The sequence below is a fragment of the Mus musculus genome, chromosome 3 (genome assembly GCF_000001635.26).
Source record: "Mus musculus strain C57BL/6J chromosome 3, GRCm38.p6 C57BL/6J".
Classification (NCBI taxonomy): domain Eukaryota; kingdom Metazoa; phylum Chordata; class Mammalia; order Rodentia; family Muridae; genus Mus; species Mus musculus.
The window spans coordinates 14,533,559-14,677,737 of record NC_000069.6 but is presented as its reverse complement, the minus strand read 5'-3'; the positions used below and the strand labels follow the sequence as shown (position 1 = coordinate 14,677,737).

The following is a 144,179-nucleotide window of genomic DNA, read 5'->3' as shown; positions in this document are numbered from 1 at the left end:
AATTTTACCAAGGGAACTTTTCTGGCAGTGTACATGACAAGGAGCAGTTTGTTCAGGTGGGCATGTGGCATACGGTGGGTGAACCAGCCTGACTCCATCTTAATATCAGTAGCCATCTTGTTGTTACAAGGTCAAAATAAGTTCGCTTTTATTTTCCATAAAATTTTAATTTCTATGTCTCAGCATTTGACTAGATCATAACTTGAACCTTTCTGGAATTCAACTTAAATCCACACCTGCCTGAGAATTGACCTACACCCACCCTGAGAAGATAAAGTGTTCTGCCAAATAATTTTGAGATGTTCTGCCAAGATCCTATGTAAGTATAATTCCTCTGAAAAATCTTCCAACCGTTGGAACCCCTAGTTAGCAGGGGTTTTTTTGAGATATATAAACCACTCTTTCTTCCATGTTCGATATTTTTTTCAAACCCCACTTTAGGAAGAGAGTCCTCCTACCTGACAGAAAATAAAGCTTGTTGAATTCGTCTAAAATGTTTGGGTAATGGTCTTCATTACGCGTCATTCAGTAAGATAAACACATGAAGTGGATCTTCACAGTGAAGAAGAGATGTGCTTCCTTTCCCTCACCACTGGTAGGGTAGCTGCACGAAAAAGAAACGCCCACGGCTCACATCTCATATTCTGTGGCTAGTCAGCAAACAGTTCTATCTATACGTTCTGCATAATGACAACGCATTGTCAGGGCCTCTCATTATGAGGAAGGAGCCCACATAGTTTGATTTCTGCCAAGAACATTAAAAGCATCTACCTTGTACCAAATAGAAGGGCAATCTAATGGGGTGGGGGTGGAGAAGAAAGCTGGGCCTCAGGATGCCCGAGTGACAACCTACATAGTCCCAGGCTGTAACTACTCTGGCTGGTGATTTTCTAAGTGGGGGCTTCTCCTCTCTATTCTGCCTGACTGAGAACGGAGTGCACCCACCTGAATCAGACGCATGATTTCCTAGAAGAAAACTTTCATTGAAACAGAAGAGGAAACTGATGAATCTGCCTGCATTGAGACTTTTTATTAACTCTTTATTCCCTCTGTGATGGCTATTCTTAGTTGTCAACTTGATTACATCTAGAATGAACTGGAATCCAGAAATCCAGACAGCACACCAGTGAGGTTGTTTTGTTGTTGTTTTCTTTTGTTTTAGCTTGGTTTGAAGTGGGTGGATTGACATTTAGTCCAGAACTTTGAGGCAGCAGTATATATACCTTTAATCTGGATCTTGAAGCAGGAAGATACACCTGTAGTCTGGGCCACACCTTCTGCTGGAAACCCATATAAGGATGTGGAAGATGGAAACTTTTGCTCTGTGCCAGCTTGCTCTCACCTTGGTAGCAAACCCTTTCTCTCACTGGCATTACAGCCCAACTCCTTCAGAATTCCAGTGTCTGCTTAAAACTATCTGAAACATCCAGGCTCACTGACTGAGAAACTCTGGATTCTTGGACTTGCCGCTGAAGCTATTGTATTAGCTGGATCATAGCCTGTAACACACTCTAATTCAGTGGTTCTCAACCTTTCTTGCTGCATCACTTTAATACAGTTCCTTGTGTTATAGTGACCCTCAACCATGAATTTATTTTTCTTGTTACTTTATAAATGGATCTTTGCTAGCGTTATTAATTGTAATGTGAAGATCTGTGTTTCCCAGTGGTCTAAGGTGACCCCAATGAAAAAGTCATTCAGTCCCCAAAGGGGTAGCAAACCACAGGTTGAGAACCACTGATCTAATAACTTCCCTTTGCTCTGTTTTATAGATTCATTCTATAAGTTTTGTTTCCCTAGAGAACCCTAATACATTCTTGAATTACAACACTTTCGGCTTTTTTTTCACTCATTCAATAAACACATTAAAGAATACCACTTTCAATCCTTGAAAACCATCGTAAAACTTCATGTCCCAATACACATGAATGTAAAATCCTACATAAGAGCAAAAAAAAGTTAATAATTTGACATTTACATACACACACACACACACACACACACACACACACACACACACACATATTAAGAGTGGACCTAAGAAAAACTCTCTGAATTCAAAATTACCTTCCAGCTTGAAAGCTTTGGGAAGATATGTTCATGTGTTCAGTTAAGGAAATGCCTACTAAAGGGTACATTGATTTTGGAAAGTATCATAAATAATTTAGACACTTACAGAGGTGTAAACAAGCTTGCTAAAAGTTCCATTTTCTCTAGCAAGCTCTGATTTTATCAACTTACCAACACTTCGTTGTTTAATTTATATAAGCAATCTTAATTTGTTCATTGACAAGAAAATATTTGCCAGTTACAGAAATCTGGATATCCAGAACTTGACAGCTGCTGTCAGAAATGATGCTTCATGGAAAGAAAGAAAAAAAAGGTAGTTAGCTCAGCTTCCACCTCAACAGAGTTGCTGTGTTTGCATGCATAGCGGTCCTTCACACCAATGCCACATGTGTTGCACTGAAGATTAGAAGGGGAGAAGGGGAGCAGTCACAGGTCGAGACTGAAAACAATTCAGTTTTTACTCCAAAACCAAAATGAGGGCAATGAATTTATTGAGATGTGTTTTAGGGAAGGAACGATTGAGTTGATGGAGATGACCACCAGTTTACCAATAGAGGAAATGGGTCAAATAGTGACTGCCAGGGTTCACAAAACTGAATTCTCACTGACTGTATGTCCAAGAAATTTTAAGACAACCTTCAGGTTTGTAAGAAGATCGTGGAAGGTAAATCTCTTGCTCTGTTCCTTTTTGTAATAGTGAGTTCTATACAGAATGACTTCTTGGGAGTACTGACAGACACCAGAAGCTCAGAGAAAGTTTGGGATGAGTATATACACTCATCTTTAGTCAATAAAACCAGTTATTGACCTTCCGGAAGAAAAAGGGAAATCAAAAGAACAGATGCTTCTAAGTTTTAATTCATGAAGCTATGAAGATTTTTTTGACAAAGAAAACTAATTATAGATGGCCTTTGTAAAGTCATGCTTTGACGTTGATTTGATTACTGCTCTCATTGCACTTTGTAAGCCAATTTTGAACTTTCAAAATTACATCTCAATTAATGGCTAGAAAATATAAAAATTGTAAGACAATTATATTTTCATGGTTCTCTTAAAATGTTTGGTTATAATTGTGGATAGTGATTTCATTCTTAGCACCATCTTGGTTATTATGATGCCCACAAAATAGATGCATCAGATATCTCTTTGTTCCTAGTAAAAAGTATGTTCTTTTACAGTTTGTGACTTCTGCAAGCAGAAGTGTTTAGAATGCATGTATACATCCATTTAAAAAATTGTTGGGGTAAGGTCCCTATTCGTCTTTTTTCTGCAGATTTTAATTTTCCAATTTATAGACCAATAGGAGCTGTTTGTATAGTTGGTTCTTGCACCAACTTTTTAGAAAACACTCATGAAATAGATTCCTAGCAATGGTTTAGTACTTTTCAAGTAACTAATTACTTCTTCCAGAAAGATACAAACCCTGGCTTTAGCTTAGTGCAGCACATGTAAAGTTGTATTACAGGGCACAGTGATTTCTTCCAAGGTTTAGATTTGGGGACCAAGGGGTTCTGAGCTTAGAAGAATTCCACTTCTTTCTGACTTACTCTGTGAGACAAAGGTCACAGTAATGATTTGTGTTCTTTTTGCTCTATTACAAAATGGTGACCAATCACTGTTAAATGGATAGTGTTTGTGTGTGTGCTTATTTGTGTGTATGGGTATTTGGTCTGCTTGTATTTCTGTGCTCCACATGCACTCATGGTGAACTTGAAAGACTCCGGGAGGAGCCCTTCGCTCAGGCCTCAGGACAATAGCGGACACCCAAGAACTCACGACAGACCGAGCTTGTTGCAAACCACATGAGGCTTTATTCGGGGAAAGCCAGAGCTCTGGGGATGACTCATATCCCACGCAGGGGTAGAGGAGTCATCCTCGAGGGGAAAGAGTTCCCAGTTTTTATAGGCCCTCAGGGGGGAAAGGAGAAGGGGGAGATTAGGGGACTTCCAGATCTAAACAATGTCTATTCTCAAGAAATGGGTATGGGAGGGGTACAAGGAAAGAGTCTAATGAAGGTGCAGCAATGGGCACACACCTGGTCAGAACATTGGCAGACATACAGGTTCAAGGAGTGGCCAGAGTACTGTGCACCTCTATTTTTCTAAATCAGTGAAGCTAGTTCTGCTAACACTGACATCTATCTTGCCAATTTCAGGGCTTCTGTGTCCTTTTACATTCTGCCAGGATCTTTCATTCCCCACTTCTTCTAGTTACTAGTTCTAATCTTAGAACTAAACTGCAACCTCTTTTTCAAGGTTCTGCAGAGACTGGTATTGTTGTCTTAATACTAACAGCTGGACAGTACCAATCCTCTCTCTAACAAAGGTCATTAGATTATTAAAAATTAGTGGGCCACATGTCAGCAGTAAGAGCAAAATTATTAGAGGGTCTATCAGAGTAGAAATGAGAGTGGTCAACCAAGGGGATTTATTCTTCAGGAGCTTGCTTTACATGAGAGGCATGAATCTAAGCAGAGATGCCTTCTTCTTTGACAGCAGTGGGGGTGGTCAGCAGCACGATGCAAGGGCCTTTTTAACAAGGTTTCAGATTCTCAGCTCGATGTCGTCAGAGGAGAACTGCATCTCCCACCTGGAACTGGTTTGGTATCATCAAGTCTCCTGGTTCGTAGGCCTCTTTGAGCTGCTCTCAGGCGGTGTTTCTGACCACTTCTAGGGCTTTTATGCATGTAAACAATGAAGGACCAGGGTTAAATTTTAAAGGATCTAACACTCTCTTTACTTCAGTGAGCGGGGGAGCCCCCCCCACCACCACCATACAGGATTTCATATGGAGTAAGCTTAAATTTTCCTGGTGTGTTCCTAACACGGAACAAAGCAAAGGGAAGGAGGGCTGTCCAGTCATTCCCGCCGGTCTCTAAGATTAATTTAGTCAAATTTTTTTTTTCCTTTCTACCTAGCCTGAACTCTGGGGTCTATAAACACAATGTAATTTCTAATCAATCCCCAGTTGGATGGCCAGTCCCTGACTTACCTGGGCAACAAAGGTGGGTTCATTGTCAGACCCTATTACCTTAGGTATTCCAAACCGAGGAAAAATTTCTTCTAGGATTTTCTTAACCACAACATTGGCAGTTTCTTTTTTGTTGGGTAGGCCTCCACCCATCCCGAAAAGGTATCTACAAAAACTTTCACTAGGAAACTGCTTCCATCTGTGTACCAGTTTGGAACACCTGGCCACGGCTGGTCATGTAGATCACTTTGCAGGCAGTATTGAGAATAGCAGGAGGAGCAAACACGACCCGTTCAGTCAGCAGCAGCCTCTGGTAGTGAGTCATCCAGGCATTTGTCATCCATCAGTCTGGGGGCTGACGGGTAATGCTTTCAAGAGAGTGGGGGGCTACCACAGTTATTTGCTGTCCCAGAGTTAATTTGTCAGCATCCTTAACGAGTAGGGCTACTGTAGCAACGGCCTTTAAACGTGTGGGCCATCTGCTGGCCACTGGGTCCAGCTTCTTAGACAAATATGCCACCGGCCTCTCCCACGGCCCTAGAGCCTTAGTAAGAACTCCTCTGGCCACCCCCGCCCTCTCATCAACATAGAGGATGAAGGGCTTGGTTAGATCTGGCAGGGCCGAGGCTGGCACAGTCAGCAGGGCCTTCTTAATATTTTCAAAGGCTTTCGGATGTTCTGATGTCCATCTAAATTCTCCACTTTCCTTGGTCAGGGGGTACAGGGGGTGGCCAGTGTTGCAAACCCAGGTATCCAAAGTCTGCAGAACCCAGCGTTGCCCAAGAATTCTCTCACCTGTCTTGGAGTAGCCGGAGTTGGTATTTGAGTCACAGTCCTTTTTCTAGCCTCTGTCAGCCACCGTTTTTCATCCCGGAGGGTATATCCGAAGTAGACCTCTTCCATCTGACATAGCTGGGCTTTTTTAGCAGAGGCCTGGTAACCCAACTCACCCAGTTCTGCTAGCAATCTCTTGGTCCCCTGCCAGCATTCTCTCTCCGTGGTTGCAGCAAGGAGCAACATATTGAAGCAGAGTTACCTGGGAGTTTTCAGCTCAGAAGGAGGCTAAATCTCGATGTAGAGCCTCATTAAAAAGGGTGGGGGAGTTTTTGAACCCCTGGGGTAACCACATCCAGGTCAATTGTCCTGTTTGTCCAGTGTCAGGATCTCTCCACTCAAAGACGAATATGAGCTGGCTGGAGGGATGTAACTTCAGGCAAAAGAAAGCATCTTTTAAATCAAGTACTGTATACCATTTTCGCTCTGGAGGGAGTGAGCTGAGGAGGTTGTAGGGATTAGGAACAGTTGGGTGAATATCTTGGACCCTCTTATTGACCTCTCTCAGGTCTTGGACTGGTCAGTAGTCACTCGTGCCAGGTTTCTTTACCGACAGTAAAGGAGTATTCCAGGGTGACTGGCAAGGTACCAAAATACCTAATTGTAATAGTCTCTGAATATGTGGCCTGATTCCATCTCTTGCTTTACGGCTCATTGGATATTGTTGCACTCCTATAGGGGTTGCATCCGTCTTCAGTCCCACAACCACAGGGGGGAACTCTGACAGCCATTCCTATGCCTGCAGTCTCTGCCCATGCTCTAGGGAAAGCAGTCAACCAGTCTTTTAGGTCTGGCACCTCTGTTTGCTTTATGCCTTCATGCAATCAGTATTCTTCCTCAAGCTGCAGGGCTAAGACTACGGAGGTGGGAGATTCCCAAGTTACTCTCGGCCCTTCTTAGGTAAATCTGATCTGGGCCTTTAATTTAGTCAGAAGATCTCTTCCTAGAAGCGGTGTGGGACACTCAGGAATGACCAAGAAGGAATGACTCACTTGGCCTTTCCCCAGATCTACAGTGCATGCAGTGGTCCAGGGGTATTGTTTCTGACCAGTGGCTCCAACCACTATGGTTCTTTTATTTTTTAATTTTCTCAGTGGATGTTTCAACACAGAATGTTCTGCCCCTGTGTCAATTAAAAAGTCCATGGGAGTCTCTTTCACCATCAAGCTTACCCTAGGCTCGGGGAGGGGGCCTGAGCTCCGTCTCCCCTATTTATCATCTTTCAGAGTCAGGACCTTAGGGGCCCTTCCCTTTTTCTTTGGGCATTCTCGTGCCCAATGTCCTTTTTCCTTGCAATAGGCACATTGGTCCTTCTCTAAAATCTTCTGGACAGATCTTCTTTCAGGTCTGGGTTCCTTGTTGCCCAAGTACCCTGTCTGTTCTCTGGCCTGTTCCTTCCTTCACGTTCGCCTACTACTGCGGCCAAAATCCTGCTAATTCCTCTCTTGTATTCTCCCTCTGTTTCTCTCTTGGGATACACCTTCTCTGCTTCCTTAACTAAATCTTGTAAAGCCATGGCATGTAATCTTTAAAAGCCATAGCAACCGCGGCTTGTTAACCCTCAGAGGTCGGGTTAAAAGAAGTATAGTATCTATAAGCTTCTATCAATCTTTCTAAAAAAACAGATGGGGGCTCTGTAAGGCCCTGCATCACTTCTCTTACCTTAGCCAAATTGGTGGGGCGTCTCATCGCTCCCTTTAGACTAGAGCCCGGCCAGTAAACTGTCAACCTCTCCTTACCTTGCGCCGTGTTGTAGTTCTAATCTGGCAGGTACAGAGGGAACCCAGCGTTCCAATTGTACAGATCAGCCGATGAAAAAGGCCAATATTTGAGGGTCTGCAGAAACTTCCTGTCTGTGGGCGGGTTACCCACAGCTCACAAAGGAAAAGGCAGAAGTGGTGTCAGGAGCTTCATCTGCTGGGGGACTCTGGGCTTGTCGGCTCCGGGTCCCAGCTGTAGGTCCTCCGTCCTCAGACTGTGCCTTTAGCAATCTCAGAGCCGGGCGCAGGGACTGCTTCTTAGGGCAGAAAGCGAGGGCACTGTGCTGACCCACTCGAGTGCATGGGAGCAGCCGGGGGAGGGCTCTGAGAGGCGTGGGGGAACCCATGGTTTGATTTATGGCGGTGAATTCTGAATGAGGTAAGGCTGTTGATCCAGGTGGGACCCAGGTCCACTCTGAAAAACAATGGCTTTAACTTCAAAGATAAGAGTAAACCAAAAGTCCCTTCTAGTGACCATTTTACATTAAAAGTCGGCTACTCCGAGGCGCAGAAAGTCTGCCAGGGTCCCTTCTTAATTTCTACTGAAAGATTATGGGTCCTTGATCTAACTTCAGTCCAGTGATCTAAAGTCAAACTTAGGGGGGTCGTTACAGTCCGTCCAGTACCACGGAAAACACAAAACAAACACACATACACACACTGACAAATACCTGAAAACAGACACAAAAAACAAATACACACTGACAAATGCCTGAAAACAGACACAAAAGACAAACACACACTGACAGATGCCTGTTTTCCATCAAACAGACAAAACCAACTCAGAAATACAGATGGTCGAGGGAGTACACTCCCCGCCTCAGACGGACTCCGAGAGTCCTTCCCCTCGCTCAGGGCTTCAGAAATACAGATGGTCGAGGGAGTACACTCCCCGCCTCAGACGGACTCCTAGAGTCCTTCCCCTCGCTCAGGGTGTCCCCCAGAGCGAGCAGCAGCCGGTGATTCCAGCACATCTGCTGTTCACATTCAGTGCCTCATCCCGAGGCAAAGGTCTCTGTTTCTCACGAAACATGGCGGCTGCAAATTTCAGCACAGAACCTAGCCAGCTTACAGAAATATTTTTGGACAAAAAAATTTCACCTCCAAGTGGGTCTTCGGAGACGTGGGTGGTCACGCTAATCCCGGATGAGCCCCCAAGTGAAAGACTCCGGGAGGAGCCCTTCGCTCAGGCCTCAGGACAATAGCGGACACCCAAGAACTCACGACAGACCGAGCTTGTTGCAAACCACATGAGGCTTTATTCGGGGAAAGCCAGAGCTCTGGGGATGACTCATATCCCACGCAGGGGTAGAGGAGTCATCCTCAAGGGGAAAGAGTTCCCAGTTTTTATAGGCCCTCAGGGGGGAAAGGAGAAGGGGGAGATTAGGGGACTTCCAGATCTAAACAATGTCTATTCTCAAGAAATGGGTATGGGAGGGGTACAAGGAAAGAGTCTAATGAAGGTGCAGCAATGGGCACACACCTGGTCAGAACATTGGCAGACATACAGGTTCAAGGAGTGGCCAGAGTACTGTGCACCTCTATTTTTCTAAATCAGTGAAGCTAGTTCTGCTAACACTGACGTCTATCTTGCCAAATTCAGGGCTTCTGTGTCCTTTTACATTCTGCCAGGATCTTTCAAACTCATACTCTATGCGAGGGTGTCTCATTCCCTGGTACTGGAATTATAGCTCATTTAAAGCCATCCTTTGGTTGTTGGGAACTGAACCCAGAATCCTTTGGAAGAGCAATGAGTGCTCCTAACCTCTGAACCACCTCCCCAGCCCCTGTTGAAACCTATCTATCTTAATACCTAGCTATGTACCTTTGAATGCATAAGCTAAAGTGACTCAGTTCTCATTTTAATAACATTTCATTTTTTTGTCTTTGTTTTCTTAATTAAATACAGAGTTAGAATAAATTAGAAAAGGCAATGAAAGGTTTAACTTTTCCAGTTGTAGTTTGTTTTCTGCAGATCTTCACAGTTATTGATTTAGAATAATATAAATACTACTTTGGTCATGATAATGAACAATATATTAGATATTTATTAATAATATGTTTATACATTTATAAATATACAAAAGAAAACCTGTGAACAAAATAATATACAGACATGCTCTTTGTTGCTACAGTCTCAATTTCTATTGAAATATCAGCAGACTTAGCCAACTTTTTTATTATTAATCATTTATTATAAATGATTCCATTCATTTACATCTCAAATGATATCCCACTTGCTGGTTACCCCTCCACAAGCTCCCAATACCACAGCCTCCCTCTCCTACCTCTCCCTCCCCTTTGCCTCTATGAGGTTGCTTCCCTGCCCATCCACCCTCTCTTGTCCCACCCCTCCAGCTGGGGTATCAAACCTCCACAGGACCAAGGGCCTCTCCTCCCATTTATGTCAGACAAAGCCATCCTCTGCCACCTATGTATCTGGAGCCATGGATCCCTCCATGTACACAGTCCTTGGTTGGTGGTCTAGTCCGTGGGAGCACTGGGTGGACCCACCAGCTGATGTTCTTCCTCTGAAGTTGCAATCTCCCTCAGCTTCTCCAGTCCTGCCAGCTCCCCAACCAACGTCCCTGAGCTCAGTCTGATGGTTGTTAGCCAACCTTTTTTAACCAGAAGCACACATATCAAACCAAGAACACAGCAAACAATATTTTGGCATTAGTATAAAATAATGCTGACCACACTGACCACTGAATGTGTCTCAGGGATTATCCTGGAGGCAGCAAACCACTCAGAACTGTTGGCCCATGACATTTCCCTCATTGTCCAGAGGGTGGCAGTAGGTTTGAGTCTGAGCTAGGTGGCCTTTGCCAGAACAAAGCTCTTCTCTGGTTTTTCTTGGAGTAACTTCATAATTGCCAAAGCAGCGTTTCTTTACCAAGCAAATTGCTTGTGTTTTTACTGGAACAATGTAGAGCACCTGCTGTTTCATTGGGGGAAAATACATTGCAAACTATGCTAGTCTTAAATGTAGTGGGAGCATTTACTTTCATCTATGTGTTTATTCACTAGTATTCAACAAATACTTTTCTCCTTCACCTCCTCCTTCCCTCCCTTCCTCCCTCCCTTTACATATCCCTCCTTCCTTTGACATTCCTCCCTTCATCTCTCCCTTCCTTCCTTTCTTCCTGCCTTCTATCCTGCTCCAGCTCTCCTCCCCTCTGCCTGTCTTCCCTTCCTTCTCCCACCTCCACCTTTCCCCTGAGTAGCCTTGGCTGGCTGGGAACTCCTCCTGTAGACCTGGCTGTCTTCAAACATGCAATGATTCTCTGCCTCTGTATATTGTCTTCTGGGATTCCATTGGTGCTTTTGGAATGACACATAAGGGCAGATTATTATAACAATCCATGCTGTTTGCTGATTTATGTTAAAGGCACTAAGAAAGAGAAAGACACGATTCAATAAAGACATCTCTTTCCCTGAGCAGTGTCTTCCCATGGCTATGGTGACTTGGTTAGGCATTGGGAAGATTTGCTCTTGGCCAAGGAAAATTCAAATAAGATTCTTTTTAATATTTGTGAACATAGAACCTGTCCTTTGGCACTAGTTTAGATCACAAACAAAGGAAGAACCACCATCTATGTATGAGAGAACTCCCAAGAGTGTAGACAGACTGGGTCTCGATCTTGGCCCTTTGCTTTGCCATTATAGAAGCCAGATTACTGTTTTTTGCTTTTTAATTTAAAAAATATACTTATTTTTATTTTATGTATATGAATATTTTGCTTACATGTACCTGTGTACTACATGTGTGCCCTGTGCCATCAGAATTCAGAAGAAAGCAACTGCACTAGGTCTGGAATTACAGATGATGGAGAACCACCATGAAGGTGCTGAGAACTGAACTCAGGTCATCTATCTGCAAGAGCAACAAGTACTCTTAAGGACTGAGCCATCTCTCCAGCTGCTACTTCTGGATTTTTTTCTAATTGTGTGAGTCAGTAAATACTACTATTTCCCTCAGATACTTTGAAATTTCCATCATTCTCAAAATAATCCTGATATTTGTCCCTCCCATTCTGTATCAGCTGCAAAAACCTCCAGAGAGGAAAAGAACCTCACTGAAATGCATCACACCTGAAAACACTTTTGGCTGCATTAGCTTCTCTATCTTCTCTATGGTGCCATGCTACCCCATAAATACACCAAACTAAGAAACTGAGTATCTTATGTTGATCAACTGTGTTCTTGTAGTTTGGAAGATTTGACCTGTCTAAGAGCAGAAATAGCCTCTCTGTCATCTTTATATCTAGCACAGTAATTGTTTCATAAGATATCCATTAAGTCATTGTTAAATTTCCAGGAAATAGATGTGTAACAAAGGTCTTCCATATCTGGAGATTTCCAGCTCAGCTTCAAGTGACCCACATAAAGGAGGATCACTTCGATGGATGACACTGCTGGGGAAATCTAGAGAACTCTCCATATTTCTCTGCCTCAAGCAGGATTCCAGAGGGGAGTTGGCCTCTCAATAAATAATGACGAAGATGGTGGTGGTGGTGATGATGATGATGAAGATGATCTCCAAGCCTATTCAACTTTAGCTATGTGGCCATGGCTTGTAGACCACTAATGGGAACACTGACTCCCAATAAAGAATGAGGAGGTTTACTGATTCTATTAATCTCATGTCCTGTGCTTTTAGTTTGATTGGCTAGTTGGTTTGGTTCTGGTTTTGCACTTTCCATTATTTGTGGTATTAATTCCAAGCATTTACACACTCCATTTGAAATATTGAGTAATTTGTGCCTTCCTGTAGGGAAATTTGCATCATTTTATATTGTTTCAATGTTAACAAATAGTGTGTGTGGTGTGTGTGTATGTAGTGGAGGCCCCAAGAGGTTCACTATTCCTCCAGTTCCTTCTGTCACCAGTCAGCCACAGATGACTAGAACTGCCTGCATAAAGGTAGTTATTTCCATAAGTTCCCATCAAAATAGAGGCATTCACTACATTTTTTAATAATTCACACCTCTATTAGAAACTTGGTGCTGAGTCCTTCTGATCTCATGAGACATACACCCCCAAGACTTTCTCGAGCTTTCATGCTGTGAGCACAGCTAAGAAAAACCAACTGCTGCCCCCACCCAGAATAACTTGTACTGAAAACAAACTCATTGACAGGGATGTTCATGGATGCACACACTGCCACTGGGAGATTGGCTCTAATAGTAGCAAAGCAAAGAAATATGAGGCTCTGTCAGAAAGACTTTTCTCAAACCATGACAAGAGTGGAGGATTCATATCTGGTATAATTCCTCTTTGGAGGGCCAAACCTGAGGTTCCAGTCACTTCAGAGAAGTATCTTAATTCAGTGCAATGAAAAGTGGTTTGCATTTGCCAACACTAAGAATTGTGCGGTCCTCACTCACTAGGCAAAGCATGAAGGCACTGGCATGTGAACACTGAAACTATGAGGACTCGGGATGGCATCGTACTTTAAATAAGTTAGGAGAAATGGCTTTGTTTTGCCTTGCATTGGGCTTGAAATCTTTTATAAGTCTGACATTATTTCCTTTTAAAGGTATAGAATATACAATTCTATTCTGCTTGTTGAATATATAAAACCTTGCTTATTGACAAGTGTTTTTCTTTTCTTTATTTTTGTTGAATCAAAATCAAATTATAATATAAAATACTTAACAAGCATAAATCCAGTAGGTGATGTGGGAAGTAGGAGAGCCACACGAGTAACTTACAATCCTACTTAATGAGAACACTATGAAAATTTAAAGCACTGACCGCCTACCTCCAAGAAATACTCATAAGCAGATGGTCACCAAGAAAACCAGTGCTAGGTGGATGGTTTTCACCCACTATGGAGACACAGAGCTGCAGTGAAAACATGAGTTACCTACTGGGTGCATGTCATTACAATCCCCACCTTCACACATTCCAAACTGAGAAAACACACTCCCTCTCTGACTAGAATGCATCCCAGCATGTGTTTCCAAACTAAAGAAACCACCCTTAAATTCCTTCCCACCATTTAAAAATTATATTTTTAAAACCATTTTTAAAGTCTTTTAAATAAATACAGGATTTATTTGCTTCGTTGTTTTACTTGATTTTTACCTAGAAGTGAAAAGAGCTAATGAGTCTTAATTTTTTATTAAATTATTTTATTTATTTACACTCCAAAATTTGCCCCCCTTCCCAGTACCCCCTCCCAGAGTTCTTCAGCCCCTCCCCTTTGCCTCTAAGGGGGTGCTCCCCCACCCACGCATCCCCCCTCACCCACCCACTCACACCCTTTACCCACCCACCCACCCTCAGCCCGCTTGGGGCATCAAGTCTCTACAGGATTAAGTGCATCTTTTCCCACCAAGACCACACAAGACAGTCCTCTGCTACGTATGTGCCAGGGGCTGGAGGGGGGCACAGATCAGCCCATTTATGATCTTTGGTGGATGGCTTAGTCTCTGGGAGCTGGGAGATCTTAGGGTTCTAGGTTAGTTGATACTGTTGTTCTTCCTATGGGTTGCCATCTCCTTTAACTCCTTTAATCTGTCCCCTAAGTCTTCCAAAGGGATCCCAGACCTCATTCCAATAGTTGGCTGTAAGTATCTGCCTCTGTCTCAGTCAGCCTTAGTCATAAGGAATACACAAATCAAAACAACCCTAAGATTCCACCTTACACAAATCCGAATGGCTAAGATCAAAAACTCAAGTGGCAGCACACACTGGTGAGGATGTGGAGAAAGAGGAACACTACTCCTACTCTGTTGCTAGTGGGGTTGTAAACTGGTACAACCACTCTGGCAATCAATCTGGCAGTTCCTCAGAATATTGAAAATAGTTCTCCCTGAAGAGCCAGCTATACCACTCCTGGGCATACACCCAAAAGATCCTCCACCATACCACAAGGACATGTGCTCCACCATGCTCATAGCAGCCTTATTTATAACCCCAGAAGCTGGAAACAACCCAGATGTCCCTCAGTGGAAGAATGAATACAGAAAATGTTGTTCATTTACACAATGGAATACTATTCAGCTATTAAAAACTATTTTTAAGAACCTCTGGTTATAAAAATATGGATTAATAAATATTACCTTTAAAAATCTTCCAAAAGATAGCTCTCCTATTTTAATTATTTTATTAACTTGGCTGCATTTTATCTCAGATAGATGGCAGTTATCAAGATAATTAAATAAATCTTTTAACTATCCAGCTCATAAAATATTTATGATATGTAGGTCTTCCTCTAAGCCTTAGAGTGGACTCGGCAGGGGAGAACACTGGCTAAGGTGTTCATTCTAATCTTTGGGCTCTCATCTTATGTGACAGTAGACATTATCAAGTACAATTTACTCAAAATAAAGTTATTCTATTAAGAAGAATATGAAGAAAGTTTTCAGTAATTAACTTTACATTTAGAAGATGAGAGAGATCTGAAACAAATTATTAAACTTAAGAAACCCAGGGACACAGTCTCACAAAATACCAAAAGTATAACAAATATTCAAGTCTTAAGTGTGGTTATTGAGTATAGAATCACCTTACAATGGCAAAGCAAAAGGAATGTGGTGCCTGTCTTCCTTCAATGAATACAAAAGAAAACCTCTCCAGATAGAATAGTCTAAAGTTAGTAACAAATGGCATCTTATAAAATCATGAAACAGCTTAGTTAACATGTACAAATGGGAAATAAGCTCTTCCTAGAAAATGCAATGAATGGCTTAGGCATTTATGCAAGACGTGGTTCATCTTTTTAATGGGTGACAGAAAAAACAGCAGATATAGGATAGCGTCCCACTCTGTTTGTAGGAAGCTGTTCACCAGCTCGGGGCAGTTCTGCTGCAGTGGTATCGTATACATTGCTGGTCTGAATCACGTTAATATCATGAGCCTCACACTATGTCATCACCCTGGTAGTCATTAACATTCTTGGGTGAATATATTACGTGGAATAGTGTCTTAAAAAGCTGTTCTTAGCCTGAGGAATGCTTCACTAAAACTGTAGGTTACTTTAATCACAGGAGTAGCCACATTGTTCTATCCTAGTCTGTGTGTGTTTTGTCTTATGTGCTATATTACAGTACATAAAATGAGAATCTGAGAAAATGTATTAAAGGAAATATATACTCTTGATTAATCAGAAAATTATCAAGACTGTAAGAACTGCTTGTTTGGGAATAATATCAGTTCAAAGTGAATTTAAAGTTTTTATCAAACACTATCTAGAATGGGATAGGCTCAGTCTAAGCCCACCATAAAGTTTAGTACAGTCTGAGGTTGGTAAGGCTGACATTATTGTCAGGAAGGCTGAAGCAGGTATACTTTGTGATTTTAATTACATCCCATATTTAGCAATTGGACATACATTGGGGCAAATCTAGGAGTGATGGGCTAAGTTATTTCAGACTTCTGGTTTTCTCTGCCGTGCCAGAGGTGCTGGACAAGTAGAATCCACAAACGTGAAATTCTCGAAAAGCCATTATTGGAATGTCTGAGTTCCGTTGTATTTGCTACCTCCGTGTTCCGATTGGGTTGACCCACTGGTGACTGCTAATAGAAAGATGCTCTCACTCTGCGGCCCTTCAAGGGCTGTGGTGGACGGTGATTGCTTAACAAAAAAGCCGCACTCTCTCCCTCAGCTGTGCACAAGAGGCTTCGGAATCTGGCCAGCTGTGGACAATTAGAGGAGAATTAATTTACCACAGAAAGTCACACCAATCTTAATGAACTTCGTGGAAAAGATGAAAGAGTTATAGTCTTTACTCTTCCAGCAGCTAAAACGAATGCAATGTAAAAATTCAAAGTTATAGGTCACAGACCATAAAGAATTGCTCTGTTAGATTCTCTTTGCCATATAAATAACAATGAATCCAAAATTAAGTATATAAACGTTCTTCACTTGAGGATCAAAGTTTTAAAAGAATGTTGTGCTCTGAACAGTCCAAACTGGGATTTGCAGAACTGTTTTCTATACACCCCCTCTCTACAACATACATCTGACATATTTTATTACAAAAATGTGCTCAAATATACCTCATTTTTGATATCTCCTTTTTCTACATAATATACTATAAACATCTTTGGATATCAATAAATATAACTTTATACACTACTTGTAGTTGCTGCAAAGCACTATTCACATAGTCTGTTATAATTTTGATTTCTAATACTCTAGTAATTTGGGGAAATTCAGTATTGTTTAATAAGATTTAGCAAAGTCTACAGTGATAGAGATTGGATAAATTCTCTAAAAGCATACATATACTGCATATTAGAACGAGGTCTGTTGTTTCTTTTGAGTTTGCAGTGTTTCCATAGAGAGGAATTAGTAAACTGTCAGGTTGAGAGCCTTTATTTTCTATGAATTTTAAGTCCCCTAACCTCAGGCCATATCAGTTAGGCTTCCATCCTTCTTCATTTCCTGGACAGTATCAGATAAGAGGGAGGCAGAGAAGAAAGCGGTTCTCACCATTAATACAGCACTTTACAACCATGGCCTGTGGATGCAGAATCTGATTATTGTTTTCAAAAATGAGAATCTGCCATGTCTTTTCACAGAGCCCACACATGGGAATGAGGAGACAAATGATCACAACTTATGAATTCGTCATAAGTTCTACGATCATTGTAGCTGAAAACACAGAGGACGAATGAGGAAGAACTCATGGTGAAATCCAGCAAAAGAGGCTAAAGTAACCCTGGTCATGACTCCAGTCCACGTGATGGTCCTGGGAATGCAGCTGCTCAGAAGACACTGCTCCCACAGACACACAACCAAACACACACACACACACACACACACACACACACAGATTCCTCGGAAGCTTGTCATAAATCCCTACCTCTCTATCACCCATGCAGAATTGCATCTTTCCGTAGAACTTTCTTCTACCAGCTTGCACATTTGCTAAGAGCCCTAAGCCTTAGTACTCTCCCCATTGCCTGGCCCAGCCAGGGAGAACATGCCAAGCCCTGTTGAGGTTAGTTTCTCTTGGCTTCATGACCTACCTGGCTGGCTCAGATACCTTATCCCTCACGTAGGCACAGGCTCATTCAGGCAGGAAACTTGCCCCCTTCCCACCAAGGCTGACTCAGCACCCACCCCTTCTTGGCAGGTTCATCTCCGTACAGCCTGGAGGCTGAGCAAAGTGTGACCTGCTTTGCTGGTTTCCTGGGCCCAACGACTAAGATCTTCATTTCCTTGAATAGCAGCCCCAGCAAGACAAAATCCTTTTTTTGCAAAGTCCTCTAAGTAATTTTGTGTCACACTTGTCTCAGCCATCTTTAAGAACTCTCCACTGGAGCCAAAGTTGAGTACTAATAAAATAAGCTCTCTTCTAGAACACAGAGATCCAGACACTGTGCTTAAAGTTCTTTACACTATGTTATTTAATCTAATTCCCCAAATGACTACAATATGCAAGTATGTGGTGATCAGATGTGGGAGAAAGAAACATGGAGCAACTTGAGCATTATGGAGAGAGATGAAACTGGAGACGTAAGGGCAGAGAAGAGTAGCCTGTTGGGAGGGCCAGCCCTGTCATCTGGGGCCATGGTGAGGTCCCAGACTTACCTGCTACTGAGGGGCATGTCTGAGTCCACTAGACTTCTAACAGGGACATAACTGTCCCTCACTGTATTCTGTGCTCTCAAGAGCTGGCCCTATCTCTCACTGGAGGCAACACTCATGGCCCTCCACCTCATGCAGGCAGCACAGTGGAGCTGGCCCTGAGAGCAGGGTGTGAGTAACCCTGCCACTATTCTGCCTGAACCGGCACAGGCAAATAGGTGATATCCCCCTGCCCACCACCACCACTACCTCTGGCAGTTGGCAAAGCTACCCAAAGGATTATGAGCTCAGGAGATCCAACCCTGCCCCTCACCTGCTGCAGCACTGGGGAAAGCAGGCACTGCACAGCAGAGCTGACCCTGGTGGTGGAGGTGCAGGCGAGCCAGCCCTAAGAGTGAAAACTCAGAGAGCTGGCCCTGCCAGTAGTCCCTCATCTGCCATTCAGTGGTGGCATGGATACGGTGATAATATCCTCCCCCCTCTTGTCCCTCATCACCTGCAATAGTCAGAAGAGCAGACCTGAGGACTTGAGAGCAGAAAAGCTAGCCCTGCCCACTATAGCATTTGGGAGAGTGGGCTGGGCACCTTGGCTGGGCAGCACAGTGGAGATGGCTCTGAAGGCATAGGTGCTGGTGCCTCGTGCCAAGCCATGAAAGCAGGAGAGCTGCCTCTTGCCAATGGCAGCATTGAGTGGCCTAACCTTAATAGTGCTGGAGAGTTCACCCTGGTGGTGCAAATAAGGGAAGGCCTGCACACAGAGTGGCTCTGTTCCTACCCTGGCAAAAATCCAGGTCTCTGGTTAGCCCACCCCCAAAATCTGTATCATCTATGAGCATATGAGATTCGTAAAAAGGCCTGCTGTTTCCAAGCTGCAGGATCTCCATGACACAGGCAACTGCAGAATAACCAGGAGGAGCCTGGTGGGGATTAAGTAGTGATGGTGTCACTGAGACCAGAGACCTTGAACTAGACTAATAACTCATGGGGTTCCGGTGGGGTGGGGGTCGGGGGTTATAAGGTGAAGGGCAGCAATGAGAAGACAGAGATGAGCAAAACTGGGGTGCATGATGTGAAACTCACAAAGAACCCATTTAAAAAGAAAGAAAGAAAGAAAGAAAGAAAGAAGAAAAGAAAAAAACATGTCAGGGCTGGGACTATGGCTCAGATGGTAAAGGCTATGATGAAATGTGTTCAATCCCTATAACACACACATAGGTAAAAGCAGAGAACCAACTCCACAAAGTTGTCCTTGGATATCCACATGCACAGTGGGGCATATATACACCCCCATACATTCACACACACACACACACGCACACACACACACACACACACACACACACACACACATACACACTTATCATATACATAGAGGGCCACACAGACACATCTCTCTCTCCCTCTCTCTCTCTCTCTCTCTCTCTCTCTCTCTCTCTCTCACACACACACACACACACACACACACACACACACATAGGATAATAAAAACAAGTAAAATTTTTACAGAATTAAATGTTTTTAAAATGAATGGAACTACAAAATATTCTGAGTGAGGTAACTCAGACCCAAAAGGACTTGCATGACATGTACTCACTAATATGTGGATATTAGCCAAAAAAAAAGTACAGAATATCAATATACAGTCCACATAACTCAAAAAGGTCAACAAGCAAAAGGGCCCAAGTGATAATGCCTCAATCCCACTTGGGAGGGAGGGAGAAGATAGCAATCACAAGGGGGGAGGGAGAGAGGGAGGGGCTTGAGAGGGAAAGGGGATGGGGTGGGGGGGTTGCAAGAGGGGAACATAATATGGTATTGGGTGGGGGAAAAGGACTGAAGACCTGAGGGCCAGCAGAAAGAATGGAAACAGGCAACCTCAGGAAATAGGATGTTGGGGGGGACCCCCCCAAAAAGTACCAGAGACCTGATTTACTTGATGAGAAACTGATGAGGTGAGAAACTCTCAGGACTCAAAGTTGGGTACCTTAGATGAAATGCCTGACAATGGGGAGAGGAAACTTATAGAGCCCACCTCCAGCAGAAAGACACACAGCACCAAGTGAGGGATGAGGTTGCCATCCCACACTCAAACTCCCCTCTGGGGTTGTAAACCACTTAAAGTTTAAGCATCTAACATTTCTGAGCAGTGATTCAGTAAGAGCAATTTAAAAAGGGATCAAATCCATGTGCCTTCGATGGTGGCAGACCTGTCGTCCCAGTGCCTGGGGGTCTACAGCAGAAAGATCCCAATTTCAAGGCTAACCTAGGCTACATAGAAAGACCTGATAGAAAGAAAGAAAAAAAACAAAGGAAGGAGGGAAAGTCCAAAAGGAGGGAGAGGACATGAACCTTATCTAGTCTAACCATTCACCTAATTAATGAAAGAAAATGTCAGACTCCAAAATATGGCAGAAATATAAACAGTGTTTTAAAAATGACATAGAAGTTTCCTCTGATAGCAGCACAATTAACTTGGAAGAATGAACATACCTGTTGAGAGCTGATACTTATAGGTTGTTTTAAAACAATCCACGTGACACTCTCAAGAAGAGGTGGAACTGTCAGAGAGCCAGGGTATGTCCAGTAGTCCCAAGATGATGGAAGCAAGCATAACGGGTCAAAATTTGTGAACCGTGTTTGTTTACCCTGGAAAAACAAAGAGAATTGCTACAGATTACAAATAAGATAGACAGACGGACACACACACATTCACTGTATAATTACTATCATCCATCAATATTTTAGTAAAACAAATTTCTGTTTTAACTCAAAAAAGAACAGATAAAGTTGTAAATTCTATAGATTTATAGAAGGACAATAGAGTGAGATATGATGGCATATACCTATAATCCCAGAAGTCAACAGGCAGAGGCAGGGGGTCATGAGTTCAAGGCTCAGCCTGGGCTCCAGAAGGAGTAACAGGCTAGTGTGAAATATGGAGAGAGATCCCAGGTCAAGGAAAAAAACAGAATCTTATTTTATATAAGTAGTCTTTTAAGTAAGTTATAATTTACTTCTTTTTTTTATAAAATTATTATGTTGGTACTTAAATCTGCATAGACTTATTAGTGATTACTATAGATAATATCAGGCTCTTCACAACTCTGAAAAGGTATGTGGCAATAAATTATTTCTGCAGTCTGGGTCTGTTAAGTTGAAACTTGCTTCAAATAATGCATGATATGATATGTCTACTGTGTAAGTGCTCAAAATTCAGGAAAGTAGAAAAATATTGGTCATTAACAAACAGTAGTTAATTTTACCTTTTCCTTTATGGAATCCAAAATATCAGTGATCTTTTGCAGTTGAGGATTGTGTTCCCCAATCTAAAAGTGTAAAGTTTCAAAACAGACATAATTACAGGAGTAAACAAGCAACAAGCATTTCATTTCAATCCTTACATTTTCATTATTTTCTAAAAGCCAGAGTCAGCTCAAAGCCTACAGTGAATGTAGAACAAGGTTCTCCTCTACCTGACAGATTGATTGTGCCAGAAGAGTCTGAACAAGATAGCATTATGGGAATAGCACTGTAGGTTAGTTCCAACGCTGATAGTAATAGCTTCACGTGTTTCAGACATGCATGTGTATGAGCTTATGTGGAAGCTCAAGGAGAACATAAGAGGGTGTCAGATTCTCTGGAGCTGGAGTTACAAACACTGGTAAGCAATCTGGCTAGGGTCTGAACTCTGGTATCCCGGAAAAGCAGCAAGCACTCTTAACTGCTGAGCCATGTTTAAGACTCAGGTTAACTGAAAGAAACCCTGCTTAGGGAAGTGACTATTAAACCAGCTGTGGCATATAGAACCAGACTGGCTGAGCTGCCCTCAACTCTTCCATGAAATTTTAGATCTCCTACTTGCAGCCCCAAGTTTCTTAAAGTTCCAAATCAAGGCATTCCACCCTGAAAAGCATACGCATTGTAAATACACAAATACATAAAATTTACACCTTTCATTAATAGGAACATTTTCAACCCCCCCCCCCAAAAGGTATAAAACCCCATAAAAGTCAAGCATTTTCTCCCACCATTCCTGGATCCTGTTGCTAGCACCCAGATTTCAAGGGTAAAATCCTGGCTGCCTCTGCTTGGCACATCGTTCCCAGTCTTTGCCTCTCAGCGCCACTCCTGTTCCACAAGTTACAACATCACACAGATTATGAGGCATGGAAACAGTGCACGCCCTGTATGGAACTGTTCCCAAGCATGCTGACAGAACTTGCTGATCGCACAAGTGACCACGATTTCTGAGATGATTTGCCAACAGGGGCAAACAAGTGCCACAAGAACCATGAAACTGAATGCTCTGTTGTTCTAGCTCTCCATGTGGAAGTCAGGAACCAGAAGCCCCTAGGTTTCTTCTTGGGATTTCAGCTGTTCCTTCTGCTGCTTTCTTGCTGGCGTGGCAGTTGCTACTCACATAGTCAACTGGAAATTCAGAAAAAAGTGACCCTTTCCCTAAACTAGTATGGAACTTTATAGTGTTCACTTCAAGGGGAAAGTACTATATTCAGATCTAGTTTGCTATTTAAAACTAGTTAAATGGCTATTTAAAATCAAACAGTGGGTTCTCACCTGTAGAAATACTCCCAGGACAGCCAGCCCATCGGACTCATGAGCTGCCTCTACAAAGCTCGGGTATTTGTCTGAATTCCAGTGGACAACATGCAGCTGAAAAGAAAACACATAACATAATTCAAACATCTGTATAAGCATGACAAAAAATAGAAATGCTACTAATATTGCTGTAACTGTCTGATGTGATGCTGAATGATAAAGTGCCTAGGGACTCCTTCATCCAGACACTGACTTTATTCCCCCTAATCTACTCTTATATGAAATGAGACCAGAAGGGTTATGGGCTACTAGTCGCTGTGACTCAGATACCAGTTACCCATAGAACCCACCTAGGTGCTTGGGCTCTACAGAAAGTCAACTTCCTCTAAAGTAGCAGAGGAGGGTAACAGGGTTTCACTTGAAACTGTCCTGCTAGATGTTCCTCATTGCAGTCTCTCACTTTTGTGGCTGGGGAATTTGCATCCCCTTATGATAAACTATTTTAGATCTAGTCATATGCTTTTATTATTAGATCATTTGTACTATTGAATGATAATTGCATACGGTAAATGTGCATTAGTTTGTTTTTATGTGCAATGTTCTAATGTAGGGGTACATCATTCCCATGGTCATACTGAGCTGACTCGCATAGGCAGTTTACATTTTCTACCTTATATGAATAGACTCAGATCTTTTGCCAAGAACAAATATGATTGCTGTGGGTCAAAAAGGCAAAGGTGTCCAAGCAAGAAAAGAAGCAGCTGGTGCTCACACAAGCAGAAATTTGCAAAACCCAAAGAAAGCCTTCTTGTTAGACCCCATGAACACTAGAGTATCCCAAACACAGAGGAATACGAGAGAAGGCTGAGTAAGCACACTGACTACCAGTTCAGTTCCGCTTGAAAGAAGGACAGAGAAGCCAAAGGGCAATATGCCAGGCCTAGAGGATTTAGTTCCTATAGTAAATGTTGCAGGCTGGGCCATGTTGTAACAAGCAAAGATACCAGGGACCACCTCAGATAAGAATCCTTATGTATCTGTTTGGCAATTGAAAAAGGGGCACTCACTCAGTTTTCATGCTCTATTTCCCCTCAGTCACAGAGATGATCTAGTATATACAAATAAATACTTTTATCTCTATCCTTCAAAATCTTACTCCACATAACGAATATGAAGAGTTTCTGGTTAGATAAGAATTATCACAGATAGTCAACTATAAAACTATAAAACAGTCCAACAACCATGTATAATCAAGGGATACGAAGTGATATCCAGACAGAAACATACAAAGGTGGGTTCTGTATTATGTTGGTGTGAGATAGTTGGGGGAGGAAAGAACCCTGAAAACATGATGACAAAACAAGTCTCCCATGGCTCAGGAGAGATAAAGAACGTTCCACTGTGGGGATGGGCCAGGGAGAGCGCTCAAGTTATTCCAAATGGCTCTGTGCCAGTTACAACAACTCCTTAAATAGCTTTCTTAGTGAGAAATGGCATCAATGGGTCAGGAACACAACTGGCTATGAAATGAGTATATAAATACAGAGAAGGAAGTCTCCTGTGTAGACATCCTTCTACTGGCTAAATAATAACTGTTTGAAATATGACGAGAAACCAGAACAAGAAAATCTGTTTTTAGTAAATCCCTCTTCTCTCTCACATAGCCTTAGGAGAAATTGGTATCACTTTTCTATATTGGTGTTTTTTGCGTTAAAAGTAAACAAATTAACAACTGCATACTTCCTGACTAACAGGAACATCGAGTCAGATGGATGACTGGAAACTAGCCCTCACAATTATCAGAGGAAGATTCTTCCCTCCCGGAGTAGTAGCACACATCTGTAATTTCAACACTTGAGCATCAGCAGATCCAGGTAGATTGTTACAAAATTTAGGTCACCCTTATCTATACAATGAGTCTCAGACCATCCAGAGCAACATTGTGAGACTCTGTTTAAGAACAAAACAGAATTTTTTTTTTCCTTTTTGGTAAAGTTCTTTATAAATAATAGTACTATTTCACCTAAGCATTTTTAAGCTGAATGCTTGTGATATTCAAAACATGCTGCCAATTACTATGACAAAAATCTATCACGAGTGTGGATATCTGATTTATGCGTCTCCTATATTTATATATTAGCTTTTCATCTGTTCTGAGATAATTAACTTACAAAGAGAAATGGCTCTGAGTTTGAAAGTTCTCAGTATATGCCTCTGACTTTTTGGTCAATGGCAAAGTAGCATATCACAGGTGCAGTGCCTGGGAGACTGAATACCTCATCACCAGGAAGTAAAAAGGTCCCATGATGGGGCAAGATCCTACCATCCCATCAAAAGCACATGGGAATGACCTAAGGACTTCCTTTGAGGCCACTCCTCTCAAAGTTCATCAGCCTCCCAGTAATACTGCCCTGGAGAAGCCTTTGATACATGGGCTTGTGGATTATAGTTCAGACCTAACATACAGCAATGATAGACAAACCATAAGAAATACAGTTTTCAATATGGACTACTAGCCTAGTCTTTATATTTGCATACATATATTTGTACTGGTTACTTTCTGTTGCTATGATAAAGCACCATGACTTCCTCTTTAAAATCCTGGTTTGTATACACAGCTTGCTGGAGCTCGGCATCCTTGGTATAGGCAAGTCCTGTTGATATGGCCTGCCAAGTATGTATTGGCCCTCTCCAGTGCCTTCACATTCCTGCCCAAATCACCATCACTGCTCACCTCAAGTCTTCCATAGTCATCTACTTTGTCTCCCTCCTTTAACATCTGCCCCACAGTGGCCTGTGTTCTCCACTTGGCAGTCAGATATGTTTTAGATAACAGAAAGCAGAGCAGGGCTTTGCTCTGCAGGACAGGGTCCACGCCTCTTTCTCTCTTACCAGTACCATTCCTATACAGAAAAGCTTTTCTCTCTGTGAGCAAGCTGAACTCATTCCTACTGCATAGCACTTCCCCTTACTAGTCCCTTTCCCTGGAAGGGCACTCTGAGTCTAGATTTTTCTCACAGATCCACCACTACCGCTGCTGCCAGAGAGTAGACTGCCTATCACTTTCCCCTCTCTCTCCTGAGAACAGAGCAGGTACTGCAATAAAAACACTTAGATAAAACTGAAATAACTAGCCAAAAAAACATGTTGGATGGCAACCTCAAAGGTCAGCTACATATCAGAGTAGAAAAGAAGTTCCATTTGCTGGATTTTCTGAACAACAGAACTATTCTGTGTATCAAACCTCATCTCAAAACTGTGAGAAGATGAAGACAGTATGTAAGTCGTGGTAACGCTCGGTCTTGTAGAAAGAAATCACATGCCAGGAGTGTTTCACTCCAAGAGTTTTCACTGAGATGTGACTTTCATTTTGGGGTAAAGTTCAGCTCAGCGCTACTTAATGGTATTAAAATGAGGTATATCACACTCTGTCTTTCACACAGAGGATTAGACTAAGCCGAGGACTCCTAATGAATGTTGTTATATCAAAAAGGAGTACCTTGTCAGCAAAAAGTAAGCATGACAATGATCATTGTTTGTGCTGTTTATCAGTGTTGTGAATACTGCACAGAGTTGCATTAGAAACCTGCAAATGCAATCTGGAGTTTGTACCCTTACAGTTTATCCAAGTGCCACTGCTGTCATGTATAGAATGTGAGCTTTATTTATTTCTGATTATTTGTCTGGATCAAATACACACAAAGCTAACATAACGCAAATGTTTCTCTTCTCTCTGACCTTTCAGAAAATCCAACAGATTAAGTTTCACGTAACAAAATAGGGGTTGTATAAACTCATCATAATGTTTCATAGCTGGATAAATAACTTAATGGTTTCCAGTCTCTGATTTCCATCCCACGCCCTCCAGCAAGTACTTCTTGTTATTTTTTGGTGTTAGTGTCATTTGACTTTGTTTGGTCAGATAGCATCTTGTCATATATCCTAGGCTGCTGGCCTGGGAGTCCTGATCCTCCTGTCTCTGCCTCCCAAATGCTGGGATCACAGGCATGTTACAGCATGTTAAGCTCAGTCTACTCATCTTAAATGTATAATAAATAGTAAGGTTTCAGGTTTGGTTTAAGGCTATGAAAGACCCTGTTTGAAGCTTTCCTGCTGAGTTAATGAAGCTGTCCCCTACAGTGGGATGCCTGAGTAGCTGAGGCTCTGCTGGGGCTATGGAAGGCATCCCGTATTGATTAGGCAGTGTGTGCGTGGCTTACCTCTGCAGCATACCTCACTCCGTCTACCACATGCTCTGAGCCATGATCATCTGCTGACCCCCAGTGCAAATGGAACTGCCGCAACCTGTAGTTCCCAGTGAGAGGACCTCCACGCAGAACTAAATCCAACACATTTTAAAGAGTTATGAAATGAATAAATAAATCACATTATACATCCCATCAAAACCCAGAACTTCTCCCTGAACCACTCAGGACATTCCTGTCCTTACAGATATGCCATTCACTTTGCCAACAGGGATACAACTTCATATATACAAAGAGTAAAAAGGAACTAGAGACCACCATTAAATACTTGGAAAATCACAACGCACCCTCAGATGGCAAAGAGAAAAGATTCGAATTCTACAAACTGAAAATCCACCCTGTTTAACTGGGGGCAAGCCAGAGTTTCTGAGTAAGAAATTGAAATTTAAAAAAACAAAAACAAAAACAGTTCAGTGTTAGCATGGGAGAGCCAAAGAGATTGGATGATCAGAAACAGGCACTGCAGGGTGGTCTTAGACAAACTCTACCTTCTAAGCTGCCACTTGGACATTTAACCACAGGAGCGAGGGATGTAGCCCCCCCCCCGCCCCCAGACTGCTGTGAAAATAGAAGAAACAACAGCACTGGGCATGTGCTACCCATTCCTACCATGGCATGATTGTTGCTATAACCATAAAAACTGGCACGACTTCAGTCCTTAGACTCTATATTTGTGAAGAAATTAAAGTATTTTTTTAAACTCCAAGATGTCTTTTTTACTTTGGTGAAGTATATTTTAGTGTTTTCCCTCAGCAAATATTATGTCTAAGTTTATGGTAATAAAATTATGTCATAAGTACATAAAAACACTTTAATATAAAATGGTCCTAAACTACGCATGGTAGCACACACCTATAATCTTGGCACCCTGGCCAGTGACTTTGGGCTATCCTGTGCAAAAAAAAAAAAAAAAAAAATAAGAAAAAGAAAGGAAGGAAGGAAGGGAATGAGGGAGGAAAGAAAGGGGAAAGAATGAAGAGGAAGGGAGGGGGAAGGAGGCGAAGGAAGGAGAGCCCTAAACGATTTCTGCCTAGTTCCCTTGTCTGCTGAAGAGGCAGGAATGGAAAGGAAACATTGTATGCTGGCTGAATATGCGTAATAGTAACTAAACTCCAGCATACCACAGAATTGTGCAAGAAAAGGGAGATACAGACTTAGTAACAGATATTTAAATTACTCTTCAGAGTCTTAAATTTCAAGACCTATCCACCTTATATAAGAAAGATTTCTTTATAATACATAAAGGTGGGGTAGGAGAGATGACTCAGCAGTTAAGCATACTTGCAGCTCTTCCAGAGGACCAAGTTCAGTTCTCAGCACCCATATCAGATGGTACATACACGTACACACACACACACACACACACACACACACACACACACACGTACACACAAATATTTTCAAAATCATGATAGCAAAATATGGCTATTTTCAAAGCTCTGTGAACAGTGAAAAAGAGGAGACCACCATTGAGGTCAGTCTGCGGGCCTCCTCTTGTATTACTGTGTGAAACAGACAGGGTTCTGTTACTGCTTCTCCTGGTACTAGGATGCAAGTATGAAAACAGAGACTGCAATCCTGCTATCACCACCTCCTAGCGTAGTAACTGTCAGAGGAGATGCACAAATACCTGATGAATAAATGGATAAGATATTTGATTTGTCTTTAAACAGTTTCAGCACGATTCCCCTGAATGACGCCAGCAATGTGTTCATTACACAGCTGGCATTGACCCAGGATGGAATGGCAGCTAAAGGAAAGTAGTCAAGGGCTCTATTGTGCTTTTCTTCTTGCTGTTGCATAACAAAATCTGAGCTGGGCTAAAAGTCATTCCCTTGCAGATAGAAAGGAGATTAGAGAGCTTGAGTAATCAATGTGGAATTGACTTTGGGAGGAGACTCAGGCTTGTTGGCTCCGGAGAAAGAAAGTGATACAAAAACCACACATTGTTAGGGAGGCATCCAAGAATAATGGCAGTAGAGGTCACTCTTAAAGTTAGGTTAGCAGGCTTTGTCTGGCTAAGCAGCATGGATTATTTTACAGGTTACATATTCAGTCTGCACAGGTCAGTATTTCAGTGAGTTTAGAATAAGCAAATGCCTAATTTTGAAAAAGACTGTTGAAGGATCCTCTCGAAAAATCAGGTCAGGAAAAAGTGAGCTTAAAAACATGTAGGTTTCTAAGGATCTGCAATAAACAGCCAATCTGTGGGTTTCTTTTTGGTTAGACGGACTGGCTTGTGACTCTTCCTCTTCAGCCTCATTGTCAGGACTTGCCCATCAATGGAGTCATGTGAGAAGTCTGAGCACTTGTGAGAAAACTCCAAGAAAACAAGACAAGAGACTGGTGCCCTCAGTTTCCTCAAAAGCACAAAATTGTTCTTGAAATTTGTTTTTGTGCTTCTTGCAGATGTAGTGAATAGGAGCGAGTTTACTTTAGCTTACTCGTTATTGCCTGCTGCTGTCATCCTCTCTGTGCCTGTATGGAAAAACTCGCTTTTCCAAGGGGGGCTTGCACCCCACATGTCGTGTGGCTTGTGCTTGTAATCACGTGCTTTACTCACGTGACTCCCCTCAGCTATTCCATGAGACTTTAGTCTGCCTCATTTGTCCACTCCATTCTCCCAGGTCCTAGTGCCTCTAGAGAGATAAGTACCTCACAAGGGAAGGGACTGCAGATGTGCTCCACAGTAGTAGGCAACAATCCTTAATTTTAATGAAAGTGATTTTGTGTTTTCACATGACCAATTTTTATTTTACTTTCCATCACAGATCAGTGAATAATTAATCATTGTCTCCATTTTATTCTTCAAAACAAGTAATGATCTCTCCAAACTCATACCTACTTTTATTTCCTTTCACTTAGAATTTCCAAAAAAGTAAACTCTTTCAAATAAATCACTAAAGTAACAGGTCAAGAAATGCCACCTGGCAGTTAAACTGCAGTGGTGGAAGTTCTGGGTGGAGTCATCCCAGACCACCAGGAACCAGGGTCAGGTGAAATTCCCTGAGATGAGTCTAGAGCATCCCTATCTTGTCTCCCCTCAAGAGCCCCTTCTATATTTAGTGAATAGTCTTCCTAAAGGATTTTGTGCCTAGATGTCACCTTTCAATGAACTATTAATGTTCTGAAGAGTGGATGCCTCCATGTTAGCCAAGGTGCAGGTGTGCATTGGCCCAGCCAAGCAAAACCCTCAAGTACCATGGTGGCAATTTTGTGGTGTGTTCACTGATAAAATTCACAGTTAATTTTTGGTCAGGAATGGCTTCTTGGAGCTGGGGAGGTGGCTCAGTGAGTACGAGCAGTGCTGTTAAAGCATGTGGGCCAGTTAAAACAAAAACCAGGGCTGGGAGTGGTGGCTCCCACCTTTAATGCAGCCAGCCTGGACTTCACAGGGTAACTCTGACTCAGAACAAACAAGCAACAAAAATAAAAATCATCTAGATGTGGCCACGAGGCCAGTAGCCCCAGTGCTGTGGGCAGGGTGAGAACAGGAGAATTTCAAGGGCTTCCAGGCTACCGGCCTGGATCCAGGTTCAGTGAGGAACCCTGTCTCAAAGGAGTTAAAGAGTGGAGGAGAGAGAAAGGGAGGGAGGGGAAGGGGCAGGAGATACAGGGAAATGAGGGCATAGGGAAGGAGGGAGGAAAAGAATGAGAGATTACTACAGAACAAATTAAATTAGAATTTTTCCCCCAATAAAAATACTAACATTCATAAAGAAAATGGTTTTGAAGAATAATGTCAACACTTTAATATTTGATGTGAGTAGCATTAGACCTTTTATGTTTAAATATTATAAAAGTATCCTGTAACAAATGTGGGTGGTAGCAACTTAATATTTAGAAGCTTTGGGCTACTTTTCCAAACTCTTTTGTACACTACATATACATCTACTAACAGACTCACAAATTTGAAAGCCTGAAGGAAATTAAGTTAAATACATCTAATAAGGCAGGTTTTCTCTCTGCTTCACAGAAAAAGAAACGTCATTGATTTTTCTTTATTTATTTTGCACAGGCCTAGAGAAATATTTCAGTGTGGTTATCTAACAAATGTGAAGAAGAGATCTGTATACACTTACAATTTTTACTAACAACAATGCTTTTATAAAAGCAGGATCTTATGACATCAAGTATAAGTTCATGAAGAAAATGATTAAATCATATAAATTCTTAATGGGGAGCCAATGGCATGACTGGGGGCGGGGGGGAGAGTATTGCCAGGCAGCCCTAATAACCTGAGTCCAACCCCTAGAACCTACACTAGGCCCCATAAATTCACTGGCTAGATGCTTGCAAACACACAATGGACAAGAAAAGTTTGCACATAATTTCATTCAGCTACATTTTTAAAATTGGCAGCAGATAGGCTCAAAGAGTATTCCAGTATTCAAATATTCATTTTAAGTAAATGGTATTTTATTTTCCCTTTAGGTAATAGACTGAGAAAGTGAATTAACATTTTAATTTGTGAGTCCACCTTTCCATTGTGAAAGACATGACCCATGAACAAGTGAAATTTATTTTTTATTACAACTAATGAAAAATATAAATAAGGATAGATGTTTTAAATACTTCTTTTTTCAATTAAATATCTACTTTTCTTCCTTCTTAAATGTCCATTATTATGATGATAATATATACATTATGATAAAAGAGTGGCTGATATATTTCATTTATTAACAAGAGGTATGCATTTTAATGAAAACTATGCATGAAATATTTTGCATAGGAAACATTTTTAGAGTAATATAGTACCAGCCTAAATACAACATAAGAGAAAAATGTAAAATAATATGGTGTGCATGTGTATACACGTGTGGCATCAAATTTAAATCCTGAAAAACAATGTATTGCTGCTAACATAATTATAATCTGTAGGGACAGCCTTAATTTTTATCCTACATTTCTGTGTGTCTTGTTTTCTACACATACATATTATGACTGCAAGCACAAAAAAGATTTAGAAAGCAAATATCTCATCAACTTTACATTTACAATAATTAGCAATTTAGTTATAACTAAACAATTTCCAAAAACAGGACTAGAGAAATGGCTTAGCAGTTAATATTAAGAGTATTTTGTGTTTTTGTACAGAGGACCTAGGTTTGATTCCCAGTACCCACACTGGGCTTACAGCCACCATAACCTTAGACAGCCACACAGTACACATTCATACAGATAAAAATAAACAAATCTAAAGAAATTTTAAAGTTTTCATGAAAAGACTAAAATTATTTATAAAAAACTATTAAACTTCAATATTTACATCATTAAGTAATAATAACCTAAAACCAATTTTAAAATATCACCCAGCATACTTTTTTCTACAAATTTTCTCTATTATTTCATGGTAATATTATCTTAAGTTTCAAATATATAACACTTGAATTCACATGATAAATATGCTTCAATTTTGAAATTTACAGAGTGAAAAACAGGAGAGTAAATCTAACCATCCAACGTCTTACAACAACTAATAAACAAACAGAGCCAACCTGATTTGTCCTCCGTGTCGTCAAAGTCAACGTTGAAGGAATGGCCACTATTGCTGATGATTTTAGCTGAGGCAGGATCATACTTGATACTGAGAGGTCGGAGTGAGGAGTCGTATTTCACTTCTTTGGTTTTAATCTCAATTGGAGACTGCTGATCACCATCAGCAATAGGGAACAATTCATTCCAGTGAATGGGACCTGAAATTGAGAAGACCAAAAGGAGAGGACTAAGTAAGTTCTTCATTCAGCAAATTAAAACTGGTAGCAGCAGGCTGGGGACTCCACTTCATGGATAAAGGAAGTGCAGCACAAATGTGAAGGTGAGAGTTTGGATCCTCATTATCCATAGGAATGCCAGGTGGGTGTGGCAGCTCACTTGAAGTCCAGCATTTAGGAGGAGACTTAAGGAGTTCCACATTAGCTGGCTAGTTACACTAAGTCTGACTCTCTGAACTCCAGGCTCAGAGAGAAACAATTAAGAAGGTGATAGAGAACAGAGGGGAAGACAACCAAGGTCCATCTGGCTTCTGCACACAATAAAACATCCATACCCACAGCCACATCATCCACATCATGGGGAAAAATTAAAAATTAGTAAAAGTATGATCCTCAGGACTCTGCTCCTATTTTAACCATGACTAGTGTTTTGTGGTTATGGAAAGCACTGTGTTTGCTTTAAATTGTTATCAGAATTAAAGATGTACATTATAGGTGAAAGAATAATTACATTTCATACAGTGCTTCTCAAAGTTACCTACCTACCAAACAAGAACAGAAGTACAATTCATTGTTGCAAACAAAGAAATTCCATCTCAAAACCAAGAATGTTCCTTGGCTGCTCCAGAGGCCAAGAAGTTTAAGCAGAGGAAGAGCAGACACTGCCTGCTATTTCTGCTAGTAGTTATAGCACTGACGGATAGCCTCTAATGCCCCTCTGCTCAGCTCAGCTAACCTGAGGTACCTGTTATATGCAACTCATCTACCCAACACACACACACACACAAATCTTACACAGAGAATAATTCAAACAAAATGGCTATGCCCTGTCAAAAAATATAACATTGTTGCTCACATTGGTTTCTGGAAAAAAGCCACACCATGAACAAATGACAATATACCCTGCTTCAAAGGTATCCTGTGAATCAGATACTATGGGTCATGGCGATTTTGCATTTAAAATCCTCAGAAGACACTGTAGGATTATGAGATTATTTCTCGTCTTGCTGTGTGTATCTTTCTGCTTACAATTTTGTCTTCTTATTTAATATAGAAAATCTTTCTGTCATGACCACCACATACGAGTTATTCTACGTAATGAGCACCAGATTTCAAACATGCAATGCAGGAGTCACAACATGCAAACATTTTTGCAACAGATAAGGGGCTGCTTTCTCTTCCTAAGCCCTTCCGTCATCAATCCCTAACCCTTCTCAACCAGGCCTGTTCTTAGAGAAGTCAAATCTACCCAAAATAAAGCCACTGGGATGGATAGCCAGTTTTATCTATTCACTTGCAATATCGGGCCTCTTAAATAGACCCACCTTTGTATGTTTCCTACCACACTGGACTTTAAATTCACTTAACCATGGTTCTTAAGTGAAAGGTACATGCCTCAGTGGCTTGAGGAATTTTTGAATATCCATAGTGTTATATGATGTTTGGTGATGTCACACGGCCTAAACCTATAAAATGATCAGAGGTTAGCGGAAGAAGAAACAAACTGCTTAGGAACAGGCACCCTGTCCTGTCCAGAGCTCCAATTCCCATTCCATTTTATCACTGCCAGGCTCAGCTTAAGTTCTTTCCAGCTGTTCAGTCACTGTATTTTCAATGACTGAACAAGAAAAAGAAAAAGAAAAAAATGCTTGGTCAGTTCCCAGTACATCCCAACCGAATTCTTCCAACATAATCTCATAATCTAACTTCAAGGTGTGGTCCTCTGAAAACCACTGTTTCTGCGAGAAGAATGGTTCTGCAACTCCTAGCTAGAATGTAAACTGGGGACTGGGGAGAAGGTCCAGCAGTTAGAACACTTGATACTCTTGCCGAGCACCTGGGTTCGATTTCCCGGCCCACATGGAGGCTAAAACCAGCAGCAGTCCTTGTTGATCTAATGCCCTCTTCTAACTTCCACAACATACAAGTCAAAAATTCATAAACATATTTTTTTAAAAAAAGAATAAATCTTTTTTAAGATTTAAAAAATGAACAAGATGTAAAACAACTCCTCATTATAATGCCCTTTCTAAGTTGAAATTTTAAATTTTCTGGAGAATTTTATTGAAACCAATACTTATTCGGGTACCTATTCGGGTACAATCAGTACCTACTGGCTAACACAACCTTCTCCCTAACCACAGAGAGGGTACCACTACTGGCACCTAATAACTGCCAAATAACAACAAACAAAATGATTTCAGAGACAAAACTGAAATGTGTAAAGATTGTCTTTCAAACACACAAATTAGAAGGTAATGAAACATAAGATTGCTATTTTGGCTTAAGAAATTCATCTAAATTATAAATGTCATTCATAAAAATCTAAACTTCATCTGATGTCATTTTAAAAATAACATTAATGTCATCACGACCTCAAATAAGCTGCAATAAGAAACGAGTTTTTTTTTTCCATCCAAGAAAAGAGGATGACCACAAGTTCTGCCCAGACTAAGCTACAGAGTAAGATTCGTCTCAAAACACAAAAAGGGGGAAAATAAAATAAAAGAAGGGAAAACTTTCCGTAAACTTTCATTAAATGTACTATAGAATATTATCCAATAACGTATATGCTAATTTAAGTTTTTGATATTATTATCCACAAACTCCATTTTGAAGACTATCAGTGCTTTCCCAGTTTTTCTTTGCAATTCTTTTGAGTAATTAATTGAAGCAATCAGTTCAAACGATGAACAAGAAGAATGTCTTATCCCTAATACACTTAGGCGATGAAGAAAAGTTGCCATGCTTATCAATAAATATATTTAACACCATATTATAATTTCTATAATCGTTTGCTAAACCTTGGTCTCTGAAAGGATGGGTACGGTAGGAAAGTAAGACTGAAGAACAAGCCCCAAGTTAACTTCAAGTCAGTATGCAAATTACAAGTTACCAAGATTGCTTCAACAGCGCCTGGAAGGCGTCCCGTGACTTAGTGATCTGGGAGCTCTCGCGGCTCAGTTGTCCTTGTTTCCTTACAAATGTGTCATCTGACTTCTGACCTCTTAAGCTTTCTCGGGACAGCAGTGAGCTTTTCCAGTGAAGTTGAATGAATGCCGCCGTCCACTCTGGAGAGAGCCGGCGGGGACCAGGCCCTGACCCCCAACCCCCCCACGGGGCTCAGAGCTCCCTCAAGCCCCCATCAGCCCCCTCTGGAAGCCCGCGCTCACCGTTGTGCTCGCCGTACCCCCAGCTCAGCCTCGCCATGGTCCTCGATGGAGAGCCTGTGGCAGGGACACTGTGGACCTGTGGCAGGGCGCCCGCGCCAAGGAGCTGGGCGGGCCTGGGTGGAGGGCGGGGCCGCCCGCACCCCGAACCCGGGAACCCGAAACCCGAGGGCACGGTCGTCACCCGCAGGGGGCGCCCGAGTGGGGAAAGGGATCTGTGCTCAGCAGCCAGAAAGGTTTCCAATGGGGATTTCCTGCCTTCTGAGAAGTCCACCCCAGAAAAAGCCCTTCTGGAAATGACTCACCCAGGCAGGAGCTGCTGCTGGAGTTGGAGATCTTGTCTGGGAAATGCAGGGGACCTTGATGGAGGTGGCAGTGGTGATTACACATGCACATACATCAATGCCGATAGCTGTAATAACCACCACTTAAAATAAGAACTACTAGTTAGGAAGTGCTCACCTCCCCGGGCCAGCCCTCCCTTCCCCGACAGCTCCAGCCTTTCCATCTGCATAACTCACTTCTCTGATTCCTTTTTGCTTACTCCAGCATCTTGCAGACTTGGCCCTGCATAGAAGAAGCCAAACTTACTGGATTCTTGGTTCTTAACTCTTACTGCCATTCTGACTGTGCAAGAAGGAAGGAGTTGAGAAGAGAAGTGTGTGCGCTCCTACAGAACAGTAGAAACTCACCTTCGAAGACTGTTCTAGATATATGCCCAGGAGAGGTATTGCTGGATCCTCCGGTAGTACTATATCCAGTTTTCTGAGGAACCGCCAGACTGATTTCCAGAGTGGTTGTACAAGCCTGCAATCCCACCAACAATGGAGGAGTGTTCCTCTTTCTCCACATCCACGCCAGCATCTGCTGTCACCTGAATTTTTGATCTTAGCCATTCTGACTGGTGTGAGGTGGAATCTCAGGGTTGTTTTGATTTGCATTTCCCTGATGATTAAGGATGTTGAACATTTTTTCAGGTGCTTCTCTGCCATTCGGTATTCCTCAGGTGAGAATTCTTTGTTCAGTTCTGAGCCCCATTTTTTAATGGGGTTATTTGATTTTCTGAAGTCCACCTTCTTGAGTTCTTTATATATGTTGGATATTAGTCCCCTATCTGATTTAGGATAGGTAAAGATCCTTTCCCAATCTGTTGGTGGTCTTTTTGTCTTATTGACGGTGTCTTTTGCCTTGCAGAAACTTTGGAGTTTCATTAGGTCCCATTTGTCAATTCTCGATCTTACAGAGCAAGCCATTGCTGTTCTGTTCAGGAATTTTTCCCCTGTACCCATATCTTCAAGGCTTTTCCCCACTTTCTCCTCTATAAGTTTCAGTGTCTCTGGTTTTATGTGAAGTTCCTTGATCCATTTAGATTTGACCTTAGTACAAGGAGATAAGTATGGATCGATTCGCATTCTTCTACATGATAACAACCAGTTGTGCCAGCACCAATTGTTGAAAATGCTGTCTTTCTTCCACTGGATGGTTTTAGCTCCCTTGTCGAAGATCAAGTGACCATAGGTGTGTGGGTTCATTTCTGGGTCTTCAATTCTATTCCAGAAGATGCCCCAACTGGTAAGAAGGACACATGCTCCACTATGTTCATAGCAGCCTTATTTATAATAGCCAGAAGCTGGAAGGAACCCAGATGCCCCTCAACAGAGGAATGGATACAGAAAATGTGGTACATCTACACAATGGAGTACTACTCAGCTATTAAAAAGAATGAATTTATGAAATTCCTAGCCAAATGGATGGACCTGGAGGGCATCATCCTGAGTGAGGTAACACATTCACAAAGGAACTCACACAATATGTACTCACTGATAAGTGGATATTAGCCCAAAACCTAAGATACCCAAGATATAAGATACAATTTCCTAAACACATGAAACTCAAGAAAAATGAAGACTGAAGTGTGAACACTATGCCCCTCCTTAGAAGTGGGAACAAAACACCCTTGGAAGGAGTTACAGAGACAAAGTTTGGAGCTGAGATAAAAGGATGGACCATGTAGACACTAGCATATCCGGGGATCCATCCCATAATCAGCTTCCAAATGCTGACACCATTGCATACACTAGCAAGATTATGCTGAAAGGACCCTGATATAGCTGTCTCTTGTCAGAGTATGCCTGGGCCTAGCAAACATAGAAGTGGATGCTCACAGTCAGCTATTGGATGGATCACATGGCCCCCAATGAAGGAGCTAGAGAAAGTACCAAAGAAGCTAAAGGGATCTGCAACCCTATAGGTGGAACAACATTATGAACTAACCAGTACCCCGGAGCTCTTGACTCTAGCTGCATATGCATCAAAAGATGGCCTAGGGGGCTGGCGAGATGGCTCAGTGGGTAAGAGCAACCGACTGCTCTTCCAAAGGTCCAGAGTTCAAATCCCAGCAACCACATGGTGGCTCACAACCATCCAACAACCATCCGTAACAAGAACTGACTCCCTCTTCTGGTGTGTCTGAAGACAGCTACAGTGTACTTACATCTAATAAATAAATCTTAAAAAAAAAAAAAAAAAAAAAAAAGATGGCCTAGTCGGCCATCACTGGAAAGAGAGGCCCATTGGACACGCAAACTTTATATGCCCCAGTACAGGGGAACGCCAGGGCCATAAAAGGGGAGTGGGTGGGTAGGGGAGAGGGGGTGGGTGGCTATGGGGGACTTTTGGTATAGCATTGCAAATGTAAATGAGCGAAATACCTAATAAAAAATGGAAAAAAAAAAGAAAAAAGAAAATGTAAAAAATAAAAAAATAAAAAAAAAAAGAAGACTGTTCTAGCTACCTGAGGGTTTGAGTTGTGAACAGTTTCTAGTCCTGATTCTGGACCAACTAGTGAACAGTCCTTCTTGATGGACAAGAGCCTGCCATTAAAATATGATAAGTGATATATATATATAACCATCTCATTCTTTCCCTGCTATTGCTGCTGGAATGTGCACATTGCTGCTGCATGAAATAGGAACCCAAGTCACCGGAGACCTGGGTGGTAATCGCTGCAAAATACATACCACTAAATAATAATCCATTTAACTGTGCGTATTGACGCCACCCCCATTAGATACCCCATATCGCAGTCTGTTCCTCAGAATAAAAACATATTTTTAACAGAGTTCAGTTTTGGTAATAATTCAGCATGACATTTTTAAGAATAAAATTTAACTCACATATAAATGTATATAAATAATGTATAAAAATACTCACTTTTATCACAGAGGAATACATGTAGTTTTGCAGGCCTATTAGATCAGCAGTTGCCCTTCAAGTCTGACCACCTTAGTTCAACTTCTGAATCCACTCAGAAGTGGAGGAGAGAGTAGATTCCATGATATTGTTCTCTGACATCCAGATGTATATCCTGCTATGCAAGTACCAGCACACACACACACACACACACACACACACACACACACACACACATTAATAATAATAATAATGATAATAATAATTTCTTTTAAGGAATACATTAGGGCTGGAGAGATGACTCAATGGTTATGAGCACATTTGCTCTTTTGAGAACTGAGATTCATATCCTAGCATCCACATGGTGGCTCACAGCCGTCCATAACAATTCCAGGTGGTCTGACACCCTCTGGAACTTTGTGAGCACCAGGCACTTAATAGTAGACATACATAGATGTAGGCAAAACATTCATACACATGAAACCAATAAGTCTTAAAAAAGTTTAAAAGAACATGCATACAATACTTCCTCAGTACAAATAGTACTTTTAATAGACAGCCACATATTTTTATATAAACTACACACACCCTTTTATATACTTTTAAAAAAAATACCTTATAAAGCCTTTCCTGTTCTGTCCAGATACAATTAACTTTTATATATTTTTTATTTTAAAGTAGCTTAAATTCACACATCTCCCAGATAAAGAGAGTGGGTTATGTATTTTATATGCTCACATATACATTATGGGTGTGAATGCATTGTGTGCCCTATATATATTTAAGATTGTCATCTCAAAAAAGTAAACTTAGGTGTGAGATGGCTAATCTTGGTTGTCAACTTGACATATTTGGGATGATGTAACCTCAAATGAAGCATTGTCCCCATTAGACTGGTGATCTGACCATGTCTATATTGGCATTTTCTTGATTGCTAACTGATGTAGAAGGGTCCAGCTCACTGTTGGCAGTGCCATCTCTAGACAGCTGGGTTTGGGCTGTCTAAGAAAGTAGTCTGGGAAGAAGCCAGTAACTGCATTCCTACATAGTCTGCATCGAGCTTCTGCCTTGGCTTCCTGCTTTGGCTTTATTCCCTGATGGGCTGCAACCTGTAAGCTGGGGTTTTTTTCTCTGTTTGTTTTCGGTCACAGTATTTATCACAGCAACAACAACAAAAGGGAAAAAAAGAAAGGTAAATAGGGCACTAGGTTACTCAGCTATATAAGTACCCCAGTTCTGTCTCAAAGCTGTGGGCACAGACTTTAATTATTGGGGCCATAACTACTCATAATATCTGTCCTAGTTTGCTTTCAATTGCTGTAATAAACACAACTAAAAACAACTTAGAGAGGCAAAGAGGTATTTAGATTACATATCCAGACCCATCTTGTCACTGAAGGCATCCAAGGCAAGATCTCGAGTCCAGAACCGGGAGTCAGGAACTTAAGCAGAGACCAGAGAAGAATGCCACTTACTGGCTTGTTCTCCATGGCTTGTTCAGCCTGCTTTCTTACACAGTCTCCTGCCCAGGAGTAACACTGCCCCACATAGACTGGGCCTTCCCACATCAATCACTAATCAAGGAAATGCTCCACTTGGCATACCCACCAATCTCGAGGAGAAATTTTCTCAATTGAGATTCTCTCTTCCTATAAGACCTAAGCTCCTGTCAAGCTATCAAAAACTAACCAGCACAGTATCTGTGCAGTATCAGAGATGATAAAAACTTACCCTTTCATGAAACATTTTCCCCAGTATCCTTACCTCATAACAAGTGCCCACACTTCAAACCAAACAACTTCTCTATGAAGTAATGGACATTCATTAATTCAAATTATTTTACACATCACAGTGACTAGTGTTCTAATTAATATTAGTCTCTGATAATGAATAATAGTTGTCCAATGAATGGATAAAGGAGTAAACAAAGGTTTTTGAAGAAGTTGGAATTCAAACTCTTTTGAATTCTTCCTTAGATAGTCTGTTTACTTTTCCAAAATTGCAGTATGTTTAATGGGGTGGGTGGGGGTCTCAAAGTACCACCCACAGGAGACTGGTTAGATATCCCAAAGATCTCTGCATGGTAGTCAGTCATCCAGTTATGAGCAATATGCATAGAGCCACGCATCTCCTGAACAATATGGAGTAAGTCCTGAGACATAATAACTAAGAGGGGAAAAAGAAGAAGGCAAAAGAATGTATATAAAGTATTTGTTTGATGGAAAAAGAGAAATAAGGTAATATACTTTAGCACTTTAGCAACATTTTGAAAAATGTGTGTGTGTGTGTGTGTGTGTGTGTGTGAGAGAGAGAGAGAGAGAGAGAGAGAGAGAGAGAGAGAGAGAGAACCAAACTCGAGTCTTCTGAAAGAGTAGTAAGTGCTCATAAATTCTGAGCTATCTCTTCAGTCCACACCAAATGAGTATGGAAAGATAAAGCCACAAATGAATAAAATTGGTTTCTCATACAAAGCAGGTATGAATGGAATGGATATATTAGGAAAGCATGAAACTGTCCAATATGTCTTCTTGCTATTTAATTGTGTTTTGCATTTTATATACAACAAAAGAATGAAATCAGTGAGAAATGGTAGCACATAGAAGGGTTCTAAATTTCTGAGCATCTGGGTAAGCCAGTGCGGTCAAGGCCGCTAGAGATATTACATCATCTTGCTTCAATAAAATAAAATAGAAATAGAAAAATAAAATGAAGGCACACGAAGTATTTCAGTGGGTAAAGGTGCTTGATGCCAAGCCAGATGATCTGAGTTGTATCTCTAGAACTAGTGTGGTTTAAGGACAGTATTGACTCCCTCAAGTTGACTTCTGTATATGTGTGCCATGACGGACTCTCTCTCTCTCTCTCTCTCTCTCTCTCTCTGTCTCTCTCTCTGTCTCTCTCTCTCCCTCCCTCTCTCTCCCTCTCTCCCTCTCTCTCTCAGACACACACACGCAAATATGTAAATGTAAAAAGCAAATAAATAAAGTGAAAGAATTTTAAATCTCTAAAATTGGATTCAGAGAGAAACAATCTGTTGAATATTGAACTGTACAGAAACATATTTTAGTGTAGCTTTAGGTGTGTGCAAATCTTGAGTAACAAATACACTCAGAGCACCTGGACTAACTAAGAACAACTGGAACTACTACGAGAATTACTACTAGAATGTTTTTGGTAGAAATATTGGTTGTATGGTACTGAGGGAGGTTTTGCCTCTATTATAAGACAGTGAAAAATGAACAAAACTATTGAGGCAGAACTGTGATGGCCACTCTGGCTCATAAAGAGTGAACTTGTGGAAGCTAAAAAGGGATCATTTATATTGAAAAGTCTGTCACCAGAAGACACTGAAAGTGAGTGTGGGCAGTAAGCCAGGGAACAGTAAAGAGTCACGGGGCGGGGGGCGGGGGGGGGGAGCAGCTTCTCACACTGGAGTCTGATCGAAGTCTCTCTGGCTGTGAGGGAAGAAGCAAGGCCCCACACCTCAGAACCTTTGCTGAGCAGGTGTCTGCAGAAAGACATTCCTTTCATGTGGAGATCGCAAAGAAGTATGCTGCAATAACAGTGAATCCTGCTCTAAGCCTAGAGTATGGCCATACGCTGCCTTTTTAGTTTACCTACTGTAAACCTGCCATTTTCTATGAATCTCACAAGCAATATAGGGAATTTGACTTACATAAAAGCTACGAACTAACTCCCTGGAATTTTGTGTAAACATCTGGACAAGTGACCTAAAGTAAAAGGTCTTGATTTATAGAAATTTAATCTTTAATACCATTTTCCACCTATAGTAGTTTTATAAAACCAAAAATGATAGGATGTGTTCTGTGTATAAACTTGTATAGCCTAAAAAGAATAAAACTCAACTTACATCAAGAATTTTATATTAGGAAATAAGACAGAAAGACAACAAACGTGAAGGAAATGCAGGACAGGTATGATAAAAGAAAATACTTTTGGACTAGAAAATATTTTATGTGGTAAAATAGCATTTTCTTCTACAAATAAAATATTGTCGTTCCCCCCCCCCCGCCCCAAAAAATGAGAGGCAAGGAGAGGCAAGGACAAAAGCAGACGCCTAAAGTGTGTTAGTTTGTAAAAGGAATAAACGTTTGCTGGGCAGTGGTGGTACACGCCTTTAATCCCAGCACTCGGGAGGCAGAGGCAGGTGGATTTCTGAGTTCGAGGCCAGCCTGGTGTACAGAGTGAGTTCCAGGACAGCCAGGACTACACAGAGAAACTCTGTCTCGAAAAACAAAGAAAAAAAAACACAAATTAAAAAAAAGGTTTTTGTGAAGGGAAAAAACTTAAAGATACCATAGATATAAATAATTATTAAAATTTTTAAGATTAAAATTAAATACGATACAAAATTAAAATCTAATTCTGTATAAAGAGCAATAAGATTTTCTTAAAATGCTAATGTGTTCCTAATGACATTTATAAAAACAAAACAACAACTACACCCACTGGCGTGGAAAACAGATTATGTATTTTACCAAGACAATCACTTAGGTTTTCTCCTAGTTTGTAAGATTATTAACTTCTTAGGAGGCAAAGTGTTAACAAGGCCAAGATGTACTTAAACGCCTTTGTTTTTTCTAAGCTTTAAGTATGCACTTTCAATAATGAAGATTAAAACTACTGTTTCTCCTTCAAGTCTAGTATAACTGACCTTACGTGCATTCAATATTCATTCTTGGAGACTGAAGTCAATGCAGATAAGGAGACTAAGAGGAAGTCAATATTGTGGCCCTTGATTCAAGTCTTCCAGGTCCCAGGAAATGATGGATCGCCTATAAAAGGCCTTTCAGCTCAGGCAATTCATTCCTCAGAGCAGTCGTAGAGACTAAGTTGGACTCTAGCCATTCTGCACAGAAAAGATGACTGCAGAGGAAAATGTGCTTCCAGGAAAGTCATGTGGTTAGCAAGACACTGTCCTCTCCCAGTAGAAGACATAACTGCAAGTGGAAAACTAAGGGAGCCAAGAGGCTTCTCCTAAGACCTTAAAAGGAACCCCTAAGAAGGTGCAGCTCGACTTAATAGTAAATCCAAGAAAGGCAGTTCTAGCCACCTGCTTGGTATAAATACACAGCAGGTTAGCAAAACTCAGACTGGACTGATTAAAAGTGATACAAAGCAAAATAAGGTAGAATTTTAAAAGGGCTCTGGATACTATTCTAACTGTTATGGAATCTAGTCATGGATGATCGTGTAGCATCCATTTTATTCTCTCTGTAGACCTATAGGGCTTCATTTGCCATATTAAAACTCTTACTAAATATTCTAAAGAGGCTTAATTTAAATGACACAGCCTAGGGAATTTTACTGAAGTCTGAAGAAAGAAACAAAACAAACAAACAAAATGGCACAATTTTGCAGAATTGAATACCCCTTTCACAGCAGGGGTTTTAATAACCGGACTTCGTACTATTACTAGGATGGAAAGCTGCATGTAGGGTCCAGATAAATTCACTAATGTCTTATCTGCATTAAACAATCTACAAAACTGGAGGGGAAGTTTCCCCTAATTAATTGATTGGATAATAAAAACAGAAGCCAATCCCTGGGTGAAAAAGAGGAGGTGGACCTTCCAGATCCTAGAGAGGAAAAGGGAACACAGGAGGAAGAAACAGCCTTTTGGAGAGGAGGAAGCAAGAAGAGGCAAGATGTAGACAGGCAACTGTTAGACCTCCTGGTGGCTACCACTACTGGAAATTTTCCAACATAGAATAGTTGATGAGTTTTGGACAATAGATTCTGCGCCCAGTGGTTGTGTCATCTGTTGATTTTAAACTAAGATTGTCTGGTGGGACTGGTTAAACCTGGTTGACTCAGGTGGGCCAGAAGGAAAGAAAATAGCCCGGGCAGAATTTAGCCAGGCCTTGGATTGAGAAGATTGGGCAAAGGACTCAGCTTCAGGGGAGAGGTAGCCACAGCTGGCCTTGGGGACCAAGAGAGCAATCTTAGAGCCCTAGAAAGGCAGAGCCAGCGTTTGTGGGAGAGGCATTGGCTGGCTAGAAGAAACACATGGTCTCAGTCTCGGGCTATGCACTGGGCTAGGAACAGACAGAGACTGACCATGTCAGTGCATAGCCACCCGTAGCATGGATGACTTTTTAAAACTACACATTACACAAAACCAGATTCAACCCTGTTGGGTTTAGATGGAGTGGGTGGGCTCAAAAGGACACTGAGATTTCCACTGTCTAAGCAGTTTATAATTTATAAGAGTTAATAATGTGGACAGACAGAAGAGGAACAACAGCACTGAAGGGGCTCCAAGGAGAATTCAGGTCCTTGCTCCAGAGAGAAAGTATGACAGAGTCGCTGAAGAGAGTCAGAATGCATATGGCAGAGCAGAGAATATCTTTTCAGACCTTCTAAGGATGAGAGAGGTTCAGAGCAAGAGCCTACAGCCAGGCTTTTTCACTTTCCAGTTGAGATATCCTGGTTCTGAGAAGTCAGCGGGGTCAGGACTGACACCATGCCTGTCAGCATCTATGAGAGTAGTTCTGAAGAGAAGCTGAATGCTTACAGTACATTCTTACAATTCCCATCAGACACTACTATGTTTTTAGTGTTAGAATTAGGTCTCCATATGTCCATATGCAAAGGTCTTGTGCCTTATGTAGTCTTAGTAGTGATTCTATTAACGTTCTGTGCTTAACTGCTGTTCTGATTTTATAGTCCATCTACAGTCAATTTTACATACCTGGATCCCTTCACTTGTTCTCTGAGTTATAAAAGTCACAAGAATTCAGAACAACCCAGGACCCATCACAGAAATTATTTTAGAGACTCATCTCTTGAGGGAGGGTCGTTTGGTAGCATTAACCCTGCAATTCTCCAGGAAAAAAAAATCAACTCCATCATTTTGGGTCAAATTTAAAGCAAGCATTTATTAAATATTAAGCACCGATCAAGGGAAAATTCCCTGAAAGTTCCCAAATGGAATGGTCTCAAGCCACATGTTGCAGGTGCTTATGAGGACAAGCCTATAGGCCACTGTATTTTCCCTGGAGGCTTTGTTATTTCCCAAGAACTACAATTCCCAGCATTCCAGGAAGTTACCTGGTTCCGGAGCAGGTGGGGCTTATAGGTTATTTTTTGGGGAATTACAGTACCAAATAAGACCATCTAGTGATTGCCATATCCAGGGATCCATCCCATAATCAGCTTCCAAACGCTGACACCATTGCACACACTAGCAAGATTTTGCTGAAAGGACCCAGATGTAGCTATCTCTTGTGAGACTATGCTGGGGCCTAGCAAACACAGAAGTGGATGCTCACAGTCAGCTATTGGATGGATCACAGGGCCTCCAATGGAGGAGCTAGAGAAAGTACCCAAGGAGCTAAAGGGATCTTCAACCCTATAGGTGAACCAACATTATGAACTAACCAGTACCCCGGAGCTCTTGTCTCTAGCTACATATGTATCAAAAGATGGCCTAGTCAGCCATCACTGGAAAGAGAGGCCCATTGGACTTGCAAACTTTATATGCCCCAGTACAGGGAACGCCAGGGCCAAAAAGGGGGAGTGGGTGGGTAGGGGAGTGGGGGATGGATATGGAGGACTTTTGGGATAACATTGGAAATGTAAATGAGGAAAATACCTAATAAAAATTTTTTAAAAAAAAGATATTATCAGGCTGGGAGCTTAACTGGAACTAGAACCCTCCTTCATAATAAAAAGCTTATAAAACTGAGGGTAGGAATTCTAACTACTAGTCAGAAGAATAGATCCTGAGTCTTAGCTCTAGGCACCAAGGTGGTAGGGGAAGCCTCATTTCTCTGAAGATCATTATTAGATAACAACTATCCAAACCTGGCTATAGGAGGATCTATCTCATTTACATTATGTCCATATAGTGGATCATTTTCTGGTAATTTGGTAGCATGACTCCTGGCTAAAGAATAAGCCTGCCTGAAATGAAGACTAGAAGAACAGCCTCTTTGACAATTGTCCACTCATTCTAGCTTGCTTTTTATTGCTGTGGTAGAACACCACAACCAAAATCAACTTAGGAAGGAAAGGGTTTATTTTGCCTTATACCTTTGTAGTCCAGCATGAAGGAACATAGCTTTATAGTCCAGCAAGGACTCAAGGTCAGTACCTGGAGACAAGAACTAAAGCAGAGATCATGGAGGAGTGCTGGTTACCACTTTGCTTTCCAAGGCTAGCTCAGCTTGCTTTTGTGTACAACCTGGAACTGAACCACCACAGTGTTCTGGCCACTCCCACATCAGTCTTTAGTCAAGACAATTCCTCCACTGACTTGCCTACAGGCCAATATAAAGAAGCATTCTCTCAATTGAAGTTCTTTTTTTTCCAGAAGGCCATAGTTCATGTCAAGCTAGTCAAAAAACTAACATACAGCATTTACCCTTCCACAAATAATATTTTTCATACCTGGGATGAATAGGTATGAGTGACTCCAATACAAGTGTCTCTTTGGCCATTGTGATTCTCATCTCTTAAAAGTTCCCTAAATAAGGGGAAGAAGAGGTGCCTTGGTAGTTAAAAAGCACTTGCTGCTCTTTCAGAAGACTGGATTCAATTCCCAGACTCCAAATGGTAACTCCAGTTCCAGAGGATCCACATATGCTCTTCTGGGGGTTACACGCATGCCCCTCTATGGATGCTGCATGCATGTAGTGCATAGACATACATTCAGGTAAAACATCCATACTTGTAACATAAAAACAAAACTTTGTTTTAAAGAATCTCCTCCTTAAAGATTCATTCTTAATAAACTCTGTCTAGGGCTGGAGAGGTGGCTCAGCGATTAAGAGCGCTGACTGCTCTTCCAAAGGTTCTGAGTTTAATTCCCAGCAACCACATGGTGAATCACAACCATCTGTAATGGGATCTGATGCCCTCTTCTAGTGTGTCTGAAGACCGCAACAGTGTACTGATCATATACACAAAATAAGTAAATAAAATCTTTAAAAAGTATAAAAAATAAAAAAATAAACTCGTTTATCTTATACAGTATATCCTTGTGTTTCTCATATGAGTTCTTTTAAGCAGATCACAAGAAACAAGGAACAGAGGGGAGTCTAGACCAAGACCCTGGTAACACAAGATACTCTTCAAATTATGCCTTGCTGTCTTCACCCAGTAAGTCCCGTGATTTGTGCACTTGGGACTGCTTAACCTAAGAATTATCTTATCTTAGAGTTTATTTTATGGCATCTATATCGTGCAGAGTTCAATATCTTTAATTTCCCATTTCTAAAATAGTCTAATGTTAGGATTGCAAAATGTAAGTCTCCCAGGGGAATATTTAATTCTTCCAAAGTTGCTTGGTCCCACTGGCCCTCAATGCTGCAATGGAGAAGGCAGGCAAGAGGCACTTGAGGCTACTGAAGCAGCTCCGGGGGCCAGTGACGTCTACGGAGCTGTGCTGTCCAGGCTGCTTCCTCTACTGAGCGGAAGCAGCAGACCTGTCCTTCCTGAAGCTCAAGTCAGACGAGCTATGTGTTCCTCCCTGCGCTGTGTGAAGGTGCAGGTGGAGAGAGAAGTGAAGGATTTCCAGCCTTATGCCAAAGGGGAAATCTGGAGGAAAAGGAAAGAATCCTATGGTTCAGAGAGGCGGAAGCTGATGTTCACGGGCCTCATCCATTTGGGTGTGTGGTACAATTCCTTCTGGGCGTGGATAGGAGATGTCTCTGGACACCTGGAAGGCGAAGGCTTCATCCTCAGTTTTTGTATAAGATCTGGAAATCAGGGCATTCTTCTTGAGCACGGAAAAGAAGAATTTGGGGACAGAGTGAACCCACTCTGTTCTGGAGCTGGAAAGAACATCAAGGCACAGACTCCAGCCTCAGAGAAAAGGTGACCACGTGCAGCTGCTGCCTGGGGAAGAACGTGCCCTGAGCACTGTTCACCAAGTGAACTATGCTTTCACCATGGTCCCCAAGAGCCAGGACGCCACTGAGCCATATTTACTAGGAATCGGCAATGCGTTTTAACACTGTCTTCTGTTTAGGCCCAGTAGGGCAAATTGTCCCAGACAGAACTGAGTAAAATCTAACAAGCCAGTGAGAGTTATTTGAGGAAAGTTCTAGAAAATTCAAGACTTCTTTTTGTTGTTGTTGTTGTTGTTGTTGTTGTTGTTGTTGTTGTTGTTGTTTTGGGTTTTTTTGTTTTTATTTATTTATTTTTATTAGGTATTTATTTCATTTACATTTCCAATGCTATCCCAAAAGTCCCCCACATGCTCTCCCACCCACTCCCCCAACCACCCACTCCCACTTCTTGGCCCTGGCGTTACCCTGTACTGGGGCATATAAAGTTTGTGTGTCCAATGGGCCTCTCTTTCCAATAATGGCTGACTAGACCATCTTTTGATACATATGCAGCTAGGGTCAAGAGCTCCGGGGTACTGGTTAGTTCATAATGTTGGTCCACCTATAGGGTTGCAGATCCCTTTAGCTCCTTGGTTACTTTCTCTAGCTCCTCCATTGGGAACTAGAATGGAGGCCGAAGTGGTGTGATCAAAAGTAATGGCTGCTGTGGAGTGCTGAACAGCTTAGCAGCTCCCGGATCAGAAGCCCGTGAGCCCACCATTTCCCTTGCTGAGACTTGGCCTCATGGGAAGAAAACCACCCGTTGCCCTCCAGCTGCTTTGAAATCCAGGCATTGAGTGGTTAGTGGTTATGGAGCTCCCAGAGGCTCAACCTCCCTGCCCCAGACAGTGCTCCAAGGCTGGAGAGACGGCTCAGCGGTTAAGAGCACTGAGTGCTCTTCCAGGGGTTCTGAGTTCAATTTCCAGCAACCACATGGTGGCTCACAACCATCTCTAATGGGATCTGATGCCCTCTTCTGGTGTGTGTGAAGACAGCAAATAAATAAATTTTTAAAAAGGAAAAAAAAAAAAAAAAAAAAAAGAAAATTCAAGTCTTAAGGTTTACTGCTACACCTTCTTTCAAAGGAATATGTCCTGAGTGCTGGTATATGAAGTGAATCTTATTTTCTTGCATAATTACAAAAAAGTCTGAAATCTGAGAATAGTGGGGGAAGAAATAGCTCAGTGGTAGAGCATTTCCCTAACATGCACAAGGCCCTGGGTGAGATACCCAAACACACACACACACCCCTAAGAAAAATGTATGATTGACTTGATAATTAGAGAATATGTGCCTTTTGCTTGATGTGTTTTCTGTGAACAACTTGTTACCACATAAAACAATAGTTATGCTGTGTTCTTGGATAGTTTGGGGGAAAGCTCTAGTAAAAATTAGAGCATGAGAAATAAAAATCAAAAGTCTCCCCAAGTTTAAAGACTTGTTCAAGTGCCCTAGATATCATGCCAAAATGGAGATTCTCATGCCAAAATTAAAAGGGCGCTTTCTTGTGAAATTTAAGTTTCAAATGCTGGAGTCAAAAATTTCAGCTTATACCCTACATCAACAATTTATGTGTTTCATCAAATCACACAACTTTCTAATAGAAACATACCCATATTCCGTTCTACAGTAAAAGTGGGTAAAATATAAATGAATAAAGATGAAGCTAAGACTATCTTAAATGGAAATTAATTCATATAAACATCAAATCAATGTTGAAAGGCAAAAGTAAATCAGGACAAAATAATTAGCATCAAAAAATAGATAATAGTTCCTTGAATTAAATCAGGTAAGTCAGTTTTAATCTGTTGCTATCAATTCTTTTAACTGTGACCAGAGAAGAAATAAAGGTTGCTCTGAGCATTCTCTTATCAATGCATATATTATTATCTACTTGTTTCTGCCTGCTAGGACAGGGCAAGCTGTCCTCTGGAGGAAGGGGATGTTACCTTCATTCCAAGAAGCTTTCCTTCTGGATATGACCCTCCTAGTCCTGAAGGCTAGCCCTAGACACCTAGCAAAGCTCCCCAGCTCACACCAATATATCTATAAATCTTGTGTAGCCTACACCATCAGCTCATACCCTATGCACAGCCATTCCCATTAGTGTATGGCATGTTCTATGCTTTTATCTTTAGGGGAATAATCACTTTCTCAAAATAAATACATCTCCCACTTGCTAACCACCCATTTCCCATAGCTCTTCTGGGGTTAATAATTTGATATTCATTTGTATTTGTTCAAGTTCTCAAAAGAAACATAGTGTGTGAGAGAAGGAGAAAAGAATGGAGAGGGAGGAAAGACAGAATTGGAGGGAGAGAGGGGGAAATGTGGGAGAGGCTGTATCTAAGGTATTGGTTCATTGTATTACAGAGGCCTACATGTCCCAACATGTACAGGATAAATGTGCAGGCTACAGGCTTGATAAGGCTGATAGCCTTAAGATTTAGGCAGGAAGAATCAGCACTTTAATTTGAATGCCAGGATAGGAAAATGACAATGCCCTTCTTGAAAGCAACCTAGAGGAGGGAGTACTCTTCTCAGGTTACTCTTGTTTGAACACTCATGCTTTCAACTGAGAAGTCCCAGGCACACTAAGGAGAACGCCCTATTCACTACTCTACTGAATCAAACTCCAATTTTATCCCAAACACTCATACAAAGATCTCTATACCTCATGTCTCATCCAAATTGACAAATAAAATTAACCATGATACCAACCTTTGTGTTTAGGAAGTGAGAGCTGGGTCTCTGTTCTCACTGCATCTTCTTCAATGCTGCCAACAATTACTATGTACACAGTCTCCCTGGTGTTGACATTTGTTCCAGAAGCATCCAAAAGAAATAGTTTGAGTTATGAATTCAAGACATGTACATCTTTAAAGTACTAGCTACAATTGTGAAAGTAAAAAGAGAACTGAACTTATTCTTAATGGTTTGTGTTATTTAATCCAATAGATCCAAAATATTATAACTCTAATATGAATCCATATTTTCAAACCATTGGCTGTGTCTGCCCTCAGCTCAACTCTGACCTTCCCACATGTTAGTGGCTCTGTGATAATAGAGATTTGAGAATTTTTCTCCAGAGTAAGCACTGTGCTGAGCTTTCTTCAGTAGAAGGGCATTGCATAAAAAATGAACAGCCCTTCCTGGTTGCAGAATGCTGCCTTCATACTTTCCTCTTGTAACCAGAGGTTTTAGGATCAAAGTATGGACCTTCACATCCCAGCAAGACAGATGCAACTCCTCATCTTCAATATACCAATCAAAGAGACAAGTAGTAATGAAAGCAGAGAAAGGACCTTTACTAGGTGTCCAATGGCCTACACATCTGTCTTCAATATACTGGCATATGGTGTAGGTTTAACTATCACAGAGATTATAATGCATTAGTAATTAAGTTTGAGTTACCATTAACCCATTGGCTTCACATTAAGGAAAGAAGAAAAATGCACTTCTCCTTGGAGCCATTTAAGTCCAGTTCCGAATTCTCTACCTCATGCTCTCTGTGTCTTCCATCCTTAGTCTGGTATGCCAGTTTGGATTTGTGACTACCTGAATGCTGTCTTATAAATTTGTTTGTCCCTGTGTCTGTGTGTGGATCCCTATGAATATCTGTCTTGTGGGTGAACGCTGTGTGAGTGCTGTGTGGCTGCTGTATCTGTGGCTGTGACACAGCACTTCACTCTGTATTTATTAAACAGCATAATGAGCATCACATGTGGAAGGGATACCTTACCGAAATCTTTAACAGAGTTTTATAAGGGATTATGTCACTGGCTCCAACGTATTCCAACTGAACCAGACAACAAAAAAATCATTGTTTATCAACCTATGTGGTAGATTTTAGGAAGTTAGTTTCAACTTCTATATTTGCTGTTTTCAGCAAATGACACACATGCATTATTCTGGGTCAGGGGCATGGGAGAGAACATGACTTAAGACTACAGCTATGTGTTAGCTTAGGTTGTAAAAACAGATTACCTAAGAAATCTACTTTGAGGCAAGCAAGGTTGGTTGTTACATTGTTCACTTAAAGGCAGGTTAAACAAACAGTTTGAGTACATAGCAGGCTAGTAGTCTTAAGTGATTCAAGGTGTATTATTAACTTTGAATTGAGACCCAGCAAAAGTTCATCTCTTAGAGTGTAAGAAACATTTTCAGAATATTGCATTGACATAAAATGTAGGGATAGAAAGAAGTATGCATGGCTAGACAGTCTCATCAAGTTTGGTCCTGTCCCTGCCTGACACATCATTCCCTTAACTGCAGTATCTCCTGCAAGGTAGTCTGCTAAGTTGTCAGAACTCTGTGAAACCTCATCCTTAGAGGTACGTTTCTCCTCTAGCTTGTGCCAGGTCTCATTTTTTTCCCATCCTCTATCAAGAGATTCTTGGAGGGTATATCTTAGTGTTTCTATTGCTGTGAAGAGACATCATGACCATGGCAACTCTTCTTCAGGACAAGCTTAATTGGCTTAAAGGTTCAGAGAGTCAGTCTGTTATTATTATACATTTTGGATGTTTCCTTTCTATGCTTGCTATGCTTCATCAAATTGCTCTTTATGAGAGTAAACCAGAATATAAAGTCTATGCTGGACTTTCTGAGACTTCCTTTGTCAATGCAATTACCTGAAATCTCTTTACCTAAGCCTAAGGCAGACTCTTCAGAGAAGGGCAAAAAGCAGCAATTTTCTTCACCAAAACATCTTAAGATGATGTTAAAATCACCATCAGCACCAATGTCTTCTATAATTCTATGAGGTTGGCCCATTAAGTCCCATTAAAGCATTCCATATCTTTCCAAATCCAAAGTCCCCAAAAATCCACATTCCTCCAAACAAAAACATGGTCAGGCCTATTACAGCAGTACACCAGTCCCTGGTACCAACTTCTGTTTAATTAGGGTTTCTGTTGCTGTGAAAAGACACCATGGCCAAGGCAACTTTTATAAAGAGTTGTCTTATAATGAGCAACATTTAATTGGGACTGGCTTACAGGTGCAGAGGTTGAGTCCAGGATCATCATGATGGAGAGCATGTCAGTGTCTAGGCATGCATGACACTGGAGGATCTGAGAGTTCTACAGCTTGTTCAGAAGGTGGGGACAGGAGAAGAATGTCTTCTAGGCATCTGGGAGAAGGGTCGCCCAAACCCACCCCCACAGTGACACACTTCCTCCAGTAAAGCCAAGCATACTCCAACACACCCATACTCAAACAAGGCCACACTTCCTAATGTGCCACTCCCTGGGCCAAGTGTATTCAAACCACCACAGGGAGAAATTCTGGGAACCATTATTTCAATAGTCTGCTCACTCAGTGGGAGAAGCTCAAGTGTCTGTCTTTTTTTGTTTGTTTTTGTTTTTGTTTTTTGAGACAGGGTTTCTCTGTATAGTCCTGGCTGTCTTGGAACTCATTCTGTAGACCAGGCTGGCCTCGAACTCAGAAATCCACCTGCCTCTGTCTCCCAAGTGCTGGGATCAAGTGTCTGTCTTTAAGGAACCTGCTCTTGTGAGGACAGCTGTATGGCTCCTGCTGAGCTACTGTCAATCTGCAGTCACAGTATAACCTGTGTACCGTCTCTCAGGAGGTTCAGAGTCCTATCCCAAGCCTGGAAGCCAACTCCTTACCTCTCCCCAAACTCCATACAATCCAGCCTCATGCCACTATCCTGACCAGGAGGTTCCTTGCCTCTTTCCACAGACTGCTCATCCTCTGCCCATTTTGGCCATCCTGACAGGAAGCCTGTGCAGTCAGTGCCACATTTCATATAGCTTGTGCTTTATATCCTGCAGCACTCTTGTGCTTCCTCACACCAGCCCTACCTTCCTGGTTCCTGCAGTGGCACTCTCTCATGGCTTGGCAACCAAGGACCAGCTCTTGATCAGGCAATTCTGCTATGGATTGGGCTATAATCACAGCTTCCTCAATGGTGAATCCAGCCTCATACTATAGGTTGACTTCCAAATGTGCTTCTCTTTAGAAACTCCCATAGCTACTGAGTATTCCTTCCAACTATCCTTACATACTCACTCTAGGCACAGTGAATAAAGTGTTACAGTGAACTACAGTGAACTGTCCCTACACCATGCAACAGTTGCCTCCACAGTAGTGTGCACTCATACTTTTATGTTCTTCTCTCATACAGTACATTTTAAATCTGGTGTTTACTTAATTGTGTATCTCAGTTCAGACCATCCACATGAGGTTACTGGCTCCTGGAAAGCACAGTTCTGAGATTTATTTTTATTTCTTGTGTGTATGTTTCACCTTCATGCTGGTACCTACAGATGGCTGAAGAGGAAGTCATAGTCCCTGGAACAGGATTTACAGGCAGTTGGGAGCTGTCAGTGTGGCTGCTGGAAATCAAACCCAGGTCCTCGGCAACAGAAGCACATGCTCATAGCTCCAGCACCAGCACCAGCAGCAGCGCAGTTCTAGGTCCATTGAATTGTTCTCAACCACTTCGATTTGGATTTAAGGTATCCAAATGAAGATGAATGTTTCCTTATAACTCAACCTCCTTTTAGTTTTCTCTGTCTTTTTGAATGGCACTGAGGGAAAGAGCTTTGAGGAAATATATAAAAATAAGCTGAGTGGTAGGACCCACTCACTCATTTGTTTAAAAGACTTGAGCTCCATTTATGTTCCAGGCACTGTTCAGGATAGTGAACTAGAGGCTGCACTGGTCAGCCTCCTGCATCATTCACAAGGACCTCATCTTGGTTTCAGTTCTGTGTGAATCATCTTCCTCACTGAATGGAAGTGGGCATGTATGACAAATGAAAGGAATAAAAGAGATGGTAGTGATATCAAGTTCCATTCATAAGAACTGTTAGCTTTCCCTGACTGTCTGGCAACACTAGGTCTTAGAGACACTAGCTGCCATGTCAGGAGGACATGGGATAGCTGTATGAAGAGGCACATTAGTAAGGACTTGGATCATCATGGGTCTAGTGGGGACCAGCTTTGCAGATGTTCATGAAACTCCTTGGAAGCAGATGCTCTAGCAGCAAGACTGTGGTCCTAGAAAATATCTAACTTAAACATTTCAAAAGACCCAGAATATTTAGTCTCCTATTATCAATATTCTATTTGCAGCATGAACCTGGGAGAATGGAAACTAAAAAATGAAGCAGACTAAAGTCTCATGCAGTAGTCGGCTTTGTTCATGGATCAGACAATTTATACTCTGAGGGCATTCTGAAGGGTAAGCAAGGTCATGTTAGAAAGTTCAAGTTGTATACAGGCACAAGGGCAAGCTCAGATGAGTTTAGACTGTGTACAGTTAGGAAGATGATTCCTACCCGGAAACATCATTCTGAATAACAATGGGTAGAATGATGGGTAATCTGAAACAAGCTCGCTCCTGTTTACTGCACTAGGGAGGCGCACAAAAGCACCTTCCCAGAATAAATCCATGTTATGGGGGAACAGAGAGTACAAGACTGTTGTCTTTTTTACCTGGACTTTTCTCACAAGATCTCAGACATCTCACACAGCTTCATTCATGGACTGTGTTCTGACAGTTTAGCTCTTGCCAAACTCTAGATCCAGAGATTGTAAAACATAAAATAACGATTGGTATTTTGAGCTTCTGAGATGATGGGTGATTTGGTATGACTATGCAGAATTAGAAAATTAAAACAGTATCAAACAAAACAAGATGAAAAGACCTGCTTGTATAAAAGGTTCTAGCAGGAGAAAACAATACAAATCAGCCAGACATGGCAATGCATGTCTTTAACCCAACACTCAAGAAGCACAGACAGCAAACTCCCTCTGAGTATGAAGCTTGTTTGGTCTACATGGGGAGTTTCCCAGGTCATCCTGGATGATAGTGTGCTGGTGAGGTAGATTTTTACTGTTGTTTGCTTGTTTGTTTGGTCAACTTGACACAACTAGGGTCATCTGGAAAGAGAAAATATCTTTTGAGAAAACACTTCTGTACAACTGGCCCGTAGGGAAGTCTGTTGAATGGTTTCTTGACTCAGCCTCCTGTGGGTTATGCCTGCAGGCAGTCCCCAGTGGTAAAACCAGCAAGCCAGTAAATAACAAGTCAAGAAACGGGGGCTGGTGAGATGGCTCAGTGGGTAAGAGCACCCGACTGCTCTTCCGAAGGTCCAGAGTTCAAATCCCAGCAACCACATGGTGGCTCACAACCATCCCTAACGAGATCTGACTCCCTCTTCTGGAGTGTCTGAAGACAGCTACAGTGTACTTACATATAATCAATAAATAAATCTTAAAAAAATAAATAAATGAGCAAAACACCCATGCACATACACATAAAATAATTAAAAAAAAAAAAAAAGAAATCTGTAAAAAAAAAAAAAAACAAGTCAAGAAACATCATTCCTTCAAGGCCTTTGGGTCTGGACCCTCTTATCCTTAGATCCGTTCAGGATGGCCTGGAAACTTCAGCTAAAGTAAACTCTTTCATCTCTAATTTCTTTTGGCGTGGTGTGCAGAGGAGCTAAGCTTTGAGGGAGTGTTCTTGACTAAAAGGTCAAAGAACAGAAATATATATGGTGTGATTGATGAGCAATAAGGAAGTAGCAGGGGCCAAAAGAACTCTGGAAAAGCTTGGCTTTTTTTTTTTTTCCCTTTCGAAATGCTTAGAGGACTCAATAGAGTTTGGGAAGAGGCATGATAGATCTGGTTAACACTTTAGCCCTAATCCTTCTGTCTATTTAATTGACCAGACCACTTAGGAAGGTATTATAGTAAAGCAAGAGAGAGTGTGGATTAGGTTAGAATGTTGCTCACTTTCATATTCTTTGAAATTTTTCCAGAGTCAAATGTTATCAAGTCTTAGCTTTAGAGTTTACATTCTCAACTAAACTTGATTATTACAAAGCAGTGCATAACGCTTTTCAGAAACATTTGTTGTCCTAAAGTTTAAAATGTCAAAATGTAATTTGATGGTACACTGTCTTCTTTACTTTGACAGTTTTCTGTTTGTAACATGTATCAGTTAAACACTGCACAGTTCCTTTAATTTTAAACCATGCCTGAATTTTAATTCAGTACCATAAAATCTGAAGGAATTTCATATACCTCTTGGATATTTTCCATCATCTTTGTGATATGTATTTGACTATCCTTAATCTTTACTTACTTCATACTTAAGCTCTTCTTTGTTATTGAATGGAAAAAAAAAGACAAATAAGAAAGGAAGGATATGACTGGTCCTTGGTTTCAGTACCAGCCGAGTGAGAAAAAGAAATAAAAAAGGAAGGACACTGTTAGCATTCCATCTAGGCTCTGCCCAACAGTTACCTGGCAACAGCCAGGTAGGTCTGACTTGCTATAAAAGGGACTGTTTGGCCCCTCCTTGCTACCTCTGCCCCTTTTCTCTCTCTGGCTCTCTGATCCCCTTTGCTCACCCTAGCCCCTTTCTTTCCCACTCTCCCCTTCCCTGCTCCCCTTCTCTCTCCACGTGTTCCTGGCTGGCCTCTTCTCATATTTTCTGTCTGTCTGTCTCTGTCTGTCTCCCTGTGTGTCTCTGTCTCTGTCTGTCTCTCTGTCTCTCTCCCTCTCTCTCTTTCTCTCTCTTCCTCTAATCCCTTCTCAGTGCCCCTGTTCATGTCCCTAAATATACTCTATTCTATACTAGACATGTCTTATGGCTGGTACCACAGGGGTGGGGGGTGGGAGGTGGGGGTGGGAGGCTGCCTTATGTGCGTGCTGATGTACCCCCTCCCACGTCACCATGACATGTTTAACAAAACATCCTGGCATATCCTGACTTTTACAAAACACAACAGACATGAATACTTCCAGGTATGGTGGAGAAGAAAGTCTATTATAGAGAAAATGGAAAGCATAGTCAGAGGCAGGGGTATCTGGAAGAGTCCAGAATGGCTGTGACTTGGCCAGACTGAGCTGTGGCATGTAGGGAGAGTGGGAAGAAGAGAGGGGTAAGAGGGAGACAAGGTGCAGCAGCCAGGAGGCCCAAATAGAGTAGACCAAGAGACTGGCAAAGCCAAAATGGTTGGATTATATAGGAAAGGGCAGCTAGGGGAAGGGCAGCCTGGTCCCTGAACTGGAAAAGTTTAAAGCTGTCAGGTGGGATATGCCAGTCAAGAGAGCCTTCTAACAAGTAGGAACTGAGGGATGCAGGGAGAACCTGGAAGCCAGGTATGCTTTGATATGTTAAATAGGCACTTTGGCCATTTGTCCCAGCTTTGAAATCTAACAGTTAGCATAGAGGATCAAGATTTCGGGGTACTTGGCTGGTATCTTGCTCTGGATATATTTTCTTGGTTAAATTAGAAAGGTTGTGGCACACCTATTACTATTCCTAGGAATGGCTCCAGAAAATAAAACTTTCTTCTAGATAATTCTTTATTAAACTAACAATAAAGTGCTTTAAAATTATGTGCATTGTTGCTGATACTTCCCTGCTTGTCATACTGCAGAGAATTTTATTTAATTTAGCAAAGGCCCTTGCTATGTGATGGAGATATACTAATCTAGATAGTAATCAAAGAGTGAAGAGTGCACAAGAGTAATATAGTGTTTTAAAATAGGAAAAAAAGTTAAAAGTAAAAGTCTATTATCAAGTTCCTATAGCTTCTTAGCTGTAAACCAAAGCAAGTCATTTTCCTATCATTTATGAAGTTTAGCATTTTTCATTAATTCATCTTTAACTTTCAGATATCGGGAACTGAACTAGAACTCAAGGTTAAGGATCCTATATAAATTATGTAATAAATGCTCATTCATTGTCTAGAAATAAATACCTCTGTCAATGAGGGATTTAAAACTAGACTCACTATTTCCACAATCGATAACGAACCTTTTCATGCTCCAATTTCAGATTTGCAGGAGGAAAGCAAAATTCGATGGACAGGTATCTGTATTTCCTATGCCAAAAATCAATCAAACAAACAAAAAATACAAAACAACAATAACAACAAAAAAGAAATAAAACAAGAGATCCTACAGAGATTCAGAATATATACAATTTGTGCTGGCTGTGCTTCAGGCAATGGATACAAGGGAGCCAGGGTCACTGCACAGTCATCCAAGGACTTTCTTTGCCTCCTTAGAGCTCATCATCTGTGCCTAAGCCACTGTCTCCTTGCCTGCAACCACTAAGCAAAATCTTAAACTCTGTTCTCCTTCCTCCATTCCTCTCTCCCTCTTCCTCTCCCTCCCTCCCTCCCTCCGTCCCTCCCTCCCTCCCTTCTTTCCAAAATCCGTCTATAAAGTAATTCTCTGTTGGGGTCCAGGAATGCCCTCACAAACCACATGAACACCGATCTCAATCAGACAGGGAGAGTTTATTCAACAAGGGCCCCAGGACCAATTAACCAGAGCAATAGTCCAGATTCAGAAACTGAATCATGACCTGGAGTTAAAATCCTAATCATAATCCTGGAGTTAAAATTTGGGGATTTTAAATCCCCAAATCCACCAACATTTGTCTCAAGTTATTCCACCAATCAGGATTTGGGGATAGGGGGATTTCCTTAGAAACTTGTCTGTGTTGTACATTTATCCTGCTTCCATTGGTTAGGCTATTCAGCTGTGGCAGGGGATTTGCCTTGTTTAATATTTGTGCCTTGTTCACCAGGGTACCATTTACCCATGTACAAATCTCTTCCTCCCAAGTGGGATGACAGTTCTCAGGGAGGTCTTGGGAACTTAAACTTTACTCAATCACTAATCAAAATGTGAGTCTTATTCTACATAGTTTCTTATATTGATGCAGGTGTATCTCTTATGTTGGGGTCCATCGTAGAAGCAGCTTATCAAGGCAAATGCCATAAAATCTTATAAGTGCAGGAAATGCTGCTGTTGGGTGGTTGGTTCAGGTCCAAATTTATTGTGGGTAACTACACAAAACAGTTCTACTGACTTTTATTGAGATTGCTTTCCAAGGGATCAGAACAGAACAGAATGTGTAACTAATCTTGGCATTAAAAAGTTTCCTAGTAACAGCAGAAACATGAGAATGTTTCTTGAAATGTCAGGCTAGCCAGACAACTCTTATATAGGCCTTAATATTCCACCTTGGGCTTACTATATTCTACCTAGGCCCTGACAACTCTTAGATTAGGAAGAGAAAATGATGGCAACAGCCCAGGGCAAGTTACAGTCTGAGCAGGGTATAGAAATCATCTACGTTGGTAACAGCATATGCAGAAGACAGAAGCCCGGGAGGCTGATGGGAGTCAAATGCAGGGGAGGAAAATAGACTAAATGCACTTATAAATGAACGATAATGGGAACCTAGCTCCTTACCAGTGAAGAACCAAATATTAGTTAGCATTAATAATAGGTTAGAAAGCTCAAATGTTACAGCATCCAATTGAGGATGTAGGGGTTAGCATGACTGATGCTTTGACCATTTAGTAGCAGAGACAGTTGCTTCGTTATCTTGTGCTTATAGACAACTATAATAGGTAATATGCATACAAGGCATACACTGGCCAGCTCTGTCCACTGAGACATAAAGCATCACCCTATTCTTGGTTTCTACGTATTCTTAACTAAAGGAAACCAGCACTCCACAGACACGTGATTGGTTTTATGGTTGGGAAAGCACAGATGCTAGATGAGTCTAGACTATGTTGTTACACTAGAAAGTAAGAGATTGTCAAAGAATGCAGGTGAGGGCATGTGACAGTTAGCTGAATGCTTGCTTAAAGGCCCAAACTGAGCAGTGTGAACATTAAGATAGCTACAATAAAAAGATCTTAATCTACTGCATAAGACAAGAACCTACAATTCTATACTGATATTTAAAAAAAACAATGAATATACAAATTGGTAGAGGAGAATGCTTTTAGTTGCAACAGAATGTAGACAATAGAAGGATGGCAATAGCTCAGCATTGTCTAAATCCATTTGAAGACAGGAGGATACACCCCTCTGTGACAGTACTAGTATATAGATTGTAGGTTAGAGCTCCTAAGGCAAGAGCAGTGAGTGGCAGGAGACACAGACCTTAAACTTTCTCATAAGGCCCTTAGCAACATCTTTCTATATTTTCTCAGTTTCCAGAGAAATTTGTCTTCTTTCCTAGTGTTACACCACTCTCTAAAAAAGTGTCTTCAACACATCTGAGATCCCCTGTTTTCAGCCCAGAACATGAGCATCATTGTTAATCATCAGAGGCAAGGTGATCAAATTTGTGGAATTTTGTGTTAAAATATGCTTTTAGTTTGTTGAGATTGTCGATAGCTTTAAGTGCAAGTCCCAAATAATTCAACCAATTATATATAGTGGATGAAAGTTTTAAAAGTTTTAAAGTTGGTAAAGAGCCAGGCAGAAGATATTTTAGGCTTTGTATGCTCTGTAGTCCTACTGAAACTACTCACTGGGCATTATCATTGGGCAATGAAAGAAGACAATAGCACAATGAGATTGATAGTGTGTCATGAAACACTAGCTACCAACACATAAATTTCATAGAACACTCACTATAGTGTGTTGTTCTTACTTTCACTCTTCTTTTCAAAATTATTTTTAGTGTATGGGCTGTATAAAAGTGAACGCTGGGGTTAGAGAGATGCCTCAGGGATTGAGAACACTAACTGCTCTTCCAGAGGTTCCAAATTCAATTCTAGGAACCACATGGTAGCTCACAACCATCTGTAATGGGATCTGATGTCTTCCTCATCTGGTGTGTCTGAAGACAACTACAGTGTATTCATATTCATAAAATAAATAAATCTTTTTTTTTTTTTTTGTAAAAGTGAACACTGGTTTAGACCTGGTCTTCTTGCTGTAGTTTCTAGATTTTTTTTTTCTTTAAGATAATCAGATCATAGCCTTAACAGTGTTCAGGCCTGGGTAACTGTTGCATGTCCATCCAGCCATTTTATGCTGTTATTAGTGTTACAAGGAGACTTCCTCATATACTGATACTACTGTTATCAAGAAACTTTCTTCTGCCCAAGTTGATTGCATATTATGTTCTATGATTTGGTGACCACTGACAGCAGAAATCATTTTGAACTTTGTATAGTTATCCACAATAAGGTTGGACCTGAATCAACCCTCCAGCAGCACTTTCTACACATATGTATGAGCTTTTATGGCTTTTGCCTTTTTAAGCTACCCCTGGGATGGGCCCCAACATAAAAGGAGGACACCAATATAAGAAGACACTTGGAATAAAATCCATTTTTTATATGGGTCAAAAGTTTTAAGTTCCTGAGACCTCTGTGGGAATTGACATTGTACTTGGCAGAACAAGGCATGTAGGTGAGGAACTGACATCCTGGTTGGCAAGTTAAGACATCACTACTAGCCAAGTCAAGGCATCCCACCACAGTTGAATAACCTAACAAATAGGAACAAGATAAGTATACAAAAAAGACATTTTCCTAAGGAAGTACCCAAACTCTAAATTCTGATTGGTGGAATAACTTGGCACAGATGTTTGTGAGTTGCATGCTTTAAATTTCTGTAATGTTCTGAGCAGGGGTCACAGTCAGTTCTCAAGTGTGGTCTGTAGCCCTAATCAATCAGTTCTGGGATGATTGCTCAATCTCTGTCTTATTGAGATCAGTGTTCATGTGGTTTTGGGGGCAACTTCTGGGCCCCAACGAATAGGTTTCTAGAATCTAGAATTATTTCTTTCATAAGTGGCATACTTTTGTGCATTTATTATAGTCTTTATGTATATTGCTAAGCATCATTATTCTTGCACACCCATAATCAAGGTTATGGTGACCTCTTGAAGAGAATACATGTGTCTTACCTTCCATTTAGGTTCCTGGGTATGGTGGCTTAAATATGCTTGCCCAGGGATTGGCACTATTAGGAGGTATGGCCTTGTTGGAGAAGGTGTGGCCTTGTTGGAGGAAGTGTATCACTGTGGGGGTGGGCTTTGAAGCTCCACCCTAGTTCAGAAGAGACAGTCTGCTCCTGGCTTCCTTTGGATGAAAGTGAAGAACTCTTAGCTCCTCTAAGCTGCCATGCTTCTGCCATGATGATAATGGACTGAACTCTGAACCTGTAAGATAACCCCAATTAAATATCCTTTATAAGATTTGCCATGGTCATGGTGTCTCTTCACAGCAATGGAAACCCTAACTAAGGCATGGGGTGTTCTGATTATTTTAGGAGACTGAAACCAGTCAGGAGAAGTAGATTAATGGGCTGATTTTAGAGTATCATCAGCACAAGGTTGGGTTTGCTCCTTAGACCACCATGACTTTGGTGATAGGGGGTTTTAATTATGTGTGGTCTCTTTTGCCTTACTCTTTATTTAACCCTTGAATTACTTCCAAGATCGTTGCTTCAGAATGGGCCTATATGAATGAAGCATTAGTGAGTCTCAGCAGAACTGAGGTTTTTGAAAGATGTGATAGTCAGTCTTGCTGACTTGATAAGATTTAGAGTCACCATGAAAATGAACCTCTAGGCATGTCTGTGAAGGCTGTCTTAGATTAGATTATTTGAGCGTGAAGGCCCACTGTGAATATGGAAAATTCCATTCCCTGGTTTGACTTGCAAACTACATAAAAAAGGAGAAAGGAACTGAGTGGCTGCACTTATCTCTCTCTGCATCCTGACTGTGCATGCTTCCAGCTCCGGCCTGATTGCTTCCACCATACTGGACTGCAAGACAAGTATTCCTTCCTTGAACTACATTTCTCAGGTATTTTGTTGAAGCAATGAGACAAATAACTAAAATAGATACATATGGTATATATGATTTTAGCCACCTTCAAGGCTGCTAGAAAAATTACAGGACAGCCAGGTGAGGTGGTGTGTGTTTATAATCCCAGCAACTGGGGAGGCCAAGTCAGTAATCCTGAAAGTTTGAGCCAGCCTGGGTTAACAATGAACTCTGGTAATATGATCTTTGTAAATATTTTTAAAGATTTTCAAAAGTCACCAATCGTTTTTTTCCTATACTTAATAGATCATTTGGTCACAGAATAAAATGGCATTTTGAGTTAGCATGTTCCTTATCTTTATTACCATAACATCCTATTCTGGTTTAGATTTCACTAATTCTCACAATTTTTTGTAATAATAGACTCAAAATCCCTTCAAGTACATAGGATTAAAAAAAAGTTCAAGGTATGCCTGATCTTTTATCTCTGATAGTTGAGCATTGTTCTTCCAGCTACAACTGAACCCAGGCAATCATAAGACATTGTGGGTTTTCTGGTTACAATACTTAAGCCAGTAGTACTGCCAGGCCATATTTCAAAGGTCCAGTTGTTTTCCCATCGTGGTGCCTTTATGTTCTCCCAGTTGCTGGATGGGATGGTCGCTTGAAGTCCCAGTTTCCCAGTGTTCTGTTGAGCCCCCACTAAGCCTAAGCAGCAGCATTCTCCCTAGCCCCTGTAGGGAAGCCCAGTCTTACCAGGTCCAACAAGGACCACTTAATGTGATAAAAGGGGTTACCCAGAAAGGATGCTGAGAAAATAATCAATGTCTGAATCTGGCAATAGCCTTCTATATAGGAGGCAGAGGGAAATACATTAACCTTTCTAGTTTGCCTTGTTAGCTGACAATAACACAGAAACGGATGTCTCCTTGCCTTGTATAATTCCTCTGCTTTTACCTGTACAACTATGTTTTTCCTTGGTATATGTAGCCTTATGTCACCATTTCAAACTAAAAGCTACACTCCACAGATTTTACAACCACGATGGTATTCTTTTACATATGTTGCTTTGCCTTGTACAAACATGTCAATAACTTCACATTTAAGGAACATACTTATGCCCCTCTCATTTGCTTCAGAATTCATAACTCTAGTTTTGCAAAATAGTTTAATGTTTTTCTATAAGTTTGGTTACTTGTGGCATCACTCTTACTCTCACACAAGGTAGACTTTTATTGTTTTGCCTTTCTTGGGGCAAGGGGATCTAATTCAAGGGCATCATTACCTGTGATATGAGCTTCACAGGTACTTATGTTTTTAGAACTTCACAGGCATTTTGAATACAAATTGGATATAAATATATATATATAATTTTGAATGATTTCTTGTACATCTGCTGTGCTGTAGGAAATTTTCTTTTTTGAACAAGTAAGTAACTTGAAAAGGATGCGAACTTTTTCTTCTTGTATGGACGCCGCCCTCGGTCGTGGCGCCACCTCTCGGACACTGCAGGGCCCGCGGCTTCGATTGGTGACACCAAGCATCTGAGACCGGAAGGACAGACTTCTCTGGCGAGAATGTTTTTCGCCTTTCGTGGGTGACGACCACCGGGTCAAAGGCGCGGGGTCCTAGCGAGGCGATGCGTGGAACCTCACCGGTGGGAGGCTTCTTCTCAAGTACCAGCTTAAACCTATGAAAAACGTCCATGGCATGCTAGTAGGCGAAGCTCCACTGAGTCGACTCCTCCTCCCCTTCGAAGGCGGCTCCTTCCGAGTGGGCGGGGTCACGGCGGACACGCCAGGCCCCGCCCAGGCTACTGTGAAGGGCCGGGCTAAGAGGCACCAGAGGGAGCTGAGGGCGTGGCCCGCTCGGGGAAGCCGGTTCGGTGGGTGGGGTTACGGCTGGAAAGCTCTCAATTGACTGGCTCGTCTTCCCGGAACTTCCTGTGTCCTGAGCTTGTGGATGGCGTCACTGTGAACCTGAGCAGCCGCGTGAACTTTGGTGAGAAGCTAATGGGGTTTTTCGGAGCGCTGGGGTGAAATGTTTGGGGCTCAGGCAGGGCGTGGTGGGAATGCTGGCTGCGGCGGCTCCGAGGGCTCTGTTCTGCCAACTTCTAGTCCTCTATCGATTCCTCGTGGGCGATCGAACTCCCGGGGTGCCCAGGCCCGAAACCTTGCGGCCACCCCTTAGCAGGGTATTTTAACAGTGTCTTCATCACAACTTTAAAATAGCACTTTTCCAAAATCTAGGTTTTAGTTAGGCTGCAGATCTTCTCGAATCTTTCTGTGTTTCCATCTTAGTAAGCATCGCTCGTCATTTGAGTCTGCAACACTATCCTTTGTTTGCTTAATGTTGATGTTAATATTTGTGCATGTAAAGTATCTGGTTGTGTATATATACGTACCCATTCTTTATTACTTCAGACTTAGTAAATAATTAGTAAGTAATAGATGAGAGGGTAGATGGGATGGAGGAGGTTAGATAACAGGTTGAATGACTTTTTACTTATTTTTACTCCTGTACGCATGCATTTTCTACTGTAATATTTTTGAGCAGAAGTACTGTTAGGGTTCAAGAGTGTGTTATGTGTGTATGTATGTTATGTATGTATGTAAATACATATGTATATATGTATTTGCACAATACATTCATTATATGTTGTATATATGGGAACATATATGCACATTGTGCATCCATATTGTTTGATTAAAAAACAAAAACATGCCAGGCACATTCACTGTATATGCATATTCCCTGTGTATGTATATTGAGGCTGTATTGGTGGAAGTTTTAGCCAAGATAGAAAGTTAGAGCAAAATGGAAAGGGAAGATATGACAGATTTTAGGCCAGAGCCAGTAGTACCAAGGATGAATAGACCAAGACATATTGCCCAGTGTATGTCAGGGCAACCATTGATGACTTTAATTTCTGGGCAGTTTATCATTTCATACTTTATAAAAATTACCACTGGGTGCAGTTGACTTGTGCAAAACTTTGGGAAACTTTCAGTAAAGAGAAAGATAAACAAAACAGTCTTTGTGGGCCAGAGTTGCAGCAGAAAAGCAGCCAAAAGCATATAGTGCAAGTGAAGATAATGAACTTCAGTAAATACCTACCACAGGTGCCTGGCATGAGTTTGCTTATGATCAAACAAAAGCAGGAAATGTAGCAGGAATGTAGAAATGTTCATGAGAAAAGCAGTATATCATAGTGACCGCTAGTCTAACTTGTATGGCTTTAAACCTTTGCATCACTTTTTAAATCTGTAAGATGGGGATAATGGTATTTACCACAAAGGGTCGGTTGTGTGTGTTGACAATACCAAGTTTAACCAAGAGCCCTTAACTAGGTGTCTCAGACCTGGTGCTAGGGATGCAGCAAGGACTGAGATGTGTGTGCCTCCTACCTCAAAACCTGGCAAATGTCTGGGAATGAAAAACAGGATTTATGTAACAACTTTTAAAATAATCAGAACTAAGATACCTTAAAATTTTACATTGATTTGTGGTTCAAAATATAAGCAGTTTAACTGAACCCTACTCTCTTTTCTAGACAATGGCCAAGAACAAATTAAAAGGGCAGAAGTCCAGGAATGTATTTCATATAGCTAGCCACAAAACTTTCAAGGCTAAAAACAAGGCAAAACCAGTTACTACTAATCTTAAGAAGGTGAGTATTTAAGTATTCTGGCATTGATTATAAGCAAAATGTAAACTAACAGTGGGATTTTGTTTTTTAAACCAGAAGTTCATAGCCTTCTTACTAGACAAGACTTTTTAAAAATATTAAGGTAAATACTGTTCCTTTTAAAATACAAATTTAAGAGGATTGCACATATACGAGGTGCTACACAATAGGCTACTAGGCTGTATGAGATTATAGAAATCACTGTTTAGACAGTATGAAGGATAGTTCTTACTAGTTCACTTGGCATATATTCAAGATTCCACTTGCAGAGGTATACTATGTAAGCCAGCAGCTTGGTAGCTAGTAGACTGGAATTTAAAAGTCTATAAAATGAAAAATTTGGCTGAAGTACAATTTTTTATTCTTCAAAATAGGTGCTTGAGCGATGGCCTAGCGTTAAGAACATTTATTGCCTTGGCAGAGGACCATGTCTCCCAACTGACTGTAACTCCAGTTTTAGGGATCTGATATCCTTGCCTGGCCTCTGTGGCACCCTTTATGCACATGGTGGATATAAACTTATGCAGATGCACATACAGAAAAAAATTATGTCTTTCTACTTCAAAATACATGAGAAAAAATTTTCAAGGCCAGCCTGGTCTACAGAGTGAGTTCCAGTACAGCCAGGGCTACACAGAGAAACCCTGTCTCCAAAAAAAAAAAAAAAAAAAAAAAAAAAAAACATGATTAAGTAGATCATACTTTAGCTTTCTAGGATGTAACAGTTATAACAACAGTCCACCACCACCCCACCCTGAAAATACCTGTAAAACCAAAAGGTTCGAAGTTTTTGTTTCTCTCAAGAACTGGGATATAGTTTCTAAAGGAGAACCTATATGGTTTCTTAACTATAGAGGAAGTAAAACTGGATGGGATGATAAGTCTGGAGTTTTCCACAGGCTTGTCTTTGTAGTTTGAAGGACCTGAATGAAGATGAGTTAATTCTACAGAGCTGGGGAATCCTGGGAGCAGTATCTTTTACCAAGAACATTCATCACTCCAAACCAGGAAAGAGTGTAGTCTATTTAAGGAAGATTGCTTTGTTGAACTATGATATACTAGAACTTTTACATAAGCTGAGAGGATCAGAAAAGGGTCTAAGTAGGTAGCCTAGAGTTCATATCTTTTCATATCTCCAGAAAGTAGTTTAGATTTGATGTTCGTGATAGACTAGAATTTGTGACAATGAATTTAATGAAGCCAGCCAGCAGCCAGCCAGTTGTAACTTTAGTTAGCTTAACATCTGGACTCAGGTCAACTGTGCTTAGCCAGGTTACCAAGCAGATTTTGTCGAGGGAGAAAAGAAATGGCTGTAATGAAGTGGTTGAGTCACAGTTTGGACTCCATGCTAGTGATGGGAAGTTTTTGAGTGGAACAGGTGAACTGTAAGCTGAAGGTGTCTTACAGGAGCAGGGGGTAGAGGTTGATTGTGAAGGGTCTAACAGCTCAGGACCTTCAGAGGAACAGGCATTAGACTAGGTTTGTTGAACTCATTCAGCAATGACTCCATACATACAGTGTCAGAGTCCGTGTTTTCAATGTTTTACAAAGCAGCAAATACATGTGGTGTTTCTGGGTGACAGTAGTCAGGGAGAAGTACTGGTTAGCTCATGAAGATGGTGGGACAAAGGAGCCAAAGGCTTTTAAGGAGAAACTGACAGTAGTGTTTAATGCACCATTTCTTTTCCATGCTTAGATTCAAGAGGGCTACTAGAACATCCTTCTAGAGAAAGTGATCCAGAAAAGGGCTCAAGAGTTTTCTATTTGAAGGGACTAAAAGCCTTTGTTCCAGGTTCCTTATCTTTAAGTGAGAGTTAAACACCATAGCTAGAACTGAGCAAATAAAGTTAATCTGTTTATATCTTTAAAATCTTAAGTGTGAAGTAAATCTACATGATTGCTATTAAAAACCTAAACTTCTGACTAAATTTCCTAGAACTATAGTTTTAGTGTGAATTACCAGTTTTATTATTATTACTATAGGATTTATATATTTTATACACTTTAAAAAAAATGTGTGTCTATGCCACATGTATGAATGACATGTGTAGGTGAAGAGTATACTTTAGGTCAGAAGATGAAACTCAGGTGGCAGCTTGCACAGCAAATGCCTTTACCTGCTAAGACATCTAGGCAGTCCAGTACTTAACTTTTTTATGCATAACAAGATAAAAAGATGAGAACATTTTATCTTTAATAGTTATGAGACTGTGGATGCTTTTTTAACAGATAAACATTATGAATCATGAAAAAGTCAACAGAATGAACAGAGCTTTTGTAAATATACAGAAAGAACTTGCAAACTTCTCAAAAAGCCTTTCTCTTAAATCTGTGCAGAAAGAGCTGGTAAGTAGAAATTAGTTGCTCTCCTGACTGAGGCATTGAAGGCTATTACTCTTTTTAAAGTGTAAATTGTCTGTGTTCTTGGTCACATGCTATGGACATAGAAAGAGGGTCACTTGAGGATGAATTAAGGCCTTGCTGGAAGCAAAGAGATACAGCCTCCATGGACCGGATCTCCAACAGCCATGCCAAAGCGTATCTACTGAATGTTCCATAAAAGTTGTTTTTGGGTATAAGCTCCTCATACCAAAGCCCCTGATCTAACCTGTTTTCTGAAGGAGACCCCACACCCCGCAAGCTTATTCACATACTGTTTGCAGTACCCAATAATGCAAGATGTTCCAGGTGTGCAACAATTATCTTCTGATCAAAGTCTTGTAAAGGCTCTAAAGCTCCTTCAGAAAAATAATTCTATAATTCATGGAAATGTTTGCCACAAAAATTTCTTCAGGGTCCCAGTCCTTCTAGAAAACATCTATTCTGATGTTTACCCTTGATATAATGAAAAACAGTTGCTTCATTCTAATGTTTGCAGTAGATACAATGATTCTACTAGAATTCCACTATCATTTTTATTTAGCATTTTGTTGTATCTGGTATATTCAGCCATATTCAAACATTAGGTCTAAGTATGGACTGTATTGTATTTCCAAAGGTAAACAAGGAAACTAGAGGAATGAAAGAAACTGGGTAGTAGTTTGTATTCAAGGAGTTTTGGTCTGCTGCGACATAAGTGTTTTGTTTTTACCTTCCTTCCTTTTGATTCTTCAGAAGCACCATGAAAATGAACCAGCTAACGTTGATGAAGCGACACGACTAATGGCTCAGTTGTAATACAGAGATAGTGCATCACATTCCCCCAAAGATCAATAAAGTCAATGTTTCATACAACTTTATTTCTTTAAATCTTGTTAATGTACAGGCATTGGCACATTTTATAATCAAACTACATAAACAGATCTTTCCTGTACTCTAGGAAAGTGGAATGTCAGAAGTCAACAAACTGATAGGCTTAAAGTGCTAAAACAGAAGGCACTTCACAAAATCTGTTCACTTAACAGTGATATCCTTCACTTTATATATGGCAGTGAATGTCTGTTTGAAGGATACATAGAAACAATTTTGCGGCAAAACATAAGACAAATAAGTGATCTTCTGGACAATGTTTTGTTTGGATGAACTGGAGCCTGCTGTAACTGCCCTCTCAGGAGAGGAAGCTACTGAAAGAAACTGAATGTGGTCACTGGAGGGGCAGCTGCTGGACAGGTAATCATTACCTCTACCCCCCAGAAGCAGGCAGAGCCCTTTCAAGTTTTGTGAAGTAAAAAATAAAATGTTAGGGAAGAACACTTCAGAATCAGTGAACTAAAAAGGTGTTACATTCATAATTTTAAATACTTAGGTTATTAAAGAATTCTAAAATGTTATAGAGGTAGATAATAGTCCCAAGTTTCCATGGAATCTAATAATTTAGTATCTGAACATCAAACAGATCACAAACTCCTTCATTATCATCTAAATTAAAGTTGTAGTCATCTGCTGGGGTAGGAGAAAGCCGTAAAAGAGGAAACACTGCAAAGGAAAAAGGTTCACTGTTAGAGTTGGGTTCTATATGAATTATGATGATTAACAGAAAATTTCTCACAGCTTAGTCCAAAAACTTGCATAAAAGCCCATTAAATAGCAAATTACAGATAGTTGACTTATAATAATTGTTTCATACATTTCAAAAAGCACTCTGACTAATGTTAGTCATAGTTCAGTGATTCAGGTGAGCAGCATGAAATTACATGTGGTAAAAGTGCATACAAAACTATTGATTGTGACATATACTCCTGTTCCAGTGTGCAAATAGTTGTCAATAAATGTGGTAAGTATTCCTTATGGGTTCTTTCTCTTAAAATGCAAGTAAATAAAAATTCTAAAAGATTCTACACTTTAATATTGAGTCACATGACATTTAAACTCTAATAATGTATGTATATCCAGTAGTAACACTTTTCAACTTACCATCAGAAGACATCAGTTCATCAATGATGTCTCCACTAATAGATCCTGTTGGAAACATAAATGCAATAGGGGCAATTGAATTTCAATAGTGATCGTCACATTACTAGTTTGCGGATAGAATAAAGGTAAAAGTCCTAGAACATGGTAAGAATAATCTCATGAGTACCTACTACTTTCTTGGCACCAAAGTGAAGATGGAGAGGCAAAGCTTCCCCGTTCTTCTAAAACTTAGTTTGTGTCACAAGTGTGATATAATTCTACTCAGCAACATTCTCCTGTTCAGTTTATCTCTGTATCTTATACATCAAAACTTACTTTGCCCAAACAGTATTTCTCATATCTGCTTATTACTTCTTTTTCCTATCCCCCTTAGTAGCACCCTATTCTAGCATTAATGTTCTCTCCACTGTCTAAGTGCAAATATCTAGTTTTCGGTCTCTGAAGCTCCTGAAAGGCTACCTTATGATTTCCAAAACTAAAGTTTCCAAATCCCCCTACTCCATGCTCATCACTGCACAACTTCTACTTTCTCATGTACAAATCTTAACTGGTTTATTAGCATTTTCATCTGATACTCAGAATGTCTAATGTGGCCCCAAGAGCTTTCTTTATACTGAATGATACACAGAAAATACTCAGTTCTCGAAGTTTGCTATTGTTCTTTTAAAATTTTCGGTGGAAGCCCAACTGGGTTTAATCTAAAGCATATACAGTTTATTTGCCTTATATATTCCAATTAAATTGAAATTAATTAGTACTTTCTTAAAGACTATACTTTCTCTTTTGCAGCTCTTCAGCTATAGTGTAAAAATACTTATGAAAAGAAGATATACATAACATAGGCAACACAAAGTTTAAAAACTGATCTGTGTCAAAGATCAGTAAAGTAAAATCTTTCTAGCTTCATTATTCATTGTGAAATCTCAAAGTTATATATATAAAATAAGCTTTTAACATTTGCAGTGACGTTTGTATTTGCTCAGACACAAAAGTTCTAAACATTGTAACTGAATATTTCTGTAATCTATAAGTATACATACATGCATGTACATTATGTACATATATACACACATGTATATGTCTAGCAATATAGAAAGGATATGCCATAAAATCTTCCTAATATCTATTCTAGTGACAGGCATATAGACTATAGAATAAGGTTATTTTGCCTCAGCTATGACAAATTCAGGATAGATCTCTGGGCTGTTTCATAGAGTATTCATGTTTTCATATGACGTTTTTACACCAAAGCCTCTGTACCAACCTGAAGATACTTCTGCAGCTGGTGTCTGCTGGAAAGTCTGGCTTCTTTCGGAAACATGCTGCTCAGGCAGGTTTTGAGCAGCCATGGTGGATTTCTGTGGAGTCACTGAAGTTGAGGACTGGGAGGAAGGCTGTGTGAGGTCATCAGGTGGGGGAACAGGAAAAACCACTGGCTTAGATGAACTGGACTCTTTATTTATAAGTAGCACATGGATAGGCCCTGAGTGACTCTTCAGATTTATCTGGTATTTCTTTTGTCCATTCTGTCCCTGTGAAGTTATTGGGTATAAACAAGTCAATATTAAAAACACCTAGCTAACTTGAAAGATTCAAGCAAAGACTAGGAAAGTCATTAGGATCTAACACCTAAATTCACGGAACAAAGTCACTTGGTTACAACACATGAAAAACTCAAAAACTGACTTTAGTAAAACAGGAATCCTAACTTGTGCCTAAATGGTAAATTTTGCTCAAATGGTAATTATCAAAGAAGTAGTTGTAGAATTCTACACAATTAACCTGTCCCATCCTTTCCCCTTCCCTTCTATTTCTCTCCTGCCCCCGCCCCTCCATCATTCCTTGATAGCCTTTTACTACTACGTTGTCCAGGTTGGCTTCAAACCTCAGTCTCTCACTTGCTGGGATAATTATAACCTGGGTCCACTGCCATCCACTTCACTGTCTGTGATGTTACCTGGTGGTGCTCAGTAATGTCCTATAACTGCTCCACAGGCATCAACTCCAATCTCCGAAGTAAACTACCACGACTGGTATCTCAACATCCTGTTTGAATTTACAAATTTCACAAACCAAAACCTTTCCACCCACCAGCCAAAAGACAACTAAGTTGATTTCCTACATAGGTAAGAAAAAATTTTTTCAAAAAGGTAATTTGCTTCTTGAGGCTTTAACAAATAATAATGTAAATTCCTAAATACTTTAGATTAGGGGAGAAGTACAGATTTCATTCAGCCATTTTTACCAAAGGTATTGTAGATGTTCGAATTTAGATATCAATGATTTTAGATATATATCTTAATAGCAATAACTCAAAAATGTTCAAATTCCAAAAGTTCTTGTTTGGCTCAAAAACACATTTGTCTCTCTTAGGACAGTAGCTCTTTTTTTTTTTTTTTCCTTCACTTGTATAACAGCTATGCTACATACCATTTCTATAACAGCTGTGCTACATACCATTTCTGGAATAGGTACTTCCAGCTGTGTACCAGAAGGTGCCTGAATGGCCAACAGTGTATCACCTGGCAAAATAAATAAATACTTAACAACGGTAGGAATGCTGTAGATCATAAGTAATGTTGTAAGGGAGATCTGAAATCAGAAGTGTAGGTTTAGTCCCAGGATACCAGGTTAGGTGGTGCGTGTTTTTAGTCTCAACACTTGGGAGGTGAGGGCAAGAGAACTAAGAATCCCAGGATAACCTTTGCAAAACAGTGAGTTCTAGGCCACCACGGGCTACTTGAGAATTTCTCTTAAAAAAACACACACACACACAAAAACAGAAATACAAATACAGGCTCATCTCATTTGGTAGAGTGCCAGCCTTCTATCCCCAACACCAGGTAAGTCATGGGTCATGGTCATGGGCCATAGTCATGGCACATGCCTGCAATTCCAGTGCAAAGGAGAAGAGGCAGGATGGACCAGAAGGTCATCCTTGGCTACACAAAGAGTTTGAGGCCAACCTGAGACCCTGTCTTAAAAAAAAAAAAAAAATCAGAAACCTAGGCCCGATGATGTCAGAGTCAATAAAATGAAGGCCCTACCACCACCCTGCTGCACCCTGCACATAAAATGAAGACACGTCAGCTCATAGACTCACAATTCTCAGAATTAGCTCTTCTCACGGAAATTTTCTGATCCTTATTTTGTTTTACTTGGTGTTCTGTATATTCTGAGACTATACACCCTTTTAGTCTCATATAAATACTGTCTCTTAAAGCAGTTAAACCATTTAAGCAAAAGGACACTAAAGACTAGGTATGACAGACTAACAGGTTACCCTCAAATAAACCTACTTTGAAGCCATATACTACAGAGCTTTTATGCAATTTCAGACTAATAAAGCTTTCCTCAAACTTCATTAAAATGCATAAAAACTGTGCTGGTAAAATAGGACAAGGGCATTTGTATTACCAATAGTCTTTTCATTGAAATTCAGTTTGTATATGAAATGATAACTTGGCCAGTTGATCACTCTGGGTGGGCAATACACATGTTGTCTTTTGAAACATGCATAATATAAACAGGCATAGAGTTTTATTTCACAATTTTGGATGTAGTGTCCTTCACTTTAGTGAACATATAACACTGTCACTTCAAGCAGTAAACATGGGACACAGAAGATGGAGCAGGATTAAGAACAAGATTATAAAACAGATTCAGATAACTGCTCACCAGGTTTCACTTGTGATGACTACTTACTGTAGAGTTTCATGACAATACTTATGTTTCCCATTCCCTATATCCAGCTTAAGCTTCAAAAGGCTGTTAAGTCCTGCTGACTTAAGTTCCTTGTCCCTTGGTTGCCCTGCTCTCCCACACATGAAATAAAATCTGTGAAAGAGGTTACTGCCATAAAGAGAAACAGAAGCAACCTAGCAACACACTGCTGCAGAAAAAGGCAAAAAATATTCCCAACTCCTGAAAATATCAACAGGCTGAGTGTATGGGGAATTGTGAGAATCTACAGGTTGTTCAAAAAATATAGCAGGTGGCAGTGACCCATGCCTTTAATTCCAGGAAGCAAATCTTTGAACTAGAGGCCAGCCTTGTCTACACAGAAAAACTTTGTCTCCAAAAACCAAAAATAAATAAGAATAAAAAGATATACAGTACTTACCATGAAAGCAATTGCAGATGTCTTCGTGAGTTACATAAGAAAATGTACTATCATAAGAGTTAAGGAACAACATTTATATCAAGGACTATACATTTTACTATACCTAAATGCCAAATTGAAATCCAGTGAATCAAGTCACACAAACTGCAACATGGTCACACAAACAAAATACAACTTTTTAAGTAGTGATTCTGGTTCATGACTTCTGAGGACTTCTGGGGTATGATGGGGACACACACATATACGATGTGGGTACACAGAGAATGGATGGGAAAGAGCATCAACACTGGCAGAGAGCAGGCTCAATTATCCTGGGTAACTACCCATTTTTTATTAGAATTAAATTGCTACAGAAAGAGACTCATAGCTCCTAGAGACAAAATCGTCACAGGTTCGCATGGGAAGTAGAATGGTGTGATTAGAAGTCAGGAGAAAGCATTAGTCCAGAGCTGTTAGGGTCTTCATATAAAAATCAAGGTGGAGAAAGAGAACCATCTCAGAAGTGGTTACTTTGAATATCCTGACCAACTCTTTACTATATTGGCTCCAGGTCGCCTAGGATGATGAAGGCATAGGATTACTGCATCTTGGATGCGTGGTCAGATGGAGGTTCATATGGTTTAGGACTGAATAAATTCTCCTGGATGAGCCCTTGCTGTTTCTAAGAATTGGCTAAGTCATAGTGACTTGGGTATGGTCAAAAATCTTATAACGTTACAAACCAGGGTAACAAATTCTAGATCACGTCAATGGTTTCTGAATTTTGGGTTCCACAGAACACAGCTTGAAAATCCCCACTGGTCTAACATGAGTATGGAGCTCTGGCCCCCACACAAATAACAAGATAACAGAAGGAATGCTTTGTATGGCTTACTCAAATATTTCTGTGAGGTGAATAAAGGTAAACTACAAAATTTCCAAAAAATTACAGGGGATGGTAGAACATGCCTTTAATCCAGCATTTGGGAGGCAGAAGCAAGAGTTCCAAGTCCAGCCTTGTCTACACAGTAACTTCCAGGATAGCCAGGGCTACACAGAGAAACTGTCTCAAAAACTCAACAGAACAAAAAGTACAGGTAAACAAGCACATAAAAGAAATCTCCAAGGTCTCTAAGGAAAGATGGTGATGTGTAAAGAACACAATGACCACATCACAATAACTGTTCTTGGGATAACATTAGGCAACATTCCTTTAAACTCAAATTAATTTTTCAAAACTGAAAACTACTCAGTTCTTATGGCCTCAGAACTGAACATAATTATTTAAGGAACTTTACAATAACAATAATATTCACAGAGCTCTGTCCTAAGCCACAATACTGCATTCTGTCTGTTGGTACACTAAAAATATGTATCCTTCTCGCCTCATTGCAACACAAATATGTTAATACATACAACTTAAAATGATAGTATGTTAAAAATACTAGTCTATGAGGCATCTCAGGAGATCTGCTGCACTCAGACTTAGGTAAGGACCATACCTAAGTCCCAGAGCTACTAGGGAGCCCAGTGGACTCAGGACCCATCACCCCCCAAAACCTCTGTCCCCTTCTGGCTGATCCTTTCTCCTGGGACAGACTGTTAGCTAGTCTGCTCCCCTGTAGACTCCACAGACTGAAGCACTCGGGAGATCTGCTGCACACAGGGAAACAGCCCACAGCCCATAGGCCCCACTGGAGAATAGCTCCACAGCTCCTCTCAAGACCCAACAGTTTGAAGGCCTCACAGGAGATCTGCTAGAGCCAGGGCCGCAGGCCTACCAGGAGACCTGAAGCAACCTAGGGACAAAAGAGGCAGACTCCAGACAGAGTCACCCAGAAGAGCAAACACCAGGGATAATCAGATGGTGAGAGGCAAGTACAAGACCATAAGCAAGGGAAGCCAATATATGTGGACATCATCAGAAGCCAGTTCTCCCACCACAGCAAGCCCTGAATACACCAACACACCTGAAAATCAGGAAGCTGATCTAAAATCCTATCTCATGAAGATAATAGAGTCCTTTAAGGAAGATAAATAACTCATTTAAAGAAATGCAGGAAGATACAGCTAAATAGGTAGAAGCCCTTAAAGAGGAAACAAATCCCTTAAAGAAATGAAGGGACTAAGGTAAAAGAATAAAACTCCAATTTCTTCTTTCTCCATTCTAAGTTAACTTAGAGGCATGGCTCCCTCCCTTGAGGTCTGAGAAAAAAAAAAAATCACAAAATGTCCCTAGCAGTTTCAAAATAGACCCAGCAGCTGGAGCTGGCTGATAACAACAGAGTGGGCTAAGAAAACCTAAGTCTTTCCCAGGTCAAGGTGCTCCTTTTGGATGTATGCTACCTCCTTGTGGTCTAACCAGGTGCTGTAAACCAATTAGCTTAAAGACCAACATTCCTTTACCCTCTCATGTAATGCCAAGGCTTGGAAACCCCTGCTTGTGGTTTTTTTCTTTTATAAACTCTCTTCAGTTAGACCTGGAAGTTCACTCTCCTTCCTGTTCCATCAGGAGGGTTGGTGGCCCAAGCTCGAGCTTGAATAAAGACCCTCACATGTTTACACTGGGGTTGAGTGGTGGTCTCTCTGGAGTTTTTACAAACTGGGCACAACAGAAATACAGGAAAACACAAACAGGTGAAGGAATTGAATAAATCGGTCAAAGACCTAAACGTGGAAGTAGAAACAATAAAGAAAACACAAATGGAGGCAAAGCTGGAAATGGAAAACCTAGGAAAGAGGTCAGGAATCACAGATGTAAGTATTATCAACAGAATACAAGAGATAAGAGAAATTTTCAAGTATAGAAGATATGGTAGAAGAGATAGACACAACTGGCAAAGAAAATTCAAAACATAAAAACTCCTAACCCACAGCATCCAGGAAATTCAGGAAACAATGAAAAGCCCATACATAAGAATAACTGGAATAGAGGAGAACGATGATTTCAGCTCAAAGGACCTGAAACTGTCTTCAACAAAACCATAGAAGAAAACTTCCCCAACCTAAAGAAAAAGAAAGATAATGCCATAAAAGTACAAGAATCCTATAGAACACCAAATAAATGGGACCAGAAAAGAAAATCCTCTAGTCACATAATAAAACACTAAATGCACAGAGCAAAGAACGAATATTATGAGTTGCAAGGGAAAAGGGCCACATAACATACAAAGGTAGACCTATCAGAATTACACCAGACTTCTCAACACAGACACTGAAAGCCAGAAAAGCCTGGTTAGAGGTCACGCAGACTCTAAGAGAACATAAATGTCAGCCCAAGCTACTATACCCAGCAAAACTCTCAATCAACATAGATGGAAAAAACAAAATATTTGAAGACAAATCAAATTCAAACAATATCTATCTACCAATCCAGCCCTACAGAGGGGTCTACTAGGAAAACTCCAACACCAAAGAAAAGACATTAATATCTCACAACAAAGCCAAAAGGATAGAACCACATGCACAGGCCACCTACAAAAACAAACATAACAGGAATTAACATTCATCTGTCTTTAATCTCTCTCAATATTAATGGACAACTCAACTATAAAAAGACGTAAGCTAGGAACTCTCACTTCTGAATATCTACGCTCCAAATGAAAGGGCAGCCACATTCATTAAAGACACTTTAGTAAAGCTCAAAGCACACGTTGCACCTCACACAATAATAGTGGGAGACTTCAACACACCACTTTCACCAATGGACAGATCGTGGAAACAGAAACTAAACAGGGACACAGTGAAACTAACAGAAGTTATGAAACAAATGGACCTGACAGATATCTACAGAACATTTTATCCTAGAACAAAAGGATATACCTTCTTCTCAGCACCTCACGGGGGACCTTCTCCAAAATTGACCATATAATTGGTCACAAAACAGGCCTCAACAGATACAAAAATATTGAAATTATCCCATGTATCCTATCAGACCACCATGGCCTAAGACTGATCTTCAATAACAACATAAATAATGGAAAGCCAACATTCACGTGGAAACTGAACAACACTCTTCTCAATGATACCTTGGTCAAGGAAGGAATAAAGAAAGAAATTAAAGACATTTTAGAGTTTAATGAAAATGAAGCCACAACGTACCCAAACCTATGGGACACAATGAAAGCATTTCTAAGAGGGAAACTCATAGCTCTGAGTGCCTCCAAGAAGAAACGGGAGAGAGCACATACTAGCAGCTTGACAACACATCTAAAAGCTCTAGAAAAAAAGGAAGCAAATTCACCCAAGAGGAGTAGACAGCAGGAAATAATCAAACTCAGGGGTGAAATCAACCAAGTGGAAACAAGAAGAACTATTCAAAGAATTAACCAAATGAGGAGTTGGTTCTTTGAGAAAATCAACAAGATAGATAAACCCTTAGCTAGACTCACTAGAGGGCACAGGGACAAAATCCTAATTAACAAAATCAGAAATGAAAAGGGAGACATAACAACAGATCCTGAAGAAATCCAAAACACCATCAGATCCTTCTACAAAAGGCTATACTCAACAAAACTGGAAAACCTGAACGAAATGGACAAATTTCTGGACAGATGCCAGGTACCAAAGTTGAATCAGGATCAAGTTGACCTTCTAAACAGTCCCATAACCCCTAAAGAAATAGAAGCAGTTATTAATAGTCTCCCAGACAAAAAAAGCCCAGGACCAGACGGGTTTAGTGCAGAGTTCTATCAGACCTTGAAAGAAGATCTAATTCCAGTTCTGCACAAACTATTTCACAAGATAGAAGTAGAAGATACTCTACCCAGCTCATTTTATGAAGCCACTATTACTCTGATACCTAAACCACAGAAAGACCCAACAAAGATAGAGAACTTCAGACCAATTTCTCTTATGAATATCAATGCAAAAATCCTCAATAAAATTCTCGCTAACCGAATCCAAGAACACATTAAAACAATCATCCATCCTGACCAAGTAGGTTTTATCCCAGGGATGCAGGGATGGTTTAATATACGAAAATCCATCAATGTAATCCAGTATATAAACAAACTCAAAGACAAAAACCACATGATCATCTCGTTAGATGCAGAAAAAGCATTTGACAAGATCCAACACCCATTCATGATAAAAGTGTTGGAAAGATCAGGAATTCAAGGCCCATACCTAAACATGATAAAAGCAATCTACAGCAAACCAGTAGCCAACATCAAAGTAAATGGAGAGAAGCTAGAAGCAATCCCACTAAAATCAGGGACTAGACAAGGCTGCCCACTTTCTCCCTACCTTTTCAACATAGTACTTGAAGTATTAGCCAGAGCAATTCGACAACAAAAGGAGATCAAGGGGATACAAATTGGAAAAGAGGAAGTCAACATATCACTTTTTGCAGATGATATGATAGTATATATAAGTGACCCTAAAAATTCCACCAGAGAACTCCTAAACCTGATAAACAGCTTCCGTGAAGTAGCTGGATATAAAATTAACTCAAACAAGTCAATGGCCTTTCTGTACACAAAGGATAAACAGGCTGAGAAAGAAATTAGGGAAACAACACCCTTCTCAATAGTCACAAATAATATAAAATATCTCGGCGTGACTCTAACTAAGGAAGTGAAAGATCTGTATGATAAAAACTTCAAGTCTCTGAAGAAAGAAATTAAAGAAGATCTCAGAAGATGGAAAGATCTCCCATGCTCATGGATTGGCAGGATCAACATTGTAAAAATGGCTATCTTGCCAAAAGCAATCTACAGATTCAATGCAATCCCCATCAAAATTCCAACTCAATTCTTCAACGAATTAGAAGGAGCAATTTGCAAATTCATCTGGAATAACAAAAAACCTAGGATAGCAAAAAGTCTTCTCAAGGATAAAAGAACCTCTGGTGGAATCACCAGGCCTGACCTAAAGCTTTACTACAGAGCAATTGTGATAAAAACTGCATGGTACTGGTATAGAGACAGACAAGTAGACCAATGGAATAGGATTGAAGACCCAGAAATGAACCCACACACCTATGGTCACTTGATCTTCGACAAGGGAGCTAAAACCATCCAGTGGAAGAAAGACAGCATTTTCAACAATTGGTGCTGGCACAACTGGTTGTTATCATGTAGAAGAATGCGCATCGATCCATACTTATCTCCTTGTACTAAGGTCAAATCTAAGTGGATCAAGGAACTTCACATAAAACCAGAGACACTGAAACTTATAGAGGAGAAAGTGGGGAAAAGCCTTGAAGATATGGGCACAGGGGAAAAATTCCTGAACAGAACAGCAATGGCTTGTGCTGTAAGATCGAGAATTGACAAATGGGACCTAATGAAACTCCAAAGTTTCTGCAAGGCAAAAGACACCGTCAATAAGACAAAAAGACCACCAACAGATTGGGAAAGGATCTTTACCTATCCTAAATCAGATAGGGGACTAATATCCGACATATATAAAGAACTCAAGAAGGTGGACTTCAGAAAATCAAATAACCCCATTAAAAAATGGGGCTCAGAACTGAACAAAGAATTCTCACCCGAGGAATACCGAATGGCAGAGAAGCACCTGAAAAAATGTTCAACATCCTTAATCATCAGGGAAATGCAAATCAAAACAACCCTGAGATTCCACCTCACACCAATCAGAATGGCTAAGATCAAAAATTCAGGTGACAGCAGATGCTGGCGTGGATGTGGAGAAAGAGGAACACTCCTCCATTGTTGGTGGGATTGCAGGCTTGTACAACCACTCTGGAAATCAGTCTGGCGGTTCCTCAGAAAACTGGATATAGTACTACCGGAGGATCCAGCAATACCTCTCCTGGGCATATATCCAGAAGATGCCCCAACTGGTAAGAAGGACACATGCTCCACTATGTTCATAGCAGCCTTATTTATAATAGCCAGAAGCTCGAAAGAACCCAGATGCCCCTCAACAGAGGAATGGATACAGAAAATGTGGTACATCTACACAATGGAGTAATACTCAGCTATTAAAAAGAATGAATTTATGAAATTCCTAGCCAAATGGATGGACCTGGGGGCATCATCCTGAGTGAGGTAACAAATTCACAAAGGAACTCACACAATATGTACTCACTGATAAGTGGATATTAGCCCAAAACCTAGGATACCCAAGATATAAGATACAATTTCCTAAACACATGAAACTCAAGAAAAATGAAGACTGAAGTGTGGACACTATGCCCCCCCTTAGAAGTGGGAACAAAACACCCTTGGAAGGAGTTACAGAGACAAAGTTTGGAGCTGAGATGAAAGGATGGACCATGTAGAGACTGCCATATCCAGGGATCCACCCCATAAGCAGCATCCAAACGCTGACACCATTGCATACACTAGCAAGATTTTATCGAAGGAGATGTAGCTGTCTCTTGTGAGACTATGCCGGGGCCTAGCAAACACAGAAGTGGATGCTCACAGTCAGCTAATGGATGGATCACAGGGCTCCCAATGGAGGAGCTAGAGAAAGCACCCAAGGAGCTAAAGGGATCTGCAATCCTATAGGTGGAACAACAGTATGAACTAACCAGTACCCCAGAGCTCTTGACTCTAGCTGCATATGTATCAAAAGATGGTCTAGTCGGCCATCACTGGAAAGAGAGGCCCATTGGACACGCAAACTTTATATTCCCCAGTACAGGGGAATGCCAGTGCCAAAAAGGGGGAGTGGGTGGGTAGGGGAGTGGGGGTGGGTGGTTATGGGGGACTTTTGGTATAGCATTGGAAATGTAAATGAGCTAAATACCTAATAAAAAATGGAAAAAAAAAGATGTAACCTAACAGATATGCAAACAGGATCCAGCAATTACTGCATACAAGGAACACACCTCAGTAACAAACATACCTCAGTAACAAAGAAACACACTATCTCAGAGTAAAAGGCTGGAAAATGTTCTTCCAAGTAAATTATCTGAAGAAACAAGCTGGAGTTGCTATTCTAATATCCAATAAAATAGACTTTCAACCAAATGTTATCAAAAAAGACTAGGATGGACACTTTATACTAGTCAAAGGAAATATCTACCAAGATGAGCTCTCAATTCTGAACATCTATCCCCCAAATGCAAGGGCATTCACATTCATAAAAGAAACTTTACTAAAGCTCAAAGCACACATAGCACCTAATAGTGGGAGATTTCAACACCCCACTCTCACTAATGGACAGGTCATTAAAAGAGAAACTAAACAGATACAGTGAAACTAATAGAGGTTATGAACCAAATGGATTTAACAGATATCTATAGAACATTTTATCCTAAAACAAAAGAATGCACTTGATTCTCAGCACCCCATGTAACCTTCTCCAAAATTGACCATATAATTTGTCACAAAACAACCCTCAACCAATATAAAAAGATTGAAATAATCCCATGCATTCTATTAGATCATCATGGCCTAAGGCTGGTCTTCAGTAACAGCAAAAACAACAGAAAGACCACATACAAGTAGAAACTGAACAACTCTCTACTCAATGATAACTTGGCCAGGAAAGAAATGAAGAAATTAAAGACTTCCTGGAATTCAATGAAAATCTTGACATAACATACCCAAACTTATGGGATATACAATGAAAGCAGTGCTAAGAGAAAAAATTATAGCCCTAAGTGCTCTGGTAAAGAAACTGGAGAGATTTTACACTAGCAAATTACCAGCAAACCTTAGAGCTGTACAACAAAAAGAAGCAAACACTCCCAAGAGGAGGAGACCTAAGGAAATAGTCAAACTCAGGAAGGAAATCAACCAAATAGAAAAAAAGAGAACAAAGATCAACAAAAGCAGAAGCTGTTTCTTTGAATCAACAAAATAGATAACCCCCTAGCCAAACTAACTAAAGGGCCCTGAGGCAGTATCCAAATTAACAAAATTAGAAATGAAATGGGAGACATAACACCAGAAATGGAGGAAATTTAAAAAAAAAAATCATCAGATTCTACAGAAAAACCTGTACTCAGCAATACTGGGAAATCTAGATAAACTGGGTGGTTTTCAAGACAGATGCCACACACTAAAGTTAAATCAAGAGCAGGTAAACTATCTAAACAGGCCCATATCACACAAGGAAATAGAAGAAGTCATTAAAAACCTCCCAACCAAAAGAAGCCCAGGGTCAGAGGGATTTAGTGCAGGATACTACCTGACTTTTGGTGAAGACCTGATACCAATATTCCTCAAATTATCCACAAAATAGAAACAGAAGGAACACTATGCAATTCATTCTATGAAGCCACAATTACTCTGATACCTAAACCACACAAGGATGCAACCAAAAAAAGAGCTTCAGACCAATTTCACTTATGAATATTGATGTAAAAGTACTCAATAAAATTCTTGCAAACCGAATCCAAGAACACATCAAAACCATCATTCACCACAATCAAGTAGGCTTCATCCCAGGGATACAAGGTTGGTTCAACATACGAAAATCTATTAATGTAATCCACTATATAAACAAACTGAAATTTTAAAAAAAAAATCACATGATCATCTCCTTAGATGTAGAAAAAGTGTTTGACAAAATGTAATGCCCCATTATGTTAAAAGTATTGGAGAGATTAGGAATTCAAGGCCCATACTTAAATATAATAAAAGCAATTTACTGCAAACCAACAGCCAATGTCAAATTAAACGGAGAGATACATGAAGCAACACACTAAAATTGGGACAAGACAAGGATGCCCACTCTCCCCGTATCTAGTCAATTTAGTACTCAAAGTGTTAGCTAGGACAGTAAGACAGCAAAAACAGATCAAGGGGATAGAAATTGGCAAAGAAGAAATAACGGTATCACTACTTGTAGATGATATGATAGTATATATCAGCAAACCCAAAACCTCTACCAGAGAACTTCTCCAGCTGATAAAAATCTTCAGTAAAGTGGCCAGATATTAACTCAAATAAATCAGTAGCCTTCCTTTATACAAATGATAAACAGGCTGAGAAAGAAATTAGGGAAACAATTCCCTTCACAATAGCTACAAATAATATAAAATATCTTGGGGTAACTTTAACAAGCAAGTAAAAGATCTGTATAACAATAACTTCAAGTCTCTCAAGAAAGAAATTGAAGAAGATTTCAGAAAATGAAGATATCTCCCATGCCCATGAATTGGTAGAATTAACATAGTAAAAATGGCTATTGTACCAAAGGCAATCTACAGATTCAATGCATTCCTCATCAAAGTCTCAATATAATCTTCAAAGACATGGGAAAAGCCAATTTTCAAATTCATCTGGAAAGGCAAAAAACACAGAATAAGATCGAAAACAATTCTTAACAATAAAAGAACTGTTAGGGGAATCATCATCCCTGATATCAAGCTATACTACAAGGCAATAGTGATAAAAACTGCATGGTATTAGTACAGAGACTGACAAGTTGATCAATGGAATAGAATTGAAGACCCAGAAATAAAAAACCACATACTTATGGGGACACTTGATCTTTGACAAAGAAGCCAAAAATATACAATAGTAAAAAGAAAGCATCTTTAACAAATGGTGCTGGTGTAGAAAAATGAAAATACATCCATATTTGTCACCTTGTACAAAGCTCAAGTCAAGTGGATCAAGGACCTCAACATAAAACCAGTTACACTGAATCTAATAGAAGAGAAAATGGGAAAGAGCCTCAGAACCATTGGCTTGGTAGGTAGGTGGGGGTTGGGGGGGGGGGGAGGCATTTCCTAAACAGAACTCCAATGGCCCATGTTCTAAGATCAAGAATTGATAAATGGGACCTCATCAAATTGGAATGCTTCTGTAAGCCAAAGGAAATAGTCAATAGGATAAATTGGCAACCTACAGATTGGCGAATAATATTCACTAACCCTACATATCCTAATATCCAAAATATACAAAGAACTCAAGAAGCTAACCAAGAAACAAAACAACCCAATCAAAAAGTGGGGTATAGAACTAAACAGAGAATTCACAACAGAGGAGTCTCAAATGGCTGAGAAGCACCTAAAGAAATGTTTAAAGTCCTTAGTGATCAGAGAAATGCAAAACAAAAAGACTCTGAGAGTCTACCTTACACCAATCATAATGTCTTAAGATCAAAACCTCAGGTGACACTACATGTTGACAAAGATGTAGAGAAAGAGGAACATTCTCCCATTGCTGGTGTGATTGCAAACTGGTACAATCACCCTGGAAATCAGAAACCTCAGAAAATTGGAAATAGATTTATCTGAAAACCCAGCCATATACCACTCTTGGGAATATACCCAAAAGATGCCCCACCAGGCCACAGGGGCATGTGTTCCACTATGTCTACAGTGGCCTTGTTTGTGATAGCCAGAAGCTGAAAACAGCCCAGATGTCTCGCAAAGGAAGACTAGATACAGAAAATGTGGTTCATTTACACAATGGAATACTATTCAGCTTTTAAGAACAAGGACATCCTGAGCTTTGCATGCAAATGGATGGAACTAGAAAATATCATCCTGAGTGAGGAAACTCATACCTAGAAGAACATGAATGGTAAGTACTCACTAGTAAATGGATATGACACTCCCCCACCCAAAGTACAGAACACCCAAGATACAGTCCACAAAATTCAAAAAGGTCAAGATGAAGGACCCAAGTGAGGATGTCTCATTCCCACTTGGGAGAGGAAAGCAATCATAAGGGAGGAGAGGGGGAAGGACCTGGGTGGGAAAGGAGATGGGGGAGGAGTTGGGGTATTGGGTGGGGGAAAAGGACTGAAGCTCTGAGGGCCAGTAGAAAGAACAGAAACAGACAACCTTGGGAGGTAGGAGAACCTTCCAGAGACCTGGGAGGTAAGAGACTTTCAGGACTCAAAGGAAAGGAAGGACCTTAGATGAAATGCCCTACAGTGGGGAGAGGGAACTTGTAGAGGCCACCTCCAGCAGAAAGATAGGGAATCAAGTGAGGGATAGGTTTGCCATCATCACACAGTCAAAATCTGACCTATAACTGTTCCTGTCTGAAAGAACTGCAGGGACAAAACTGGAGAAGAGCCTGAGGAAAAGGAGGTCCAGCAACAGGCCCAAGGTGGGATCCAGCTCAAGGGGAGGCTCCAAGGCCTGATACTATTACTGAGGCTATGGAGTGTTCACAAAGAGGAACCTATCATGACTGCCCTCTGAAAGACCAAACAAGCAGCTCAAAGAGTCAGATGCAGATATTTACACTCAACCAATGGACAGAAGCTGCGGTTTTATGGTTGAACTAGGGAAAAGCTGGAAGAAGCTGAGTAGGAGGGCAACCCTGTAGGAGGTCCAGCAGTCTCAATTAACCTGGATCCCAGAGATTTCTCAGACACTGGACCACCAACCAGGCAGCATACACCAGCTGATATGACGCCCCAACATATATACAGCAGAGGACTGCCAGGTCTGGGTTCCGTCAGAGATTTACCTAACCCTCACAAGACAGGAGGTCCCAGGGAGTTTAGAGGTCTGGTGGGGTGGGGGTGTGAGGAGTGGGGACTGGGGACATTCTCTTGGAAACAGGCGGTTGGGAGGAGGTATGGGGTGGAGAACAGTCAGAGCGCAGACCAGGAGGTGGATAAAATTTGCAGTGTCAAAAAGAAAAAGATTAAATAGAAAAAACAAAAATTCAATCTAATCTAAAAAAATAAATTTTAAACTTCTCTCATTGTAAAATAAAAAAAATACTAGTCTAAGTTATTAGAAAATTATAAAATGCTATATTCATTTGTAAAACTTAACTCCATAAGCAGATAACTCACTTGAGACTAAAGAAGCACTGTATATATAATTATGTGTCTTATATATATATATATAACTTACTCAGAAGGATATCTGTTATTAATGGAGTCTTCCATCACATTTTTGATGCTTTGCTGTAGCCACAACTTCTGCTGGTCAAGTTCTCTTTCCTTCAATTCGAGATCTTCAATTTCAGCTTTAAGACACCTTAATCTATCGATAACTTCTTTAGTATTACAGCCAGCACCTACACCCCTTAAAAGCATGAGAAAAAATACTCACAGAATAAGACTCCTATTTAATATCATTTTACTTTTATAGTAATAAAACTGACCTATAGGTTAATCAAAATGAGTTTACAATCTTCTGAAAATCAAACATTATAAACCTTACAAAATTTAAACACCAAAGCTCTAAACACACTGGCTAGAAATTTTACTGACAGGGGTCTAGAGAAATGGCTCAGCAGTTAAGAGCACTACTGGCTACTTTTTCAGAGGACACAGTTCTATTCCCAGACAACTTACAACTTACAACTGTCTGTCAGAAAATCTGGTGCCCTCACACAACATACATGCAGGCAAAATACCAATGCCCATAATAATAAATAAATCATATCAGCTCTAATAGTTAAATTTAAAACTCTCCTAGTGTACAATAAGGCGCTGGTAAAGTTAATTCTAACTTCTGGTATTTGGGCAGAATTCTATCAAAGGAAAAAGCGAAGGCCAAAGGAAGTACTTGTAAAAACAGAAAGTATTTGTCATAAGCAAGCAACCTCATTATGGCTAATCCATCAAACAGTGGAGAGGGCAAGGAAACATCCAGCGCACAGTGGGCAGGGCCAAAGGTCTGTCCCCTACAAGACAGACAGGCCTGTGTGATGACAGGGCTAAAACTGAGCATTCAGGAGGAAGGAAACTTTAAAGTTTGATTTCTATCATGTATAGTGTTTGAGCAAAGTTTGTGACTTACTTCCACTGGATACTGTTCTTTGATTTTTTTTCAATTAGATCAATTCCCTCTAAGACATTGGTGATATCATAAATTCTTCGCTTTTGCCTCACAGCCAAGGTATCTGCAGCCTGTTTAAGACAAAGAGAACAAAGAAAGCATAGTAGTCAATATGTCTGTACATTACAGTCAAAGAGAATGTTGACTCACAACGTGAGTCTAATCCCAAATCTGACCCACTCCGTGTCTTCAGAACAATAGCTAGATACATTTGAAGTACTTCCCAGACTTTGCCAATACCAGAGAAATCACTCCACTTAAACATTAGCAGATGTTGGAGAAAAGAAAAATAATTAAGATCATAACAAAAGGCCATCAAAAATAAGAGAACATAGTAGAATTCCTTGCCAATTTATGTACTAAGCTGAGGAAGAACTACTAATTTTCAGTCTTTGTCACTTTCTACTTCTTTATTCAGAAGAATCTCATCAAAAGGCAGCCTTATTCTTATGTATCTGGGCCTTTGGCAATTAAAGAATAGGGAGATCCAGAATTACATATACAAATTATGAACCTATTTAATAATTTCTATTTTATAAGCACATAACAAAGCATGGATGAAATATTCCATCCCAGCAGTATTAAATTAGTAAGAAATAAAAATCTCTAAGTAGTGGTGATTCTAGCAATGTTTTCAAAAAACTTGGTAGTTTTTTCCCTAAGAAGTCTAGAGAATGTTAGAGTAACAAAATATTGACGTGATAGAAGTCAGGAACTTAACCTTAGAGACTGTAACATCCAAAAGGAGATCACTGGACAAAAGACCATATGTCATAGAGGAGAGGCCAAAATTATAAGGGAGGCACAAGCTAGACATCAACTGGATTGCCTTCAGGTGACAGACATTTAAGGAACAGGTGGAATCCACAAGACCCACCTAACATGGGAACAAAGTGTGTGAAAAATGAAGAGCAGCCTGACAGACACAATGCGTCACGCTTAAGGAACAGTGGAACCAACGAAAGGGAGTGTCAGGATGGACTTGCCTTGCACAGTAGTGAGGCAGTCTCAGAGAGCACCGATTCCCTTGATCAGAGCTATTTTGTCAGGGGGAGTGGGATCTCAGAGAAACTGAGAACAGAAGGAAAGATACAGAGTCAATGTCTTTCAAGTGTCTTGCTGCATCAAGGAACAGAGATGGTAGGCCATAGCTACAGTAGTTGTCTGGTCTCCAAGAAGTTTTTTTGTTTTCTCTTTTAAAGACAGGTGCTATTTCAACTTGTATGCTGACATGGCTAATTTGACAAAGAAAGAGAGGTAATAACACAGAAGGGAGCAAGGACAGTAACTAAGGAGATTGTTATGAAGCAGAGGGAAGGCATACTAGTAACTCCCCGGAACTGAGCTAAGTGCAAATACAGATTCATTAGTAGACAAAATAGAGCAGGTATTTCCTTCCTACAATGTCTGATTTTCTCTTCAGCTTTAGGGTGAAGGGACCGGAGGAGAGGAGAAAGTGAAATATTGACATAAAACAGTGAACAGTGCACAAGGAATACTAGGCAGTGTCCCTCAAAGTAAGTGTCCTGGATTTAAAAGGAACCTTAATCTATTAGTTGTTTTTCTGATGCTGTGATAAAACACCATTACCAAAGCAACTTAAGAGTTTATTTTGGCTGGGTGTGGTGACGCACACCTTTAATCCCAGCACTCGGGAGGCAGAGGCAGGTGGATTTCTGAGTTCAAGGCCAGCCTGGTCTACAAAGTGAGTTCCAGGACAGCAGAGAAACCCTGTTTCGAAAAGCCAAAAAAAGAAAAATGAAAAAAAAAAAAAAAAAAAAGGAAAAGAGAGAGAGAGAGAGAGAAAGAGAGAGCGCGCAAAAGATAAAAAGAGTCCATCATGGCGGGGAGGCATGGCAGCAGGCGGCAGGGAAGGCACACTAGGCAGCGCAGAAAGCTAAGGGTTCACATCTTCAAACACAAGCTTCAAGTCAAGAGCACAAAGAGCTGTGGCCGAAGGCCTTTTCCTTTCATACTGCTGGCAGTACTGTTCTCCCTCCAGCAAGGCCACCCCCTTAGCTTCCCAAACAGTGCCACCAACCAAGTGGTCAGCTAGTCAAGCCTACAGGGCTCATCCTCACTCAGATGACTGCACGTGACATCACTGCATTTCTCTGTCCCTCACACTGCTCAGCTGTACCAAGCAGGTGGGCAGGGATCGGAATCGCCACTGCACCCCAACTTTCTATACTGTGCCTAGCAAACAGGGCATCAGGTTTATTTTTAAAACATTACATTTTCTATAGTGGGACTTGATAGCCAAAAAAGAGAACTATAAAGAAAGCCACAAAAGGTGCATCTATCACACAACTCAGTTTATAGTAACAATAAACAAACCCTAAGACAATCCTTTGGAAGAAAACTACCTCCCCTTTAAATATTAGTTGTTTTTAAACACTGTCTCACCAATGGGAGGCAAATAATGTCTACAGACAGAATAGTATTCAAACTTGGAAAGCTGTTACCAGGTAGGCAGGCGAAATAAAAAATACACTAGGACCAATATGGCAGGACCTAAGTGCCACAATATTCCATTTAAAGGGGTGTCACATAAAAACAAACAAACAAAAAACAAAAACAAAAAAAAACCAAAAAAACAAAAAAACCGAGTTCAACCAATTTCCTATACTTCAAATTCTCTACCTATAAAGCAAGTTCTTTATTCACAACAGGTAACAAATGTGCATTCAATGCATGATTAAGATTTAGAAATTTACATTAAGATCATAGCCAGAATTCAAAATCTAAGTATTCTAACAGCAATGCTGTATAAAAAATCAAAGAAATTTCACAAAAAAGAATGAGGAGGGCTGAAGTAATGGCTCGGCAGTTAAGAGTGCTTGCTGCTCTCCTGGAGGACCTAAGTTCAATTCCTAGCACCCATGTGGGACAGCTCACAATGCACTGGCGCTGACCTCCACAAGCAGACACTCACACAAACACGGACAAAAAATAAATCTAAAAGTACTAAGGCAAAAGGATCTCAAGTGACACACCAAGATGGGCCAGAAAATATTTTAGTAAGAGTAAAAACTTTAACAATTCAGACATGGCATTTTATATTCATCCATTTCCTTAATTGACTATTGCCTAATTTCAAACTCAACTCATAATTAATATATAAAATATTTGATTTTAACCTGTAGCAACTGGGTAACTGTAACAGGACTTTACAGATATTATATGTTGGAAAATGCCACTCCTGAGTTCACCTTCAGTAACTGAGTGACAGTGGCATGTTATCAGTCACCAAAATGCACCACATTTCCACTGTTGCTGTGAGGTGGAGATTTTCCCGATGCACTCATGCTATACCCTCTAATAAAAAGCCAGTGCCTTCTTTTCCTGCTCTTTCCCCTCCACCCTTGCTCACAGGCAGCCTCTGTAAGCCCCACTCCCCCAACAGACCCCTCACGTGAGATCTGCTGCATAGTGTGATCGCTGCAGCACATCTTGGCTCTGACTTACCAAGGTTCTTGTGGTGGTAAATCCTAACACTGCCAAGGTAAAGCTCACAATGACTCTGCAAAGTAGATGTTCTCATATTACAGAAAAACCCAAACGGCTAAAGAATAAGGACAATGTTTGACATTAATCCTTGCCAGGCGTGGTGGCGCACGCCTTTAATCCCAGCACTTGGGAGGCAAAGGCAGGCAGATTTCTGAGTTTGAGGCCAGCCTGGTCTACAAAGTGAGTTCCAGGATAGCCAGGGCTATACAGAGAAACCCTGTCTCGAAAACAAACAAAAAAAACCAAAAAAAAAAAAAAAAAAAAAAACCCCAAACAAAAAAAGACATTAATCCTTATTCATGAAACAAACTTATTACACAAGTTTTATGTAATTTAAAATACACAATTCAGTTATAACCTTGTACTGAATAGGGAATTCAAGTACAACTTGTCTACAGGTTCCATAAAGAGATTTAAAAAAATGGCATAAAAGCAGAAATTTTACTTTATATCTTTTGCTTATTGAAAAAAGCATATATACTTAAGTTTATGCTTATGCTGATAATATCTCATAGAATAGTGTTTAAAGCATTAAACAATGGGCACTTAAGAAATAGGTTAGGCACAAAGGGAAGCACTTGTTGCTCTTTCAGATGTGGGTTTGATTCCTAGCATCCACAAGGGTGATAATAAGCATGGGTAACTCCAGCTCCAGGGAACCCAACCACCTGTTTTGATTTTCATGGGCACTCAATGCAGGTGGGTATGCACAGACACATGAGGCAAAACAACAGTACAAATAAACACATTTCTAAAAAGAAAAAAAGAAAGTGAATATATCTTTAAAAAGAAAGAATATTCCAAAGAGTAGTGTCAGTACTTGCCAAACATGTTCAAATCAATCAATCAATCACTCTCTCCCTCTTCCTCTCTCTCTGTCTCTCTGTCTCTCTGTCTCTCTGTCTCTCTCTCTCTCTCTCTCTCTCACACACACACACACACACACACACACACACACACACACCAGAGAAGGGCAAGGAAAGAAGGTCATTTACACTGGAGATGGTAAAATGTTATAAGCTGGTGAAGAAACAGGAGTTCTTAGGGTGAGGGCAAGAGAAAATTCCTGGGAGAGGCCACTTTGTTTCTAATGGGCCTGTAGGGGCCATAAAACAACAAGGAAATGAACTACGGAAGAACTGCTGACACTGAGGGCATGAGGCCCCTCCTAAAGCAGCAGCATCTACTGACACAGTGTGGTTCAATCTGCATCAATGCTGTACTGCACAGAAACTGCACCTAACACACCCTCTGCGTTGACTACTCTGACTGCTACTGTACTTTATGTATTCTGAAACATAAAAGCTTTACATTTTTCTGAGAAAGTTCATTTCTATTTTTCTTATACAGGTCACCAACAAAAGACATTTCATACTGTTTAATTACGAAAACCAGTAAGCATCTGAAATCTACAACTGAAATCCCTAGAGAATGTTCGCCTAGAACCAAAATTGTATAGTTTGAAAATCCTTTTATATAATTATTATTTTGGCTGGTATATAAAAAAAGTTTCACTGTGACATGTCATTATATTTAACCTCTTCTCATTTGACACCCCTTATCTTATCTGACACTGTTCTTCCCTAAGCTTCCATCTTTTCCCCTCTTGTTGAGGTCTCACATGATCTATGTGTGAAATCCTCTGCTATGTGTATTTTAATTTGCTGCCATAGGGACACCAATCAGATGTAATAAGGGCACATCCTGATACTCTCATTTAACTCAGACTTCTTTTTAAGGACCTTCCTTCAAATGCAGTTCCACTTTAATGAGTGGGGGTTGGGAGAGCACCAAGAAATGAGCACAATTCAGCCTATAACCCATTAATCAATTTTCATTCTATATGGCCTTATCTTCTGGCAGACACTCTCCTGCTTTGTCTCTAAGAAGCCGAGTACTCTTAAATACTTCAAGTAAGAATTACACAGTAGGGAATGAAGAGGTGGATCAGCAGGTTAAGAGTACTAGCTGCTCTTCCAGAGGACCTAGATTCAATTCCCAGTATACACATGGTGGCTCTCAACCAGCTGTAACTCCAATCCAGGGCATCTGATGCCATCTTATGGCCTCTGCAGCCTCCACAGACAAATGAAGTGCAGACACACACTCATACACGAAACGTTTACAAAAGAATCCTATAGCATTTGTCTGTTTATTAGGTGTAGCATGCACAAGGGTCATTTCTGCTGTACATGTCAGAATTTTCTTTCTAAAAAACAGAACAGTCACTCACTGAACCTCATTTGATTACCCACTGAAAGATATCTGAGTTGCCCACCTTCTGACTATTTGAATAACACTGACAGGACCACAGATTGCACAAATACCTGTTCCGGAGCCCACTTTCAATTCCACAGGAGCGAGGGCTGGCCTGCGAATCCCAAGGCAAACAATGGTGGCCTGCAGAGCTCCAGACATCCTTCCTCATGCCAATTACCTCCAAAACCTTGTTACCGTCTAAAAGCCTAAGGCCGAATCATGTCTCTTCTAAGTGGTTATCATTTAGGTCATTTGTTATGTATGTGTCTAGTTCTGGGAGAGAATACTTAGGTGTCATTCAGATAATCTGTAACTTAAATAATAATAACACAACATACACAAGCCACACTGTCCCTGCAAAGTTCAAGATGGCATTAGAATGGCCAATGAAACATAGCAACTCACCTGTAAAGTGTACAGAACAGGAATTTTCAGAGCAACAGACACTCACACTCCTTAACAGTTCAGTGATTAAGCTACAGAAAAATAAAAACTAGTTTAATCTGTTTCTACAGAATCTGCCACCAGTGCTCTCTCTCCTTTCCAGATGGATGCCCATCACCTAACATGTTAGTTTACTCTAAGGGTGTAAAATTATGCATTTTTTTTTCTTTACACAAAAGAGATCCATAACAAACAGATATATAAAAACTTAAGTTTATTTTCAAGAACTTACTAGTTCTTAAAGGCAATACAGCATAGAAAGTAACAGTCCAGTTTCAAATGTCCGATCTCACTTAGCAGACCTAAGCCAGGACTTACCTAAGTTTAGTGTGTCGGGCACACATTTGGATGGGAATATTAGGCTTATCCTCTACAGTCGTGAATATTTAATGACCACTCAGGGTATTTAATGAAAAAAATATATTTCTATATTTATGATTTTCACAAAAATGAAGGATTCTATTATAAAAATAAAGTGCACGTTTTAAAATTTCCACTTAGAAATTTATTGTAAATAGGACTATCTTTTAACATGTATTATTAGAATATCTTAATATCTCACGATGATGTACTATAAGAAGCATCACGAGGGATAAATACTTCAGTGTAAGCCATTTTTATACATATGGTTTTATATGTATTCATAAACATAAAAAGTATGCATAAGTAAAATGTTTTTCTACCTAGCCAAAAGAAAGGTATACAGGTCTCTGTAAGTCATTACTTATTATTTTAAGTAATTATTTATTACTACAGAAGTCTTTGAATCTTTAGGATAGATCCAGATAACAGAAAGACTTTTGAATATCAGACTTCTGCTATTCAATGCCAGAACCTGCTGTCATACATGTTAAGTAAGTCAAACAACTAAATCTAGAAATCATTTTCCGAGGTTTGAGCATATTTCAGGACAAACCATCAAATCCCACGTTTACCCGGAAAGCCCCGAAATTCTCTGAATTTTTTAATGTAGTCATCCACTACAGGTGAATTTAACTTTAAACAGCAGATTTCAATGGGTGTTTTGTAGCATCAGGTGTTTCTCTGCTGACCTCATTAACGCCAGTGAAACTGGAAACCGTACCATTTGAATTCAATACAATTTGAGTACTGTAGATGCCCATTAGAGGAGGGAAAGAAGAGGTGAGGGTAGGGTGGGGGGAATAAAAGTGGAAAAAGGTCCCAGGAGTAACATTTCCAAATATGAACCGACACTAACTGGCATCTACACCCAGGAAAAGGGGGGAATCCAAGTGCCAACAAGCCAGCGCCTCCCACTGGGCCAGGACAGGACACTCAGCAGAGTTCTGGAAGGCAGGCTTCTCCTGTTAAGACTCCTATTTCCTATGCCTTGGCCACCCACGGTCTTGAGGATGGTAATAGCTTCAAGCCAGGAGCTGTGAGGAGTCATAAGAGGCTATTCGCTGTGACTGTAAACTAGCAATTTTGTTTATTTTTGAAGTATTGGCTCTTTCTGAACCTCCTTGTACTAGCTGAATTTTAATTCGCACGATCCCATACTGTTCCCCTTTCCCTGCGTTGTGGAATCCTTCCAAGTTTTGCCAGGAACGGTTAAATCACTATGACTGAACTGCTTTAAATGGACGTTGTTGTTTGAAAAAAATCCGAACCATAGCAAAGAACGAAGCAAACATCCTTATAAAACCAGATAAAGCTTACTAAGTAATTTCACCACTTAGTCTGAACGGCACAAAATGACCCCTCTCTGTGTGACCGCAAATCTCAGGTCTAGAAAGTAGAAAGATTCTAAATTAAGCCAACAAATCCAATCTTACTTCCCAATTCTTAATTCTCGATGAAGAATGTCCCCTTCTAAAAACTACTACTTTAGAGGAGGTGTGGAAAGTTTTCTCTTTTCCTCTTTCATTCCGAAGAACTGGCATGAAAGTTCTTCAAAACAGGAATGAAGTTCTGCAGAGCGGTCGGTCCTTAAGCGAGTCCAGAGCAGAGCGCGAATTCCTGGGCGCTCGCTCCGGGTGCTCCTTTGTGGCCAGGGCCGCGCGGTGGCCGGTCGGTGGGGCCCCCGCATCCATCCCGGCCCCTCCGGGTCCGGAGTCTCGGCGCAGTGGGGGTGGTGGACCCAGCACCCTCGGGCGGGCCTCGCCCTCCCCATCCCCGCTCACCGCTTTGAGATCCAGGACGCCGTCCTGCGCCTCCTGCAGCAACGACACGAATTTGGTGGTAAGCAAGCCCAGGCTCTTCTCGTGCCGGCTGCTGCCCCCCGCGAGCGCCGCGGACGGCTGCGAGGATGGCGCCCCATGCGGCGGCGGCTGAGCCTGGGCCTGCGGCGTGGGCTGAGCAGAGCTCGTGGGCTCCGCCGCCGCCATCACCGCCGCGGCCCTGCTGTCCTCTGGCGAGGAGCCGCTCCGCCACCGGCAGAGGAGGTGCGCGGACTCCGCTCCCCGCCCACGGCGCGCCCCGCGTCCACCAGTCCCCGGAGCCGCGCGGCTCGCGCACGGCACCACAGAGCGCGCGGATTCACACGAGCGGCCAGCGCCGCGAGGGTGGGCCCGAGTTTAAATGGCAGGAAGTGACGCCGCGCGGCGTTGCCTAGTAACGCACTCTCCGCGGAGGGGCGGGGCAGTCGGGTTCCCTCAGGCGGAGCGTGCTTTTGGTCGGCCTGGAGCGCTCATCCCTGATCAGGTGCAAGTATTGTAAGGCTCATCTTCGCGTAAATAGGAGAACGCCGCGTCCCGGAAGGTTTTGGGACTCTGACCTTCAGTCTTTTCCAAAGCCTTTTCTGCAAACAGAAGCACCTGAGCCTTGACGGTGAAGGAAGTAGACCCCCAGCTCTTTCCTTACCTGCCTTTAGTGTTCTTTACAAAATTATACTCTTTTGCTCCCCAATAATTCTATTATTGAGACAATCGCAGCATCTTTTGACTTATTGACATCGTAAACTATGGCTCGATAGTAAGATCACAGATATAAGAGGAGGAAATGTGCTCCCACATTTTTTATTTGCAAACTTGAGACTCAGGATTAAAATCTTCAACACCTTGGGTGGGTAAGATGGGTCGGGGTAGTGTGGGGAGCAACCTCTCAGAGGCAAAGGGAAGGGGGTATGGGATGAAGAACTTTTGGAGGGGCTACCTGGAAGGGGGGGTAACATTTGGAATGTAAATAAATAAAAGTTTACAAAAAACAAAAAACAAAAACAAAAAAAAACCCAAGATCTTAAACAACTTGGTATTCGCACCTGTTGAATATCCTTCACACTTAACAAGTAGTAGGTGACTAAAAACATCATTTGGCAGGAATTAATGAAGACATATCCTTCATGCAAGAATGCCCAAATTAACAGTAGGGAAAAAAAAAAACAAAAAAACAAAACGCGAGGAGAAACTGACAGCATTAACTAGTAAATCCTGAAAACAATTTTAAACCAAAATTTTTCCAGGCGTCTGGAGCAAAACTTCTGTAGGGGAAGCATTTTCCTTCAGAGCTGCAACACTTAAAATCCCCGTCTGCCCCCCCAATCCACCTGCAGATTCTATTCCACTGACCCTTTCCAGAGAGATACCCTCTTTAGCCTGTCTTGTTACTTAGTCTTTCTGGGTCTGGGGATTGTAGCATTATGTTTACTTTACAGCTAAGATCCACTTATAAGTGAGTATGTACCATGTTCATCTTTCTGAGTTTGGGTTACTTCACTCAGGATGAGGTTTTTGAGTTCCATCAATTTGCCAGTATATTTCATGATGTCATTTTTTTTTTTAAACAACCGAGTAATACTCCATTGTGATAATGTACCACTTATTTTATCTTTAAATCCATTGTTCGATTGAGGGAATGTAGGTTGTTTCCAGTTTCCGGCTATTATGAATAAAGCTGCTGTGAACATAGGTGAACAAATGTCCTTGTAATAATATGTAGCATCCTTTGGGAATATGCCCAAGAGTGCTATAGCTGGGTCTTGAGGTAGATTGAGTCCCCGTCTTTTGAGAAACCACTATATTGATTTCCAAAGAACCTGTACTAGTTTGCCCTCCCAACCAGCAATGGAGGTGTGTTTTCATTGCTCCACATCCATTCCCCAGCAGAATTTGTCACATGTGTTTTTGATCTTAGCCATTTGACAGTTGTAAGATGGAATTTCAAAGTCGTTCTAATTTGTATTTCTCCTGATGGCTAAGGATGTTGACCATTTCCTTAAGTGTTTCTTGGCCATTTGAAATCCTTTTGTTGAGAATTCTCTGTTTGGATCTTTACACCATTTTAATAGGATTATTTAATTTGTTGATGTGCGATTTCTGGAGTCCTTTATGTATTTTGGATATTAGCCCTCTGTCAGATGTGATGGGATCTTTTCCCATCCTGTAGGCTGCTGGGTTGTTTGTTTGTTTGTTTTCTCCTATTAATGGTGTCCTTTGCCTTATGGAAACTTTTCAGTTTCATGAGGTCCCATTTATCATTATTGATTTTATTGCATGTGCTACTAGTGTCCTATTCCGGAAGTTGTCTTCTATGCCTATGCTTTCAAGGCTATTCCTCATTTTCTCTTCTATTAGATTCAGTGTGTCTGGTTTCATGTTGAGGTCTTTGATCCACTTGGACTTGATTTTGTTCAGGGTAATAGATAAGAATCTGTTTTTATTCTTCTACATGTAGTCATCCAGGTAGACCAGCACCATTTGTTGAAAATGCTTTCTTTTTTCCATTGTATATTTCTGGCTTCTTTGTCAAAAATCAGATTACATAGGTGTATGGATTTACTTCTCGGTCTTCAATTCCATTAATCAATGTGTCTATTTTTATGCCTAGACCATACAATTTGTATTATTATTGTTCTGTAATACTGCTTGAAATGGTGATGGTGATACCTCTAGATGGTCTTTTATTATAGAGGATTGGTTTAGCTATCCTGGGTTGTTTTGGTTTTTTTTCCCCCATATGAAGTTGAACATTGTTCTTTCAAGGTCTGTAAAGAACTCTGTTGGAATTTTAATCTTAGTGCACATTTTCATTATGTTCACTCTACTGATTCAGGAACATGGGAGATCTTTCCATCTTCTGAAATCTTTAATTTCCGTCATCAAATACTTGAAGTTTTTATCATTTTGGTCTTACTCTTGTTTGGTTAGAGTTAGCCAAGATATTTTGTAATATTTGTGGCTATTGTGAAGTATATTATTTCCTTGATTGCTGTCTCAGTCTCTTTTGTCATTTGTATATAAGAAGGCTATTGATTGTTTTTTTTTAAGTTAATTTTGTATCCAGCCACTTTGCTGAAGGTATTTATCAGCTGAAGGAATTGTCTTATAAAATGTTTGGGGTCTCTTATGTATAACATATTATCATATGCAAATAGCAACACTTTCCAATTTGAATCCCCTTGATTGCGTTTAGTTTTCTTATTGCTCTATCTAGAACTTCAATTACAATATTGAATACATATAGACAGTAGGCAGCCTTGTCTTGTCCCTGATTTTAGTGTAATTCCTTTGAGTTTCTCTCCATTTGATTTCATGCTATCTATAGACTTGCTGTAAATTGCCTTTGTTATGTTTAGGTCTGACCTTTATATCCCTGACCTCTCCAAGGCTTTTATCATGAAGGGGTGTTGAATTTGTCAAATTTTTTTCAGTGTATAATGAGATGATCATATGTTTTTCTTTCAGTTGTTTTATATGGTGGATTGATTACATTGACTTATTTTCATGTGTTGAATGTTTCCTGTGTGTCTGGGATGAATCCTATTTGATCATGATGGATGATCTTTTTGATGTGTTCTTGGATTTTTTTTTTAAGACAACATTTTTTGGTATAACAGAGCCCTGCCTACCCTGGACTCACTTTGTAGAACAGGATAGTACTCTCAGAGATCTACCTGCCTCTGCCAAAGGCATGTACTACCACGATTGGATTGGTTTTTGTTGTTTGTTTTGTTTTTTTGTTTAAGATTTATTTTATGTGTAGGTGTACACTGTAGCTATCTTCAGTCGCACCAGAAGAGGGCATTGGACTCTAATCCATATGGTTGTGAGCCACCATGTGGTTGCTGGGAATTGAACTCAGGACCTCTGGAAGAGCTGTTAGTGCCAGCCCTGGATTTGTTTTTGTTTTGTTTGTGTGTTTGTTTTTTGTTGTTGTTGTTTTGTTTTTGTTTTGTTTTGCTTTTCTGTTTTTTTTTTTTTTTTTTTTTTTTTAGTATTTTTACATCAGTCTTCATGAGGAAATGGTTGTATAATTTCCCTTTGTTGAGTCTTTATATGGATTAGGTGTCAGGGTGACTATGACCTCATAAAATTAATCTGGCAATGTTTCTTCTGTTTTTATTTTGTGGGATAACTTCAGGAGTATTGGTGTTAGCTTTTCTTTGAAACTCTGATAGAATTCTGGGCGAAAATGTTCTGGCCCTGTGCCTTTATTGGTTGAGAGATTTTAAAGTCTGCTTCTATTTCCTTGGGAGTTATAAGTCTATTTGATCTTGATTTAAGTTATCTGATCTTGATTTAACTTTGGTAAGTGATATCCATTGAGAAAACTGTCCATTTCTTCGAGATTTTTCCAATTTTGAGGAATACAGGTTTTTGAAGTAGGACCTAATGACTTTTTGGATTACCTTGGTGTCTGGTGTTATGTCCCCCTTTCTGTTTCTGATTTTAATTCGGGTATTCTTTCTTTGCCTTTAGTTAGGATAAGGGTTTGTCTTTGTTGATGATTTTCTTAAAGAACCAATTGTTTTGTTTCATTGATTGTTCATAATGTTCTCTTTGTTTCTATTTTATTGATTTCAGCCCTGTTTTATTATTTCCTGCCTTCTACTCCTCTTAGGTGCATTTGTTTCTTTTTGTTCAAGAGCTTTCAGGTACGCTGTTGTTAGTATAAGATATCTCCAGCTTCTTCATGAAGGCAAGTAGTACTATGAACTTTACTCTTAGCACAGCTTTCATTATGTCCACAAACTTGGGTAGTCGTGAATTCATTTTCATTGAATTCTAGCAAGCTAGTGGTCATTCAGTATAGAGTTTAGTTTCCGTGAGTTTGTAGGCTTTCTGTTATTTCTGTCCTTGCTGAACTCCACCTTTAATCTGGTTTGATTAAACCTTTTGCAGAAGATTATTTCAATTTTCTTTTATCTGTTGACACTTGCTTTGTGACCAAGTAATTGTTCAGTTGTGGAGAACATTCCATGAGGTGCTGAAAAGGTATATTATTTTGCTTGGGTTCTGCACATATCTGTTAAGACCATTTGGTTAATAACATAATAGCTCTATTATTTCTCTGTTTAGTTTATGCCTGCATTACCTATCCATTGGTGAGGGTGGGGAATTGAGGTCTCCTACTATCAATGAGTGAGGGTTGATGTGTGACTTAAGCTTTAGTAATGTGTCTTTTACAAATGTGGGTGCTCTTGCATTTGGGACAGAGATGTTGAGAAGTGAAATGGCATCTTGGTGGATTTCTCCTTTGCTGAGTATTAATTGTCATTCTGTATTTCTTTTGATTAACTTTGGTTTGAAGTCTATTTTGACAGATATTGGAACAGCTACACCAGCAAATTCCTTGGGGCCATTTTCTTGGAAAAAATTTTCTACCCTTTTACTCTAAGGTAATGTCTATCTTTGTTGTAGAGGTATGTTTCTTGTATGCAGGATAGATTTTGTTTTTGCATCCATTCTGTTATTCTGTGTCTTTTTATTGGGGGATTGAGTCCATTGTTATTGAAAAATGTCCAGGACCAAAGATTGTTAATTCCTGCTATTTCATTGAAGTGATTGTTGGTGGTTTTGTGTATATATGTGTTTGTATGTGTTTTGTTTCTTGAGATTTTAATTAAGGAACATTCTGCTATATATACTATGTCAGAAATTGATGTGAAATAAAATTAATACTATTTCTGTGTGTCTTATTTAGCTCATGTTACCATACTACATCAGAAACTGGTTATTTAAACTGAAAAATATTCTCACAGTTCAGGAAGCTGCAAGTCTAAGATACCAGATGACCAGAACTTTCTGAGTTCTGGTTAGGAACCTTTGGCTGGCAGGCAGATTTTTGCACTTTGTCTTTGAGTGGCTAGTGAATAGCTTTGACTATACACCCATGAAAACTTCACTCTCATGATGACAGCTAGTGGTAATGATCTTATAAAGCATCTCCAACTATCATAAGGGAGGAGAGGGCTGGAGGTTGGGGGGTGCATTAGAGTTTCAAAACATTAGTTTTGAGGAAGCATCCATACAATTTTCATTTTTTTCTACATTTTTCTACAATTTTCTGAGTAATTTTGTAAACACATTTTAATATAATAGTATAGATATTTTAAAAAGAGAAATATGACTATCAACTCTAAAATTTCAATTGGTAATTGTGGTTTTTAGAATAGAATATTCATTTGTTTAAATTTTCTGGGTCTCAAGTATAAATGTATTAACAAATTAGCAAACATTTCAATTAGCCATCAAAATCTTTTTGTTTTGTTGCCAGATATTGAATGTAAAATTACACTATTGTTTCCCTAATTTCAGAGAGAAAACTGTTATAAATGTAGACTTTTGCCTTTATTCTTTTATTTGTTGTAAAAACATTTCATAGATGTAAAATTTGTACACAATACATTTCAGTCTTTGTAGGTTGTAATATATAGAGCTGTGCAACTGTCATCAGCATAACCAAACACAGAACAATAAATGTCGGTGCTTTAGTCCAAGCTCTCAGAAGCACATCCGCAACTGAGATGAGAACATGACCTGGAGGGTGGTGTTTTTCAGTCTCAGTCGCCACGCGCATAGTCACCCTGTGAATAATGAACAGTAAAGTGAAAAATAATGATGTTTCTTTTTCCCCAAACATTGCTGAAAATGAGATTGATGGTGAAAAATCTAATACTGCTGGACCTTTTTGAAATTTCTGCTCATAATGTAATATTTAAAAACCAGAATACAAAAAAATCCTTTAAGATGCTACTACTGGTTGCTATTGCATACTGTTCACTTAACATATGTATTAAATGACTAAAACACCATGCTTCTAGTTTCAGTCTGACTTTGATTTCCCTCTTTTTTTTTTGGCTATAAAGGAGACAGTTCTCAAAAAAGAATCAACTTGCTACACACTTATGTGTTCTTTTTTGGAGAAAGGTCTCAGAGATCTTTACCTCAAGTCAGTGTTCAAACCAGTTTGCAAGCTTCAAGTCAGATGTTTGTGCACTTGCTAGTACAAAGGAACTAACATGTACTTCATTGACCTGTAGAATACATTCCAGCAATCTTTTAATAAATTTAGGTTAATCACATAGATTTGTTTGGACAAATACTGTGATGTGTTGTAATATTACTTAGTAATTTTCTGAACATTTTAGAAAATGACTATGTAATCCAGGACTGGGTTGAGGGATGAGTTGCAAGTATTTTGTAATAAAGAATAATTTGTTAGTTCACAGCTATGTTACAGTATGTGACATTTGTGGAACATCACATACACCATTTGCATATACACAGGATAAATTAAAAATGTGTATTCTGTTATAATATAGTAAATAGTTAAGAAAATAAGTTTTTATTTGATGGCAGTACCCTTTCTCTCTTTCCCTTTCTCTCTCTCTCTCTTTCTTTCTTTCTTTCTTTCTTTCTTTCTTTCTTTCTTTCTTTCTTTCTTTCTCTCTCTCTCTCTCTCTCTTTCTTTCTCTCTCTCTTTCTCTCTTTCTTTCTCTTCTTCTTCTTCTTCTTCTTCTTCTTCTTCTTCTTCTTCTTCTTCTTCTTCTTCTTCTTCTTCTTCTTCTTTTCTTCTTCTTCTTCTTCTTCTTCTTCTTCTTCTTCTTCTTCTTCTTCTTCTTCTTCTTCTTCTTCTTCTTCTTCTTCTTTTTCTTCTTCTTCTTCTCCTTCTCCCCCTCCCCTTCCCCTCTCCCTCCCCTCCCCCTCCCTCTCCTCCTTGCCACTCTCCCATCTGCAGGGGAAGACGTACTGAGGATTGAGGATTGAACCCAGAGCCCTGTGAACGCTAAATAAGTGCCCTAATACTGAGTTATGTCTTCAAGCATAACTGAGTGAGTTTTACTAAATCATCTTATTCAAAGATTATAGATGATATCAACGTTCAAAGGTTAGATCTCCCTTGAGCTAGTGGTCCATCAAAAGCTTCTATATCATAACTCTTTGTTGCCACACTTCTAAATTCAAGTTTGGCTATTTTTCCTTCAAATGCTCGCAGCATACAAACATTTACCTTCTGCATTTTCTAGGTTAAAAGATGTTTCCTTTTTTTTAACCTCCTCTCTCTCTCTCTCTCTCTCTCTCTCTCTCTCCCTCTCTCTCTCTCTTTTTAGATATTTTCTTTATTTACATTTCAAATGTTAATCCCTTTCCTGGTTTCCCCTCCAAAAACCCTCTATCCCTTCTCTCCTCCCTCTGCTCACCAACCCACACACTCCCACTTCCTGGCCCTGGCATTCCCCTACACTGGGGCATAGAGCCTTCACAGGACCAAGGGCCTCTCCTCCCATTGATGACCAAGAAGGCCATCCTCTGCTGCATATGCAGCTAGAGTCATGAGTCCCATCATGTGTTTTCTTTGATTGGCGGTTTAGTCCCTGGGAGCTCTGAAAAAGATGTTTCAAGGATAGTTAATCCTCTTATGATTAAATGCTCCTGCTCATAGCACTCATGACCGATGATGCAAAGGCCTTTGAAAGTCTATATCCAATAATTACAAACAGGAAGTACAGACTGTATTTACACATGGAATGTGTAGTGGAATGATTTTTAGTTTTATACTCTTCTGTTTTGCCTTTTCAAAGCTACTTACAAAAAGAGCATACATAGTATGTAACTAATTTTTCCTCCTCTGGAAGAGTGGAACTGAGAATGTTTTCCATTTTGACTTTTTTTTTTTTTCAAAGTAGCACTCATAGCAATGGTTTTCATCACGATATCCTCACATGTAGATGTCACTATTCTGGTTTCATTTATTATCCTCTTCACTGGTTCTCCTTGTGGCCTTCCCTTCTACAGCTGTTTCTTCCCCTTAGTCCTTCTGCTTTCCTATTATATGGATTCCATTACTCTATTTCCTGCCCCCTTAAGGTCTCTTCTTCATTACCCTCGTCTTATTTATGACTTTCAAATGTACATGCCTGCACATACATTCACGTATGCACCATTTTAAATTTAAGTTCTGTATATGAGAAGAAATGTATTTTTCTTTGAATCTGCTTATTTTGCTTAGCATTGATTCTAATTCCATACAGATGTGAATTTTCTTTCTTTACATCTGCATAAAATTCCACTGTGTTTATGTACTACATTTTCTTTATCCCTTCATCTATCAATTTCACAGTTGTAGTGACTAATACTGATAATCACCTGTACAGTGTGCTCAATTAGAGTCCTCTGGGTATATATCCAGGAGTGTATAGCTGTGTTCTATGGCGGGAATACCTCCATGCTTGATTTAAAAGTGCTTGCATCAAGTGACACTTCCAATTATTGATAAAGACTCCTCTTCTCAACATTTTCCTCTTCTCCACATCCTTACAGCAGTTTTTCTTTTCCTTTCTCATTCTTTCTCTTCCTTCCGCGTTTTTCTTTCTTTCTATATATATATATATATATATATACATATATATATATATTATGAAGGATGTTGGACACATTTTCAGGTACATATTGACAATTTAACCTATTTATTGGTTAAATGACTTGAATTTTTTGGTGCTAAACTTTCCTTGTTCTTCATGTACCTTTCAATTTAATCCCCTGCTTAATATGTAGTTACAAAGCTTCTGTTTTCCCATTTGGTAAGGTATCTTCTCACTCCCTCAGTTATTTCTTTGGCTGTGCAGAAACTTAATTTCATGTAATTCTTATTTTTAATACATCTTGGTTATTTCTTGTGCTATTAGAGTCTCTCAGAAAATGCTTGCATAGATTTATACTTTGAGATGCATTAGCTATGTTTTCTTCTGCAAGTTTCAATGGTGCAGATCTTACATTACATCTTGATCCACTTTTGCCCTGAGTTTTTGGAAGGTAGTTGATATTGACCTTCTTTCTTCTACATCTGTAAGCCAAATTTCCCCACTATCATTTGTAAAAGGGGCTGATGCTTCTCTAATGTTCATTTTTGAGAGCTTTATCAAATGTTAGGTGATTCTAGCTCTGGATTTACTTCTGAGTCCTCTGGCCTATTCCTTAGGTTCTACATGTTTATGTCAACGTTATGATGTTTTGTTACTGGGCTTTATTATGTAAGTGGAGATAAAGTATTGTTCATTTTACATTTTTCTGAAAAGGACTGCTTTAACTATTCAGAGTCTTTTGTGATTCCATGTGAATTTTAGGACTGTTTCTAGTTCTGTAAAGAATGTCATTGGGATTTTGATGGGGGTTGTATTGAATTTATATACTGCTTTTGATAGTATAGTCATTTTCATAGTATTAGTTCCTCCGATCCTTTAAATCTTTTGATCTTCGTGTGTCTTCAATTCTTTCTTTCGTATCTTAATTTTAATGGTATAGGTAATTTCACTCCTGGGTCACCTTTCTTCTTTCTTTACTTCATTTCCTATCTGTCTCTCTCCCGGGTCACCTTTCTTCTTTTATTCTTTGTCTCCCTTCCTTCCTTTTGCTCTTTCTTTCTCTGTTGTGGCACTGAAGGTTTTAAAATTGTGTTATATTTGTGTGTTCACACATGTGTGAGATCAGAGGACAATTTGTGGGAGTTAATTTTCTTCCACCATGTGAACCCAGGGGTCAAACTCAGGTACTCAAATTTAGCAGCAAGTGTCTTTACTAGCCGAACCATCTCACCAATGAGAATTTTAATCTTCACCTTCACTATCCTAGTACTTATTTGATAAATGAAGCCTTAAATCGTATTCGTACATAGAAATGATGCATATTGAAACATAAGAAATGTAAGTTTATTATAAGAAAACAAATTCAACAAAAATATAATGGAGGGGTTGGAGAGATGGAGGTAAGAGCACTCACTGGCTGCTCCTCTAGAGTCCCTAGGTTCAGTTTCTACCACCCACATGGCAGCTCACAACTATTTGCAATTCTGAGTCTAGGGCATCTAATATCATTTTCTGGTCTCCATGGGTACCAGCCACACACGTGGTACACAGACATATATGCAGGTTAAACATTCATATACAGAAAATAAGATAATAAGATAAAAAATATAGTAGAAACTTCTACTTAAACTCCAGCAGCCCAAAAGTCTATTCTTGTGGATAAAATGGAAAACCAGATTGTGGTCCCTTACTGAAGCTGATGCCATTGAAACCTATCTCTTGTTCCTAACAGTATGGAAAGCAGAAGAAAACTTCCAGCAGGCGAATAAGAGATAATTAGGACTACCCTATGAGTCCCACTCTTCCACATCTGCTTCTAGCATAGTATGCCCATAAATGGTAAGCCACAGGAGTTAGCCATAGTTATCAGTCTGGCAACTCAACCATTACCAGTTTTAGCAACTTTACTTTTACCCTACTCCATGTACATTTCTCTATTATTTGTCACAGAAATGTTTAAATGGCTTGTAATAATACTAACCTACAGATATGTGTCATTAGCTACAGAAGTGATACATAAAACTACTAGAGTTGGGAGCAGTGCTCTGTATTCCCGGACACCTTGACAAAGATGTGTAGAGTTAATCTGTTATCCTTGAAAACATTCAGGATCCTGCCCCATGCACAAATATATTGGGATTCCATTGGATAACAGTAGATTATCTTTTCTAGTTATTAAAGTACTCCACAGCCCTGTGAATCTAATATCACAGTTCAGGAGAAGTTCAGTGGTCTTGGGGAGGGGATCCTGATTTTGGGAATTGTGGTTAGTTGTATGAATAACTTCCAAATTGAGATGTAAGTACATATTAGAACCCAAGTTCATGCCATAGTATGTAAGTTCTAAGGTCATTAAGCTGAGGTACTTTTAAGTCAAGAATTTATATCTGAAGGTAAGTTGCTGGATTCTTGAAGAATCCCCTAGATTCAGAAAACTGAATAATTTATAAAACTGGTATTTCAGAGAATGTATGGATTATCTGATTCCTCCTGCCCCTGCTAAAAACAAAACCACAAAACAACAAAAAACTACACACACACACACATACAAACACAGTACAATCCAATCATAATCATACCATAATCTATCCTCCTATTATGAACTTCAGCATTCTATTCCTCCATCTCACAGATAGGGGAGCCCAGTGCACTGTCAATGTGGTAATAATTATGCAAGCATTCATGGAATGTTTGCCTCTATAGAGAACACCAAGAAGTCCACAGCCTTCCTGAAACATCCTCTGTATTACAACATCTATGTTCACAAATCTGTGCTAACTCAATTCCATGCTTACCATCAGACAGAAAACTTATGGATGCATGAACTTGGAAGTGTCAGGCAGGCACTGACCGGTTCAGGTAGGAATTAGACTACCAGCTACCACCTGACTGAAGCATGCAGCTCAGCTATAACAACACCATAAGACCTTCTCTTCAGGGATATTTAAATGTTATTTGGGTTCTATGTACTTTGTAAAATTTAGCTTATTAATGATATTAGTTTTGAATGTGTTATATTTTCTTCTTCTCAGATACAGGACAAGGTAAGGACATACATTTACCAACATAAGTGGTGATGACATTGAATTAGCAATATGAGACTAGACAGGAAGTGAAATGAGTGTTTCCAGTTGCAGAGTCAGAAGTCTCTTCACGCAATGAGTGGCACTGTGAATGACAGTGGGACTGCTGCACTCTTCTAGATCAGACAATATTTATAAAACTACAAATTTCACCTTTAATGAACAAATGCACCAGAAAAGATGAAACTGAGTCATGTGGAGATAGCTAAAGCTTTCTGAATGAGAACACATTTTTGATTATCCTATAGACTTACAATATTTTTCCTCTACATCTTAAAGACACTTTAAAAGAAGGGAGTCACATCAACTAATGGATAACCTGTAAATACAACTAGTTCTACATTAGCACAGGCTCAACAATGATTATTTTTGTATCTTTCCTTTGGTCAAATTGTAACATTCTGCAAGTCTGCAAGTAAGTGTGCAATTATCAACAAGGTATAGCACAGAGACACGAAAAGTGCTTTATGTCTAGTTATTATGATAGCTCCATCTAATAAACATAATTAATGCTTTATTATAAAAACACCACATATACAATATTTCATCAAGTCTCTTAAATCTATTCATAATGAAATGTGTAGAAAGAGACATTTCACAGTCACAGCAGTCACTACTGTTACAGTGTTTAATCATTTTGACAATAGGTCTGTTGGTCCGGTTCAACTAAACTTGTTCCCTCCAACATCACATTTCTTTCTGTATCTCACTTATAGCACAAGCAAGTTGCTTAATTTTTTCTTCCATCATTTTTTTGTTCTTGCATGTTTCGTCCAGAAGTCCTCGCATTTCGTCTTCAACTTGTTGAACCTAAACCAATGTATACATTTTACATTTTAATTTTCTAAAAATATTTTAAGTGCATTTTGAAAAGTCAACGATGTATTTTATGTACTCTATACGTTGTGATTCATTAAATGATGTTAGTAAGATGCAAGTTTTTTTCAAATGATAAAATGGAAAGCTATATAAAGTATTTTCATGTGTATTACCTATTTAGTCCTCATAAGATTCTCCTGCAAAGGATAAAATAATGTATTTTAACTGCATTTTGAGTTTTGAAAATGTGAAATTCCTATTTTCCAGAGAACAGAAACCTTGTTTTCTGATTCCATCATCCCATTGTCCTGAGCAATCAGTCAATGCTGAGTTTAACTTAAAACACCCAGCCTTAAAGACTTGGAACTCACACAACTTCCTCCCAAAGCAGTCTTTTCAATGTGGTCCCTCCAGCATTTCTAAAAGTTCTGGTGGGTTTTCTCTTTGAGATATAATTTTACCTTTTATTCTTAGCCCAGATTCCCCCAAGATCTGTATAATGCATACTACAGACCTTTGCTTGAAGCTTTCTTCTATTTAGCTCAACATGTCTGACAGATACAGCTACCGTGACAATCTTTTTCTGCTACTACATTCCCTTAACATAGATCTAAAAATTTCTTTTTTTCTTAGAAAATGAGTTTTCCTAAATTACTTATTTTTAAATTTTTTAAGATTTTATTATTTTATGTGTAAGAGTGTTTTGCCTGCATATATGCATGTTTTCCAAAAGCATGCTTAGGACCCATGGAGGTCAGAAAAGGGCATTGGATCTCTTGGGACTAGAGTTAAAGATGGCTGTGATCTGTCATGTGGATGCTGGTGATAGAACTTAGGTCCTCTTCACGAGTGACTAGTGCTCTTAAAGGCTGAGCTAACTCTCCAGCCCCAACTTCTCCTACTTTAAATTGTTACCTGGGTGTGGTGCCTCAAGATCTGTATACTTCCTATGCCTGGTTATTATTTTTAAGCTCTAGTTCTATTTTTCTAACAGTTTTTAAAAATGTAAAGTGATTTTATTGTTTTAGTACACAAGGCAAATGTATGCCATCAGAGCAGAGGCTGAGGAAGGCTCATATTTGCAGTTGGATGAAAGACCCACTTAAGCTTATAACAAGGAACCAATCGGTGAATCCAGCTCTATCAGAATCAGGTAGAATTTAGCATCCGTGTCCTTTATGTTCATCTCAGAGGCTTGGGAACAGCAATGCTTTCAATCTTCAGGACAATCAGGAGCAAGGCCTTTGGACTTAAGAATTCTCAAGAACTTATTACATCATGAAACAGACTTGGGCGGCACCAGGGAGTTTCTCAGAATCATCCTGAAAAGAAAGGCTTGTAACTTCTAATACAGCACAAACGTGAACGTGAGATAAAGCTCAGGTAGGAAGACTCTACTAAGTTTCCTATCTGTCAAAAACAACAGAAGAAATCATTTCTTTAACTCTTTACCAAATCATGTTGGTAGGAGGTCCAACATTATACTCAGTACTTTCAGTCAAAAGCCCAATTCATGTTTTATTTGGTATTGCCCACAGTACCTTTGTATCATGTTAAATAAAATACCTGAAATCATCACTGACTGCAAGTGAAATAACATGGTAATTATGCTCCTAACAATGGATTAAATAAGACTTTTCTCTTTCCTTGAAGAGTCCTAAGGGTAATTCTACCTGAAACACATTCTGACAATGGCTCTTTCCCTGTATCTAAACTTTCTTATGTGTTAGTATTGTCTGTATGCACGTTTGTGAATATGTGTGGAGTTCAGAATATAGCACTGGATCCTTCAGATCTAGTTATAGGCATTTACAGAGTGCAGCGACCTGGCTTGTCACATGGGTGCTAGGATCTAAACTCTGGGCCTCATAAAGAGCTCAGTGCTCATAACAGCTGAGCCATCTTTTCAGTCCCGTCTCCCCCCTTTTTTGGAGACGTCTTTCTGTTTAGCCCAGTCTGGCATAAATATCTGATCTTGTCTCATCCTGAGTACTGAGGTTACGGAATAAGCATGCACTATTTGCTCTCTGTTCTTGAATGCTTTTTGGTTGCTTATTTCTGTATCTTACACAACTTAGTTCTTTTTGTTTGCTTTTTCATTACCACTTGAAAATTGATGAAAAGTTCTTAAGTATCTTTGAATCTAGTGGATCTCAAAAAAGTGATCATATCAGAATATTTGAGTGATTGTTAAAATACCTTGATGGGACCCATTACCTTCATGAGGTTAAAGCCCATGATGTTTGCCTCAGAAGCACCAGAAACTCATCCAACTGACCAACCTGATTACTTAAACCCTAATGTGAGAACAGGGAAGAGATCACCGAGAGCTTTCTAAGGCAGTGGTAGATTGAACTTCCATTTTCCCTTTGCCCATGACCAAAGGATGTGCACGGGAGACTGCTAAGATCATAGAGTGGTGACAGCAGAGATTTAACTTACTACTCAGTTCCCTGGAGTTATTACCTGTTAATGACTGACATTTTGCTAAGATTCATAACTTTGACAACATGCTCTTTAAAGGTTATGTCATCAATATGTTCAGCCTTTTCTCTTTTAGTTTCCAAAAATCTAATTTGTTTAGCAATAATAATTTAACATTATTAAAGTAAATCTTAGCTTACTGTACCTTTAAATTTGCACAGTCAATATACTTCTGCTTCTCATTTGCTAGCTGCATTATTTCAGCTTGGTGCGCTTCCACAATCTCATCCACTTGTCTTCTAAAGGCATCATCCATGTTCTGAAGCTTTTCCATTGCATCCCTTTAAAAAGACAAAGAGGAGAAAATAACCGCTATGCATATGGACCCACAGAGATGAAGAGGGCTTCCTAATAAGAAGCTGTCTGCAGGCTCTGTTATTAATACCACTCTGCATCTTGAAATCAAAACTAATCAATTAAACTCTATTACCTATTTTTCACGGGAATTCAATGTTTCAGGTACTAGTCTATAACAAGAAACACATTTATATTCATATCTAATTATTATGGGAGAACTCTTAACTTTTTTATTTTAGAGGTATAGTGGAAATGACTTTCTTAATGAATTATGCCCTCCATATCTTTGGCATCGTCTTCTTTCTTTACATATATTTCACCCATTCCAGTGTAGTATATGTGTTTAAAGGGATTCCACATTCTCCATAACTTAATGCTTACTTTTGTAGCTCAAGACTTTTGTCTCTCTCTGCTTTCAGTTTCCTTTCCTTGTCTTCAAATTTTTCTTTTACTTCTTTTACTTGCATTTCAAGATGAGAGAGTAGTTCTCCTTTATCATGCCATTTCTTATTTAGTGTGCTAAAAAGACAAGAAATAACTTTAGAATTAAGTGAAGAACATGAAATCTTTCATGTAAACTTTTTTCTCACTGGCAAGTAGTGTATAATACCTGTAAGCTTTTCTGATTTCTTCAAGTTCTAATTCCTTTGCTTTCAACTGTTGCTTTAATTTTTCCTTTCTCTCATTGTGTCTCTCTAGTTTCTCAACTATAGAATCTAGTTGTGAAGACTTTTCATTAAGTTGCTCTTGAGAACACTTTTCGATGAGAGCGATCTGTTCTTGTAGCAATTTGATTTGCCCATCTTTTTCTTGTAAACTCTTAAAAAAAAACCACAGTACTTTATTTTAGACGTTGCATATAGGTATGAGTTAAGATCTAAAAGGAAATGGGATCATAGGATAAAAGGTGAGGACAACACAACATCTGTCCCAACACAGGGAGTAACTGGGACCAGCGGGACCCAGGCATGCAGGAAGGGTCTGTCAGACCAGTGGCATGGGTTCCTTCCAGTCTGTCTGGGCTGGTGCCCTGACCAGATCTTGGATGCAAACTCCGCAGCGAGTCCCACAACACACAGAGGAAGCTCCACGCCGAGGCACTCTAACATGCCCAGGATCACAGGATCACAGGAGCTTGATCACACCAGGATTTCAGGGTCCCAGAGACAGCTTGACTCTGAGGAGTTCTGACACACCCAGGATCACAGGAATGGCAGGCTCCAGTCAGACATAGACAGGGCAGGTATCACTAGAGATAACCAGATGGCGGGAGGCAATCTTAAGAACATAAGCAACAGAAACCAAGGTTACTTGGCATCATCAGAACCCAATTCTCCCACCATAGCAAGTCCTGGATACTCCATCACACCGGAAAAGCAGTATTCGGATCTAAAATCATTTCTCATGATGATGATAGAGGACTTTAAGAAGGAAAAAAAATAACTCCCTTAAAGAAATACAGGAGAACACAAGGTAAAAGGGTAGAAGCCCTTAAAGAGGAAACATAAAAATCCCTTATAGGAAAACACAATCAAACAGGTGAAGGAAATGAACAAAACCTTTCAGGATCTAAAAATGGAACTAGAAACAATAAAGAAATCACAAAGGAAAACTACCCTGGAGTTAGAAAACCTATGAAAGAGATCAGGAGTCATAGATGCCTGCATCACCAACAGAATACAAGAGATAGAAGAGAGAATCTCAGGGCAGAAGATACCATAGAAAACAGTGACACAACAGTAAAAGAAAATGCAAAAGGCTCCTAACCCAAAACATCCAGGAAATCCAGGACACAATGAGAAGACCAAACTGAAGGATAATAAGTACAGAAGAGAGCAAAGATTCCCAACCCAAAGGGACAGTAAATATCTCAACAAAATTATAAAAGAAACGTTCCCTAGCCTCAAGAAAGAGATGCCCATGAATATACAAGAAGCCTACAGAACTCCAAATAGACTGGACCAGAAAAGAAAACTCCTTTTGTCACAGAATAATCAAAACACCAAATGGCACTAAACAAAGAATTTTGAAAGCAGTAAGGGAGAAAGGTCAAGCCACATATAAAGGCAGGCCTATCAGAATCACACCAGACTTCTCACCAGAGACTATGAAAGCTCTAAAAGATCCCGAGCAGATGTTATACAGACCCTTAGAAACATAAATGCCAGACCAGGCTACTATACACAGCAAAACTCTCAACTACTATAGATGGAGAAACCAAGGTATTCTATGACAAAACTAAATTCACACAATGTTTCCATAAATCCAGCCCTACAAAGGATAATAGATGGAAAACACCAACACAAGGAGGGAAACTATACTCTAGAAAAAGCAAGAAAGTAGTCTTTCAACAAATCCAAAAGATAGCCACACAGACATCATTCCATCTCTAACAACAAAAATAACAGGAAGTAACAATCACTTTTCCTTAATATCTCTTAATATGAAAAGTGAGTGAGAGTGAATGTTCTGCTTGATATTTATAATTATTGTACCAATTTTGAAGAAGAGGACCTTGTAAGTTACTCTTTTTCTGAGATGAATGCTTTTCAAAATCATGATAGACGATGAACCAGAATCTTACCCTCACCTAATGTCTGTACCACCCTCCAAGCAGAACCATTGTTCACTAAAACAGTTGATGAATGGCTTCATGGATAGACCATCTTGATACACACACCATTTCTTAAATGAATGTAACCTGTTCCCTGCAGGCTGAGAATGACGACAATCACGCAAGTCAAATAGCTTTAACCATAGCAGGAAATACATATCCAAATATTCATGCCTTTAATTCATTCCTTGGCGCGGCAGAACTGTCAGAGCTTAGCTACTATGGAGGTAAAAATCATTTGGTAATGTGAGGGACATTGAAGTACAGCCTCATTACAATGAACTCCAATGTCCAAAACTTGTTCTTATTTTGGGTTTGTACCATAGTAGGAGCCAAGATTTTAAGCTTTACTAAAAATAAAACAAACAAACAAACAAAAATACTTTATCTATTTATGTTCATTTAATAACATGTCCATGATTTTTATGATTGGTATAAAAATATATTGTGTTGAATATAATAAAAAAAAGAGATGAAAAAAATTAGTACCACGACCATGAATGACACAAGAAGAAAAATAAAAAAAGGAAATGGACCATAAAAATATTAAATTTTCTGGTGCTTTCTAATCTTTGACTTATGACTCATATTTTGTTATTTCCCAGGCAGTAATAATAAGACAGTCTTGGTGCCACATGCCTTTAGTCCCAGCACTCAAGGCAGTAGCAAGATCTCCTTGAGTTTGAGGCTCGCTTGGTTCCTAGCCCAGCTAGGAATACACAGACCTGTCTCTAAAAACAGTAACAAACAGAAAAGTCAAAGTAAAATTCAAGTTCATCAGCACCAGATACTGCTTTTAAGAGCAACGCTGAGAAACTACAAAAGGAAACATGATATTCTTTTTGTCTTTAAAATCTACAACAGTCGAGGATCACAAAGATAATTATTTTCCAAACCTGCTACCAGCTCTTATCCCAAAGGAACATGTTAGACTTACGTCTTTTAGTTTCCGGATGGTTTCATTTTGGTCTTCAATGATCTTGCACTTTATTCTCAATGCATCACAGTCACTTTCATGGCTTTTTCTCAGAGATTCATTTTCTCTGCATAAACTTTCAATCTGGGCTTCTAATTTCCCACGACTCTGGGATAGTGTCGAGCCTAAGAAACAATCACTAGTTAGAAACTTAATACACCTTGGGGATTTTTGTACTTATAAAATGCCACCTAATAAAGTGGAAAACAAACAAACCAAAAAAACTGACCAAAAGTCTAAAGTATACAATAATGCAAATCAACAGAAGGAAAGTGTCTTAATCATCTGAGCTATTAAAAACTCTAATTAGGTAAAATGAAGCAAACAGTCACAGTAGAAATTACTATAAAATAAATAAGCAATGCTTTATTTTGACCACTAACTAATTATTCATAATTTTTAAGCTGTTAATGTCAAAACATATTATTTATTATTTTCTGCTATATAGCAGGTGGAAAGAAGACTAATGGTTTACATGAAATCTACAATGATTTTCATTCATGTACAATTTTATGTCTACCCATGCAAAATATGGAAAATGTTACGAATATGAATACTCATTTTAGATGCATTTAGTATTAATATAAACAACAGAATTACCACAGTATTCCATGAAGATATTCAACTTTAATATTTTTATGTTATCAGTGAAAAAGCTACTCTTGAGTGATGTCTCTCAGCCTCCAGAGCAGCAGCAGCTATAAGCATGTAGCTCCATGTCTGGCGACTTAAACACCTTAATTACTGAAAGCCTTACATCCCGAGACACTTGCTCCTGTCTGGCTGGTAAATGCCTACTTATCCTGTTAGACAACACACTCCTTTTAACTTAGCACTGGGAGCCAGGGAAACATCCTTTTTTCCCATCCCCAGATATACTGCTTTGTAATGGTGGCTATTTTCCATTGAAAAACTTGAGACTCTTACTCTGACATGCCAGTTCCTGTCCCCATACTTTTCTCTCAGTCCGTAAGCCATAAATCAGTGACTCTTTGGCTGCCAGCTCAGAAATCAGCTGGGTTTTTTCATGTTTGAGAAGTTCTATTTGAATGCTCTTCTGCTTGTCATCTTCAATCAAAATTTCAAGAGTGTTGATTTGATTCTGTATACCCCAAACACAAAACACCAATTATTTCACTTCATTATAAACATTAACATTATATATGCTATAAATTACTAAAATAGTTCTTTTGGTATCTTATGAAAAAGATGTTCTTTAAGCAATTAAAAAGTAAAGATTACCAAATTTTACACCAAAAGTTTTAAGATATACACTATAAAACAAAATGCTAACATTTAAAAGGCCTACTTTTTAACATTGAGTTGTATTCCATATTTGTAAGAGAAAAACTGAATCTGTAATTGTCAAAAATTTTCATGAAATATTTAAATCAACAATCTATAATTTATTTTCCAGAAGTTGAGTTCTTAGGTGAAATAGCACAAATAGTAAGAGATATTTTAAAACCTATTGTCCTTGTGTACCTGAAAATACCATTACCACCATCCATTTAATACTAGTAATCTGAGTAGTGTTTCTCAAAGCTTTTCAGGATCACTTTCCAGCCTCTGTCTTAATATTGTACAACTGGTGACAACTATACAGAATAAATTTACTAAGTATTTATTCACATATTTTTATTTTTGAGACAGGGTCTCACTGTGTAGACCTGGTCTGTCTGGAACTTGAAATGAATGTAGACTCCAATGGATTCGAACCCACAGTGATCCATCTTCCTGCCTCTGCCTCCCTATAGCTGGGGCTGAAGGGGTGTACCACCATACCTAGCACTCTTAAAATATTTTGATGAAAGCAGTATCATCTATGAAATTGTGAATCTCATTAGGTATACGTTCATTATGAACACCAACTGTATAAATAATACAGTCTCAGAGTTACTCCTGAGTCCTTCCTAAAAGTCACTGCTCACACGTGAGATGATGTAAGCCCCAAGGAAAGCACACTGCAGATCCCTGCCTGTAAATTGGCTGCTGCTTCCTGCTTCAGTTTGCAGACTTCGGAGAGCTTTGTCTTCTGTTCCTTCACCATACATGTCAGATCTTTAATTAAAGAAGACGACTCATTTTCTTTACGCTGAGCCCAAATAAGAGCATGTTTACTCTTCGCTAACTCAGTCGCAACATCTTCAAAGCCATCCTGAACCTGTATTTCAAAATCATATAAACAGAAGCTTTCCACATAGAAAATACTTGCTTTTAGAAATAGTTTACATTTTTCATTTTAAAACTTTTAAGTTTTAGTAAAACAAAACTCAAGAAACCTAGGGGGTTTGCTACTCATTTGCTCAGTTACTCAGGGAATTAACTACTGAATGTAAGACCACGATTCATTTGTATGACACATAATCACCGAGCAATGATCAGTACTACAATGATCAGTGGATGAAACAGACTAATCTGTCTGCTAGTAGGCAGGGACTAGCAATATAGCAATATGAACAATCTATGCACTATGAAACTATATAGAAAGCCCATGCCTTTACTGAGAAAAGCTTAGAGGGATATACAGTATTTTTTTTCAATTTTTAAAAGATTTTTTTTATTATATGTAAATACACTGTAGCTGTCTTCAGACACCCCAGAAGAGGATATCAGATCTCATGGTTGTGAGCCATCATGTGGTTGCTGGGATTTGAACTCAGGACCTTCAGAAGAGTAGCTGGAACGCTTAACTGCTGAGCCATCTCTCCAGCCCTTCAATTTTTTATTAGATATTTTCTTCATTTACAATTCAAATGGTATCCCAAAAGTCCCTTATACCCTCCCCCAACCCTGCTCTCCAAACCACCCAGTCCCGCTTCCTGGCCCTGGTATTCCCCTGTATTGGGGCATATAATCTTGGATGCACAGTATTTTAAGGGGAATGTTTAACTTTAGTGAACATTATTATCAAAGGTTTATCAGGGAATAAAAGGCTGTAAGGCTGTAGGGAAGGTGTTCCAGGAAGGAAGGTGCTTCAAGTCCCAGTACAAGGTGTGATGACATGAGAGTCGCATGAGTGGGGAGATGACAGAGCATGAAATCAGATAGAATACAAAGAGTTTGGATTATCATTCTGAACAGAAGTGTCTGAGGAATGGTATAACTGCTAATTTACACATTCTAACACAAAGGTGGTAAGAAAGAAGACTATTTTAAAAATATAGTTATTATAAGAAGCTCTTGAGGTTATGGAATATCAGAAAAAGAGGAGAAAGAGGAACATTAGTTTTTCACACAAGCACTCAGAAGCCTGGGAATAGCATTAATTAGAGATGGAAAGACTTGAAGTAAATGTGGAAGAATTTCAGTTCAAGAGAAATGCTAACTAGTAAAAGGTGAAAGATTTATACCCACCTATTAAAAATAATGACATCCTGAAATTTGCAGGAAAATTGATGAACCAGAAAAGATCATCGTGAGTGGGGTAACCCAGAACCAGAAAGACAAATGTGGTATGTAATCACTTTTAAGTAGATACTAGCCATAAAGTATAGGATAACTACATTATAATCCACAGACCCAAAAACGTTAAGTAACAAGGAAGGCCCAAGAAGGACACTTGACTCTCACTAAGAAGGGGAAAAAGAACAAGACATGGAACTGGGTAGTGGAGGACAGAGGGAGAGAATTGGGAGAGACAACTTGAACTGGTGGTGATGGTGGATCTCTAGGACAAGCTAGAAACCTAGACCAATGGAAACTCTCAGGAATCTATGAGGGTGACCCTAGCTAAGACTTCTAGCAGTGGGGGATACAAAACCTGAAACAGCCATCTCCAGTAACCAGTAAAGACTTCCAATGGAGGGACTGGAACATCAACCCAGCCACAAAACCTTAGACCCACAATTTGTCCTGCTTACAGAATGTGCAGGGTAAAGATAGTATAGAAATTGAGGGGATGGCTGTCCAAAGACTGACTCAGCTTGAGACCCAAGCCATGACAGGGGACCTACCCCTGACACTGTGAATGATACTCTGCTATACTTGCAGACAGGAGCCAGCATAACTGTCATCTGAGAGGCTTCACCCAGCCGCTGATGGAAACAGATGCAGACACACAGCCAAACATTAGGGGGAGCTTGGGAAATCCTATGGAAGATGGAGAGGAAGGATTGCAGAAGCCAGAGAGGGCAAGGACACCACAAGAAAACTCACATACTCAACTAACCTGGGCCCAATGGGGCTCAGAGACTGAACCACCAAACAGATAGCATGCATGGGATATACCCGGGTCTTCAGCACATACATTAACAGTTCTGCAGCTTGGTCTTCATGCTAACTCCTAACATCAGGAGCAGGGGCTGTCTCTGATGCTGCTGCCTATCTTTGGTCCCTTTCCTTAATTGAGCTGCCTTGTCTAGCCACAATAGAAGAAGATGCACTTAGTCCTACTCCAACTTGATTTGCCAAGGTGGGCTGATATTACGGGAGGCCTCCCCATATCTGAGGAGAAAGAAAGGATGAGGAGAGGGGGATGGGAGAGGAAGGAATGAAAGGAGAGGAAGGGGAAACTGTGATTGAGATATACAGTAAGTTAATATTAATAAAGAAATACTAATTAGACAGTGGGAAACCTTTGGCCTGGGAACAGATTAGAGATTGTCAGCTTTGCTGGTCCCTGATGTACAAATATAGGTTTCCCATTCCTCTCCTGATTCTCACTTTAGATCCCCACTTATTACCATAATTAGTTTTCCCAACAGCAATAAAAATTAGCTATTGTCATATGAGGAGATAAAAACTCTAAGAATTCATTGTTTTAAACATCATATAGTCATCTCATTTTGGGTGGGATTCCAAAATGTGGTCCTTTTATCAGTAGAGAGCTAGATATCAATTCTTACATCTTTAAATCTTCTAGCTTCAACAGTTAAAGCAATACGGAACTCATTTTCTAAGTCCAAATACTGCTGGTTTAATATATCAATTTTTTCTTGGTATTCTTTTACTTCTTGCTCATGTTTTCGTTCTTCTTTGCATAATCGTTTAGTTAATGCATCCTGGAACTCAGCATCAGTGAAAAACTGCCGAGTTTCAATTTCTTGCCTGAAATGAAAACCAAAGCAATGTGGTTCACATTAATAAAAACTCAGTGGTCTTAAATGGTGCTGGCAGTTGATATGTAGAAAAATGAAAATATATCCACATTTGTCACCTTGCACAAAGCTCAAGTCCAAGTGGATCAAGGACCTCAACATAAAATCAGATACACTGAATCTAATAGAAGAGAAAATGGGAAAGAGCCTTGAACTCATTGGTATAGGGGTTGGGAGGATTTCCTAAACAGAACTACAATGGCTCAGGCTCTAAGATCAAGAATTGATAAATGAGACCTCATGAAACTGGAAAGCAAAGAACATAGCCAATAGGACAAATCGGCAACCTACAGATTGGAAAAAAAAAAAAAACTTCACTAACCACATATCGGATAGAGAGCTAATATCCAAAATATATAAAGAACTCAAGAAGCTAGTGTCCAAAAATACCCAAACAACCCAATAAAAAATGTAGTATAGAAGTAAACAGAGAATTCACAACAGAGGAATCTCAAATGATCTAGAAAAACCTAAAAAAATGCTCAAAGTCCTTAGTGATCAGGGAAATGAAAATCAAAAGGACCCTGAGATTCCACCTTACACCAATCAGAATGGCTAAGATCAAAACTTCAGGTGACAACATATGTTGCTGAGGATGTAGAGAAAGAGGAACACTCCTCCATTGCTATTGCAAGCTGGTACAATCACTCTGAAAATCAATTTGGAGGGCCCTCAGAAAATTCGAAATAGATCCAGCTATACCCATTCTTGGGCATATACCCAAAAGTAGAACATATGCCCTACCATACCACAGGGGCATGTGTTCTACTATGTTCATATTGGCCTTATCTGTGATATCCAGAAGCTGGAAACAACCCAGATGTCTCCCAAAGGAAGAATGGATACAGAAAGTGAGGATCATTTACACAATGGAATACTGTTCAGCTATTAAGAACAAGGACATCATGACTTTTGCAGACCAATGGATAGAACTAGAAAATATCATCCTGAGTGAGGAAACTCAGACCCAGAAGGACATGCATGGTATGTACTCACTAATACGTGGATATTAGCCCAAAATACAGAATACCCAGGTTACAATCCACAGAACTCAAGAAAGTTAACAAGCCAAAAGGCCCAAGTGAGAATGCTTCAATTCCACTTGGGAGGGAGACGAAAGCAATCACAGGAGGCAGAGGGAAAGGGAGAGGGAACTAAGTGGGAGAGGGAGGGAAAAGGGGGAAAATGATCAGGTATTGCTGGGGAGGGCAGGAGAGAAGTCCTGAAGGCCAGCAGAATAAATGGACATATGCAACCTCAGGAGTGGGAGGTAGGAGGTTGGGGGACCCTCTAGAATGTACCAAAGACCTGGGAGGTGAGAACCTCTCAGAACTCAAAGGGAGGGACCTTAGATGAATACCCATCAGTGGGGAAAGGGAACTTGTAGAGTCCACCTCCAGTAGAAAGACAGGGCATCAAATGAAGTGCTGTTATCCCACAGTCAAAAGCACTGACCCAGAATTGTTCCTGTCTAAAAGAACTGCAGGAACAAAAATAGAGAAGAGACTGAGGGAAAGGATGCCCAGTGGCCAGTCCAACTTGGGATCCATCTCATGGGGAGGCTCCAAGGCCTGACACTATTAGTGATGCTATGTTGTGCTTACAGACAGGAGCCTAGCCTGGCTATCTTTGAGATACCCAACAAGCAGCTGACTGAGACAGAGGCAGTCACTTACACCTAACCAATGGACTTTAGTCAGGGACCGCAGTGGTTGAATTAGGGAAAGGCTGGAAGAAGCTGAGGAGGGTGACCCCATAGGAAAATGAGCAGCCTCAATTAACCGGGAACCCCTGAGATCTCTGACACTGAGCCACCAACCAGGCAGCATACAGTAGCTGGTATGAGGCCCCAACACATATACAGCAGAGGACTGCCTGGTCTGGCCTGAGAGAAGATGAGCCTAACCCTAGAGAGAGGCCTTGGGGAGTTGAGTGGCCTGGTGGGGGTCAGGTGGGGACATCCTCTTGGAGACAGTTTGGGAGGAGGAAGGGGTTGAGGAACTGTGGGGCGGTGAACTGGGAAAGGGATAATGACTGTATTGTAAAACATTCAAAGTCATACACAAACAAACAAACAAACACCAAAAACCCCTCGATGTTCTTTAAAGAGCTACTGACATTTTGCATTACCCAAGGTTAATGAAAAACAGGTTTCTTTTTTTAAAATCACAGAAATGCTACTTAGGTAGACAGAAAAAGTTTATGGTCTACTGTTGTGGCAGAATAAATTCTGATTAATTTTACAAGAGTTACTTGGAAGCCAATTAGCACGGCTTCCTCTCTCTATGATGAACCATTTTTGGTCAAAACCAAGGTGCATTATTACAAGCCCCTTTCACACGACACCAAAGTCACATGTTTGTTTTGTTAGCTCCTAGCTACTTCTATAGGACTGAATCTAATACAGATGCAAACAGGCTATTTTCCATGAGTTAATTCTGATTTTAATCTTTCTCTCATTATACTGATTGATGGATTGCCCGTAGCTGTGTCATGCATTGGAGGCACAGGGCAACATGTGGGAGTTGGCTTTCTTCCTATCATGTGGATCCCAGGAACCACACCCTGCAAGCTTGGGGGCTAAACCATTGTGCCTGCTCTCCATGGGTTAATTCTGCCAGATTTCACCAGTGGTCAATCACTGGGTGAGGAAGATCAAGGAAAGAGCCAGAAACTCCCTTTTATACTTTTAAATGGTAGTACTGTCTTGATACGTGTTCACTCACCTGTGTTCCTGCTCTTTCAACGCCAGAAGTTCATGAAGTTGTTGCACTTGCTGCTTTTCTTGGTGAAGAGAAGTTCGAAGTAAGTTTATTTCTCGATCAGCAGCTGAGGCTTTGAGCTCCACCTCTTGGATCAGTCTTATCTGAGTGAAGTACACATGATCAGAGCTTACACAACCATGCCCCTGCTTCTAGGTCTTATCCTTAGCCAGGTCCTAGCTTCATTCATCATCACAGCTCTTACACAGCCATTCCCTTGCTTCTAGTTTCTATTTGGTTGTTCTGTTTAAAGACCAAGGGCAGTTTCATTAGTTTAGAAGAAAGCCTCAGGGCAGGTAAGATGGAGATCGTCCAGCTGTCTGAAGGAGAAAGATGGAGAACAGGAAGAGAAAAAGTTAAAGGAGTTATGTCTTAGAGTTAGGCCTGGGGGTCAGGCAGGAGGCCAGCCAGCCACATGGTGAGTGAGAGGTAGCTTTGGGGAGTGCTGAAACTGACAGTGTTAGGGACGCATGCCCAGACTCAGGCCAGTATCTGGAAGAAGAAGGGGAAACAAAAACAGGAAAGAAAATGGCAAAGTCCTTACAAAGACTGGCCTACCTCAGAGCTTCAAGGCCACCCAGTAATGGTCCATGCTTCTATTTTAATACCAGCTCCTCTAAATGTTCATTAAATCGCATGGCCTAACAACTAAGCTATTTTCAAACTTTACTGAATTAAGAATGGCATTGCCAATGTAGTAGCATCAATTGTACTGGCATGAATTACTGTTGAATACATTTTTTGACATGAATTCCATGTCAATAGCATGAAACTGAAAGTCTTTCAAGTACTCCACGGATCTGCAAGCTGTCTCTCAAAAAACATGAACCTATCTCCCTGTAATATTTCTACCACTCTTACAATTCTTTCTACAAGTATTGGCCGAATAAAGATGTAATCCGAAGGCTGCATGATTGCGATATCAAAAACAACAGTGACTTAATTTCTGCATACAGCCTGACATCTTTTGAGCTTACGATGCTATGTAATTAGTTTTAGGGGAAGCCATCAATCCGTTCTATCCACTGAGGGATACCTGTGCCGCCTGCTGCTGTGCTTTCTGCTTCTCCATTTTTTCCAATGCCCTTTCCAGGGTTCTCAGGTGTCTGATGTGATCTTCCTGTTGATCTCGCGCTTTCATTAATTCAATAGTTAGTTTTTTAACTTCATTTTGAAGTCTGTGAACTATAATTTCAAGTTGAGCCTTGCAATGTCTCTCCTTAAAAATAGCATCCTTTAGTCTGGAACATAAATTATATAACAATAATAATAACAATGTTACATGTTTAAAAATAATGAAAATTATAATCAATGTTAAGGCTTAAAACAGTAATCTATATCTGAGGTATTGTCAAACTCTAATTATATTTTTAAAAAAAAGGCTACAAAGCAGTATATGCCTTTGTCCCAACCCTGAAAATAACGCTTTGATGTAAGGGAAAAACATTCATCATAAACTAAAGAAATTTACATAAACTTTCATTATTTCACAGCAACAGTTTACTCCTAGTGTTTCAGTTTTGAGCTAGATGTGAATTTTTAAAATGCATTCAGTATAAATAAGTTATAGTCACTGCCCTCAAAGAGCTCAATATCAGGCAGAGAAAACTGGCTTGGAATCTCTGAATCATCTACGAGATGTAAGTGCTATATAAGTACCTGGTCAATTTTGACTTCCTCCTATCTTCCTCAGACCAAAGTACTGATCCCAACGTTGTAAGTGCTAGAACATTTTGCTTGCAATTGAAAACTTAGGTTACGTAAACAAATAGGGAATGCTTACTGGTGCACATAACCAAACTTAGATAGACTGGCTGGTGCTCTTCTGAGACACAGCTGAAACCAAGCACTGAATCCCATTAGGCTTCTATTCCACAGTTACGTCTCAGGAACTGGTTTCAGCTTTTCCTAGCGTGTCTTTGTATTTGTAATGTGACAAGCAGTTAAAGGCAAGCCACAAACACACTTGGGTTCTTATTCTTTTAAACTTCTTATTATTTGGATTTGTATATGTGTGTGGACGCCTGTGCATGCATGAAGGTCAGAGAACAATTTTCACACACAGGTCTCTCCTTTCATTGTGGGTTCTAGAATTGAATTCAGGTTGTAAGGCTTGTGTGGCCTTACAACCCCACTAAGCCATCCTATAAGCCCTGGGTTTACATTCTAACAGTCACAATAGGAATGATCTTTGCTTAACTCAACTTAGAAGAGCCATAAGAGGCTCGGATTAGTTCATTTTAGTTTCTATGTGAACCTCGTGAACCAGTCATTGTGATATGTTATTGTATTATTAGCTCGGGTTATCAGTTCATACCTTCTCCAAATCCTTGAAGCAGTTAAATGGATGATATAACTCTAATTTGTGGAAGAATCTCATGAATTAATACTGAGCTAAAGTAGTTCAACCTTTACCAACTATAATTTTTAGGATATATGTACACACTCACATATACACAGACATATATGTATTTATGTATGTATCCATCAACTGCTCTATGATGGTAATTTCTTCAATTCTATTAATACCATTAATACCATTGGGTGAATAGGAGACTGAGTAGATAAGAAAAATTAAGAAAAGAATTAAGGAACTTGGCCTATGTAGTACCAAAGCTAACACAGGAAATGAATATGTTAAAAGAGACTAGGACTCATACCTTAAAGAGAAATTTGCCAGTGCCAGCCCTTTTTACAGATATGGCACTCTACAAAGCATGTTCCCACCACCAAAGCACTAAATCTACAAATCAATGAAATTCACATATATGCATTTTCCTAACTATCACTATTTTAAACCAAGGCCAAACCCAGTAATCTTCATGCTCTGAGAGACATCTTCAGGCTCATATCTTTCCTTATTTTTTCTTAACTTATTCGCTCATATATTATATCCAGAGTCCTGTTTATTCTTCCTGCCCACCCAGTACCCCCCCTCCAATCCACTCCTCTGAAAAGTGCAGGCCTCCCAGAGATATATCAACCAAACACAGCATATCAAGTTCCAGAAAGACTAGGCATCTCCCTCATATCAAGGCTGGACAAGGCAACCCAGGAAGAGGAAACATGTCCCACAGCTCAGATTCAGACAGGCACCCTGGTTGTCAGTGTAGTGATCCCCCTATGAGCCTAAGTTAGTTGATTCTGTGGGTGTTCTTGTGGTGTCCTTGGCTCCTCTGGTCAAGGTCCTTCCCTCCCGTCTTCTGCAGGATTTAGAGTCACAGTGTTGCCTTACCTATCTGTGGTAATGAGAGCCTGGCTGTGAACATCTTTTTTCTCATCTGCTTGCTTATGTAGCTCATCGATATAATCCATAAGTTTCTTTTCCGTTTGCTCAGCTTTCCACCGCATCTCTCTCTCTTGGTCTAACTGTTCCACGAGGGACTAAGAGAAACCAGCAATGCTTCATGAACTTGGAAAAAGTCAGCAAACTTCTCACTGCCCCAGCTGTTTCATTTATTTTACAGTAATTGTTAAAAAGTCACAATGAGAATTACAGTAATGGACATAAAGCACAGAGAAGAGAGTAGATATTGCTGGGTACATAATCATTTCAAATGCATGTTAGTTGGTACCGTCATGACAATTATAGAGGGCAATCCTATTATTAGATTATATTTTTTACAGTAAATAGTTGAATATAATAACCAGTACTCTAACATGTAAAATGTGGGCAAGCTAACTAATCTATTCAGCGAGTCTTGAATATTTAAAATAATTTCAGCATCTCTGAATCCTTTTCCAAAATTGGGTTTCATGACAACTAACAAGACAGTATAAAGAATATTTCTTTGAGAAAATGCATAGATTTATTTTGTTATTTGAAGAGGTTCAGTATCCCGCCTCAAAGTAGGAACTATCAGTTTGGGAAACAGGAAGTGCAATTTTCCTAATGTAACATCATTTCAACTGATGTAGTAAATGTAAAAGCAGTAACAGTACACAAAATCTGGGAACTGGGAAGGGTAAAATTAGCTAATTTTCATCACTCTGATAAAACTACAAACAACATTTATTGCTCATAAAAAATGGTTAACTTTCTAGGACTTTGTACTGAGTCTAAGATTTTTAAGTCTTCTTAATTCTCTAAAGCATACCCGGTAGGTGCTGTTGTCCGAGAAGTTCTTGTCTACTTTAATTACGCCAGTCTTCTGCTCATCTAAGTCTCGTAAGTTATTACAGTTTACTAAAGATGATCTTACATATAAATCTCTAAGGTAAGGCTGTCTCATTTTACGATTACAACTGCAAAGAATAAAAGGCAGAAAATAATCAAAAATACAATTTATGTTTCTCAATACAAAAACCTATAGCCACATATCTAGTATTTAAAAAAAATATTAATGAAGGGGCTAGAGAGATGGCTCAGCAGTAAACCCTACTGGCTACTCTTCCAACGAAACTGGGTTCAATTCCCAGCACTCACATGGCAACTCATAACCATCTGTAACCCAGTCCCAGGGGATCGGATGCCCTCTTCTGTCATTAGCAGGCACCTGGACATGGTGCAGACATATATGCAGGTAAAACACCTATACCAATATAATAAATAATTGTTTTAACAAAAAATGTAATAGTTAACTTAGCTAATTCATGAAGTTTATAAGGGATGTGATTTGCTGATTCACTATTTAGAGTCTTAAGAGTTTAAAAAAAAGATAATCATTCTATGTGTGTAGTGTTTAACACATTCATGATGAAATTCACTATGATCATATAATAGAAAAATTTGAAAATAATGCTTTAATTACCCAATGGCACTTAACAGTTTAAAATTGATACAATATACTAGAGTAAACAGAGTCTATCAGTAGTTAGAATAAAAAGAAATTCATGGGCATATACTAACTAAAAAGGAATGAATGATTTTTTTTTAATACATGAAATTTTATACATGGATCACTAGAAGAATTCAAATAACCAATGAGTACATTTAAAAAAGAATTATGCAGGCAGAAAGTGGACTGTACTTACTCTGAAGTACATTCTTTTCTTAAGAGCTATCATGGTTGATACCCCAGCTATGAAAATACAGACATTAGATTTCTACATCTGCATGTCAAAAAATAGTCATTTTGTTGCCTCTGATCCTGGCTTAGTTGTACTGTTTAACTAAGCCTTGGCCTCCCAGCAAATCTGCCTACAGACAGAGTAGAGATTAGTCAAGCAAACTCAAGTGTATCAGCTTCACTTCCCATGCATGGCAAGTAATACAGTGGCCTTTTGTCTGGTACTATATATTAATTTCTCAAAGAGAAAACACTTTTATGAGTATACAATTCTCAAGTGTCTGCAGGGATTGGGTACTGAACCATCAGCAAACACCAAAATCTCTAAATTCTCACTTTATTATGTAAAATGGCATAGCACTTTTATACATAACACATTTGAGTATATATTAAACTATCTAGACAAACTTTAATAGCCAAAACCATATCTGGCATAATATCTAATAAAGCTAATTTATTATACTCTATTATTTAAGAAATAATGGCAAGAAAAGTTTTGCGAATGTTCAATCAGAAGTAATAATTTTAAACCTAGTAAATAGTTCATATTAGTAAAGATATAATTCTTTGATTTTATTTGATCAGAGGATGGTTGAATCCATGGATGCAGATATGGAGGATATGAGGGGCCAATTGCTGACCAAATCTGAGCTCCCAGGCTAAAAAGGAAAAAAAAAAAAAAACAACTTTGATGTCAGTAAACTGAGAAGTTTGTCATGAAACAGCAAGGAGCAAGCTAGTTACTACTAACTGTGTGCCTTATTTGGACTACTAAGACCAAAGCAAGTACCTTACAAAAGCACCATTGTTTTTATTGTGGTGCTTAATGGTTTGAATAGTTCTGGAATAATATGGGATTTTTGTTCTCCTGGGAACTTTTCTGCTGCACTCTCTTCTGTTTCCATAGTCACTTTCAGAAGTTATATCTGTGTCTCTTTTTGGTCTGAGGTCTTTCTCAGGAACATTATCTATTAAGGAATTATTAGTCTAGAATATAAAAAAAAGAAAGAAAGAAAGCCTGTTAAAAGTTCTGCTCAGTATAACTAATAAAATTTAATGCCTTCTTAAATATTAAGATACTTTATAAGATTAACGATTTATAAATTATGTATTTTTGAAACTGAAAACAAGAAACCCAACTCTGACACAGGAGAAAAACGGGCAGGGGGAGAAGAGTTTTTAGTAACTCAATTCTGGGAAAATGAAAAAGAAAACAAAAACAGTAAAAGATAAAACTATTTAAAGACTTCAGAAGTGGAGCATATTAATATCGAATAAAATCAACTTTCAACCAAAAGTTACCAAAAAAATTAAGGAAGGACACTTCATACTCATCAAAGGAAAAAAAAATCTACCAAGAAAAATTCAGAACATCTATGCTCCAAACGCAAGGGTACTTACATTCATAAAAAAAACTTTACTAAAGCTCGAAGCACACATTGTACCTCACACAATAATAGTGGGAGACTTCAACACCCCACTCTCATCAATAGACAGGTCATCGAAATAGAAACTAAATAGAGACACAGCGAAACTAACAGAAGTTATGAACCAAATGCTTTTAACAGATATCTAGACAACATTTCATCCTAAAACAAAGAATATACCTTCTTCTCAATACCTCATGGTACCGTCTCTAAAACTGACCATACAATCAACCACTAAACAGGCCTCAACAAATAAAAGAAGACTGAAATAATATCATGAATCCTATCAGGTCACCAAAAACTAAGTCTTGTATTCAATAACAACAAAAACAACAGAAAGCCCACATAAACATGGAAGCTAAACAATGTTCTACTCAACAATAATTTGGTCAAGGAAGAAATAAAGAAATTAAAGACTTTTTCGAATTTAATAAAAATGAAGGCACAACATACCCAAACTTACGGGACACAATGAAAGCAGCGCCAAGAGGAAAACTCATAGCTCTGAGTGCCTCAAAAAAGAAACTGGAGAGAGCATACACTAGCAGCTTGACAGCACATCTGAAAACTCTAGAACAAAACGAAGCAAATACACCCAAGAGGAGTAGACAGCAGAAAATAAGCAAACCCAGGGCTGAAATCAACCAAGTAGAAACAAAAAGAACTATACAGAGAATCAGTAAAACCAGGAACTGGTTCTTTGAGAAAATCAACAAGATAAATAATCCCTTAGCTAGACTAACAGGAGGGCACAGAGACTGAAACCAAATTAACAAAATCAGAAATGAAAAGGGAGACATAACAACAGAAACCGAGAATATCCATTAGATCCTACTACAAAAGCCTATCTTCAACAAAACTGGAAAATCTGTAGGAAATGGACAATTTTCTAGATAGATACTAGGTACCAAAGTTAAATCAGGATCAGATAAGTGATCTAAACAGTCCCATAACCCCTAACGAAATAGAAGCAGTCATTAAAGTCTCCCAACCAAAAAAATCCCAGGACCAGATGAGTTTAGTGCAGAATTCTATCAGACCGTCAAAAAAGACCTAATAGGAATACTCTTCAAACTATAAGGTACAGTACCCAATTTGCTCTACGAAGCCACAGTTGCACTGATACCAAAACTAACAAAGAAAGAGAACTTCAGACCAATTTCCCTTATGAATATCAATGCACAAATACTCAATAAAATTCTCAGAATCAGAATCCAAGAATTCATCAAAACAATCATTCACCATGATCAAGTAGTCTTCATCCCAGGGATGCAGGGATGGATCAATATACAGAAATCCATCAACATAATCCACTACATAAACAAATTCAAAGGGGAGGGGAGAAAACATGATCATCTCAGTAGATGCTGAGAAAGCATTTGACAAAATTCAATACCCATTCATGGTAAAACTCTTGGAAAGATCAGGAATTCAAGGCCCATACCTAAACATTGTAAAAGCAACATAAAGCAAACCAGTAGCCAACATCAAACTAAATGGAAACTTGAAACAATCCCACTAAAATCAGGGACTAGACAAGGCTGCCCACTCTCTCCCTATCTATTCAATACAATACTTGAAGTCCTAGCCAGTGCAATTAGATAACAAAAGGAGGTCAAAGGAATACAAATTGAAAAGGAAGAAGTCAAAATATCACTATTTGAAGATATGATAGTATACTTAAGTGACCCCAACAATTCCATCAGACAACTGCTAAACCTGATAAACAACTTCAGCAAAGTGCATGGATACAAAATAACTCAAGCAAATCTGTAGCCTTCCTCTATTCAAAGGATAAACAGGCTGAGAAAGAAATTAGGGAAATGACACCCTTTTCAATAGACACAAGTAAGATAAAATACCTTGGTGTGACTCTAAGAAAACAAGAGGAAGATCTGTATGACAAGAAATTCAAGTCTCTGAAGAAAGAAATTGAAGAAGATCTCAGAAGATGGAAAGATCTCCCATGCTCATGGATTGGCAGGATTAATACAGTAAAAGTGACCATCATGGTGAAAGCAATCTACAGATTCAATGCAATCCCCACCAAAATTCCAACTCAATTCTTCATAGACTTAGAAAGAGAAATTTTCAAATTCATTTGGGATAACAAAAATCCAGGATAATTAAAATTATTCTCAACAATAAAAGAACTTTTGGGGGAATGACCATCCCTGACCTCAAGCTGTATTACAGTGCAACAGTGATAAAAACTGCATGGTACAGTGACAGACAGGTAGATCAATGGAACAGAAAACAAAGGCCCAGAATTGAACCCACACACGGATGGTCACTTGATCTTTGACAATGGAGCTAAAATCATCTACTGGTAAAAAGACAGCATTTTCAACAAATAGTGCTGGAACAACTGGAGGTCGGTATGTAGAAGAATGCAAATGGATCCATTATTGTCTCCTTGTACAAAGCTCAAGTCCAAGTGGTCCAAGCACCTCCACCCAAAACTAGATACATTGAAACTAAGAGAAGAGAAAGTGAGGAAGAGCCTGGAACACATAGGCACAGGGGAAAATTTTCTGAAAAGAACACCAGTGGCTTATGCTCTAAGATCAACGATCGACAAATGTGACCTCATAAAATTACAAAGCTTCTGTAAGGCAAACACTGTCAATAGGATAAAATGGCAACCAACAGACTGGGAAAACATTTTTACCACTCCTACATCCAATATATACAAAGAACTCAAGAAGGTAGACTCCAGAGACCCAAATAACCCTATTAAAAATGGGGAACAGAGCTAACAGAGAATTCTCAACTGAGGAATATTGAAGAGCTGTGAAGCACCTAAAGAAATGTTCAACATCCTTAGTCATCAAGGAAATGCAAATCAAAAAAACCCTGAGATTCCACCTCACACTAGTCAGAATGGCTAAGATCAAAAACTCAGGTGACCACAGATGTTGGTGAGGATGTGGAGAAAGAAGAACACTCCTCCATTGTTGGTGGGATTGCAAGCTGGGACAATCACTCTGGAAATCACTCTGGGGGTTCCTTAGAAAATTGGACATGGCTAAGATAAAAAACTCAGGTGACCAGAGATGTTGGTGAGGATGTGGAGAAAGAAGAACACTCCTTCATTGTTGGTGGGATTGCAAGCTGGGACAATCACTCTGGAAATCACTCTGGGGGTTCCTTAGAAAATTGGACATAGTATGACCTGAGGACTTAGCTATATCACTCCTGGGCATATACCCAAAAGATGCTCCAACATATAACAAGGATACATGCTCCACTATGTTCATAGAAGCCTTATTTATAATAGCTAGAAGCTGGAAACAACCCAGATATCCTTCAACAGAGGAATGGATACAGAAAATGTGGTACATTTACACAATGGAGTACCACTCAGATATTAAAAACAATGAATTTATGAAATTCTTAGGCAAATTGATTAAATTAGAAAGTATCTCTACTGAGGTCACAAAAAGTCACAAAAGAACGCACATGGTATGCACTCTCTGTTAAGTGGATATTAGCTCAAAAGCTAGGAATACCCAAGGTATAATTCACAGACCACATGAAACTCAAGAAGTGTGGATGTTTCAGTCCTTCTTAGAAGGAGGAACAAATACTCAAGGGAGGAAATATGGAGACAAAGTGTGGAGCAGAGACTGAAGGAAAGGCTATCTAGAGACTGCCCCACCTGGGCTTCCATCCCATATATAGACACCTAACCTAGACACTACTGCTGGTGCCAATAAGTGCTTGCTGACAGGAGTCTGATATATCTGTCTCCTGAAAGGCTCTGTATTTGTCTGCCAGAGCCTGACAAATACAGAGGCGGATGCTCACAGCCAACCATTGGACTGAGCACAGGGTCCCCAATGGAGGAGTTAGAGAAAGGACTGAAGGAGCTGAACGGGTTTACAACCCATAGGAGGAACAATAATATCAGCCAACCAGACCTCCTAGAGTTCTCAGGGACTGAACCACCAACCAAAGTGGAGGGACCCATGGCTCCTGCCGCATATGTAGCAGAGGATGACCTTGTTGGACATCAATGGTAGTAGAGGCTCTTGGTCCTGGGAAGGCTCGATAACCCAGTTTAGGTGAATGGCAGGCTGGGGTAGCAGGAGTGGGTGTGTGGGGGAGCACCCTCATAGAAGCAGGGAGAGGGAGGATGGGATAGGGGGTTTCTGGAGGGGGAAACCAGAAAGGGGATAACATTTGAATTATAAATAAATAAAATATCCAACCAAGAAACAAACAAAGAATCAAAAAAAAAAATCCTAACAGCATCTAAGAGTCCTCCTATTTAACAATTCAGCTTTCAAGATATATTCCAAGTCTTCACTAGGAAGGTTTATTATGAAAAAGACAAATCAGAGTCAAGTATGGTGGTATATGACTGTAATCCCAGAATCCCAGAAGCAGAGGCAAGACGTCAAGGTCATCTGTGTTATACAGTAAAGCCTCATCTTAAAAAACTAAAGCAACTAAGGAAGAAAAAACTAGAATCCTCATGAATTGTCATTAGGGACAGAGAATGTTGCAGCAACTCTGAAAAATCTAGCAGTTCCCCAAAACACAAGCTAGGGACAAGCAACTGCACATGTGGGTATACAGCCAAGAGAATTCAAAACCACATCCCATTAAAAAGCTCAATAGTAGTAGTATTATAGAAGTACCATTCAGCTTCCAGAGTAAAACTAGTCAAGTGTCTATGAACTGATATCACATACACAAAATAAGAAAATACTATTGGCAATACAGGTACTGACACTCATGAAGGCAGGCAACAAAGAAAATGAGTGAAAAACATCTCCCATTGTTTTCTGCCACTGTTACTGTATATAATTCTACTTCTGTAAAGAAAACATACAGATACAATCAATCTGATGATTCTGGTTGGTCAACTTATGTACAATTTCTACTTTATACTTTCTTAGCTATTTTTTCTTCAATAAAATAAAGATAAATTACTTCATTGAGAAGCTGTAGGATTTGGTCATCTAATTTCTGAAGTTTCACCTCATTCTGAAAGTCGTTTTCCTGATTAATTTTTTCTGGTTCAGAAGATGGACACACAGATAAAAGTGAGGCTAAAACATTGTCTTCTGGTGTACTTTTAAATTCCTTCAAAGAAGGCAACACATCCATTGGTGGTGCTGACACATCATCATTGACCTACGACAGAGAAACAAACCAAAGGTCTTTAAAGTTCTTGTTCTGACACATTAACTCCTGACACATTAACCTATCATTTCTCTTAGAAAAACCATCAATACTTTACCTCATCTTCACTTATATTCAGGGGGGAATCAGAAGAAACTAAGTTATCCAAAAGTCCTTCTAAGCACTGTAGATGGGATGAGTTTATTTCTTCCAAGCTTACTGGCTCTCCAAATATATTCTTGCAATCTAAGATTCTCAGTTGTGGTAAAGTCTGGAGAATGATTGCTCGGTACCCTTGGAAACAAAGAATTCAAAATCAAAGCATAAATACTTTAAGAGATTATGTCTAAAGCCAACCAAGCTACTAGGTATCTTGCCTGAACAGGAATAAACATTATGAACTCAACAACTTCAACATGCAGTCTGTAAATACAGAAGAGGCAGCGCGGTCCTGCCTCATCCCAAGCACCATTCCTGACCGTCAGATCCCTGAACCGTATGGTGTGAAAGATCACCTCAACGTGATACACACATTCTACGCTGAGAAAGAAGATAAACAGGGCTTTTGCTTAGTTTAATATGCTCATCATAAGATGAATCAAAATTGTAATTAAGAGTGGTAGAATTCCTCATGGTGAGCCATTAAGGAAGTATCTCACTTTTCTTCTTAATTGCACTTCACTAATATCAGGATCATGTACTGAAAAAAAAATATATCCACTTTTCTTAACAATTAAACGAGAAATCTGTCCAATTAACATTGCATTTGTACGCAACCAATGACCCAGATTCTCTGAAAGAGCAAGCAGTCAGTGCTCTTAACGATCACACCATCTCTTTAACCTCTCAATCAATCCCTTCCTTTCTTTGGTGTGTGTAGATCATGGGACAACTTGTGGGAGTCATTTCTCTTCTTTCGCCACGGGGATCCCAGGAACCGAGCTCTGGTCATCAGGCTTGGTGGCAAGCTCCACCATCTCACTAACACTCAGGCAACTTCGTTACTAACTCTTCCTCAAGAGGATCGATTAAGTGATTGGGAAGACCCCAAAAGACAGAGCGCAATTAGGGCTAGAACTTTAAGATTTATTTTACGCATTTGGGTGTTGCTTCTATATGTATGTGCCACATGTATGCTTGGTGACTATAAAGTAAAAAGGGGGCATTAGATCACCTGCAGTTATGTATAGTTATGAGCCACCATATGGCTGCTGGAAAGTTAACCTGTAAGTTTAACCTTTCAAAAGACACGTTTATTAATGATACAATGAATTCACATGGCATAAAACTCAAAAGCTACAAAATAGAGCTTCACCAATACATTCCTGCTTTTAAGTCCTGTTATCGGGAGTTCCTGTGCAATCTCCTAGCTGTCATATATATTAATATATAGGTATGCTATATTTAAATACGTATGTAATATAAAGGGTGGTGTTAAATAATACTTGCTTTTGTTTCTCTTAGTAGCTGGGGGTAAAGGACCATCAGTGGATATAAATACTCTACTTTCTTTTTTCATGGTGACATAATATTACAATAAATATAACTGTGATGGTTTGAATAAAAACAACTAAGGACCATAGGTTCATAGGGCTTAGCATTATTAAGAGGTGTGGTCTTCTTGGGTAGATATGGTTTTGTTGGAAGAAGTGCATCACTAGGAGCTGGGTTTTGAGGTTTCATATGCTTAAGCTCTACCCTGTGTGGCTCACATTCTCCCCCTGCTGCCTATGGATCCAGAGGTAGAACTCTCAGCTACTTCTCCAGCACCATGTCTACCTGCATGTCACCATTCTTTCTGCCTGAGTATAACGGACTAAACCTCTGAACTGTAAGCCAGTCCCAATTAAAGGTATTTCCTTTATCCTCGGATATATTAAGAGAAAGGAAAGTAAGGAAATGTTGCCATGGTCATGGTGTCTCTTCACAGCAGTAAAGCCACAACTAAGACAAAACCATAGTCAGAAAAAATTGAAATATTCACCATCAAATATATAAATTATCTAAATAACACCACCAAACTATTTACCCTGCTGGGGATGCAGCTCACTTAGTAGAGTGTTTGCCTCGGTGCATAATATCTAGGTTCAATTCCCATGGTGCCTTGGATTCAATTCCCATGGTGCCTTGGGTTCAAGTCACAGGACCACTTAACTGGGCAGAGGTGCATGGCTATGATTCCAGCACTCAAGAGAGGAGGGAGGTTCATGCTTATCCTGTACTACACATTAAATCGAAGCCAGCCTAGGCTGTAAGAGATACTGTCTCAGGGAAAAAGGGAAGGAAGCAAGGAAGGGAGGGAGGAAGGAAGGAAGGAAGGAAGGAATTAAGTGGGAGGGAATCCTACATACTTTACAAACAGAAGCAATTCAGTTTCTGTCCAATAAATTCTTTCTAATCATGTTTTCTTAAACACACACACACAGAGACATATTTATATAATATATATGGAACTCTTAAGAGGAAAATGAAGGGGTCATAACTTCAGGAAATAAATGCTTTCACATTTATGTATTAGAAATGTATTTAGTTAACCATTTCATACCTGGTATAAGGCAGATAGGATTACCTTCTCCATCTTTCTCTAAAATAAGATTGGTTAGGAAGTGCAATCCTACTGTACACTGAAGTAAGTGATGGATGCTATCTATATAATTACTATGGAGGTCAATATATCTAAGTTTATACTTTAGTCCATGAAGGGGCATCAACCCTGCAACAGGAAAAGAAATGTTTTAAGGCAAAGAAACAGCATATGAGGATAATTAGTGAAATTCTGTTACTTCTAACAAGTAATTCTAAAAATTGTAAATCACTTAATAAAAAAACATAATAATTTCAAAATCTTCTTAGACATGTAGAACATATGAAAAACCAATTTTACTTTTAAGATCCAAGTCCCTGGGATCATTCATCTCAATATTGTGTAATGTAGTAGTCACTAGTTGCTTTTATATTGAAATTAATATTTAATTAAATATCCAGTACCACTGTCAAATCTCAAGTCAACAGTCACATCTGGCTACTGGTAGCCACATGTGAGAGGGCACCAAAGTTTCCATCACATCTGCCATTCTACTGGAGCTGCCCCTTTCTATGTGAGCAGAGTGCGTAATCTTTGAAGATTAAGCAGGACCCCCCTAAAGTAGGTTTTCCTCACTGTAGCTTTTTTTTTTTTTTTTTGCTACTGATCATACTCGTCTTCATTTCTGTGTTTTACTCAGGTAATATTTTGGCAGCAACAAAAGTTTTAATAGAAGTACATCACTTAGATAAAACACTTGGTCAAAACATCATTATTCTTTGCAGTTTTCCAACAATGGGCTAAGTCCTCATAGCCTGCAAACTTTCAGCATTATAGAAATATAAACAAGTCGACTTACCACTAAGATCATTTATGTGATTATAAGACAAGTTCAGTTTAGTCAGATTAACCAGTGCTTCAAGTCCTAAAAAGGAGGGGGGAAAGTAACATAGCCTTTATAAGGTTTAAAGAAAGAAACAGCCTTGTTTCACATTGATAGTGAAATCAACGGCCATTTTTGGAGTTATTTAACTATTTAAACAGACAGTTTTATGGGAAAAAATTACATAGGTAGTTTTACCGTCAATTTTCAAAAGTTTATGATTCTTTTAATTCAACTCATTGAAAGAAAATACATAATTTTATATTTCATTTTTTTTTCTAATAAAATAACACATGTAATTGTTTACAAACCTTCCACTCTTGTGATCAAATTGCAGGACAAATTTAAAGTGCATAGCTTTGTCAGTGTGTTCAGGCCTTCAATTTGACTTATTTGATTAGATGACAGATCTAAATGTCGTAGGTTCCAAATGTGGTCAATGGATGAGATCTTGGAGATGTTATTACAATGCAAATTGATGGCATGAATGGATGAATCTAAAGATAACTCTGATATACTATAAAAGAAAATGTTGTAAAAACATATTTAAAAGGCATAACCAAACAGTTGCAATTAAGTACAATGACTATAATGAATATTTGCTCTACTCACTTTAGAAAAAAAACAATCTATCCTAGGCCCCCTTTCTTTCCTACCCAACTTGTGACCTTTTTGGTTGGATTGTTTTCATAATCAAGACCAACGTGTGCTGCCCAAACATCCTCGGATGTGCAGCCTTCTAGGCTTATCAAGGGAATATTCTTAGAGAAAACCCACCCTCTTCTGGTAGCTGAAAATGAGCAAGTTCAAGCTTTAAAGCTATTGTCTTAATTTTCAAACTCTTAAGCAGTTGGTGTATGGTTATGACAATTAAAGAGACCAAGAGTGACCTGGCATGAATCCAGATCCTATGCATGAGTTTATAACTTTCTTTACTCTCAATGATAGCTAGTTAGTCCAGAATGTAGTTTCCAAAAAACACAAAACACAAAACAAAACACCAAAAACCTTAATTATGTTTCTTGCTGGTGGAAAAGCTGAGGTCCTTTCTAACTGCAAGCTGGAATGCATTTTCTCTAAACTGAAATCATCTCTTTACTCCCACTACTACCACTTATAAATTGAGCATGCCGAGTAGAATGGTATTTCCATGGAACTACAGTGCACTGCTCAGAGATGCTAAAAGTAGTTCAGAATAGCACACACAATGTCAAGGGCATCTGTGGTAGATTTTTATGCTAGCTAGTATAAAGTTGCAGGAAACCTACTTATTGGCAGCAAGGAAACAGTTGCAAACCTCAAAACACCAATTTCTAAAGGTGTCTGAAGTATTTGCTGATTATCTGGCAATTACAGAATTATTTAGGGACAAATTTTGTGCTATTATATGCTCTTAATAGCAATCTGTTTTCTGACCTATCAGAAATCAATACTGTTGAATTTACTTGCTCACTAGTTACACTGTCAAGTTATATAATGTATCTAAAATATAAATTCCCAGAGTCATTGCTTACTAGAAGAAGAAAAACAAAACAAAACAAAACAAAAACGACCCTGCATAATTGCTGTGGTGATTAGTAATAACACATATAACATTCACATAGACATCATCCTCAAAGCGATAACCATTATTAAATATAAATGTAAGCATTCTTTTGAAAAAACCTCTTCGTTGGCAACCCTTAGATCAGGCCTGAGACTAAATTGTTTTCATTATATTATAAATACCACGGTTCTGATGGAGTAGAGCAGGCACCTCAACAAAGACAGAGAATATTGTAACAGAAATGCCTGGATCTCAGAAATAGCTAACTGGCCAGTGAAAAACAAGAGAGGGTCTAGGTTGAACTGGTAAGGCTCACAGAGTATGGAAAATCCAGGGGCCTGAAAAACCACTGAGCAGTCTCAGTAACATAAAACAGGGTCAGTAAGAGTTATATTTGGTACTTTCAACAACTGTATGGATATGTCTCTGATTGTGTCTTATGCAAAAGAACTTAAAAACGGGTGAGAACTGAGGCAAGAGATGTAAGCAGGGAGTAGAGAAGGCTTGCCTTGCTGCTTGCCCCACTTCTCAGGCTCCTGGAAGGAGACCAGGAAGAGCAACAGCTAGGGGGTGCGAAAGTGGGGGCGAGGAGAGGGGAAAGAGGAAGCTTGGGCTCAGCAGGTCCGTAAGAAAGAACCGCAGGTTGCGCTGGGTGGTGGAGAGAAAGGAACCCCGGGATCTGTGGAGAGGATGCGGAAGAACCCTGAGCTCAGCTGAGTGAGCCAGGAGGGATTCAGGGCTTGGCAGGGAGGAAGCCAGGGCAATGCTGGGAGGAGTAAGAGAAGCCCCGGGCCGTGCAGGGGGAACACAGAGAAACCCCGGGCTATGCTGGGGGACAGAGAGGAGCCCCAGACTGTGCTGGGAGGATGGGGAGGAACCCGCTTCCTGCACAAGCCCGGCTCTCCGAAGCCAGCCAACCCGAGGTCCAACCGGGTGGCGGCAGCTACCTGTGCAGGCCTTTGTCCATGAAACACACATCCCCGCAGCTGCTGTCGCCATCCTCCCGTTCGATTTCGCTACACACCGCCGCCTCCATGGTACCCGCGACGGGGAGTGGGTGTTAACCGGCGCCCAGCGCTGGGTCCCAGCTTGCTCACGCCTCCAAAAGCGGGAGCGGGGAGTGAGCAAGGGGCGGGGCGAGGACTCTAACCGCCTGCCGCACTTTCCCCGCCCTGCGCGGCCGCAAAGCAGGACAACGGCGCCGCTCAAAGAGGGCTTGACTTTTACGGCATCTGCCTTTAAAGTAAAGCCTTTCCATTTGTTGGTTTGGAATGAGTGGGCTACTGAACATTATTTATAGCCCACTGCCATATGGAGGCGTTTTTCTCAATAGTTTGCTTTTATACTTCGTGACGTGATCTTGCAGACATAGTAATGTTCCCCGTTTTTGGTCACTGAACTCCTGTTAAAT

General features: G+C 39.8%; 4 protein-coding genes across 17 annotated transcripts; 1 reads left to right on the top strand and 3 right to left on the bottom strand.

The window, feature by feature from the left end:
• Positions 1 to 14,735: 14,735 nt before the first annotated feature.
• On the bottom strand, positions 14,736 to 36,011 carry Car13 (carbonic anhydrase 13). The gene is made up of 7 exons (NM_024495.5): positions 35,893 to 36,011; positions 32,504 to 32,701; positions 26,961 to 27,079; positions 22,759 to 22,854; positions 21,447 to 21,509; positions 20,674 to 20,829; positions 14,736 to 16,283 (listed from the first exon to the last, which is right to left on the bottom strand). Exons 1-7 carry the CDS (start codon positions 35,927 to 35,929, stop codon positions 16,164 to 16,166), a joined length of 789 nt encoding a protein of 262 aa, NP_078771.1. The 5' UTR covers positions 35,930 to 36,011; the 3' UTR covers positions 14,736 to 16,163.
• Positions 36,012 to 66,481: 30,470 nt separating this feature from the next.
• Positions 66,482 to 71,449, top strand: Rbis (ribosomal biogenesis factor). 3 transcript variants are annotated; one of them, NM_001099674.1, is made up of 4 exons: positions 66,482 to 66,528; positions 68,081 to 68,197; positions 70,445 to 70,561; positions 71,330 to 71,449. In NM_001099674.1, exons 2-4 carry the CDS (start codon positions 68,084 to 68,086, stop codon positions 71,390 to 71,392), a joined length of 294 nt encoding a protein of 97 aa, NP_001093144.1. In that variant the 5' UTR covers positions 66,482 to 66,528; positions 68,081 to 68,083; the 3' UTR covers positions 71,393 to 71,449. The 3 variants fall into 3 exon arrangements, with proteins under 3 accessions (NP_001093144.1, NP_001334135.1, XP_017175196.1); NM_001347206.1 differs by having other exon boundaries at positions 66,517 to 66,721; XM_017319707.2 differs by having other exon boundaries at positions 66,517 to 66,721; positions 70,663 to 71,449.
• On the bottom strand, positions 71,429 to 99,136 carry E2f5 (E2F transcription factor 5). Of its 3 annotated transcripts, XM_006530051.3 has the most exons (9): positions 98,715 to 99,134; positions 96,532 to 96,602; positions 90,319 to 90,428; positions 89,437 to 89,598; positions 76,692 to 76,735; positions 75,026 to 75,090; positions 73,833 to 74,100; positions 72,569 to 72,613; positions 71,436 to 72,130 (listed from the first exon to the last, which is right to left on the bottom strand). In XM_006530051.3, the coding sequence occupies exons 4-9, from the start codon at positions 89,457 to 89,459 to the stop codon at positions 72,021 to 72,023; spliced, it is 555 nt and encodes a 184-aa protein (XP_006530114.1). In that variant the 5' UTR covers positions 89,460 to 89,598; positions 90,319 to 90,428; positions 96,532 to 96,602; positions 98,715 to 99,134; the 3' UTR covers positions 71,436 to 72,020. The 3 variants fall into 3 exon arrangements, 2 of the variants coding, with proteins under 2 accessions (NP_031918.2, XP_006530114.1); NM_007892.2 differs by lacking the exon at positions 96,532 to 96,602 and having other exon boundaries at positions 71,429 to 72,130; positions 98,715 to 99,067; XR_001783649.2 differs by lacking the exon at positions 96,532 to 96,602 and having other exon boundaries at positions 73,833 to 74,614; positions 98,715 to 99,136.
• A 5,943-nt stretch (positions 99,137 to 105,079) lies between these two features.
• Positions 105,080 to 143,976, bottom strand: Lrrcc1 (leucine rich repeat and coiled-coil domain containing 1). Of its 10 annotated transcripts, none has more exons than NM_028915.3 (19): positions 143,716 to 143,950; positions 141,534 to 141,739; positions 141,199 to 141,264; positions 140,361 to 140,528; positions 137,934 to 138,109; positions 137,624 to 137,827; positions 132,046 to 132,242; positions 130,344 to 130,491; positions 129,482 to 129,630; positions 127,283 to 127,487; positions 126,211 to 126,350; positions 123,233 to 123,434; positions 120,364 to 120,549; positions 119,313 to 119,487; positions 118,347 to 118,510; positions 115,406 to 115,614; positions 115,177 to 115,314; positions 114,644 to 114,779; positions 105,080 to 105,334 (listed from the first exon to the last, which is right to left on the bottom strand). In NM_028915.3, the coding sequence occupies exons 1-19, from the start codon at positions 143,802 to 143,804 to the stop codon at positions 105,311 to 105,313; spliced, it is 2,982 nt and encodes a 993-aa protein (NP_083191.2). In that variant the 5' UTR covers positions 143,805 to 143,950; the 3' UTR covers positions 105,080 to 105,310. The 10 variants fall into 10 exon arrangements, 6 of the variants coding, with proteins under 6 accessions (NP_083191.2, XP_030108686.1, NP_001157051.1 ...); NM_001163579.1 differs by lacking the exon at positions 105,080 to 105,334 and adding an exon at positions 109,435 to 112,005; NM_001163580.1 differs by lacking the exon at positions 105,080 to 105,334 and adding an exon at positions 109,435 to 112,005 and having other exon boundaries at positions 137,672 to 137,827.
• Positions 143,977 to 144,179: the final 203 nt, after the last annotated feature.

What these genes read in the sequence shown, in the direction of transcription:
- Car13 (NM_024495.5), bottom strand. Translation starts at nt 35,929, where the DNA reads ATGGCGAGGCTGAGCTGGGGGTACGGCGAGCACAACG. An exon ending in CGACACGGAGGACAAATCAG is followed by an intron (nt 27,080 to 32,503) that starts GTTGGCTCTGTT and finishes TGTTGGATTTAG; the next exon opens with TTCTGCGTGGAGGTCCTCTC. An exon ending in GAGTGAGGTATGCTGCAGAG is followed by an intron (nt 22,855 to 26,960) that starts GTAAGCCACGCA and finishes TTTTCTTTTCAG; the next exon opens with CTGCATGTTGTCCACTGGAA.
- Rbis (NM_001347206.1), top strand. Translation starts at nt 66,599, where the DNA reads ATGCTGGCTGCGGCGGCTCCGAGGGCTCTGTTCTGCCAACTTCTAGTC. An exon ending in TGCGGCCACCCCTTAGCAGG is followed by an intron (nt 66,722 to 68,080) that starts GTATTTTAACAG and finishes TCTCTTTTCTAG; the next exon opens with ACAATGGCCAAGAACAAATT. An exon ending in TTACTACTAATCTTAAGAAG is followed by an intron (nt 68,198 to 70,444) that starts GTGAGTATTTAA and finishes CTTTTTTAACAG; the next exon opens with ATAAACATTATGAATCATGA.
- E2f5 (NM_007892.2), bottom strand. Translation starts at nt 98,918, where the DNA reads ATGGCGGCGGCGGAGCCCACGAGCTCTGCTCAGCCCACGCCGCAGGCC. An exon ending in CATCTGCAATTGCTTTCATG is followed by an intron (nt 75,091 to 76,691) that starts GTAAGTACTGTA and finishes TTATTTTGCCAG; the next exon opens with GTGATACACTGTTGGCCATT. An exon ending in TGAACTGATGTCTTCTGATG is followed by an intron (nt 72,131 to 72,568) that starts GTAAGTTGAAAA and finishes TTTCCTTTGCAG; the next exon opens with TGTTTCCTCTTTTACGGCTT.
- Lrrcc1 (NM_001163579.1), bottom strand. Translation starts at nt 143,804, where the DNA reads ATGGAGGCGGCGGTGTGTAGCGAAATCGAACGGGAGGATGGCGACAGC. An exon ending in CACAGCAGCAGGCGGCACAG is followed by an intron (nt 126,351 to 127,282) that starts GTATCCCTCAGT and finishes TACTTCACTCAG; the next exon opens with ATAAGACTGATCCAAGAGGT. An exon ending in AAAAGTCTTGAGCTACAAAA is followed by an intron (nt 114,780 to 115,176) that starts GTAAGCATTAAG and finishes GTCTTTTTAAAG; the next exon opens with GGATGCAATGGAAAAGCTTC.